The sequence below is a fragment of the Pristiophorus japonicus genome, chromosome 15 (genome assembly GCF_044704955.1).
Source record: "Pristiophorus japonicus isolate sPriJap1 chromosome 15, sPriJap1.hap1, whole genome shotgun sequence".
NCBI lineage: Eukaryota > Metazoa > Chordata > Chondrichthyes > Pristiophoridae > Pristiophorus > Pristiophorus japonicus.
Genome location: NC_091991.1, coordinates 158,647,758 through 158,791,936, shown reverse-complemented (window position 1 = coordinate 158,791,936; position 144,179 = coordinate 158,647,758). Strand labels below are relative to the sequence as shown.

At 45.3% G+C, this 144,179-nt stretch overlaps 1 protein-coding gene across 5 annotated transcripts; it reads left to right on the top strand.

Moving 5' to 3' along the window:
• The first annotated feature begins 64,921 nt into the window (after positions 1 to 64,921).
• Positions 64,922 to 129,179, top strand: pigq (phosphatidylinositol glycan anchor biosynthesis, class Q). 5 transcript variants are annotated; one of them, XM_070901201.1, is made up of 12 exons: positions 79,039 to 79,406; positions 84,141 to 84,857; positions 92,057 to 92,188; positions 94,674 to 94,794; positions 101,671 to 101,797; positions 104,399 to 104,552; positions 117,807 to 117,918; positions 121,544 to 121,624; positions 121,945 to 122,059; positions 123,307 to 123,368; positions 125,071 to 125,256; positions 128,478 to 129,179. In XM_070901201.1, exons 2-11 carry the CDS (start codon positions 84,172 to 84,174, stop codon positions 125,221 to 125,223), a joined length of 1,743 nt encoding a protein of 580 aa, XP_070757302.1. In that variant the 5' UTR covers positions 79,039 to 79,406; positions 84,141 to 84,171; the 3' UTR covers positions 125,224 to 125,256; positions 128,478 to 129,179. The 5 variants fall into 5 exon arrangements, with proteins under 5 accessions (XP_070757301.1, XP_070757299.1, XP_070757300.1 ...); XM_070901200.1 differs by lacking the exons at positions 79,039 to 79,406; positions 128,478 to 129,179 and adding an exon at positions 64,922 to 64,942 and having other exon boundaries at positions 125,071 to 127,070; XM_070901198.1 differs by lacking the exons at positions 79,039 to 79,406; positions 128,478 to 129,179 and adding an exon at positions 78,899 to 78,949 and having other exon boundaries at positions 125,071 to 127,070.
• Positions 129,180 to 144,179: the final 15,000 nt, after the last annotated feature.

Here is a 144,179-nt window from a genome sequence, read left to right as displayed (position 1 = left end):
CCCCCCCCCCGCTCCCCCAAGTCAATGGTGTAACTAGTTACAATGTGAGTCGATCTGGGGCCTTTCTTGCCCTGGTTGATTGTCTCGGTGTGATAGCTGGTGTTGTTGAATCATTTGTTGGGCCCTCGCTGGGCTGCTGTGGATGATGGGTTCTGCTTCGTGGTCAACCGTGGTGCCGGTTGCCACTGGTGTGTATGTTGGGGGATCAAAAAAGGTAGGGTCCAAAGTGGGTTGCTCAGGATAGTCCGTGAATCTGAGTTTGATTTGGTCCAAGTGTTTCTGGTGAATGAGTCCATTTGAAAGTTTGACCCGAAACACCCTGCTCCCCTCTTTGGCCACAACAGTGCTGGGAAGCCACTTGGGACCTTGTCCATAATTTAATACAACTACAAGATCATTGATTTCAATCTCACGTGACACATTTGCGCTATCATGGTATGCACTTTGTTGAAGCCGCCTGCTCTCTACCTGTTCATGTAAATCAGGGTGAACTAATGAGAGCCTTGTCTTAAGTGCTCTTTTCATGAGCAGTTCAGCAGGCGGGATCCCAGTGAGTGAGTGGGGTCTTGTACGGTAGCTAACCAGGACTTGGGATAGGCGACTCTGCAGTGAGCCTTCAGTTACCCTCTTCAAACCTTGCTTGATGGTTTGCACTGCTCTCTCTGCCTGACCATTGGACACTGATTTAAACGGGGCAGATGTGATATGTTTGATCCCATTACGGGTCTGAATTCTTTGAACTCAGCACTGGTAAAACATGGCCGTTGTCGCTCACCAGGACATCGGGTAAGCCGTGAGTGGCAAACATGGCCCGCAGGCTTTCAGTAGTGGCAGCGGACATGTTAGCCGACATTATCTTACATTCAATCCACTTGAAGTATGCATCTACAACCACAAGGAACATTTTACCCAAGAACGGGCCTGCATAGTCGATGTGTACCCTAGACCACAGTTTGAAGGGCCAAGACTATAAACTTAGCGGCGCCTCTCTAGGTACATTGCTTAACTGCGAGCATGTATTACATCTATGAACGCAGGACTATAAGTCCGCAACGATACCGGGCCACCACACATGGGATCTGGCTATCGCTTTCATCATTACGATGCCTGGGTGGGTACTGTGGAGGTCATTGGTGAAGGTGTCTCTCCCTTCTTGGGGACCACTACTCAATTGCCCCACAGAAGGCAGTCTGCCTGTATAGACATTTCATCTTTGCACTGCTGGAACGGCTTTATCTCTTCCTGCATTTCCACTGGGACACTGGACCAGCTCCCGTAAAGCACACAACTTTTGACTAGAGATAATAAGGGGTCCTGGCTTGTCCAGGTTTTGATCTGCCGGGCAGTAATGGGTGATTGCTCACTCTCAAATGCTTCCATAACCATGGCTAGGTCTGTGGGCTGCGCAATTTCCACCCCCATGGTGGGCAATGGCAGCCTACTGAGAGTATCGGCGCAGTTTTCTGTGCCTGGCCTGTGGCGGATGGCGTAGTTGTTGCGGACAACGTGAGCACCCATCTCTGGATGCGGGCAGATGCGTTGGTATTTGTTCCTTTACTCTCGGAAAGCAAGGATATAAGTGGCTTATGGTCAGTTTCCAATTAGAATTTTAGCCCAAACAGGTATTGATGCATTTTCTTTACCCCATAGACACACGCTAACGCTTCTTTTTCAATCATGCTGTAGGCTCTCTCAGCCTTGGACAGACTCCTGGATGCATAAGCAACCGGTTGCAGTTTCCCGAAATCATTAGCTTGTTGCAATACACACCCGACGCCATATGACAACGCATCACATGCTAGTACCAAACGCTCACATGGATCATACAACACAAGCAATTTGTTTGAGCATAACAATTTTCTCGCTTTTACAAAGGCATTTTCTTGGCTTTTGCCCCAAACCCATTCGCCCCCTTTTCGTAGTAAGACATGTAGTGGTTCTAGCAGTGTGCTGAGATCCGGAAAGAAGTTACCAAAGTAGTTCAAGAGTCCCAGAAACGACCGCAGCTCCATCACGTTCTGTGGCCTCGGTGCGTTCTCGATTGCCTCCGTCTTCGCGTTGGTGGGCCTGATGCCGTCCGCCGCAATCCTCCTTCCCAAGAACTCCACTTCAGGCACCAGGAAAACACACTTTGAGCATTTTAACCTGAGCCCCACGCAGTTGAGTTGACTAAGAACCTTCTACAGATTCTGCAGGTGCTCGACTGTGTTCCGACCTGTGACCAAGATGTCATTCTGGAAGACCACAATGTGCAGGACCGACTTCAGTAAACTTTCCATGTTTCTCTGGAATATCGCCGCCGTTGATCGGATTCCAAACGGGCATCTGTTATAAACAAAAAGACCTTTGTGCGTGTTGATGCAGGTGAGAGTCTTCGATGATTCCACCAGTTCCTGCGTCATGTAGGCTGAATTCAGATCCAGCTTCGTGAACGTCTTTCCTCCCACCAGCATTGCAAAGAGGTCATCGGTCTTTGGTAGTGGGTATTGGTCCTGCAGGGAGAAACGATTGATAGTTACTTTGTAATTGCCACAGATTCTGACAGTGCCGTCTCCCTTGAGGACTGGGACAATAGGGCTGGCTCACTCTGAACTTGATCAGTGAAATGATGCCCTCTCTTTGCAGCCGGTCTAGCTCGATTTCTACTCTTTCTCTCATCATGTACGGTACGGCTCTTGCCTTGTGATGGATGGGTCGCGCCCCCGGAATTAGGTGGATTAGGTGAATTTCCCGATGCTTGGTTCGAACATCGAAGGAAGTTTGTTTAAGACCTGGGCACACGAAGTGTCATCAGTGGGCTTGGCACTCGGATGTCGTCCCAGTTCCAGCGTATCTTTCCCAGCCAGCTCTTGCCGAGCAGCGTGGGACTATCGCCTGGTACCACCCAGAGTGGTAGCTTGTGCACCGCTCCATTTTAGGAGACCTTTATGGTAGCACTGCCGATTACAGGAATCAGTTCTTTCGTATAAGTTATTAGTTTCGTGCGAACTGGAGTTAAGACTGGTCTTGAGGCCTTGTTGCACCACAATGTTTTGAAAGTCTTTTTGCCCATGATGGACTGGCTCGCACCCGTGTCCAGCTCCATTGACACCGGGAGTCCATTTAATTCAACATTCAGCATTATCGGGAGACAATTCATGGTGAATGTGTGCACCCCTTGTCCCTCTGCCTCCTTGATCTGTGGCTCTGGTTCGTCGTGATCCTCCATGGATCTGCCCTCCTCTGCAACATAGTGATTTACAGGTTTAACAGGACTTGCAGCTCGCCTGCATACTCGTTGGAGGTGTCCCATTGTTCCACAGCCCTTGAAAGGAAACGATGATCACCCCCGCAGCGCCAACAAGGTATTAATGGCCTTACATTCATCACCCTTGATAGTGGACTCTGAGACATTTGCGGACGTGCAGCTGCAGGTCTGTGTGACCTGCCCTATACATTACGATTCGAAAACAACATCACTTTGTTCACAGTACTTGTAGCAGCACTTGTGTGCTGAGAGATTTGCTTCGTATTGTCACTGGTGGCAATGAATGCCTGGGCTATCGTTATGGCCTTACTCAAGATTGGGGTCTCTACAGTCAAAAGTTTTCGAAGTATGGTTTTGTGGCAAAAACCAAGTACAAAAAAATCTCTGAGCATGTGCTCCAAATGTCCTTCAAATTCGCAATGTCCTGCAAGGTGTCTTAGCTCAGCGACATAACTCGCCACTTCCTGGCCTTCAGACCTTTTGGAGGTGTAGAACTGGTACCTCGCCATCAGAATGCTTTCCTTCGGGTTCAAATGCTCTCAGACCAGTGTGCACAAATCGTCGTATGATTTCTCCGTGGGTTTCGCTGGAATGAGCAGATTCTTCATGAGGCCATACGTTGGTGCCCCACAGACGGTGAGGAGGATCGCCCTTCATTTGGCAGCGCTCTCTTCCTCATCTAGCTCGTTGGCCACGAAGTATTGGTCGAGTGACTCCACAAAAGTTTCCCAATCATCTCCCTCCGAAAATTTCTCCAGGATGCCCACTGTTCTCTGCATCTTTGGGTTCACTATCTGTAACTCATGCCAGTTGTTGTGTATGGAGAAAGAGTCAGACTGAACACTGTGAGCTCAAAGTAAAGTGTGACCTTAGTCTTTAATTGCAGGTCTCCAGAGTGCCACTCATAAGAACATAAGAACATAAGAATTAGGAACAGGAGTAGGCCATTTAGCCCCTCGAGCCTGCTCCGCCATTCAACAAGATCATGGCTGATCTGGCCGTGGACTCAGCTCCACTTACCCGCCTGCTCCCCATAACCCTTAATTCCCTTATTGGTTAAAAATCTATCTATCTGTGACTTGAATACATTCAATGAGCTAGCCTCAACTGCTTCCTTGGGCAGAGAATTCCACAGATTCACAACCCTCTGGGAGAAGAAATTCCTTCTCAACTCGGTTTTAAATTGGCTCCCCCGTATTTTGAGGCTGTGCCCCCTAGTTCTAGTCTCCCCGACCAGTGGAAACACCTCTCTGCCTCTATCTTGTCTATCCCTTTCATTATTTTAAATGTTTCTATAAGATCACCCCTCATCCTTCTGAACTCCAATGACTAAAGACCCAGTCTACTCAATCTATCATCATAAGGTAACCCCCTCATATCCGGAATCAGCCTAGTGAATCGTCTCTGTACCCCCTCCAAAGCTAGTATATCCTTCCTTAAGTGAGGTGACCAAAACTGCATGCAGTACTCCAGGTGCGGCCTCACCAATATCCTGTATAGTTGCAGCAGGACCTCCCTGCTTTTGTACTCCATCCCTCTCGCAATGAAGGCCAACATTCCAATCGCCTTCCTGATTACCTGCTGCACCTGCAAACTAACTTTTTGGGATTCATGCACAAGGACCCCCAGGTCCCTCTGCACCGCAGCATGTTGTAATTTCTCCCCATTCAAATAATATTCCCTTTTACTATTTTTTTTTCCAAGGTGGATGACCTCACATTTTCCGACATTGTATTCCATCTGCCAAACCTTAGCCCATTCGCTTAACCTATCTAAATCTCTTTGCAGCCTCTCAGTGTCCTCTACACAACCCGCTTTCCCACTAATCTTTGTGTCATCTGCAAATTTTGTTACACTACACTCCGTCCCCACTTCCAGGTCATCTATGTATATTGTAAACAGTTGTGGTCCCAGCACCGATCCCTGTGGCACACCACTAACCACCGATTTCTAACCCGAAAAGGACCCATTTATCCCGACTCTCTGCTTTCTGTTAGCCAGCCAATTCTCGATCCATGCTAATACATTTCCTCTGACTCCGCGTATCTTTATCTTCTGCAGTAACCTTTTGTGTGGCACCTTATCGAATGCCTTTTGAAAATCTAAATACACCACATCCATCAGTACACCTCTATACACCATGCTCGTTATATCCTCAAAGAATTCCAGTAAATTAGTTAAACATGATTTCCCCTTCATGAATCCATGTTGCGTCTGCTTGATTGCACTATTCCTATCTAGATGTCCCGCTATTTCCGCTATTTCTTCCTTAATGATAGCTTCAAGCATTTTCCCCACTACAGATGTTAAACTAACCAGCCTATAGTTACCTGCCTTTTGTCTGCCCCCTTTTTTAAACAGAGGCGTTACATTAGCTGCTTTCCAATCCGCTGGTACCTCCCCAGAGTCCAGAGAATTTTGGTAGATTATAACGAATGCATCTGCTATAACTTCCGCCATCTCTTTTAATATCCTGGGATGCATTTCATCAGGACCAGGGGACTTATCTACCTTGAGTCCCATTAGCCTTTCCAGCACTACCCCTCTAGTGATAGTGATTGTCTCAAGGTCCTCCCTTCCCACATTCCCGTGACCAGCAATTTTTGGCATGGTTTTTGTGTCTTCCACTGTGAAGACCGAAGCAAAATAATTGTTTAAGGTCTCAGCCATTTCCACATTTCCCATTATTAAATCCCCCTTCTCATCTTCTAAGGGACCAACATTTACTTTAGTCACTCTCTTCCGTTTTATATATCAGCAAAAGCTTTTACTATCTGTTTTTATGTTTTGCGCAATTTTACTTTCGTAATCTATTTTTCCTTTCTTTATCACTTTCTTAGTCATTCTTTGCTGTCGTTTAAAATTTTCCCAATCTTCTAGTTTCCCAATAACCTTGGCCACCTTATATGCATTGGTTTTTAATTTGATACTCCTCATTTATTTCCTTGGTTATCCACGGCTGGTTGTCCCTTCTCTTACCGCCTCCTCTCTTTTTCACTGGAATATATTTTTGTTGAGCACTATGAAAGAGCTCCTTAAAGTGCTCCACTGTTCCTCAATTGTGCCACCGTTTAGTCTCTGTTCCCAGTCTACTTTAGCGAACTCTGCCCTCATCCCACTGTAGTCCCCTTTGTTTAAGCATAGTACGCTCGTTTGAGACATTACTTCCTCACCCTCAATCTGTATTACAAATTCAACCATACTGTGATCACTCATTCTGAGAGGATCTTTTACGAGGAGATCGTTTATTATTCCTGTCTCATTACACAGGACCAGATCTAGGATATCTTGCTCCCTTGTAGGTTCTGCAATATACTGTTCTAAGAAACAATCCCGTATGCATTCTATGAATTCCTCCTCCAGGCTACCCCGTGCGATTTGATTTGACCAATCGATATGTTGGTTAAAATCCCCCATGATTACTGCCGTTCCTTTTTCACATGCCTCCATTATTCCCTTGATTATTGCCCGCCCTGCCATGAAGTTATTATTTGGGGGCCTATAAACTACGCCCACCAGTGACTTTTTCCCCTTACCATCTCTAATCTCCACCCACAATGATTCAACATTTTGTTCATTAGAGCCAATATCGTCTCTCACAACTGCCCTGATATCATCCTTTATTAACAGAGCTACCGCACCTCCTTTCCCTTCTTGTCCATCTTTCCGAATTGTCAGATACCCCTGTATGTTTAATTCCCAGTCTTGGCCATCTTGCAACCACATTTCTGTAATGGCCACCAGATCATACCCATTTGTAATGATTTGTGCCGTCAACTCATTTACTTTATTTCGAATGCTGCGTGCGTTTAGGTAGAGTGTTTTAATACTAGTTTTTAAACCATGATTTTTAGTTTTGACCCCTCCTGCAGCCCCTTTATATTCATACATATTGTCCCTTCCTATCTCCTTGTGGTTTACATTTACCCCAGTGCTACTCTGCTCTGTTGCCTCCTGCCTTTTGCATTCTTTCTTGGGGTCCTGTTCATCTGAGCTCTCACCCACTCTAATTAACTCAGAGCCCTCTCCTGGGTTCCGAATACTCCTCGCATTGAGGCACCGAGCTTTCATGCTTGCCTTTTTATTACACTTTGACCCTTTAGAATTTTGCTGTACAGTGGCCCTTTTTGTTTTTTGCCTTTGGTTTCTCTGCCCTCCACTTTTACTCATCTCCTTTCTGTCTTTTGCTTCTGTCTCCATTTTGTTTCCCTCTGTCTCCCTGCATTGGTTCCCATCCCCCTGCCATATTAGTTTAACTCCTCCCCAACTCCAACCTGTGCAGCCTCCTTAAATACCTGCGCTCCCAAGTGATTATGGGATCCCTTGGGACTCCAGGGGATGAGCCCTCTGGTGACTGTACAGAGTAAATACAAGTCCACATATATAAAAATTACCTTCCTAAAAAAATAATTTTCAAAAATTAGTCTTTAAAAAATAATTGATTGATTTAGCCTTTGAATTAAGTGAATTTCAAATATCAAGCACAAACACAGAATCTCCAAAGAAAAACATGTTGGTGGAAAGCTACAGTAATAGCTGGAAACATATATATAATTCTTTACTGTTTAACATTAAAAATATCAAAAAATAAGTGTCAGACTGGTTGTCTCAGTAAAAAGAGAATTAATCACTTAAAGTGTTTATAGCTATGATGGGTGCCTTAAAATCGATGGTTGTGGGTAGTATGTTATCGAGTCATTATTATTTAAAACAGTGTTGCTTTGCTGCACAAATACTCAATGGCATAAACCAGTCTGTACCTGTGAGCTCTAAAGAGCTGCAGAGAAAAAAATATCAGATTCAAAAGATCCATCAACTGATGAAGTGGAGAATAAAGAGGAGATAAGAATATTTCCAGCAGACATAGCCAGATTTCACAGGATAAGACATCCATGAACCACACTAAAACTCGCATCAAATGCACAAGGGAATTGTTAGACCTCCCGTAAGCCAGCCACACATCACTGATAAAACTATGAAGTGTATTCATCTTTCAAACCTGAGGCAATGTAGTTTTCAGCTAGTTGTACGAAGTTTGCTTAGCAAAGAGCTACTTTGTACATATAATTAATATATTGTAAACTTTAAAATACAATTTAATAGGGTGAGATGATTATTTAGAGTGTTGACAAAATTAATTTGTAATAAAAATCTGGAAATGTTTGCTGATGCGAAAAATGCTAATGTTGGTAGCAGCTACAGAATCAGCAACTGCATTTGAAACAGAGCAGCTTTAAAAGACAGATGACAACCAGTAATGCCCAAAACTTCTTGTGGTGACACCATTTGGTCCCCAGTACCTTTTAAAAATCTAAAAAAACGATTTATATTTCATGTGCTGTTATTATACACAAAACCTCCATCAGTAATAGCAGTCATGAATGGCCACGTTGACCAGAACAATTGCTGTTACTAAGTCACTGTTCACATATTTCCTGGATCAGTGTGTTTCTAGTCACACAAGCAACAAAGCATTGCTTGATTTAGTGTTGGGGGGGGAGCGAAGAAGCAACCAATGCACCCCTGCTCCGGATCTCCAGGAGCAACGAAGTGACAAATGCACCCCAACTCCAGAACGCTGTGAGCGACGACACCATGGTGGATGCACACAAGGAACAACCAACACCAGGCGAGGGCAGCCCAGTTGACATGGAGGACCCCCTGTCCACACTGCTGGCGTCCCCTGGTCGAACCATCCCCAAGGCAGAGGACAACCCATATCTCAGCCAAGGTGCAGTAGAAAAATTTAAAGTTAACCTATGTATACGGGAACAGGCCACAGGGCCAAAGGACTGCGTGATCTAAATGTAATTTTTGGATTGTAACCACCAATTTAAAAATGGGTTTAAAGATTGCATCCATTAACGTGCTTAGCATTAAGTCAACTACGCGATGTGTTTCCACCTTGGGGTACCTCGCCAAGGTCAAGGCAGACCTGCTATTCTTGCAGGAGTGCGGCCTGCCGCACTTCAGCAGTTACCGGCAGTGGTCGCAATGGTGGTCCCACGGACCATCCGTTGGTCAGGAGGCAACGATTGCCGTTCCTCCGGCCTGGGCATTCTGCTGCAGAGAGGCCACTTCACCATCACCAAAATTAAGGAGGTGGTGGGCGGCCGCCTCCTCGTAGCAGATGTATTGTATAAAAATGTTCCTCTAAGGCTAATTAACGTGTATGCCTCGCCTCTCAGAAGCGAGCGGCTGGCTCTACTCCAGCAGCTCCCACTGCTGCCGGCGACATCCAGACCGGTCGTTCTGGGCGGTGATTTCAACTGCACCATCGATGCGGCTGGACGATCCAGCAGAGCCGACAGCAAACTGGACACCACGTCCAAACTCCTGATGGACATGGCAAAAGATGCCAAGCTGTGTGACGTCTTCAGCAACTCTGCAGATGGAGCACCGCGCAGATACACCTGGTCGAGACCAGACGGGTCCGTCCGTTCCAGAATAGACTTCTTGTTTGTGTCCCACATACTCAAGGTCAGATCCACCGATGTCACGCCGGTGTTCTTCTCTGACCGCTGCCTCCTACTGGCCGACTGCCTCCCACAGGAAGACCAGAAAGTTGGCAGGGGGATATGGAAGCTCAACGTGAAACTGTTGACCCTGGAAAACGTTGAGGAACTGAAGAGTGATTACAAAGGTTGGAGAACCGTAAAATCCCTCTGTGATTCCCCGATGCACTGGTGGGAAACAATCAAGACAAACACCAAGAGGTTCTTCATCCTCAAAGGTGTTCAGGAGGCAAGAGGGAGACAGAGGGAATTATTCCAACTCCAGAAGAGCATGCAAAACCTGCTCCTGCTGCAGTCGATGGGGGTCGATGTCGCGGAGGAACTCGAAGAGGTGAAGGGCCAGCAAGCCTCGCTCTTTGCCTCAGAGTCCTCCAAAATCATTTTCCGCTCAGAGTCCTCTCCGTTGAGCAGGATGAGATGTGTTCGCGTTTCTTCTTCCAAAAGGTACACAGGGGGAGCTCTGTGATCACTAGCCTAAAGGAAGAAGATGGTTCTGTGACGTCTTCACAGCCCGACATGCTGAGGATCAGCAAATCCTTCTATGCCGGGCTGTACGACGTCAAGCTCACAGGCCGCACGGCCTCCCAGTCTTTCCTGCCGTCTATCTCAGAGGTCTTCGACGAAAGTGAGCGGGAGAGTCTGGACCACCCGCTAACTCTGGACGAGATGACAAAGGCCGTCCGGTCCCTTGCAACGAGTAAAACTCCCGGAAGCGACGGCTTCCCGGTCAAGTTGTATTCGGCTCTGTGGGACTGGATGGGCCCAGACCTGCTGGAAGTGTACGGGGGTATGCTTCTGGCCGGCAGTATGTCAGAATCAATGAGGAAAGGCATCATCATCTTCATCTACAAGCAGAAGGGGGAGAGGGAGGAAATCAAAAACTGGCGGCCCATCCCGCTGCTCAATATGGTCTACAAGATCCTGTCAAAGGTCATCGCAAACAGGGTCAAGTCTGCTCTGGAGCTGGTGATCCACCCAGACCAGACCTGCGCTGTCCCCAGCAGGAAGATCTCTGATAGCCTCGCGCTACTCAGGGATATGATCGCCTACGTGCGGGACAGGAGGGTGAACATCTGTTTAATCAGCCTGGACCAGGAGAAGGCCTTTGATAGGGTATCGCACACGTACCTGATGGACGTGCTCTCCAAGATGGGGTTTCGTGAGGGTATCCGCAATTGGATCCAACTGCTCTACACAGACATCAATAGCACAGTTCTAATCAACGAGTGGGAAACTGAAAGCTTTCTGATCAGGTCTGGAGTCAGGCAAGGCTGTCCCCTCTCCTCTGCCTTGTTTGTGTGTTGTATCGAGCCCTTTGCCGAGTCCATCAGGAAGGATGCGAGCATTAGAGGGGTGACGATCCCAGGCAGCGAAGGCGCTCAGGTCAAGACCTCCCTGTACATGGACGATGTCACCGTCCTTTGCTCAGATCCGCAGTCAGTCCGCAGATTGCTCACAATCTGTGACCAGTTTGAACTGGCCTCGGGAGCGAAGGTCAATCGCAGCAAGAGCGAGGCCATGTTCTTTGGCAACTGGGTCGACCGATCCTTTATTCCCTTCACCGTTAAGCCAGATTACCTGAAGGTGTTGGGAATATGGTTCGGAGCGGACGGGGCGTGCACCAAAAACTGGGAAGAGCATATCGCCAAAGTGAAACAAAAACTGGGATGGTGGAAGCTGCGCTCACTCTCCATGGCAGGAAAGAACCTGGTCATCAGGAGTGAGGTGCTCTCAGTGTTGTTGTACGTGACACAGGTCTGGCCCATCTCACGCTCCTGTACTGCGGCAGTCACCCGGGCCGTCTTCCACTTTGTCTGGAGGTCCAAAATGGACCGTGTCCGCAGAGACACGATGTACAAATCTCTGGACAGTGGAGGAAAGGATGTTCCGAATGTGACCCTCATCCTGATGGCCACCTTTGTGTGCGGCTGCATCAAGCTGTGCACCGACTCCCAGTATGCAAACACCAAGTGTCACTACATGCTGAGGTTCTACCTATCCCCGGTGTTGCGAAGGATGGGTCTGGCCACGCTGCCGCGAAACGCCCCCACCAGTTGGACCAGGCCTGTCCACCTGTCCTTCGTGGAAAAGTTTTTCAGAAAAAACCCCTTTGACCACAAGGCCATAAAGCAGTGGTCGGCACGTAAAGTCCTGGACGCTCTACGAAAGAAGGAGAGGGTGGACCCTGTCGGACTGTTCCCCGAGCAGACTGTCAAACTCATCTGGCAGAATGTCTCATCGCCAGAGCTTTCACACAAGCACCAAGACGTAGCTTGGTTGGCGGCGAGAAGGGCCCTACCTGTCAGATCCTTCAAGCACAGCCGGGGTTTCAGAGACACTGCACTCTGCCCCCGAGTTGGCTGTGGTGCGGACGAGACTGTCATCCATCTCCTTCGGGATTGCCCCTTTGCAAGGCAGGTCCGGATGGAGATGCAGTGGTTGCTGTCGAGGTTCATCCCAAGCAGCTCCGTAACACAGGACTCTGTGCTCTACGGGCTGTTCCCAGGGACGCACACCGAGACAGACATCATCTGCTGCTGGAGGACCATCAACTCGGTGAAAGACGCACTTTGGTCTTGCCGAAACTTGCTGGTCTTCCAGAGCAAGGAGAAGTCCACGTCTACGTATTGCAGACTGGCGCAATCCAAGATCCAGGAGTACGTGCTGAGGGACACACTAAAAATTGGTGCAGCCGCCACAAAGGCACGGTGGGGAAGAGCCACAGTTTAAAGCCCTTCCGCCACAATAAACCCAGGGGCTGGAATCAGTATAAAACTCCCCTCAGGCTGTACTTGTAAACTTTTTGTATACATAGAGCACCATGATCTGAAAAAACCTATGTAGTGCCATGTATAATGCAAGTTCTGTTTAGTGATGTATGTTGCAAAGAAATGTAACTGTACCCTCACCCATTCCGTGTACCGTATAGTGTCACTAGTAAATTAATTTAACGAATGTATTACAATGTATCCTGGATTGTACTGAAATGTACCTCGGAATGTAAAGCAAGCAAATGAATTGAACGGAACTGCCGTCAGCATCCAAATGTATTGCATGGAATTGCTGACCGCATCCAAATGTACTGAACTGCCTTCCAATGTATTGTGCAAATTTTTATATGAATAAAGTATATTTTGAAATTTAAAAAAATTTTAGTGTTGGGAAATAAAGTGGGCCAAATGAATGATTATGCATGTAAAACAGTTGGGAAATAATAAAAACAGAAAATGCTGGAAATCTTAGCGGGTCAGGCAGCATCTGTGGCGAGAAAAACAGAGTTAACGTTGTAGGTTGCTGACTCTTCGTCAGAACTGCCGAATGTTCGAAAAGAATAGGTTTTCAAGAAGCACTGAAAGGGGGCGGAGAAGAAATAACAAAAGGAAAGATCTCCTTCTCAAGGCACCTTCCCGTGCAAGCGCAGGAGATGCAACACCTGCCCTCTTACCTCCTCCCTTCCCTCTATCCAGGGCCCCAAATACTCCTTCCAGGTGAAACAGCAATTTACTTGTACTTCTTTCAATGTAATATACTGTATTCGCTGCTCACGGTGTGGTCTCCTCTACATTGGGGAAACCAAACGTAGATTGGGTAACCGCTTTGCAGAACACCTCCATTCAGTTCATAAGCGTGACCCTGAGCTTCTGGTCGCCTGTCACTTTAATTCCCCACTCCACTCCCACTCCGACATCTCCATCCCCAACCTCCTACACTGTTGTAATGAAGCTCAGTGCAGAGGAACAGCACCTCATCTTTTGTTTAGGCACTTTACAGCCTTCTGGACTCAACATCGAGTTCAACAATTTCAGACCATAACCTCTGCCCATTTTTGGCTCCCTTTCCACGCCCCCCCACCCCACCCACCACTCCCCTGCCCCCCCCACCCTCCTCCACCCCCCCGGCAGCTGGTCATTATTCTGCCATTCACACCCGATTTAGACTAACCTTTTTCTCACTTCTTCCATTACTGTTTCAATTCGGACCATCATCCCTTTTGTCTTTCTTATCTCTTCTGCCTTCCACCCTATCACAGACCTTCCCTTCTTAAGAATGTTTTTTCGAACATTCGCCAGTTCTCACGAAGGGTCATCGACCTGAAACGTTAACTCTGTTCCTCTGTCCACAGATGCTGCCTGACCCGCTGAGATTTCCAGCATTTTTTGTTTTTATTTCAGATTCCAGCATCCATCCACAGTATTTTGCTTTTGTGTTGTTGTAACTGGGAAATAATGTTCGATAGTTAGGCTCAATGTAAGTACAGAAAAGAATACTGAAACATGAAAGACAACAGTGCTGACAAGTTATTGAAATTTGAAGGCAAGTGGTAGATGCAATTTAATGTGGAAAAATGCAAAATAATGCATTTGGGGCCAAAAACAATGATGAAAGTATACACTTAATGGACAATCACTGTCGGTTGTGGATGAACAGACACCTCAGTGTTTGAAAAAATAACTTCCCGAAAGTGAAAATGCAGGTTGATAAAGACATTAAAAATATCAACAGATTTCTGGGTTTTGTAAACAAAGATAAGAATATGGAGTAAAGAATTATTGGTCCAAAGTTTCCTGGAATTTCCTTCTCATCTTTCATCCCCACTCGATGGGGTCAAGTTTCGGGCCGCGCCTAGAACGGCGCAGTCCTGCGACCCACGCCTGTTTTCCGTGCTCAAAATCGTGCCGAAAACTTACCTCGGTATTCTCCACTCCCTCAGGTCGATCCAGGCCCTTGGCGCGGCGCAGCACGAGCTGTGGGGGGGCGGAGCCAGGTCCCTGCGCTGAAATCAGTGCCAGGACCTCTGCACATGCGCGCTACAGTGTGCGCACATGTGCAGTAGCTCCAGGCGCCCAAAACTGTGTGGGAGGGGCCCGAAGCACGCCGCCCCTAGCCCTGGCCGAATGGGCTCACTGGGGTGGTGAAGATCAGAATGCACCTCCCTCCTCCAGCTCCTGCTCTGGCTATGGCTCCGGCTCCCCCACATTCAGCTCATGCTCCCTCTGGCTCTCTCACGCTTGCCACCCCCCCCTCCCCCCAACCCCGAGCTCCCGCTCCGCTCCGGCTCCCCCCACCGCGCCCCCACCCCAGGTCCGGTCCGCTCCCTCTTCCTTCGGCGGGGCCCGCCCATCCGGAATCTTGCTAGGGGCAGGCCCCACCCGAAGTCTTCGGCCTGGCTTCTTCTCGTCGGCCGGGCCCAATCAGCCTCCCCCCTCTCCTCTCTTTCTCCCTCTCCCCCTTCCCCTCCTCTCCCCTCTCCCCCCTCCCCGCTCCCCCTCCCCCTCCCCACTCCCCCCTCTCCCCTCTCCCCTCTCCTCTCCCCCCTCCCCTCTCCCCCTCTCCCCTCTCCCCCCTCCCCTCTCCCCCCTCCTCTCACTCCCTCCCTCCACTCTTCTCTCCCTCCCTCCCCTCTCCTCCCCCTCCCTCCCCTCTCCTCTCCCTCCCCTCCCCCTCCCTCTCTCTCTCTCTCCTCCCTCCCTCTCCCCCCTCCCTCCCTCTCCACCCCCCTCTCCTCTCCCCCCTTCCCTCCCTCCATCTCCTCTCCCCCTCCCTCTCCCTCCCTCTCCTCTCCCCCTCCCTCCCTCCCTCTCCTCTCCCCCCTCTCCCTCCCTCCCTCTCCTCTCCCCCCCCTCTCCTCTCCTCCCCTCCTTCTCACCCCCCCCCTCTCGCTGTCAGAAACACATAGACACTGACAGACAGAGAGAGAGAGAGACACTGTCACAGACAGAGAGAGAGAGACACACAATAACAGACGGAGAAAGAGATACACTGACAGAGACAGAAAGAGACACACTGGGGAGTGGGGGGGAGGGCCGTCCCAGCATGCTGTTGGAGGGCTCCCGGTTCTGCAGTCGATGAGTAGAAACGTAATTTTTTATTTATTGATTTTTTTATTTATTTTTTTATTTTTTTTGATTGATTTATTGGTTGGTTGATTGATTTATTTAACATTTATTATTTATGATGGCTCTTTATTTGTAAAAGTGATGTGTTTCATGTTTGTAAACTTCCCTTCCCCTCCCCCCATCTCTCTTCCCTACGCCTGATTTTCTAAGTGTAGGCAAGGTTTTTCTGAGCATACAAAAATCTACACTTACTCCATTCTAAGTTAGTTTGGAGTAAGTTTTCGCCGCCTAAACTTTCAAAACAGGCGTAAGTGGCCGGACATGTCCCCTTTTGAAAAAAAAGATCTGTTCCAAAATGAAACTGTTCTAACTGACTAGAACTGGAGCAAACGAAATGCCGAGAATTGCAATTTCTAAGATACTCCATTCTAAACCAGTTGCTCCCAAAAAATAGGAGCAACTCAGGCCGAAACTTGACCCCTTTATTTCTCTTTCTGTATCTGATTTGACTTTAATGCACCTTCCTTAACCGTCATTCCTTTGTTTCTTTCTCAATCCTTAAATCGCATTGATTAAGGAGATACACTGCTGGTCCCATTGTCCACTAAGGTTCCAGATGCTCCATTGCCCTCACATAAGCTCACACTTCCAACAAGTTAAGGCGCGGAAGGTTTTCAAGTTGAAGTGTGCATGAAAAAGTCTAACTAACGGCTGCACTCCAGTAAAATTTGGTCCACTGAATTTCTAAAAATCTTTGGTTAGGCCACAGTTGGAGTATTGTGCAGTTTTTGACACCCCGTTATAGAAAGGCCGTTAAAGCTATAGAGAGGGTACAGCAATGATACACCAGGATAATGGCAGGGATGGGAAACTATATGAACAGAGACTTGAGATACTGGGACTGTTTCCATTGGAGCAAAGAAGGCTAAGAGGAGATTCAATAGAGGTTTTTTTTTAATTCTAAAGCGTTTTGATAGAATGAATAGGGAAAGACTATTTCCTCTGGTTGGGGAATCAGTGACAAGGGGTCATCAATGCAAAATTATCAAGAAGAGAATCAGGAGAGATGTTTCGAGCAATTTTCTTATACAGAGGACTGTCAGAAGATGGAATGCTTTGTCACAGGGGATGGTTGGGGCAGAGAGCATTTAAGTGAGAAGTGGATAAATATTTGAAGCAGAGCAAGATACAGGGCTATGGAGAGAGTAGAGCAGTAGGATTAGTTTTGTATTGTACTAGCAATGGGCCTGTACAGACACGATGGGCTGAATGGCATCCTTGTATGCTATAAACATCTATGATTCTACCTATGAAAGAACATAATGATGCAAGAAGAGTGGCAGGAATAAACAATTACAATTCGGTAGCAGTAACAGCCAGGACATTTGGAATTCATTTAACAGATGTGGATCATTTGGCACAGACTCATAATAAAATGTCACTTGCAATGAAATGTTATTTACCACATCAAAGTGTTACTGTAGGAGTTTCAGTATGTCAGGAATCATCTCAACAAGTGTAACTACATTTGGGCCTTTGTAACTTCTCATTATCAAGAGAGTAACTGAGGTGCTCTTGCTGGCACGGGCTCGACGGGCTGAATGGCCTTCTTCCGTGCTCTAACCATTCTATGATTCTATGGGGCCGAATTTGGTGAAGCTTGCACCTGCAGTGCCGAGGGTCCGCTGGGAATGTGTGTTTCCTGGGCGATTCCTCTGGAACCGGCCGTCTGCTGTCCAGGTTCCACCTGGCACGGGATTAGTCGCGGAGGTCATGTCGCCCGCCCGTGCCAGAGGCTGCAAATCGCCCATTTTGGTGAGGGATGCAGGCCTCAGATCGACCTGCCGCCCACCAGAAGGACCGCTCACAAAAAGCAGGTGTGAGCTGGCTGTGAGTCGGGCAGCAGGGAGAAGGGCTCCGAGTGCTGCAGTGCTGCGCATCCCGACTATGGTGCAGGCGCTGGACCACCAGGAGTGGGACTGCTGGCAATAAGTTAGGTGGATGTTGTCTTACTTTATTGCTGATGGTCATGTTTAATTTGGATGTGATAAACGCGACTGAAATGTGTCTAGGTTGATGGAAGCCCAATAGCGAAGGCAAAATAATTACGAATAAGTGAAAAGTCACATTTTATCCATTAATTCTGTGACACAGTCCTTCAAGAAGTTCTCAGGGAAGCACTACACATCACATAGAGGGTGAGGGGGTTAGGGTTAGAATGATCTATTGTAAGCCTGAGACAGCTGCAGACTCTGACAACATTAGTATAGGAGGAAAAGGGTATAAAGTTACAGCTATTTGACTTTAGGGGCAGCAAGATTACAGACCAAACTGATGCAGGACTACGGTCAATAGAACACAGCAAGAGACAAACGTCGCGGTGATTCAGTGGCCTACCGTTGAGGTTTCAACGACTAGACTGTCACTATTGCCTTGTTAATGAGCCTTTCTTTGTATTGCAAGGAAACTACTTCATAAAATCTGTTCTGTTCATCACACTGTTCACTATTGGGCTTCTCAATGAAGGTCTTTCAGCAAGGTCAAAGAAAAAAGTTTCCATCAATCTAGACACATTTCAGTCGTGTTTATCACATCCAAATTATTTATCATTGTACCCAGCGTGCCTTGTTGTGGTGACAGACATAAGTCTATTCTGAGAGATGTAATTAATCTGACACATCGAATAACCCTCACAGCACATAAAGCGTGTTGCAATGACCTGATGACCGTACCCATTATACAGTGCAGTCGTATGTGGATGGGAAGATATTCCTGATAAAGCAGAAGACCTGAGGGACAGATGTGTGTTTCTCACAAGGTACCACACATGACGTTAAAATCAAACACTCACCAAGAGAGGGTCAACAATGTGAGTGTATTTACAAGTGCACAATAACAAAGGTTACATAACATTATTACATTTACAAACATTAACACCACCAACACCCACCCCTCTACCCAGCACCACCACCTCTCTTCCTCTCCCCTTGAAGCGATGCGCCAGCTCCTCTTCCTCCCCACAGCGTCCCGGTCCCCTGCCCCTCTCTTCCTCTGGTTGACGAGGTTGTGCAGGAAGGCAGTGGAATAGAAACATAGAAACATAGAAAATAGATGCAGGAGTAGGCCATTCGGCCCTTCTAGCCTGCACCGCCATTCAATGAGTTCATGGCTGAACGTTCAACTTCAGTACCCCATTCCTGCTTTCTCGCCATACCCCTTGATCCCCCTAGTAGTAAGGACCTCATCTAACTCCTTTTTGAATATATTTAGTGAATTGGCCTCAACAACTTTCTGTGGTAGAGAATTCCACAGGTTCACTCACCACTCTCTGAGTGAAGAAGTTCCTCCACATCTCGGTCCTAAATGGCTTACAGATGGGTGCCGATCTGTCTGCCTAGAGGGTGTGGGGTCAGGGGCTTGAACTGCGTGTCCAGAAGCCATCTCTTGCCTCATCACCTCAATGGTCTCGGTTGTGCGCTCCAACACAGTGATGAGCCGGTCCATCCTGTCATCATGCTGCTGGGTGAAGGTGGCGATGCTGCCAGCGAGCCCAGCCATGGTCTGGAGTATATCACGACCTATCTGCATGCTTGTCTGTGATAGCTGGACCATCTCCTGAATTGCAGAGAGCGATGATGCACCCTCAGCTAATTGCTCGGTCCTGGTGGGTTCTGACGCCTTGCTTGCCTTCGCACCACGGCCTCTGCGCTTGGTAGAGCTTGCCAGTGTGGAGTCCATTCCAAACCCCAGGAACTCAGAGGCCAAAGCCGAGGTTCTGCTGACACCTGGCTCACATGGCAGGAGGCTGCTGTCATCCTGTTCCTGCTCCTGGAGCTCAAGGGGTTCAAAGACGGGTCCTTCTCCCTCCTCGTTCTCCTCTTCTTCGTAGCTCAGGGTGGCGGAGGTGGGAGCGGTGAAAAAGCGTTTTCGGGGGGCGGGGGTGGAGGAGGGATCCGCTGTCTTGGACTAGGGGCGACGTCAGCGTGGGAAGCGTTGGGGTCTGGCGGGTTCTCTGAAACAGAGTTAATGTTCCGGGTCAATGACCCTTCGTCAGAACTGGAGAGTGTTCAAAAAGAACAGATTCTTAACCAGCACTGAAAGGGGAAGGGGAAGTAAGATCAAAAGGGAAGGTCTGTGATAGGTTGGAAAGAGAGATTAGAGAGACAAAAGGGATGATGGCCCAAATTCAAATGGTAATATCAGGAGATAGAAAAACATTATCTCTTTTGTCTCTCTAATCTCTCCTGTGGAGAAACAGAAAGTAAAATCTTTGAAAGCAACAGTTCCTTTATCTTCTGATTATTTTTATCTTTAATGCTCCAACACTGAATGCAAGATAAGAAACATTTAATGGATAGCTGCTCTGTACATGATGTTATTCCTACTCTAAATTCCATTACTTCGCATTCTCACAATACCACTAGGTTATCTGTTAATGCTAAGCCACATTTTGTAACAGCTTCTATGAATGGCATCAAACTTCTTAACTTGACCTTTAACTTGGAAAGCCCCTCTTGACATCTCCGCAGTAAGATTTATTGATTCTGTAATATCTGTGTGTTTTTTTTCATTCTTTTCAGTAGCTCAGGATAATTTTCTTTGAAAAGGGCAGACTTCACTTCCCATTTCAGTCAGGGGGCTTTGCTATACTGTTTATCGGATGGTTGTTGCAATCATTTCAGTTTCATGAAGCTTTGGTTACCAAACCCAAAATCTTAGCATTTCAAAATATTTTATTTTGCATCTGATATGTTACATTTATAAAATAATCAAAATTGAAGTTCACCAACAGTATTTTCACTGTCCCTTCTGCACAGGTTCTGCTTGGTTAGACGTTATCGGTCATTCTAATACTAAGGGGTCAATTAGCCGAGGCCTTGCTGTTGTTTTAATATCAAGGTGCAATGGCTTCATGAATGTGACTTCATATATGCTTCATGCACTACAATAGTCTTCTCTTCTTCTGAGGCAATCCCTCGGAGTCGAGGATGACTTGCTTCCACACTAAAAATGAGTTCTCAGGCGACCGATGAGTCCGATGCGGGACCGACAGTCACAGGTGAGGCAGATGGTGGTTGGAGGAACGGGTGGGTAGGGTGCTTGGGTTGTTGTGCGCTCCTCCTGTTGTTTGCGCTTGACTTTCGCGTGCTCCCGGCAAAGAGACTCGAGGTGTTCAGCATCTTCCCGGATGCTTCTCCTCCACTTTCAGCGATCTTGGGCCAGGGATTCCCAGGTGTCAGTGGGGATGTTGTACTTCTTTAAGACGGCTTTGAGGGTGTCCTTTAAGCATTTCTTCTGCCCACCTGGGACTTTCTTGTCGTGTTGGAGCTGAGTGGAGTGTTTGTTTTGGGGGTCTCGTATCGGGCATGCGGACGATGTGGCCCGTCCATCGGAGCTGATCGAGCGTTGTCAATGCTTCGATGCTGGGGATGTTGGACTGAGCGAGAACACTGACGTTGGTGCGCCTATCCTGCCAATGGATTTGCAGAACCTTGTGGAGGCAGCGTTGGTGGTACTTCTCCAGTGCTTTGAGGTGTCTGCTGTACATGGTCCATGTCCCTGAAGCATATAGGAGAACGGGTTTCACTACCGCTCTGTAGACCATGAGCTTGGTGCTGGGTTTAAGGTCCTGGTCTTCAAACACTCTCTTCCTCAGGCGACCGAAAGCTGCACTGGTGCACTGAAGGCGGTGTTGGACTTCGTCATTGACATCTGCTCTTGTTGGCAGTAGGCTTCTGAGGTATGGAAAATGGTTCACGTTGTCCAAGGCCTCATCATGGATCTTGATAATCAGGGGACAGTACTGTGTGGAGGGGGCAGGTTGGTAGAGGACCTTTGTCTTACGGATGTTTAGTGTGAGGCCCATGCTCTCGTATGCTTCAGTGAAGGTGTTGACGATGATTTGGAGTTCGACTTCCGAGTGTGTGCAGATGCAAGCATCATCTGCGTACTGTAACTCGATGACAGAGGTTAGGACAACCTTGGATCTGGACTGGAGGCGACAGAGGTTGAACAGATTCCCGTTTGTCCTGTAATTCAGCTCCACTCCAGCAGGAAGCTTACTGAGGGTGAGATGGAGCATTGCAGCAAGGAAGATCGAGAAAAGCGTTGGCGTGATGACACAGTCTTGCTTGACCCCGGTCTGTACTTAAATTGGGTCTGTGGTGGATCCGTGGGTCAGGATCACGGCCTGCATGTCATCGTGAAGCAGGTGGAGGATGGTGACAAACTTTTGAGGGCAGCCAAATTTGAGGGGGCCACTTCCTAATCCCTCACGGTTGACAGCGTCAAAGGCCTTTGTGAAGTCAAAGAAGGCCATGTATAGCAGTTGGTGCTGTTCCCTGCATTTCTCTTGAATTTGATGCGCGGTGAACTACAATAGTGATCCCTATATAACAGGACAGTCTCACTTGCAAAATCAGGTCTGTGCCAAGTTAGCCAGTCTCAGGTGGGATAGCTGTGGGAATGTTGTGGTTAGCTTCAGTGTTCTAGACAAGAAGGGGAAAAAGGTAGCCAAGTTACTTTGTCAGTCTCAATAAATTCAGGCATATGTAACAGCAAGGAATGCTGCCCACTGATCTCTGCTGGAAAATGTATGTGTAGATCTCTGGGAAGGAAAGGATCAAATTTGGCTTTGATGCACTGGACTTTTCAATGGCGCATCACTTCTGGGCACATGTGTGAAGGTGCCTGAATGGGTGAAATACCAGAAGGTTGGTGATACTTTATGGAACAGTAATCTGGCACGAGTCACTGCCTTCAGGAGGGGAGACAATTGAATAAAGTTCACTTTATTCATGAAATATTTCAAGGTTACAGTAAAAGTAAATGTTTCTCTTTAACTGATCAAGCCCTTAAATCAAATACCCTTAAAAATCTGTTTGTTGATTGCCTTTGTCAACAATATTTGGTAGATTCCAGAATTAATGCTTTAACCTGTCTCTCACAGTAACTTTAAAGGAAGAAGTTTTGGATCCGAAATTTCCCCTTTCCGTAAGGCCTGTTACCACGGCAAACCGGCGGCCACGCTGCGGAGTGGAGTGACCGCCGACTTTTGGTAGAATGGCCGTTGCTGGCCCAATTGCCCTCCTGAGTTTTCCCGGTTATGCCCCGATTCACCCCCGCTCCCCTCACGCCCTCCTGCTCCACTGCTGTCGATCGGTGTTAAACACGTCATCACCGTGCACACCCCCGACGGCGACATTCCCCTTGGAAAACCTTCAGCCCGCCGGGCGGTGCCAGAGCCTGGTTTTTCCCGGTGGTCCAGTGAGGCTGTGGCTTTCTGCAGTGGCGGTGTGGCTTCCCTTAAAGGGGAGGGCGCACAGCCGCTGTCGCCATGTTTACTTTTTGTCGGCTGGCTGCCATGCCCCCGGGTTCGACAATTATGCCCCCGGGTTTGACCTGGCCGCCAACAGGCAGCCTGGCACCCCCTCTTGCATGCCAGGCTGCTGGCCCGGCCGAAACCCTCCCTGGTGGCCCAGTGGGCTGAAGTTTTTAAATTGCCGAGGCTCTCCCCTTTAAGTGAAGGGGATGACTGTGGTGATGACATCATAGCGGCATTGACTCCACACCACTCTCCCCAACTTGCACCCCTCTGGTGTACTCACGGCCCCAGCTTCCGCCCCGCCCTTCTCGTGTTGTCGCCGTCCCCATTATGAGCAACTTCTGGATCCAAGGGAAAAAAAAACAACAAAGAGCTGAAAGTCGCTCAAGAGTTGACCTGAACCGCAGCTGCGATAAAAACCATCGGGCGGGGGCAGTTTCTACCCGTTTACCTCCCTTCGCCCGAGAGAAATTGAATGCAGCAGGCGCTAACATCTAAGCGGTGGATTTACCGCAATTTTCCCGCCCTACGGCCATTTAACGCCACTGTTTTCTTGGGCGGTTGAGGCGCTCATCCGACACAGGCAGGAGCCTCATGAATTGGGGTCCTATGATGTTATTAGAACTTTGATGCAACTTGAATGGCCGACGGGGCAAAGCATTCACCACAGACTCCCAGTGAAGACCAGTCAGCTAAATTTAAAGCTTGCCTTTATGGGGCCAGAAGAAGCTGGAGTGAAAGTTTGCACCAGCACTGTGCTGTGCTGTCCTGTGCTCCCCACTCTCACCCACCTAGCCACCACTCCCCTCCCCGAACCACCACTCCCCCACAACCACCACTGCCCCCCAACCACCACTCCCCCCCCCAACCACCACTCCCCCCCGCCAACCACCACTCCCCCCCAACCACCACTCCCCCCCCAACCACCACTCCCCCCGCTAACCACCACTCCCCCTCCCAACCACCACTCCCCCCCCAACTACCACTCCCCCCCCCCAACCACCACTCCCCCCCAACCACCACTCCCCCCCCAACCACCACTCCCCCCGCTAACCACCACTCCCCCTCCCAACCACCACTCCCCCTCCCAACCACCACTCCCCCTCCCAACCACCACTCCCCCCGCTAACCACCACTCCCCCCCCAACCACCACTCCCCCCCCAACCACCACTCCCCCCTAACCACCACTCCCCCCCCAACCACCACTCCCCCCCAACCACCACTCCCCCCCCAACCACCACTCCCCCCCCAACCACCACTCCCCCCTAACCACCACTCCCCCCCAACCACCACTCCCCCCCCAACCACCACTCCCCCCCAACACCACCACTGCCCACCACTCCCCCCCCAACCACCACTCCCCCCTAACCACCACTCCCCCCCCAACCACCACTCCCCCCCCAACCACCACTCCCCCCCCAACCACCACTCCCCCCCCAACCACCACTCCCCCCCAACCACCACTCCCCCCTAACCACCACTCCCCCCCCAACCACCACTCCCCCCCCAACCACCACTCCCCCCTAACCACCACTCCCCCCCCAACCACCACTCCCCCCCAACCACCACTCCCCCCCAACCACCACTGCCCCCCCAACCACCACTCCCCCCCAACCACCACTCCCCCCTAACCACCACTCCCCCCCCAACCACCACTCCCCCCCAACCACCACTCCCCCCCCAACCACCACTCCCCCCCCAACCACCACTCCCCCCCCAACCACCACTGCCCCCCCACAACCACCACTTCCCCCCTAACCACCACTTCCTCCCAACCACTACTCTCCACCCCCCCCAAACCACCACTCGCCCCCCCCCCCTTAAATCACCACTCCCAACCACCACACCCCCGGTGCCACCCCCGCCCCCACTCGTAAAACCTTCCCAAACCCCCACTAGCGACTTACCTGACTGCTGACCAGGGGGCCTTCAGATCACCTGGTCTTCGATGCCACAAGCCAGCGAGCTGCCTCTGGATGCCTATTTTGGTGGATAACTGACGGACAGAATGTTAATGAGCCATGCTTTTAAAAGGGACCAGACCTCCCACTGTAGCTCCCAGGTGGCGACCCATGTGTCCCACCAGCTTCCACACAGGTGTTAAAGTTCTCTCTTATATACTAAAGGGACATTAAACTAATTTAAGTAGCTCTCGAGTACTAGGTCTATTGTAAAGCATTAGGGATAGCTTATGCAAAGTCAGGCAATCATGCAGAAAAAACTTAATGAGGCACTTTCATAAACAAATTAGACTCAGTAGAAAGAATTGCACCAAGTTTAGTAAACTACATGCAAATTATATTGTGAGATGTTTATATTATATTTCATTTGGATTTCAAACAGAGGATAATTGTGGCAGATTTTCCTGCTCCTGTGCCTTGGTGGATTGGTTCGCCTGGGCACAGCAAATAGAATAAAATTGGATAGTAAGGATTAGTTTCCCGTGAGGGACCCCACCCAATTTTCCATCCATTAACTTAAATGGATAAAAAATCAGGGGGGGCTCCCTTTCAGACATGCAAATCTCCCTAACTCATGTTGTACTATTTGCTACATCCAGGATATCTAATATACCTAGGTGCAGAAACAGGATATTCTGCCTGATATGTTTGCAAGTTATTGCAGTCAAATCCAGTATCCATTTTGGAAACTAACCGTTGCAAATTCCTGAATTATGAACTAGCCCAAACTCACCTCCGATCTTGTATGATACTGTGGACTAATTGCGATTCCAAATGGGCTTCAAAACGAAATCCGAGGAAAAACATTTCCTCGTCCTCTCACCGACTCCCGTCCTGCTGAACATGAACCAGACGTAGAAAATTTGAATAAAAATAAAAGCTTAAAACAAAATACTGCACGTGAGATTTTCAAGAGGATGATAAAGAAAACTATTCCCTCAGGCGAGTGCGTCAATAACCAGAGGTCCTAGATTTAAAATCGTTGGCAAAAGGGGCCCCGATATTGGTGGCCTTACCGCCCACTGCCACCTGCTGCCGCCGACTGCCATCGAGCTTTGCTGCCGTTTTCCTCTCGCTCCCAGTTTCCACTTGGACAGGAGCCAGTGGGAGGGCAGCTCCACCGGGAACCGCCCGCTGACGCCCTCTGGTGGCCACGTTGCATAAGTGGTCTCCCGCCCGCCGAGATGCCAGATTGGTGTGGGCGGGAGTCGGCAGGAATCGACGCCAGCAGGGAGAAGGACATTAAAGAAAGGCTAGTCAACATCGGAAAAACAATTTTTTTTACAGCGACTTACCTGGATGGGGGTCCCCTGAAGGTGTTCCGGTGTTTTTTTTTGGTCATTTTTTTAATTTTCAGAGTTCCCCCCCCCCTCCCTGGGCCTGACTCCATCCTCGCCGGCACTTGAGCGGCGAGCTCATTTGCCGCCGAGATTGAGAGCTCCTGCCCGCCCAGATTGACGGCGTAAGCCGTTGTTTTCCCATCGGGCAGTACTGCCACCTCTTTTAGAGGAATCTTTCAGGCAAAGTACTGGTGGTCCTTTGGGCTGCCTTCGCTGGTCCTTTGGGCGGAAATGGGCGGGCCTTGCAGCTCATGAAAACTGGGGCCACAGAGGGGAGATGAGGAGAAATGTTTTCACTCAGTCAGATGTCAGGATCTAGGACATTCTACCTGAAAAGGCGGTGGAAGCTGATTCTATCAATCATTTTTAAAAGGGAGCTGGACAGGTAATTGAGGATGAGAAACTTACAGGGTTACGGACAAAAAGCGGGTGTGTGGGACTAAGCACGACTGCTTTTTCGAGGGGCCATCACAGGGATGGTGGGCTGAATGGCCTCCGTCTGTGCTGTAAGTTGCTATGATTCTCTGCTTGCTTGCACATGCACAGTTTGGAGATTTTTTTTTTACCAATTACTTTGTTTGAGATTGCTCCTGGTAGCCCAAGTGAGGTAGGGGGAAAACGCTGCCTGCGTTCGCATGTTGGGCATGGGACGTCAGATGTGGTCGTAGGCCACAACAGCTGCCTGGCAGGCATGCAGCCATCACAAGAACAAATGAGACATAAATAAATACAACCCAGAAGTATCCCTTTAAAAAGTACAGAACGTGAACCTGTGCCTGAGCAATTGTTCTAGTTAACTGAATCTTCCCAGTAATTGGGTGTCCATTTATAGTCACATGCTGTCTACTCTTTAAATTTCATCATTACTTATTGCATAAAAGGACTAGGTTACAGCATTAAAGGGAATCTTCAGAAATGTTTTCAAAGACTGTAATGGGATCCAGCTGCTTGTATTTTATTTTGCTTTCCAAAACATGTCATTTTCTGTGCATCAGACTCCATGCCAGGGATGAATGTCTGAATTGATTTAGAGACTGAAGGAAAAAAAAACATTATTGGTGCACAAGTTCAACTTACTAACTATCAGGGGTCTGGATCTTCTCACCTGCCCACAAAATAAAGAGATACCTTCGTCATCAAGCCCCCAAAGAATGCATTGCAACAACAAATATCAGCTCCTGAATCATCGCACAAACAGAAATTCAGGAGATTAACCTACCACACCCCCACCCCGCAGCATGACAGAAATGGATACCTCAGATGTTTCCCCCTAACCTGCGATAGAAACAGATATCCTGCGTCATCCCCAAAGTACCACGAAAACTGATACGCCAGATGACCACCACAGACATATATAGAGGCCAAATTTCCCCATGGGTTGCACCGTTTTTTTTGGTGTAACTTGATTTTTCTGGTGTATCTTTTTAGTTGCAAATATGGCCATTTAATTTGCGCCAGTGTAAGTGAGTTAGTTAGGTTTTTTGTTAGGTCAGTTTTTTTTTCAAAATGGGGCGTTCCCAGCCACTTACACCATTTATGCCAATTTGGCCAGAAAAAAGTTGTACTAAACTAACGTAGGGCAGCGTATGTGTCTACTTTTGGCCGCACAGAAAGACCTTACTTACAGTTAAGGAATCAGTGCAAGTAACTACATTTAAATCACCACCAAGCACCAAACAAAGCACAAAAAGTAATAAGCAATTAATTAACAAATAAAACAGAAGGAACCGTGCCCCTAAAGCACCAAGACCAAAGTAATAAGCAATCAATAAATAACAAATAAAAAAATAGAAGGAACCCTGCACCTAAAGCACCAACACCAAAGTAATAAGCAATCAATAAATAAAAAATTAAAAAATAGAAGGAACCCTGCCCTTAAAGCATCAAAATTAATCAGTAAATAACAAATAAAAAATAGAAGTCCTACCTTAAGGAATGCAGCGGGCTGCCGATGAGGGAGCCCATTCAGCCAGGACTAGGGACGGCCTGCTTCGGCCCCTCCCACACAGCCTACAGCGCGCGTTTGTAGAAACGGCCTGCCAGGAGCTAGTGCACATGCGCGCAGACTCTAGTGCGCATGCGTAGAGGTACCGGCACTGTTTTCAGCAATCCATTGGGCCACGCTGCGCCACGACGGAGGAGAGGCTGGGGAGCGGCCAAATTACGAAAGTCTTTTTTCGGCATGCTTGGAGATGGGCAAAAGCGGTGCATATCGAATGAGGGTACCAGAAAAAGAGGTTAGGGAAATTTGGGCCCAAAATCCCAGACATCATGCAACCCCAAGCCACTACAGGAACAGATTTTTAAAAATTCATTCCTGGGATGTGGGCGTCGTTGGCAAGGCCAGCATTTATTGCCCATCCCTAATTACCCTTGAGAAGGTGGTGGTGAGCCACCTTCTTGAACCGCTGCAGTCCGTGCAGTGAAGGTTCTCCAACAGTGCTGTTAGGGGGGGGGAGTTCCAGGATTTTAACACAGCGGCGATGGTAGAGTGAGAGATATGTCAGGTCATAAGGTTACAGATTGCGGTGGAGTACAATTCTGCTGCTGCTGATATCGCAGACATCACCCCAATCACTAAGGAATAGGGAATATGACACGTTGGACAAATGAATCTATTGGACCAGTATCTGAATGATTGCCTCAGACTCCAGAATGCTGTAGCCAGTCAATGGATCTGACAATCTGAATGGTGACCAATGCAAAATAAAACATACGAAAAACACGCACACTTGACAGTTACTCCCTTCCAGCTGATGACTCTAAAATCAAGTGAAGTGAAACACACACATATATTAGTTGCACTGTGAATCATCTGATGCCAAAGTATGCTCAAGGCGCATGTTCCAATGTAGCACAGATTGTAACTATGTTAGTGCAGCATCTAGTGTCAACTTGCTGCACTGCAACAGCAGGCTGGGTGTATTTATTTTGTTAGCAAATGTATTTGATTCAGGATTGGCTTGTGGTAGATGCACAGGCCTTCCAACTTGAGAAAGATGTTATCAGGGAAAGACTTATGTCGAAGGCAGGATGTGTAGCCCAACTTGCTCGATACTCAGACGCTGCATTAGGCCCTTAGCAGTTATCGGTTGCTACAAGCCCTTCTTTTATTCTGTTTGCTTAAGTTACTGGCATATTTTGCATCAATGAGACATCTGTATGCATATTAAAAATTGCAGGTGATTATTACGAAATGAGAATGTTACCCTCCACAACACGGTGTGTTTTTGTTAATCTCATAATACTCCTGTGAAGCACCTTGGGACGTTTCACTACATTAAAGGCACCATATAAATACAAGTTGTTGTTGTTGGACGATCTGGAGTGGCAACAATAAACACGATGGGCAGCAGTTAATGTGGCTCCGTGTGTTCCCTGAATTCTCACCCTCAGAGATGGATGTTCATTTTTGTCGCCTGGGAGGTGATGTGGCAGAGCCGATCGCCAGCCCTTTATTCGAGCCCACCCAATTCTCACTGTTTATTTCAACATAACCTGAAATCCATGGAATGAAAGTCACTGGGTTCCACAAAAGCTGGGCGATCCACTCCGCAAGATCACCGCTCGTGCAGCAACGGCAAAAATGTACCTCACACACTTCACCGGGAAAGGAAAAGGAAACCATATGATTCTGGGAGTAATTTTTAAACTAGCCCGCCGAGCGAGAAACTGACAGGATCAGATCATCCGCCCGGTTTACACTCCGCCCAAAATTACTCTCCATTGATTTCAGGCAGGGTGTAACACCGGCAGCCAATCTGATCGCGTCAGTTTCCTTTCGACTGGGTTAGGCTAAAAAAAAAACTAGTATCAGTAATGGTGACCATGAAACTGTCATAAAAACCCATCTGGTTCACTAATGTCCTTTAGGGAAGGAAATCTGCCATCCTTACCCGGTCTGGCCTATATGTGACTCCAGATCCACAGCAATGTCTTATGACTCTTAACTGCCCTCTGAAATGGTGGCAATTAGGGATGGGCAATCAATGCTGGCCTGACTGGCAATGCCCACATCCCATGAACGAATAAAAAAATAATCACTCCCTCTGTTTCTTTCCAATTTAGAGATATCTGCGTTTATTTAAAAAATTCCATTGATTAAACATTTTACACACATAAATGGTTTTTCATTGAAGTAAACATTATACTTTTTTTTGGACTATCAGCTTTTTATGCTTACGATTTCCTACTGATTCCCCCTTCGAATACTGAGTGGATGGAGGCTGTGGTTCAGTGGGATTATGAGTCAGTCTGACAATGTACCAGTAAAATAAGCTTCACAAGACTGATTCCACACACAGTTCTGATCCGAACCAGGATTTTGTGAGAGGAGGGAAAAGCAACAAATTGCTTTATTATAGGGAGCAGAGGGAACGGGGGAATGTTGGGGGTGGTGGTGGGGAACAAGCCAACCTGCTACATGTATGCTCCTTCTCATGGCCAATTAAACAGGATTATTGGTTGAAATATATGAGCAGCCTGACTGCCCATCATCTGATCTGGGAAGGCTTTTTGGCATACAGGAACCAAAAGGACAAGTTTTCACTGATTTTAGTTGTGTTACCCTAGAGATTTGTAGACTGGTCTCATCCTTATTTTCAAATCCCTCCATGGCCTCGCCCCTCCCTATCTTTGTAATCGCCTCCAGCCCCACAACCCCCCAAGATGTCTGCACTCCTCTAATTCTGCTCCCCTGAGTATCCCTGATTATAATCACTCAATCATTGGTGGCTGTGCCTTCTGTTGCTTAGGCCGCAAGCCCTGGAACTCCCTGTCTAAACCTCTCCTTCTCTCTACCTCTCTTTACTCCTTCAAGACGCTCCTTAAAACGTACCTCTTTGACCAAGTCGTCTGCGCTAATTTCTACTTATGCGGCTGGGTGTCAAATTTTTATCGCGTGATATTCCTGTGAAGCGCCTTGGGATGTTTCACTATATTAAGCTGGTCTCCAGTCATCGTGGGTAACCCTTGCCACTGGACCAAGACCTAGCTCTGCCAAGCCCGTGTGGTGGCTGGTGTGCAACGGCCACCACACGTTAAAAAAATCCATGCACAGGCATCTTCCACCTTTCAAGATGTAGTTCGGGATCTGGAATATTAGGTCCTTCATTGAAACACCTGTGAACTCATCCCTTTTTGGCGTGGAAGTGGGTCATCCTCGATACGAGGGGCTGCCTATAATGATGATGCTGATGATAAAAAAAGTTTGTTGTTGTTGTTGTTGGAGGGCAGGTGGTTTCCCATTGGGAAGAAAGATAAATTGGAGCAGGTCAGTTACCCAAAGTGGCTCTTGTGCACCTCCCAAAGCCTGTCGATGAAGCCACATTTGCAAAGGCCTGCGGTCAGGTCTGAGCCTCTCCTGGTTCAGGGGACCGTCCAACGATGGGAAATAGGGCAGGAAATCAACAATAAACTGAAATTAACTACGCACTTGCAATAAGGTTGCCAAATCTGGTTGAATGTATTCCTGGAGATTTGATCATATGACCCACCCCCACTCTCCCACCATTGGTCACCCAACACATCCATCCTCACAGTGCACTACCTTCCCACGCCAATTGCAACGTGAAAAGACCTTGCGTTACTCAAGTGAATGATGCGTGACCATCAATCAAGAAACTTTATTTTCTCCATCTCCAATATTTTTATAATTAATAAAAAGTGTTCAAAGAAAATGAAAGAAAACATATATTTTTTAATGCCTCTATGATTTTTCTCCTGGGTTCCTCGCAGCGGTGAATCTTCAATTCCTGGAGACTCCCGGCCAATCCCTGGCGACCCTAACTTGCAACATCTGAATTGGGAATATAACCTGTAGTGGCTGATTAAACTACACATAGCCCATTAAAGACAAGGGGCTAGACTTTCCCCTTCATTGTCAGCGGTTTTCTTGGTGGTGCAGCTCTTTTTTTGGTGAAAAAACGCCCGGCGAAAGTTTCCTCTTTATTTTTTCAAGCGTTCCGCCCACATTTTGGAAATACCGCTGGGGAGCAAACCGCCCGGGTGCATCTGCGTGCACCGCCGAAAAAACCGCCAGGATCCAAGTTTTGCCTCAACGGAGGACCCATACCGAGGAAACTGCCCGCGAAAAGCTGCCGGAAACAAGGCGGTAGGTGAGTACCTTGCAAAGAAAGGTAAGTTAAAGGTTTTTTATCATTATTTTAAAAATTCTATAACGACGATTACGTTAAAAAAGGTCTTGAGAATGTTTTCTAACTTTTTATTTTTTGTTTAATTGAAAAAATATTTTTTGAGGTTTCCCCACTCCCTACACCCAACCACAGCCTCGGTCTAAATTTTAAGTACTTACTGTCCATTCTGATAAGAACCACCTGTTTTACCTAGTTTCACCTTTAACTGCCGAGAAACCGCCGAGAATCTTGGTGTTAGATCCATTTTCTCGGCGGTTGGTATTTTTTACCTTTTTTATGGAGATTTTCACCAATGTTATTTGCAGAACCTTAGCATTCTTTCTGGGTGGCAATCGGGCGGTGGGGGTTTTAGGGAAAGTCGAGCCCTAAGTGTGTCTCCTAGTTTTACAGGATGCAATAATAGCTAGTTTAATTTAATTTAAAAAATGATACTTAGGCCTCGATACTTATGGGGAGCACAGTAGTGGGGGGTAACCTATTGAGGGCAGGGAAGCGGGTATTTACTGGCAGGACCTCATTATCATTTATTCATTCCATTTTCTGCTGCTAGGCAGGAAAGCCAGTGGCAGGGGGCGCAGCCGAGGACCTTTGGGCACGGTTCCTGGAAATTGGGAGAGGGAGGCAAGCTACAGATCGTAAGGCGGAGGGGTGGGGGTTTGGGGAGGAATTCCGGGCTTAAGATTATGTGGGGGGAGAGAGCAAGACCATCTCCCGGTCTCCCGATCACGGCAGAGGCTACAGAACGCTCGTGATAGGCAAAAGGAAGGTCGAAGGTTTTCTTGAGGGGTCAGAGGAGGAGCACTCCTGCATCTCCTGGCCCACAAGGAGTGCTGGAAAAGGCACTTAGCTGCTGGAGCCAACTACTCCCACCTCCGTTGTGCTGCCGGGTTTCCCAAGCCCTGGAAAACCCGGCCGGCAGCTGTTAAACTTGAATCAGGCTCCCAACTGCACTGTGGGAGTCTGATTTAAATATGATAACGAAGTGTCCCGCCTCTCCAAGACGTGACACTCGCGCAACCCGCAACTCGCCGCCCTAAAAACGGCAACGGGCGCGTACGCGTCATGTTGGAGATGCGATTCCCTGTTTTTAGGGTTTAACCCCCACCCCCCGACCTCCTCCTGCTCAACGGGCGATGGGGGGGGGGGGGGCGGGGGAGATGCTTGGTTAATATTGCCGTCTTAATCTCTGTTGGGCTGGAATGGGCTTCTGTCTAGTGATGAGTATGGCTCCATTCCCTTTTATGGTTCTATCATCATGAGTTGATACATGTTCAATCTCTGGCAGCATGATCCAGATTGAGCCTGCATGTTAATGGTTCTTGCCAACAAATCCGTACCCTTGAACCTTTACTTGGAAATGGTCAAAACAACATGTTGCAAGTCAGTGATTTATAGCCAAACTAGTTCCTGAAATAAAGATACGTCTCGTTGAATAGATGACATAATTACAAAACAGGAGGGTAAACATAAATGAGAATACACTTTCTTTTCCCAGTTTTATATATTGTATCAGAGTCGGAATTAAAAATATGTTGCTATTTTAAATCCATTGCAAGAAGCATTTGTGCGAAGAAGAGATTCTACGATTTTATTTGAAAAGAAGCCTCTCTAATAATAAAAACATGTCAAGGAGGTCTACCGGAACAGTTCACAATAAATTGTTTTTGTAACTGGTTTAACAGTCGTATTGTTCAACACTAATTCCTAAAATAAAAACGGAATTTCCTCAACATTGAAACTAAACCACAGGCTTCCTTTTTTAAACAAAATGACAGATTCTTAAAGAGCCTTCGAATAAGTTGTGACACAAGCAAATCCAATGAAAGGTGAAGATCTCCCAGGAGCTAGCAATCTGCATATGCTTTTACCTGTACTTATATTGCAGCAAAGGTCATTGCCTGTGGCAATATTCTATAACTACTGCCTTGTCTCGTCTTACAATGTCATTCCCAGCTGTCAGAAAAAAACATGGGGGGAGGGGAGTTTCTATAGTTCAAGCTCAAGTTTATGTTTAGGTCACCACCACAAATATGAGACGCGAGTAAATTAAATAAGATTAAAAATGTTCATTTGAAGTATCAACACAGCAAGAATATGCCAAGCTGAAAATTCTGCATTATGCTGTGGAGAAATATTGGCAAGACCATGGGCAATGAAACAGTGGACCTGATTTCAATGGGACGGGAGGCGGAGGGGTGGGGGAGCGGTACGGGTAAGGGTGCGCATGAGATGACATTATCAGATCCCAATCTGCATAATTAAACAAGACCTGCTGACTTTGAACAGGTGTCCTGCTCGCCTGCTCAAAAAAGCAGGTTAATATTCAGACCCATCAGCAGATCGGAGGGGATCAGTCGCTCCCCTGATTTTAACTGCCTCCCCCAGCCCAGTTTCCGCCAAGCAGGGGGAGTTAAAATTGGAGCCAGTAGCTCAGTAACACGGAACAAACTTTTCTTGGGGAGAATTTCTCCCATTTATTATAAAGAGAGAGACTTCCATCCCTGTAATTAAGATGCCTGTTTTGAGTGACTTTTCTTGATAAACGATGATTGGATGATGTGCACAATATTTATTTCTCATTGAGGCCCCTCATAGAAACATAGAAACATAGAAAATAGGTGCAGGAGCAGGCCATTCAGCCCTTCTAGCCTGCACCGCCATTCAATGAGTTCATGGCTGAACATGAAACTTCAGTACCCCCTTCCTGCTTTCACGCCATACCCCTTGATCCCCCGAGTAGTAAGGACTTCATCTAACTCCCTTTTGAATATATTTAGTGAATTGGCCTCAACTACTTTCTGTGGTAGAGAATTCCACAGGTTCACCACTCTCTGGGTGAAGAAGTTTCTCCTTATCTCGGTCCTAAATGGCTTACCCCTTATCCTTAGACTGTGACCCCTGGTTCTGGACTTCCCCAACATTGAGAACATTCTTCCTGCATCCAACCTGTCCAAACCCGTCAGAATTTTAAACGTTTCTATGAGGTCCCCTCTCACTCTTCTGAACTCCAGTGAATACAAGCCCAGTTGATCCAGTCTTTCTTGATAGATAGAAGCTAAAGACATCTGTTAAAAAAATTGCTTGCCAAAGAGGCACAGTGTTGGAGCTTTATTGCACTCTTGCACAAGACTACAGGAGTCCGTCCCACTGATAAACAAATACAACCAAGTCCCACAAACGTATATTTTTAGATACATTTAAAAGAGACAGAGCACTGAAATATTTTATAGCTGGATAACATGGGAACTCAGCTTGTCTGAAGAGTGCTGATTTTGTTTGGTTTCAGTGCCTAAATAGTGCCTGAAAAAAAAGTGCCTGTTATCCTTTGCTCCACTTTGCACCTGACTAGCCCTGCAGCGGAATTTCTTGTACGGCTTCTCAGGTGGTTGCACATGACTGCACAAGTACTAGGTGCGCCCAAAGAAACTGGCACTATAGTTTCCAGAGCTGAACTTGCCGCAGAATGCTGTAACTCTTTTTCACTCACTGATGGATGCCATGTTTGGTCCAGTGATTCTCTGTGCCCCCCCACCCCCCCCCCCTAACCCTTTGGCATATTTGGAGGTAAAAGAGGCACAATGGCCAAAGGTCCCCTTGACAACTGCTGAAGATATTCACCAGGCCCTCCCCAGAGGCATCACCTGCTTTAATAACAAAGGGCAGGGCTGTTCCTTCCACCTTCCCATACAATAATTCCATCGAACAAGTAATCAAAGTCCTCACAGTCCACACTCTCCTCCTATTATCAACTCTTCACTGTGCACACCTACACTTGTTTTCCCTATTCACCAACAGAAAAAAGGTACAAATACAATGGCAATCGAGTTCCAACAGTGATTTGTAAAAAACATGGTAGCTATGTGACTATCTACTTTTTATCACCTCAATGCTTCCTTCGTCCCCACTGTTTCCATTGAAGTGTTGAGGCCACCTTTCCAAGTCAACTCTCACTGACAGGAGATTGCAGCTGAGTACTATCTCCAGGATATGGTCCTATCACAGGATGCGAACTCTGTAGGGTTTAAAAAATATATATTTGTTCTTGAGATGTCAGTGATAGTATTTATTGCCTATTCCCAGGTGCCCTGAGGGCATTAAGAGTAGTGTTGGACGGAAGTCACGTAGACCAGACCAAGTAGGGGGTAGCAGCTCCTTTCTCTGAAGGACATTCGTGAACCAGTTGGGGTTACAACAGTGCAGCAGCTTTTGTGATCATTTATTTTCTGATGCCAGCCCACAAATTAACCCTCATGAAAAAATTGCTTTACAGTCCTTCCGATAGAGTGTTATAGTACAGTGTCCTGAAAGGATCCGTGGAATACTAAGATTTGCCAGTCAGCTTCTCTATCTCCCACAATTTTGTAGGATTCATTGTCCTTCAATGGCCTGCTTCTACAGAGGCTTCCCCATCTCCCATGTCAGAGCACGGCCTTCTGTTGTGGTCTGCTTTCCCTGTAAAAAAAATCAAACAGGGCACCTAGGAATAGGGTTATAAGATGCTGAACAGTGACATTGAAAAAGCCCATGTCAGAAGGAGGGCTGGTAAGAGGAAAATTTGTTTCATGCAGATGAAAAGCCACTGAAGCTTGATTGTGCTGAGCGGACGAGGGGTGCTGAAAGAATATTTGGAGGAGTAAAGACAAGAGGCTGTCAGGAAACGTGCAAAAGAACAGATTGCAAGGGACAGAATGTTTTGAGGTGCACACGGCAATCACCTTCTCCTTGGCGATAAGCTGCACCACACCAGTGCCTTAGTGTGTCCCTTCTGATATAGTCAGTGAGCATGCAGCACTACATCTGTGTGTGTGTTGGATGGTAGAGCCAGTGTTTAGTTCCTCTCCTACCTACTGCCGCACATTGCACCCAGCCACTTTCGCTTGATGTGGGGTACAGCACTGTCTTCAGCCTCTCCACAGCCTGCTGCAGCATTCTGTGCTCAGCTCATCCAGTCACGGAGCCCTTTACCTTTCTCCTTGTACTGCTGCCACTGTTCCTGCCAGTGGGGCAATAACATATTATCAAGGGATAACATTTTAAAACTAGCAAAGAACACATGCATTCCAGGGCAGTCTTCAGTCAAGAATACATTTGAAAGCATTCTTTAAATCTGAACAATTGAACACTATCAGGAGCAGCCAAAGCATTCACTATCCTTCTTCCTTAGTACAACAATTCTGTAGCAGCTCTTCCAATTTGCCCCCTGATGTTCCATGCCCCTTTAATCAGCTGGCCAAATTTCCTGTAAGCTGGGAGCTCTGCACCAAGTGTAAACCTCCATGTGCACATCAAGTCCATCCTTACTATACTGATGAGGGCGAGCAGGAAATCCTGGCGCACCATGACTTCTCTAGACACAGTACGTTTCCAGGACATCCCATGCACATTGTCCCCAAACAGCATTTGAAGCATTGGACTCTTTCTATGCTACAAGTGCAGAAAAATGTATTATCTGCTGAAATAGTGAAGTAAATTTGCAAATTGCATACCTGTAATTTGACCAACTGAAAGCTGGACTGCGCACATACACAAAGACCCCAGACTAGTAGGAAATTAAACTCTCATACATGTATGGTAATAAGGCCACAAAGGAAAAGATTAAAGAAAGGCTTACATTTATGTAGTGCCTTTCACGACCACCAGACGTCTCAAAGCGCTTTACAGCCAATGAAGTACTTTTAGTGTAGTCACTGTTATAATGGGGGAAACACGGCAGCCAATTTGCGCACAGCAAGCACCTACAAACAGCAATTTGATAATAACCAGATAAACTATTATTGTTATGTTGGTTGAGGGATAAATATTGGCCAGGACACAGGGGATAACTTCTCTGCTCTTCTTCAAAATAGTGCCATGGGATCTTTTCCATCCACTTGAGTGAGCAGACAGGTCCTCGGTTTAATGTCTCATCCAAAAGACAGCACCTCCAACAGTGCAGCATTCCCTCAGCACTGCACTGGAGTGTCAGCCTGGATTTATGTGCTCAAGTACCTTGGAGTGGGATTGGAACCCACAACCTTCTGACCCAGAGGCGCGTGTGCTGCCCACTGAGCTACAGCTGACACATCGGACAGATAGCAACACAAAACTTCTCAATAAAAGCTTAAAAACATCAGCTCGCCAATTGGCTTAGTGTCAAAGCACACTGGTACTGAGCCACACAAACCAAAAGGATCAAAAGTTATGTGCTGTTAGCTGAGTTCAGTTGGGACAGCAATTGACCTCTGTAATCCTGGGCAGAATGATTCCTCCTGTTCGCAATCCTGTGAGTCCTGCTGGATAAGGATGCGGACATCAGTTGATGACAGGATCGAGCTTGGGTGGGATGCCTCCACAATAAAGTAGCCCATCAACATTCACTGTCTAGGCTCATAAATAGTGGCAACTGAACCAGAGACTGTCTGAAAGCTGTCACCCATAGAGCTATACCCCAGTATGAGTCAGATCTTCCAGAAAGAAAATGGAAGACATTTTTGGGGGTAGAGAATTCAAATTAAATAAATAAATAGCATCTACAACACCTGACAGTTATTTCATACTTCTTGCCTTGCACCATCGTCACTTTAGTCCTTTAATCTCTCCTGCTTTCCATCCTATCACAGACCTCCCCTTTTGTTCTTTCCTCCCCTCCCCCATTTCCGGCCTTTGTACTTGTTTAAACCTGTTACATATCTAACATTTTCCAGTTCTGACGAAAGATCATTGGCCTGAACTTGGTTTCTCTCTTCACAGATGCTGCCTAATCTGCTGTGTATTTCCAGTATTTTCTGTTTATATTTTAGTTACTTTGTTCTAGCCACTCACAACAGACATCAGTGCACTAATCATAGAAATTTACAGCACGGAAGGAGACTATTTTGGCCCATCGTGTCCGTGCCGGCCGACAAAGAGCTGTACAACCTAATCCCACCGTCCAGCTCTTGGTCCATCACCTTGTAGGTTACGACATTTCAAGTGCACATCCAAGTACTTTAAAAATGTGATGAGGATTTCTGCCTCTACCACCTTTTCAGGCAGTTAGTTCCAGACCCCCACCACCCTCTGAAAAAAATTCCCCTCAAATCCCCTCTAAACCTCTTACCAATTACTTTAAAAATGTGATGAGGATTTCTGCCTCTACCACCTTTTCAGGCAGTTAGTTCCAGACCCCCACCACCCTCTGAAAAAAATTCCCCTCAAATCCCCTCTAAACCTCTTACCAATTACTTTAAATCTATGCCCCCTGGTTAAGGAAATAAGTCCTTCCTATCCACTCTATCTAGGCCCCTCATAATTTTATACACCTCAATAAGGTTTCCCTTAGTCTCCTCTGTTCCAAAGAAAACAAACCCAGCCTGTCCAATCTTTCCTCATCATTAAAATTGTCCAGTCCATGCAACATCCTAGTCAACCTCCTCCGTATCCTCTCTAGTGCAATCACATATTTCCTGTAATGTAGTGACCAGAATTGCACGCGGTATTCTAGCTGTGACCTGACTAGTGTTTTATACAACTCAAGCATAACCTCCCTGCCCTTATTCTATGCCTCAGCTAATAAAGGCAAGTATTCCGTATGCCTTCTTAACCTTATCTACCTGGCCTGCTACCTTCAGGGATCTGTGGACACGCACTCCAAGGTCCCTTTGTTCCTCTACACTTCTCAGTGTCCTAACATTTAATGTGTATTCCCTTGCCTTGTTAGCCCTCCCCACTCTGTTTCTCTCTCCACAGATGCTGCCTGACCTATTGAGTATTTCCAGCATTTTCTGTTTATATTTTAGTTATTTTGTTCTGGCCACTCACAACAGACATCAATGCACTAATCTTTGATGGCCTGTAATATATATTCAAAGATCAGACAGAAAATCAACTCTTCTGATGTATGCAACCATTTTTTTTATTGGAACAAGTATATCTAAATTCAAATAGTTTAAACTTTGCCTTAATTTGGATATCCACACCAGTCAAATTTGCTTTCAGAAAATGCTTCCAAACGGATTCTCAGCATGGAACTAGTTTTCCTGGAGGACTCTGTGTGATGATTGGGATAATCAGGTGTGTGATTGAGGATTAAAACTGTGCAGCAATTGAAAGAATTGGCAGGATTACTTTTCTGGATTTGTTTAGCAGTGCATGGGAGACAAAGTCAGAAGTTTAGCGTTCATTTTGTAGGCCCAACACAGTCACCTGACGCTTGAAAATGGGGTCCGAATGGAACACGCACACTTCCGATGGGAAGAGCGCAGAACGCCATCTCGCTGAAGAGGTTTGCGTGTGCTCACCTTATGATCACCGCAGAACGGGCAGATTGTGGCACCAATCAGTGTACAATGCTAATTTGACACCACGCTGCATTTTCCAATTGCACATTCAGCCATGATCTTATTGAATGGCGGAGCAGGCTCGAGGGGCCTTATGGCCTACTCCTGCTCCTATTTCTTATGTTCTATTCCAGTCAATGCCCTGTCTTAACCTCACACAGCTGAACACAACGTTAAATGGAATGAAGGATCCCTCCTTCCCCCCACCCCCAGCACTATTTAAAGGGATTGTCAACTACTTACAGGTTAGTTGCTGGATTATTTCTTCTGGTTGCTGGTGCAATTGTATGCTAAAGATTGAATACTCTACAGGAAGTGGTTTGGCTGGTGATGAAGTACTTTTCTGTTCATTTAAAAGCTTGTGCTGAAACAAGTTGTTTCCAGACATGTGCGGTCTGGTAGGACTTCCTCTGGGAATTCAGCATGATGAGAGAATTAAGAGAGGCCACACAGATCAGGACAAGCTGCTAGAAGAGGAAAGAGGAGGGGGAGAAGGGCTTTCAGCAGGAGGACATATCTGCCCAGGGTCTTCATGGATAAATTCTTTTAGCTCAACTTCAGCGAGGACCAGTGCTTGAGACGTCTTCGCTTCACTAAAGAGGTTTGTCTGAAATCTGCCAACTGCTGCAGCAACAACTGCAGCCTCAAAGCAGGGCAAGGATTGCATTGCCTATGGCTGGCAAGGTGACCGTGGCTCTTAAGATTTTGCGTCCTGGCTCCTTTGAGGCTGGAGACATTAATGACATCTCATGGTTTGCAGTACACTTGAGGTCACAAGGGAGGTCACTGAGACTCTTTATACAGAGAGTGAGTTTAATCTCATTCCCTCTTACCAGAGACAAGCAGGCAGAGTGAGTACAAGGGTTTTCATGGATTGCAGGCTTCTCTATAGTGCAAGGTGCCATTGATTGCACGCACATTGCCTTGTGTTCATCTCATGTGAACTCGGCCATTTTCATGAACCAAAAGTGATTCCACTCCCTCACCATGCAGTTGCTTTGCGACCACAGGCAGCGCATCATACAGGTTATCCTGGCAGTAGTCATGATTTCTTCATTCTGTGGCAGTCCTCTGTGCCACATGTATTTGAACCACCACTACAAGTCAAAGCCTGGGTACTGGGCAACAAGGGTTATACACACATGACATGGTTCATCACTCCGGTCTGGAACCCATGGAACTGTTACGTATGCAATAAAGGTTCAAACTGAGTACTGTTTAACTAAGCAAGGTACAACCTTGCTCTGCTTTATTTAGGCCCAAAGTGCCTGACTCTCAAAATGGCTGACCTTTTATACCTGAGCAGCACCATGTGCATGCTGCTCAGTGCCCTCCAACAATTACACCATCTGGTGACTACAAGCAGAATGTACATACATGACAATACCACCCCCCACCCCCACCCCCACCCTGAGATCTTATCACAGTCTTTCACAGGTTGAGACGGTCCGGTGCTTTGCGCTCCCGGGTTGACTGTCTCAGTTCGATTCCAGCCTCTGAAGGCTGCTGGTAGGTTGGCTGGTCGTCGATGGTTTCTTCATCCGACTGTTCTGGCTCGTCTGTGTGCCTCAGCTTTGTCTGACCCATGTGTTTCCTGCAAGTTTGCCCATTCTTGAGCTCAATAACGAATACTTTGTTGCTCTCCTGAGCCATGACCGTACCAGCGATCCATTTGGGACCCTGACCATAGTTCAACACATATACAGGATCATTAACAGAAATCTCGCATTACACAGTTGCGCGATCGTGGTACCCTTGTTGACTCTATCTTCTGTATGCAACATGATTATTTAAATCCGGGTGTACCAGAGATAGCTTGGTTTTAAGACCTCTCTTCATCATGAGTTCAGCAGGCGAGACCACTGTGAGTGTGTGTGGTCTTGTCCTGTAACTCAGCAGTATGCAGGACAAGTGGGTTACTCTCCTCATGCTTTGCTTGATAATTTGTACTGCACGTTCAGCTTGCCCATTGGACGCAGGTTTGAACAGTGCTGATCTTACATGTTTTATGCCTGAAACTCCTGACTGGTAAAGCACAACCCATTGTCGCTCACCACTATGTCAGGCAGACCATGTGTCGCGAACATGACATTGAGATTCTCTATGGTTGCCATGGACGCACTGGATGACATGATTATGGATTTTATCCACTTTGAATAAGCATCCACCACCTCTAAAAACATCTTGCCCAGGAAGGGACCTGCAAAGTCTGCATGGGTCCTGGACCAAGGTTTGGATGGCCATGACCACAGACTCAGCAGCGATTCCGCTGGTGCTTTGCTGAGCTGCATGCAAGTATTGCACTGATGCATGCATGCTTCCAGCTCAGAATCAATTCCTGGCCACCATACATGGGACCTGGCAATGGTCTTCATCATCACTATACCCGGATGTGTGCTGTGTAACTCACACACAAACTTCTCTCTCCCTTTCTTGGACATTACAACGCGATTGCCCCACAATATGCAATCTGCTTGAATAGACAGTTTGTCCTTGCGACGAATGTACAGTTTGGCCTCCTCGCACATTTGCTTAGGTATGGCAGACCACGTTCCTTTGGGGATGCAACCCTTTACCACCGATAAAATTGGGTCCTGGCTGGTCCAGGTCTTAAATTGTTGAGCCGTGACAGGGGTTCCTTCCTAAAAACATCCATGATTAACATTAGATCCGTCAGTTGTGGCGTTTCCACCTCCAATGTGGGCAACGGCAACCGGCTCAAAGCATCGGCACAATTTTCTGTGCCAGGTCTGTGGCAAATTACGTAATCATAGGCAGATATAATGTCAGCGCCCACCTTTGGATGCTGAATGAAGCATTGGTATTGATACCTTTTCTCTCGGAAACAATGAAATGAGCGGCTTGTGATCAGTCTCTAATTCGAACCTCAGACCAAACAGGTATTGATGCATCTTTTTAACACCGTACACACACACTAAAGCTTCTTTTTCTACCATGCTGTAGGCTCTTTCCGCTTTTGGATGCATACCGGACAGGTTGAAATTTCCCCAACTCATTGGCTTGTTGGAGTACGCAACCAATTCCATATGACGATGCATCACAGGCCAAAACTAAACGTTTACATGGGTCATAATGTACCAGCAACTTGTTCGAGCAAAGCAGATTGGTGGCTTTCTCGAAAGCTCTATCTTGCGATGCACCCCACACCCAGTTGTCGTCTTTTCTCAATAGCCTGTGCAGTGGTTCTAGTAAGGTGCTCAATTTAGGTAGGAAGTTACCAAATTAGTTGAGTAAACCCAGGAATGAACACAGCTCTGTCACATTCTGCAGCTTGGGCGCGTTCTTGATGGCCTTGGTTTTCACGTCAGTAGGTCTGATGCCATCAGCGGTGATTTTCCTCCCGAGGAATTCGACCTCCGGTGCCATGAAGACGCACTTCGAGGTTTCAGTCTGAGTTCCACTCTACCCAAACGCAATAGAACCTCTTCCAGGTTGTTCAGATGTTCCTTGGAGTCACGACCGGTGATCAGGATGTCATCTTGGAACACGACGGTTCTGGGAACGGACTTCAGTAGACTTTCCATATTCCTCTGAAATATTGCTGCAGCCGAGCGAATTCCAAAAGGGCATCTGTGGTAAATAAACAGTCCTTTGTGCGTGTTAATGCACGTAAGTCTCTTCGATGTCTCAACCAACTCCTGTGTCATATAGGCCGACGCCAAGTCCAGTTTTGTGAACGACTTCCTTCCGGCTAACATCGCAAACAAGCCATCATCCTTCGGTAACGCGTACTGATCTTGTTTCGAAACCCTGTTGATCGTAGCCTTGTAGTCTCCATAGATTCTGACTGTGCCATCACTTTTCAGCACAGGAATAATGGGGTTGGCCCATTCATTAAATTAGACCGGTGATATGATCTCTTCACGCTGGAGTCTGTCCAGTTCAATTTCGACCTTCTCCCTCATCATATATGGCATTGCTGACAATCACATCTGATTTTCTCCAACCAGCTCCTGCCGAGCAGCGTTGGGCCATTGCCTGGAACAATCCACAGCGGTAACTCGTGAACTGCACCGTTATATGACACGTTAATTTATGCACTGCCAATCACCTTTATCAGTTCTTTGGTGTATGTGTGCAGCTTGGCATTAACAGGGCTCAGCCTGGGCATCACAGTCTTAGTATCCCATAGCTTATAAAGTGCCCTCTCGTTCATGATCGATTGACTCGCCCCCGTGTCCAGTTCCATCGATACCGGTATCCCGTTAAACTTCACATTAATCAAAATTAGTTTACTCTTGGTTATGAAGAAGTACAGTCCATACACTTCCTCCTCTGGCATCTCGGATTGTGTATCCAGATCCGCATTAGTCTGACTCTCATCCTCCACGTGGTGTGTCGCAGCACGCTTGCTCATCTACGCACACTTGCGCTGGAGATGCCCCACTCTCAGACAGCCTTTGCAACTATATTGCTTAAATCGGCACTGCTGATGCCAATAATTTCCACCACAACGCCAACACGGAGAAGTTGGATACATTCTCACTGGCAGACTTTGGGCAGCCACAGGTTTCGCGAACGCAACCGGATAGGCCCTGCCATGTGCCGCTCTGCCGAACGCCGAATCATTCGCATTTACAGTACTTGCCGAGGTTCGGTTCTTCACTGCTATTTGCTTTAAACTCCTGTCCGTCGTCATACGTGATTGAGCGATCTGGATGGCCCTTTTTAAATCCAACTCCTCCACCGCCAGAAGTTTGCGCAGGATCACCTCGTCGTTGATACCGATAACAAAGAATGTCCCGCAGCATGTCTGCCAACATCGTCCTGAACTTGCACGGATCTCGCTAGACGTCTCAGGTCGGCAATGAATTCCGCCACGCTCTGGCCCTCCGATCGAACGTGTGTATAAAACCTGTATCTCGAGATGATGATGCTGTCGTCTGGCTTGAGGTGCTCCCATATCAATGTACACAACTCCTTGTACATTTTCTCTGTTGGATCACTAGGCATGAGTAGATTCTTTATCAGACCGTAGATCTTTGAACCGCAAACAGTGAGGAACACGGCCCGGCGCCGATCTGCATCGTCGACTCCCTTCATTTCGTTGGCCACGAATTACTGGTTCAAACGGCTCACAAAGTCTGCCCAATCATCTCTCTCCACGAATCGCTCTAAAAATCCAATCGTGCGCATTTTGCAAACAAAGGTTCTTGTATTCTCGTCGCCAAATGTTACGTATGCAATAAAGTTTCAAACTGAGTACTATTTAACTAAGAAAGGTACAACCTTGCTCTGCTTTATTTAGGCCCAAAGTGCCTGACTCTCAAAATGGCTAGCCTTTTATACCTGAGCAGCACCATGTGCGTGCTGCTCAGTGGCCTCCGACAATTACGCCATCTGGCGGCTACAAGCAGAATATACATACATGACACACACGTGCACATCATGCATTCAATGGGAGCCATGCTTCAACAAGAAACATAATAGAGCACATCATCAGCATCCTCAAGCACCATTTCTGCTGTAGGACCAAACTGAAGGAGCCTTGCAGTACTCAGCTGAGCGCGTGTCAAGATTTTTGATAGTGTGCTGCATGTTGCACAACCTGGCCATTAAGAGGGAACAGCCCTTGCCACCACCTACCAGGTGAGAAGCTGAGGAGCAGGAAGAGGAGGAAGAGGAGGAGGAGGAAGTGCAACAGGAAGTGGAGGAAGATGAATGGGAAGGGAGGCTACAATGCAGACAGCCCCTTTGTATCCAGGCTCTATGTGATGAAATAATTAAGGAGTGATGCCTGTAACCTCAAACCACACCTCCCCATTCATCAACAGCCCCACACACCTTGCCTTTCCTCTATCACTGACCATCGCATCGTCCTCTTTCTGACAAGTCAAAAATAAAAACCACCAGTAAATGCACATTCTAATCCAATTTTATAAATTCAATCATTACATAATGCATACAAAAATAAACTTGACAACTCGTGTTAGATCGTTAAACTTCTTCCTGCACTGTATTCATGTTCTTAGAGCAGCACTCCTGGCATTGACCTCCACTGCTACTTCTTTCCACTGCCTCCTGAGCATCTGTCTGGAAGGCCTCCTGACCCCTCTCTCCTTTCAATACAGAATGTCGCTCCTTCTTTCCACCTCTTGCACCAAGACCTCCAGTGCAGTGTCAGAAAACTTTGATGCCCGCTTTCTCAAAGTGATTCCTCAAAAGTATCACAGCCCAGTTTCACTTTTGAAAAAAATCCCACCATTTCCTGCGGCCACAATGCAACTCCCCTTTAAGAGGTGCAGGTTGCCTTTATGTAGCGCTGGCCACTCGCGATATTGGGCCCCTTGCTGACGCATGAAGCAAATGAACAGCGCGGTTGCCCTGGCTGCAAGCAGCAATCATTTAGAATGTAAGACCATAAGAAATAGGAACAGGAGTAAGCCATTTGGCCCCTCAAGCCTGCTCCGCCATTTAATAAGATCATGGTTGATCTGACCATGGACTCAGCTTCACTTCCCTGCCCGCTCCCATAACCCTTTACTCCTTTATCGCTGAAAAATCTGTCTATCTCTACCTTAAATATATTCAATGACCCAGCCTCCACAGCTCTCTGGGACAGAGAATTCGGTAGATTTACAACCCTCTGAGAGAAGAAATTTCTCCTTATCTCAGTTTTAAATGGGCGGCCCCTTATTCTAAGACTATGTCCCCTAGTTTTAGTTTCCCTATGAGTGGAAATATCCTCTCTGTATCCACCTTGTCGAGCCCCCTCATTATCTTATATGTTTCAATAAGATCACCTCTCATTCTTCTGAACTCCAATGTGTGTAGACCTAACCTACTCAACCTAGCTTCATAAGTCAACTCCGTCATCTCCAGAATCAACCTAGTGAACCTTCTCTGAACAGTCTCCAATGTAAATATATCCTTTCGTAAAAACGGAATTTATCATTCTGCCTGCAAAGCAATGAACGGGCGTGTCTTACTGCGATCCCCACGTTTTCAGGGTTTAGCCAATTTAATCTCCAAGAAGTCTGATTAGCATCAAGACAAATTAGACTGATAATGAAAGGGCTGGATAGCTGCTTTTTTTCCAATGATCAATAATGTTGTGTTACTTTGCCCCCTCCCCCCAGACTGCCAAACAGATGACACTGTGGCAGAAGGCAAAGACCTGCCACAGGGCTTCTGTTCACTCATAGGCTCCCAGTCAGCGTCCCTGACCCCGCCCAGCCAGAAGATCGCAGCTGTTTTACTGCTCAGTGCCTCCCCCGACAGCCTTGCTGCAATCAGGAACTTCTCATCTGGGAAATCATTGGCGCGTTTCCCGGTCTTAGAGCTGCTTCATTCAGTAACTCAATCAGCCACCATAAGACTTGAATCACAGGGCACATACAGATTACCTAAAAGGTCTTAGGAGTTGTAAGGTGTTTTAGTAAAGAGCGGCAGTTATGAGTGTTGAGTATGGAGAAAGAGTCAGACTGAACACTGTGAGCTCAAAGTAAAGTGTGACCGTAGTCTTTTATTGCAGGTCTCCAGAGTGCCTCTTCAACCTGTGAAGCTTCCTTAAATACCTGTGCTCCCAAGGGATTATGGGATCCCTTGGGACTCCAGGGGATGAGCCCTCTGGTGGCTGTACAGAGTAAATACAAGTCCACATATATAACAACATTCCCCCCCCCCCAAAGTAAATAGTGTAACTATTTACAATGTGAGTCGATCTGGGGCCTTCTTGCCCTGGTTGATCGTCTCGGTGTGAAAGCTGGTGTTGTTGAATCATTTGTTGGGCCCTGGCTGGGCTGCTGTGCAGCTGGCCTTGCTGGGCTGCCTGGTGTGTTGAGCCCTGCAGGGCTGCTGTGGATGATAGGTTCTGCTTCGTGGTCAACCGTGGTGCCGGTTGCCACTGATGTGTATGTTGGGGGATCAAAAAAGCTACGGTCAAAGGAGGGTTGCTCAGGATAGTCCGTGGATCTGAGTTTGATTTGGTCCAAGTGTTTCCGGTGAATGAATCCATTTGAAAGCTTGACCCAAAACACCCTGCTCCCCTCTTTGGCCACGACAGTGCCGGGATGCCACTTGGGACCTTGTCCATAATTTAATACAACTACAAGATCATTGATTTCAATCTCACGTGACACATTTGCGCTATCATGGTATGCACTTTGTTGAAGCCGCCTGCTCTCTATCTGTTCATGTAGATCAGGGTGAACTAACGAGAGCCTTGTCTTAAGTGCTCTTTTCATGAGCAGTTCAGCAGGTGGGATCCCAGTGAGTGAGTGGAGTCTTGTGCGGTAGCTAAGCAGGATTCGGGATAGGCGAGTCTGCAGTGAGCCTTCAGTTACCCTCTTCAAGCCTTGCTTGATGGTTTGCACTGCTCTCTCTGCCTGACCATTGGACGCTGGTTTAAATGGGGCAGACGTGACATATTTGATCCCGTTACGGGTCTGAATTCTTTGAACTCAGCACTGGTAAAACATGGCCCGTTGTCGCTCATCAGGACATCGGGTAAGCCGTGAGTGGCAAACATGGCCCGCAGGCTTTCAGTAGTGGCAGCGGACGTGTTAGCCAACATTATCTCACATTCAATTCACTTGGAGTACGTGTCTACAACCACAAGGAACATTTTACCCAAGAACGGACCTGCATAGTCGAGTGTACCCTCGGCCACGGTTTGGAGGGCCAAGACCATAAACTTAGCGGCGCCTCCCTAGGTGCATTGCTTAACTGCGAGCATGTATTACATCTGTGAACGCAGGACTCTAAGTCCGCATTGATACCGGGCCACCACACGTGGGATCTGGCTATCGCTTTTATCATTACGATGCCTGGGTGGGTACTGTGGAGGTCACTGATGAAGGTGTCTCTGCCCTTCTTGGGGACCACTACTCGATTGCCCCACAGGAGGCAGTCTGCCTGGATAGACATTTCATCTTTGCGCTGCTGGAACGGCTTTATCTCTTCCTGCATTTCCACTGGGACACTGGACAAGCTCCCGTGAAGCATACAACTTTTGACTAGAGATAATAAGGGTTCCTGGCTTGTCCAGGTTTTGATCTGCCAGGCAGTGATGGGTGATTGCTCACTCTCAAATGCTTCCATAACCATGGCTAGATCTGCGGGCTGCGCCATTTCCACCCCCGTGGTGGGCAATGGCAGCCTACTGAGAGCATCGGCGCAGTTTTCTGTGCCTGGTCTGAGGCGGATGGCCTAGTTGTATGCGGACAACGTGAGCACCCATCTCTGGATGCGGGCCGATGCATTGGCATTGATCCCTTTACTCTCGGAAAACAGGGATATGAGTGGCTTATGGTCAGTTTTCAATTCGAATTTTAGCCCAAACAGGTATTGATGCATTTTCTTTACCCCGTAGACACACGCATGCTTCTTTTTCAATCATTTTGTAGGCTCTCTCAGCCTTAGACAGACTCCTGGATGCATAAGCAACCGTTGCAGTTTCCCGAAATCATTAGCTTGTTGCAATACACACCCGACGCCATAGGATGACGCATCACATGCTAGTACCAAACGCTTACATGGATCATATAACACAAGCAATTTGTTTGAGCATAACAATTTTCTCCAAACCCATTCGCCCCCTTTTCATAGTAAGACATATAGTGGTTCTAGTAGTGTGCTGAGACCCGGTAAGAAGTTACCAAAGTAGTTCAAGAGTCCCAGAAACGACCGCAGCTCCGTCACATCCTGTGGCCTCGGTGCATTCTTGATTGCCTCTGTCTTCGCATTAGTGGGCCTGATGCCATCCACCGCAATCCTCCTTCCCAAGAACTCCACTTCAGGTGCCAGGAAAACGTCCTTTGAGTGTTTTAACCTGAGCCCCACACGGTTGAGTTGACTCAGAACCTCCTCCAGGTTCTGCAGGTGCTCGACTGTGTTCCGACCTGTGGCCAAGATGTCGTCCTGGAAGATCAGTGTGTGCAGGACCGACTTCTGTAAACTTTCCATGTTTCTCTGGAATATCGCTGCCGCTGATCAGATTCCAAACAGGCATCTGTTATAAACAAAAAGACCTTTGTGCGTGTTGATGCAGGTGAGGGCCTTCGATGATTCCTCCAGTTCCTGCATCATGTAGGCTGAAGTCAGATCCAGCTTCGTGAATGTCTTTCCTCCCACCAGCGTTGCAAAGAAGTCGTCGGCCTTTGGTAGTGGGTATTGGTCCTGCAGGGAGAAACGATTGATAGTTACTTTGTAATCGCCACAGATTCTGACGGAGCCATCTTCCTTGAGGACTGGGACAATAGGACTGGCCCACTCGCTGAACTCGATCGATGAAATGATGCCCTCTCTTTGCAGCCGGTCTAGCTCGATCTCTATCCTTTCTCTCATCATGTACCGTACTGCTCTCGCCTTGTGATGAATGGGCCGCGCCCCCGGATAAAGGTGGATCTGCACTTTTGCTCCTTGGAATTTCCTGATACCAGGTTCGAACAGCGAAGGAAATTTGTTTAAGACCTAGGCACATGAAGTGTCATCAGCAGGCGATAGAGCTCGTACGTCGTCCCAGTTCCAGCGTATCTTTCCCAGCCAGCTTCTGCCGAGCAGCGTGGGGCCATCGCCCGGAACCAACCAGAGTGGTAACTTGTGCACTGCTCCGTTGTAGGAGACCTTTACAGTAGCACTGCCAATTACAGGAATCAGTTCTTTAGTGTAAGTTCTTAGTTTTGTGCGAACTGGAGTTAAGACTGGCCTTGAGGCCTTGTTGCACCACAACCTTTCGAATGTCTTTTTGCCCATGATGGACTGGCTCGCACCCGTGTCCAGCTCCATTGACACCGGGAGTCCATTTAGTTCAACATTCAGCATTATCGGGGGGCAATTCGTGGTGAATGTGTGCACCCCATGTACCTCTGCCTCCTCTATCTGAGGCTCTGGTTCATCGTGATCCTTCATGGATCTGACCTCCTCTGCAACGTGGTGGTTTGCAGGTTTAACAGGCTTTGCAGCTCGCCTGCACACTCGTTGGAGGTGTACCATTGTTCCACAGCCCTTGCAAACATACTCTTTGAATCGACATGAATAAAAACAATGATCACCCCCGCAGCGCCAACAAGGTGTTAATGGCCTTACATTCATCACCCTTGATGGTGGACTCTGAGTCATCTGCGGACGTGCAGCTGCAGGTATGTGTGACCCGCTCTGTACGTTACGATTTGAAAACAACATCACTTTGTTCACAGTGCTTGTAGCACCACTTGTGTGCTGAGAAATTTGCTTTGTATTGTCACTGGTGGCAATCAACGCCTGGGCTATCACTATGGCCTTACTCAAGGTTGGGATCTCTACAGTCAAAAGTTTGCGAAATATGGTTTCGTGGCCAATGCCAAGTATGAAAAAGTCTCTGAGCATGTGCTCTAAATGTCCTTCAAATTCGCAATGTCCTGCAAGGCGTCTTAGCTCAGCAACATAACTCGCCACTTCCTGGCCTTCAGACCTTTTGTAAGTGTAGAACCGGTACCTCGCCATCAGAACGCTTTCCTTTGGGTTCAAATGCTCTCGGACCAGTGTGCACAAATCGTCGTACGATTTCTCCATGGGTTTTGCTGGAGTGAGAAGATTCTTCATGAGGTCATATGTTGGTGCCCCACAGACAGTGTGGAGGATCGCTCTTCGTTTGGCAGCGCTCTCTTCCCCATCCAGCTCATTGGCCACGAAGTATTGGTCGAGTCGCTCCACAAAAGGTTCACAATCATCTCCCTCCGAGAATTTCTACAGGATGCCCACTGTTCTCTGCATCTTTGGGTTTGCTATCTGTATCTCGTAGCGAGTTGTTGTGTATGGAGAAAGAGTCAGACTGAACACTGTGAGCTCAAAGTAGAGTGTGACCGTAGTCTTTCATTGCAGGTCAGCAGAGTGCCTCTCCAACCAGTGAAGCCTCCTTAAATACCTGTGCTCCCAAGGGATCCCAAGGAACTCCACAGGATGAGCCCTCTGGTGGCTGTACAGAGTAAATACAAGTCCACATATATAACAATGAGCATAATCAGATACAACACGTGATTAGAATAGATGTAGTAGACATACAACCGGTGACAGATGAGAACAATCTACGCCCCCGGAACAGAACGGATGGATATTAAGGCAAAAGGGTGGTCTCTGAACAGAGCCCGAGCTGGTAGAGGTGTTCGGCCTTATTCTATCTTAATAACACCCCATCCATATTGGCGGTAATGGATGCTCAAATGTGCTGCTCGCACCCCGTTTCAGGCGGGGGGCAATTTCAGCCCCAGCTTAAGGCTCCTTGCTAAATCCCTTTTCACCATAACTAGACCTTGAAGGCCTGTTTTTCTCTCTCTGACCTCGCAACTCAGCTTCTGTACAACTCATTTCCTGACATGACTGGAATCCTTCTGTGTCCTCAACTTAATGTGGATAAATGTGAGGTTATCCACTTTGGGGGCAAAAACGCGAAGACAGAATATTATCTGAATGGTGGCAGATTAGGAAAAGGGGAGGTGCAACGAGACCTGGGTGTCATGGTTCATCAGTCATTGAAAGTTGGCATACAGGTACAGCAGGCGGTAAAGAAGGTAAATGGTATGTTGGCCTTCATAGCTAGGGGATTTGAGTATAGGGGTAGGGAGGTCTTACTGCAGTTGTACAGGGCCTTGGTGTGGCCTCACCTGGAATATTGTGTTCAGTTTTGGTCTCCTAATCTAAGGAAGGACGTTCTTGCTATTGAGGGAGTGCAGCGAAGGTTCACCAGACTGATTCCAGGGATGGCTGAACTGACATATGAGGAGAGATTGGATCAACTGGGCCTTTATACATTGGAATTTAGAAGGATGAGAAGGAATCTCATAGAAACATATAAGATTCTGACGGGACGGGACAGGTTAGATGCGGGTAGATTGTTCCCGATGTTGGGGAAGTCCAGAACCAGGGGACACAGTCTTAGGATAAGGGCTAGGCCATTTAGGACTGAGATGAGGAGAAACTTCTTCACTCAGAGAGTTGTTAACCTATGGAATTCCCTGCTGCAGAGAGTTGTTGATGCCAGTTCATTGGATTTTTTCAAGAGGGAGTTAGATATGGCCCTTACGGCTAAAGGGATCAAGGGGTATGGAGAGAAAGCAGGAAAGGGGTACTGAGGGAATGATCAGCCGTGATCTTATCGAATAGTGGTGCAGGCTCGAAGGGCCGAATGGCCTACTCTTGCACCTATTTTCTATAACGAACGAGACTCCTCCATGCTAATTAGTTATGCGACCCCCCCAAGCAGTCCACGTCCAACTTCTTAGAGGGACAAGTGGCGTATAGCCACACGAGATTTCTATGTTAAGCAAACTGCTGAGCTAGGAACCCGTAATAAACTATTATTTCTTCCAATCCACGATTTCTTACACCACTGCTCCTTCCGGGTTTCTAATGTTTAAGAGCCTACAGCTGTCAGGCCACTGTAAGTTGTCTCTGTGGTGTTGTATATGTTATGTAATGAGTGTGACTTTTTTATTTTATAGATCTAATATATGACCAGTATGTCTGGATTAGATTAGATTGAAAGTATCGTAGGTCTGGGCAGCACAATTTTCACATAAGTTATGAGTTACTCGGAAGTTCATTTTCAGGAAATAGTCTCAGTTTCAGCAAATTGCACATCTGTGCTCCCTGTGAGTAACACTTGGCATCAACTTTCTTTTTCAAATCTCCCCCCCCTCGATAATACTTAGGGCTGGATTTTCGGCTCATTTGTGTCTTAGTTAGCGCCCCGGTGGGGCATTAAATGCAGTTTTTGGGCGTTATACCAGCATCCAGGATTTACTGTCTGGGCAGAAGTTTCAGCTATTGGTTTGCGCCAGCGCAAAAACTTACCGCCCCGCCCTTCGTTTTCAGCATGATGATGACGTCAATCATCATGCAATGCTTAACACCTCATTTAACGCCCAGGAAACGGCTGAAAAAAAACAGGCGGTCCCAGGGTGCGGCAGGCGGTAATGGCAGCATTTTTTAATGGAGGAGTGAAGATCCTACATCGCACGATTGACTACAATATTGACTACAATGGTCGCGCACATAATGCTGTGTGAAGCTCCAACTTGCAAACTTCTCTTTTATCTGCCATTACAGTGCCCTTACAACTTCAGTGAGAGAATTTAATAGTTCGCCAGCGTATCATGCTCCATGCTATTGTCAGGTGGTGTCAAGCTAGACGAAGGACTCTTGGCCAAGTCGGCCCATGGATGACAAAAGGCCGAAGATGTCTGGGAAAGAGGGCTTACTCCCCATGGGTTTAGAGGCACCAACACTCAGGCCTCCAGCTCTCTGGTGAGCAGTGTGTGAGAAGTCTGCACTTCCGAAAGGAAGTGCTGACAGGGATATGCCATCTCCTACAGGCAGACCAATGCCTGGACCGCTCTGGAGGCAGCTTTCAATACTCCCCTCAGCAAGTATCTGAATATATTGTGGTGGACTGCATGTTGCACAACTTGGCCATCATGAGGGACCAGGCATTTCCCGTGGGGATTGCAGGCCCACCTCAGGAGGAGGAGAACGACGAAGAGGAGCTTGGCAAGGCCCCCATTGGATAGCAACAGCATCCACCGGGGAGGCAGTGTGGAGTGGTGCCGGACCACGTGTCACACATCGCCAGCTCGTAATGGACCGGCTCTCCTCAATGGAGGAAACTGAGGGATGGAGCTAATACTGGACACTCACTATGTGCCCCCATAAAGGTACATCTCTGGTGAATGTTGGAATGATGCGCAAGACACCAATGGCAAATGATGAGTCATAAATTTTACTGCAACAAAGTCACAAAAACACCCCCACCAAAACAAAACCATACACAACGTTATGTTGCAGGCACTAAACAACAATGAAACTTCTTTACCGCCACAAGTTTCGGCTCGGGTGCACAAAGTCTGTTGTGTAACACCTGACTTAACACCAATGCTCCTCCAACTTACATTTTCACCAAAACTTACAGTTGGAGGTACAAACTATTTTCAGGGGCCAGCTTTAATGCCCCGCCGCGATTAATGCCCCGAAATCTAAAAAGTCCAAAATTCAGCCCTTAATGGAATACTTGTGTGCTCGTAAGTAGGGCAAGTGATTGGGCAATACACAACAAAGCTCGATGAATTTCTACATAGCATAATTTGCTGCACAATTTTGCGCCTTGTGATGTTCCACTTTGTTAAACATCAAATACAAATTGATATATAAATATAAGTTGTTGCCGTTGTTTAGAAGTCCTGGAGGCAGTGAAAATGCGGGTATCTGATCGGATTGGAATGAAAGGCCAATTGCCACAAGTCACCTTCCATACTGAAAAGAAGATCACTCAGTTCCTAAATGTAGCACATTGTGCTGCTTCCTTTAACAAATAAACAGTTTTTTGGGGGGAAGTTTCAGTAAGCATATAGTTCTGCAGGGGCCCTACTGGTTTCAAGCTCTAATTCCAGCAGGAAACCAACCAAGACCCTCAAGGAAATGGTGTCAGCAGCTATTTTCATCTGTTTCCTTGGGGTTCCACTGATCTCAGCATTTCCATGAGGGCTTTGCTGGTTTCCTGCTGGAGTTCCTGCCTGAAACCAGTAGGGCTGGCACAGAATTTCAGGATCATAAAGAAGAATCATCATCATAGGCAGTTCCTCAGGATTTAGGTAGAGAAGGTTATTCAAAATAACAAATGCAGCTCGTTTTCCTTTGTAGAAACAAATTGCAGTGCTCTGTTGTGTAACCAAAGAAACAGGTTAAGTAGCTAGCTGCTGTGTTCACTTTGAACCATAGTGCTCTGCAGTGTATGCTGTTGATATAAATCAGCCTGAAAGCACTTTGGGAACTGTTCTGTTACTAACAACAAAAAGCCCAAACTGCTCTCCCTGACTGCTTCATTGTAGCACATTAGTTGCAATATATCAAGTGTTTACCTGGATATTGTCCATTGCACTGGAACCACCGATCAGGTAACACTGCTGGAGCTTCACATTGTAAGTATTACCTGTTGTGATTTTGCCTTTTTGTTGAGTCAATTGTGAAGGCATTTAGAGAGTAAGGCCTAGCTGGGTAGTATGCAGGCAGTAAAAAGTGTAAAATCGAATGTTTGGGCTTATTGCTGCAATCCTGTCCCAGAAAATGGGCACCGGATTTTTCCTTCGATACAGCTGCCAGTCTCGATTGCTGCCCGTCCCGCTATATACAAGCAGGGGGAGAGGGGCATGGCCAAGCTGATCATATGATCTCCCCCATTTGCACCTCTAACCCACCAGCCATAAAAGTGACGGTCTCAGCAGCAGAGTGATATCCCAGAGGTGGACACTGAGTGGAGGAGGCCGTTTTTAGTGAACTTTGTGCATCTTTCTGGAACTTTCCCAAGACACCAATTTCTGGTTGTTTCGTCTCTGCGGTTTTTGGTAAAGAGTTTTACTGTCCTTTAAAGTGTGCTCCTAACAAAATGAAATGTTGGAGTGGGCAGCCGGATTTCCCTTTGGGAATTGCTTTCTTTCTAGGTAATAAAGAGGGGCAGGCTGCAGATCCTGAACAAGATAGTATGGAAGACATTAGAGTGAGTCAACACAGAAAAATGATTCTTCACAACCTGTAGATACCCACACCACAGTGATTACAGATTTTGAAGATCATCTTTAGAGTTCTTGTCCCATCAATGTCTCAACTGCTGCATCGTGGTTGCAGTGTGTACCATCTATAAGATGCACTGTAGCAACTCGCGAAGGCTTCTTCAACCGCACCTCCCAAACTAGCAACCTCGACCACCTAGAAGTACAAGGGCAGCAAGTGCATGGGAACCTGCAAATTCCCCTCCAAGTTACACACCATCCTGACTTGGAAATATATCGCCATTCCTTCATCGTCGCTGGGTCAAAATCCTGAAATTCCCTCCATAACAGTAACTGTGGGAGTACCTTCACCACACAGACTGCAGTGCTTCGAGAAGGCAGCTCACCACCACCTTCTCAAGGGCAATTAGGGATGGGCAATAAATGCTGGCCCTGCCAGTGACTCCCACATCCCATTAACGAATAAAAAAAACAAGACTCATGGGACACAAGAGTTGTGACAAGGTAGACCACTGGCATGGATCAGCAGAGGCCTAGCAGCAGATTGCCTGAAAATACCATGAGAAAGAGTAGGAAAAACAGGCTAAAATCACTTTTGTAGATGTTATATTAAATAAAACATGTAATTTTAAAGCCCTATGTTGGTATAAGAACATAAGAACATAAGAAATAGGAGCAGGAGCAGCCTCTTGTGGTTGCCTGTTACACTTGTGCTGCCATTCACTAAGATCAAGGCTGATCTTCGAACTCAACTCCACTTTCCCGCCCGATCCCCATATCCCTTGATTCTCTTAGAATCCAAAATTCTATCAATCTCAGTCTTGAATATACTGAACGACTTGGCATCCATAGTCCTCTGGAGTAGAGAATTCTAAAGATTCACAATCCTCTAAGTTAACAAATTTTTCCTGATCTCAGCCCTAAATGGCCGACACCTTATCCTGAGACTGTGCCCCCTTGCTCTAGACTCTCCAGCCAGGAGAAACAGCCTCTCAGCATCTACCCTATCAATCTCCCTCAGAATCTTATATGTTTCAACGAGATCACCTCTCATTCTTCTAAACCCCAGAGAGTGTAGGCCCATTCTACTCAAGCTCGCCTCATAGGGCAACCCTCTCAGCGCACGAATCAGTCCAGTTGCACCAACTTTAAGACAAGGATCTCCTTCCTTAGATATGGAGACCAAAACTGTACACAGGTGTATAGCATGTGAACAATTTACTTGATTACTGTATCTACTCTTACCCAAGTTTTGTGTAATAAATATTCTAAAATGGATCCTTTTTTTTCAGGTATGAAACAAATCAATTAGAATGGACTATTCCGTAGAAACCTCAAAACATAAAGAAAAACTATTGCGAACAATGCATAACCTTCAGGTTAAGTCAGGGAACACTTTGCAAAAGACAAGCCCATTACTAAACTGTCACAGCGGAATGGGTATGGTAACAGTGCAGCATGTGAATCATCTGTCACAAAAAGCATTACAGATCTGTCAAGATTTGGAGAATATTGAAAATCATGTTCGTTTTCGTCAGAATGAGCTTATGTATAAAATAACAAAGCCATATGGTAATAATTCAAATGGTTTGAGTGGTATCCATTGTTCTCTAGATGGTACCATTTACATTGTCAGTGTTAGCTCCCCATGGGTCCATGTATTAAATCAGTCAGGTCAGGTATTCCAATCACTGCACTGTGTTCAGGACCAGGGAAGAAGTAAAGAGCCCTTTCTACCAGAAGATGTAACTCTGACTAGGACTGGAATGGTGGCAGTTACTGATTTGGTGGGTGGAGTCATTCGGATCTTCAATCCCCATTCCAAGTTCTCAGGAGGTGAATGGATAAATGTTGGGAAAATTGATTGCCCCAAAGGCATTGGAGTAGACCCTTCTGGAAAGCTCCTGGTGGCTGATTATACGACAGGCAAAATTCATATTTTTGCCATCAACCACGCCTTCAAGCTGCTGAATGTTCAGACCATCACAGGCCTAAGAGGGCCCAGATACATATGTTCAACACATGAAGGCGGAATAGTTGTGAGTGAAGAATGTGATGATGTGAAGGTGTACGGAAGAAATCTAAAACTCATGTACTCACTCAGCATAAAATACTGCCACCAATTTGGTAATCCCGCTGGGGTGTGCGTCGATACAGAAGGGAACATCGTGGTAGTGGATGAGCAGAAAAGAAATGTGACGCTGTTTCCAAAGAGTGGATCTCCTGCCTGCATTGTGTCTGCAGGCCTCAAGAAGCCTACAACTTTGGCTTGCTCTAGCTATGGTGTAATGTTTGTTATGGACACCGGGGACAACTGCATAAAAGTCTTCAAATACAGAGTAAATCCATATTATGGTTCAGCGAAATGTGGGCCATCTGGCCACAGTCCTCACATAACCCCAGGAGAAAAGGATGGATAGACACCAGCAAGTTGTGTAAGCTTGCAGAAATATCTGTAATAAAATCATTCAGAGCTGGTTCCTGGAAATGTTTATTCCAGGAAAATATTAAAAGCCAATTGCATAATTAAAAAAAGAATTGAGACCAAATATTAAGTAAAACAAATATCAGTGAAAGTCTAGCAAACAGCAAATCAATCAACCTTTGGTAAAGTATTTTTTTCTATATGAAGGGCTGCCTTGATTTATAAACTATGATACTTCAAATAACCTTTCTTGAAGTGCCCATAGGTGCATTGCATTCTCCAATTCTCAGGCTTCATTCAGTTAAATCACAAAAATAATTTAAATTTTAGGCCATGTATCTTGATCAACAATCACACTTCAGGATTGTCTTTGTTGTACCATGAATATAAAAAAATAATAGATTTCCTCACTGTTGCCTAAGAAAATAATATTACATATTACAAATACTGGCAAGTCATCTCCATACCAATAATATCTCAAAGGTACTGACATACTGCACTGAATTCCAGACAGTATTTCGATATACCATAATAACCTTTCATATGTGCCAGCATTTAATATTAGATGATCAGGATTAACCTTAGTGTATGCTCCATTAGTAAAGAAGTCTTAAGAAAAGAGCTTTATATCAGAGATTCACAATATCTCAATAATGCTTGCGAATAGAGTATGTGAACAGCTCACCTGATGCTTTAGTTGGTTAAGGTAACGAGTAGCTGAGAAATACAGACCAAGAAGGTCCCAAGATCGATCCTAGTCTGCTGTATTAGTATCATCCAAAGCAGCGGTAACTGTGCTACAATTGCCATCAAGGCCTCTGGTTTAAGGAGGGGAACATCGACCAGTGTTCCAGCGCTGATCATTATCCAGTGACCCTGCTGGAAGTGTGAATGTCAGGTGAGGATAGATCAGGCTGGGCTGCGATGCCTTCACGGTCAAATTGCCTGACTCATTCTCAATGCTCACGCAATAATTCTAACCACCCAGCAACAACAACAACAACTCGTATTTATATGGCACCTTTAACGTAGTAAAACATCCCAAGGCGTTTCAGGGTGTTATAAGACAAAACAAAAAATTTGACACCGAGCCACATAAGAAGAAATTAGGGCAGGTGACCAAAAGCTTGGTCAAAGAGGTAGGTTTTAAGCAGCGTCTTAAAGGAGGAAAGAGAGGTAGAGCGGCGGAGAGGTTTACGGAGGGAGTTCCAGAACTTAGGGCCCAGGCAGCTGAAGGCATGGCCACCGATGGTTGAGCGATTATAATCAGAGATGCTCAACACCTTCAGGAAAGAAAGAGAAGGGAGAAAACTATCGACAAAAAGAAATTAAATAAAACCTACAAATGCCGGAACAGAAACAGAAATGCAGGTCAGTGCACATTGGAAAAAATAAAGGATTTTTAAGACTTAAGTGGAAACCCTTCACTGTTTAGATTCACATATGAAGAATGGCCAGTTGAAGAAGGAGTAGGTGATGACCGTACCCTGTGAATTCACAGCTCAGGAAGGAGTCCACACTCTCAGGAAAGGAAGAGAACAAGACCAATATTTCAGAAAAAATGAAAAAGAAAAAGAAATCCTAAATATAATTGGATTTAGTTAGCAGTGAATCAGTCACCTGATGAATATAAATGTTGTTCAGCAAGATAGTTTACTGGATAAACAAATCACATTTATTGAAAAACTGATATAAATGAGTTTTATTCTCATACTGGAGTGTCATGGCTTCTGATCATGGCGACAATGTACTATTGTACTGTTCCAAAAAGTCCATTGCAATTATTTACTGATGCAAGTTTGTAAATCATTACAATACAATAATAAACTCAGAGAAAAGTAAAAGGGGTTCTTATCATGTGGCTGATTGTAGCAATTCTCTATTTTTTTTTTACAGTTTGTTGATCAATATAATGCATATTTCTGAAACTATTAAAGTAAGTAAGAACTTGTATTTATATAGCATCTTTCACATCCTCAGGACATCCCAAAGTGCTTCACAGATAATGAATTGCTTTCTTTGACATGTATTGGGGAATTTTAACCTTAAAAAATGGGTGGGTTGGGGGCGGGAGGAAGTTAAAGTATTAAAACTCTAAATCCCAACCCCAACACGCCTCCAACCCGCTCACTTCCGGGTTTAACAGAGGCGAGTTGGGAGGCAGGCGGGGAACTCCCCCCCGGGCTCGGAATCATCCCCAGGATCAGACCCCACACCTATCTGTGGCTGTGACCTCCTGTCCAGCGTTCCCTGCCCAACCTGAAGTCAGCCTGTCAATCAGACCTGACCTGAATTTGGCCTGTCAATCAGACCTGACCTGAAGTCAGCCTGTCAATCAGACGCAGACACACAGCGTGGAGTTAAAACTCCACAACATGCAGGCTACTGCCCCCCCCAACCCACTCCAGGCAGGTCAGAAACCTCAAAATTCCGGCCGTAGTCACTGATGAGGCAAACGCAGTAGCCAACTACACACTGCAAGGTGCCACAAACCACAATGAGGTGAATGAACAATTAATGTATTTTGGTGGTGTTGATTGGGGGTGGTGGATGCCGAACAGGACACTGGAAGAAGGCATTGCTCTTTTAAATCCACTTGGACGGGCAGTTTAACGTCTCGCTAAAAGACAGTACCCTCAGACAATTCATCGTTCCCTCAGTACTGCGATAAAGTGTCAACCTAGATTAAGTGCTCTGGGACTGGACTTCACCGCCTCCTGTCAGCTCGGCTCACTCTCACCTTTCAGTTAAAAGCTGGTGAGTTCAAGCCAATGTTCCCTTGATGCTGCGTGACCGCACTGCGCTCTGGGGCTCCCGCACAGCCATCTCCCTGGCTTTTAAATGCAAAAACAACGCATGCACAGATCTTTGAATGGGCCACGCAGCCCGTTAAAGGAGCCGCGCGGCCCCCCAAAACATAAGAGGGAACATTGGTTCAAGCCCCACACCGGTGTCATGAGAACATCATCTCTGCTGATGCTTGCATGCAATACTGAGGGAGTAATGTATTGTTGGAGGTGTCAGGACCGAAATTGCCCGCCGCCCAAAACGAGTCGCATCTACCGCTCTTAAGTGTTCCGGCCGCCACAATGCATGGGGTGGTCGAACCGGAGAAATTCATCATTTGTGGTTTTTTTTGGAGCGGGGCGGAAGTGTGGGCGGGGTGAAGTAGACAACGCTCAAAGTCATCACTCTGGCGCATCACAGCGTCCTTCCCCAACAGTTAAAGGGGAGGGCCACTGCGAATTCTACAGCCACTTTCGTGCCAAACACTGGGCCACCAGGGAGGGTTTCGGCCGAACCAGCGGCCTGCCATCCAAGAGGGGGTGCCAGGCTGCCTGTTGACGGCTTGGCCGAACCCGCGGCCATAATTGTCAGCCCAACCTGGCAGTCGGCCGACAAAAAAAAACACATGGTGTTTCCGGCAGCGTCACCTCCCCTTTAAGGGCAGCCGCGCCGCCCAGCCTTAGAGAGTGTACTGTCAGCCAAAGCTGTCCGGCGGCAATGCTGCACCCGCGGGGCAATTCTGGGAAAGATGCAATTTCCCATGGGGCAATTTCGGGAAGGGGTCGCCGCCGGTCGGTAAGGGGTCGGCGCGTGCACACCGCGATGGGAAAATGGGCAGAGCGATCCCCTACACCACTCCAAACCTGAGGGAGGGCAATTTTTTAAATGGCAGCCCCACCGTGGGGACTCGGCATTTGGCCCGGTCATCTTTTGGATGACGTGCTAAACCAAGGCCTCATCTGCCTGGTGAGATGAACATGATCGATCGCATGGTAATGTTTGAAGAGCAGGAAAGTTCTCCTGAAGTCCTGACCAACATTTATTTCTCAAGCAACAACAACAACTTGCATTTATATAGCACCTTTAATGTAGTAAAACGTCCCAAGAAGCTTCACAGGAGTGTCGTAAAACAAAATTTGACACTGAGCCACATAAGGGGACATTGAGACAGGTGACCAAAAGCTTGGTCAAAGAGGTAGAATTTAAGGAGCGTCTTCAAGGAGGAAAGAGAGGTAGAGATGCAGAGAAATTTAGGGAGGGAATTCCAGAGCTTAGGGCCTCTGCAGTTGAAGGCACGACCACCAATGAGCAATAAAAAAACGGAATGCTCAAGAGGTCAGTATTAGAGGAGCGCAGATATCTCAGGGGCTGGAGATAAGGAGGATCGAGGCCAAGGAGGGATTTGAAAACAAGGATGAGAATTTTAAAATTGAGGCCCAATCAACCAACACCAGCAAAAACAGATACACTGGTTATTTATTTCATTGTTGTTTGTGGGACCTTGCTGTGTACAAATTGTCTGTCATGTTTGCCCAGATAATAACAGGGACATCATTTCAAAAGAAATTTATTGGCTATGAAGTGTTTTTGGCAGTCCTGAAAAACACTATATAAACCCAAGTTCTTTCTTTCTGACTCAGAGTGAAGCTGATGTTTACAAGTAGTAATCACAGCATATCACAACAGTAGGCATTTTCAAAATAAAATACATTTAAATCAATAAATTATACTTTAAAAGTAACGGGACAACAATATTTCAGCAGTGGCATGACCAGCCAGGATATGTTCAATGAAAACTATCTGCTACAATGTGACAAACATTCCATTAGGTGGCAGTATTGATTTACAAATACTAATGGACCCAATCCACTTCTACTGTTATTAGGATAGCAAAGATTCTTTAATTCCCATTATTTTGGAAGAGAACATTTTCCATCTCTGTTTACTCTTTTCTGGCCTTGAATATAATGCAATTCCTGGACAAGAAGGGTTATTTGGCATTTTGAAGCTGTTGAATGTCTTTTAAGCAACATGATTATTCATAATTTCCACTATCATTTTCATTAAAACATCAGCATTGAACCAACGGATGCTTTATTGATTTGTCCTGATACACACTAACACAGCAATGAGTGTCTATATAAGTAGGTGGCGTTGAAAACTAATATTATCAGTTTGACCTGTTTATTGCCCACACCCACAGCACCAGAAGAGCAGGACATTAAACACAGCACCAAATAACCAAAAAGATCAACTTAAAAATCTGCAAGTTTTCATCTAAGTCAGTGAAGGTACAATGAAAGCAGAGTCTGAACATATAAAATACAGTCAAACTTAAGCTAATATGTGGAGTTTTCGAAAGCTCCAGAATACCACAATACATCTTTGACATTCCTACCACTCCCTATTGTATCTTTTTACCATTTGCTGATCCCTGCACAGCATTACACCCATCTTATCTACAGCCACCACTAACTGCACAATCATCACAACTCTAACGTTACATACAGATGCAGAAATAATTTCCTGATGAGAAGACACCTTGTGCTGCTTGGTGAGTACAGCTCCTTTTTCAGGCTGAGCTTCCTTCATTCACTAAAGATGATTGTACATTGTAATTTCTTTACTGTAAAGTCTTTTTGGAAATGTATCAGAAACAAATGTTTGTGTTGCAGGAACGTTCTTTAAAACTTAAGGGAATCAAGGGCTATGGGGATAGGACGGGGAAGTGGAGTTGAGATAGATCAGCCATGATCTTATTGAATGACGGAGCAGGATTGAGCGGCTGCTCCTATTTTTTATGTTCGTATGTAAGCTTAAACTTGCCTCTGTCCATAATTAGATATTTTTCTTGAACTAATGGCTATTTTGTGCAGCATCTGTGCTACATTTGAAGTCTTCTCACTCTCACTTTTAGAGAAGTATGGAGCACAATCGATGATGCTGTATGATGAGTCCTTGTGTCAACTGCTGAATTAAAATTAAGGGGGAGAAATTTGGGGCGTTTGCGCTTCCCATTAGGTGGGCACTAATGGGGCGTAAACGACTTTTCACCCGGGCACAGCGCCATTATCGACTCCGACAAAACTCCCCGGGAGTTCAGCGGCAGCAGTAACCGCTAGCGCCCCACTCCGCTGCGCCAGCAATGACGTCATCACCACCATGCGCAGTGACCCGCTTTCTCCCCAGAGCGAAAATTCGGTAGCGCCCTCTAAAGCTGTGGCAGGGCAATATTAAAGGGGAGGTGTCAAGTTCAAAATGTTAAAAATGGCCTTCTTCCTGTGTGATCGCGGGATTCGTACTGCGATCTTGCAGCCCGGCACACCGCATGTATGCCCGGGCTGCTGCCACAGCCCTTAGCTCCCTGGTGGTCCAGGGATGGCCCCGTTTCTCGGCAGCAGAGTCGGAAGCTTGGCCCTCTCCTTTAACGAAGGGGAAGGCATTGTCTATGCGGTAGCGCTACTCGTCCTACCGCGTGGCGCTGCGCCCTTCGCAGAGTCCTTCCGCCCCGCTCGCAATATTTTGCGCTCCACTTGCTCTCGGGGCCGGTTAGCTGAATTTTGGTTATGGGGCGGGACTTCTGCTGCCACCGCCCCCAAACGGCCCCTAAATCTCACTTTAACAATATATTGCCTTCCCACAGATAACTTAGCGGTACTGAAAAACTCAGTGTTGCAGTTAGGGGAGCAGTGAAATAAAATCCAGCACAGTGCAACATAACTCCCGGACCCACGGCTCTCTGAAAATGGGCTCAGGAAAATGTCAACAACGGCAGAAATCTTCATACATCAGACTGACATTGGTACAAGATAAAATCTAGCTACTGTCATGTGTTTAAACTTGCTAGGGTTAGGTTGGCGAACTTTCCTTGAAGTAGTTTTCTTTAATTTCTTGTCAGATGGACTCTTCATTAATCATTAATTCTCTGATTTCATAATGGCCCGCGGCACACCCCATCAGTTAGAGTTTTTCCCTCACCCTTCACCTCGAAAAGTTTTGCATGGCGAATTGCTGGAAGTGAGAGCTGAATAATGGGGGCAACAGGACATCTGGGACCCCGCTGCATGAAGGGAGCAACCGTCTAGCTCCTTAACCAATGTGATTGAAGGATTGAGAAAGAAACTGAGGAACAATGGGGGCGGGAATAGGGTGAATTCGAGTCAAATCAGGTACAGAATGAGAAATAAAGAGGGGGAAAGAAAGATTGGATCAAGATAGTGAAAACTGAGACAGAAAAGAAAAGTAAAAAAAACATTTTTTTTTAATTGTTTTAAAAATCTCTGAGAACAATTTACTAACTGCAGGAATGAGACTGCACAATTTCAATTGTTCCTTTTTTGGACCGGAGAGGCTGAGTGGCATTCAAGGAACATAAATCTTGTCATTAAAAGGGTCCTAATGCTGTTAAGTACCAGCTCTTTCTGCAGCGAGTATAATACGCAAATGCAGCAATTCCTTGAAATTCATGGGGAGGCTGAAGGAAAGCTGCTATTTTCACAAAACAAATGACAGAGCGGCGTAAATCGTCCAGCAATTTGTGGTTTTGCTTCCTCTCCACAAATTGGATGATTTAAACACTAACCTCATTAAACTCGCTATTATTTTGCCAGCAAATTCTTGCCTATTGCGTTTATGGCAAATGCAGTTCAGATGTTGTCTTATATATTTTACGTTGAAAATTCATTTTAGCTTGAAATAGCAAATCATCTTGTGCACAAAGTAATGGTTGGGAGAAAGGAGAATTGCTCTTGGGGACCCCAGGAGGGAGAACAGAGAGATTCTATTCAGGGCAGGGGAACGGAACACAGCCCTTTTGAGTGACATGAGAAGACATGCATACTGTGCTGTGAGCATGCAAAGAGAGAGCCTTTTGAGACTAGAAAATTGTGGTGAAGAAGGGAGAGACACCCTGTCGATGCGGGAAGTAGAGGACATGACCTGTTCTGTAAGGTTTGAGGGAGGGATCTCTGTCTCTGCTGATCAGGAGAGACTTGTTGCTCTTGGGGCTTAACAAAACACTTCAACTTCCAACTCACTATGAGTAACATCACAAGATCCACCATACTGTTAAATAAAAGTTTCATCAATTTGAACAGACATGGACATTTATTACATTCAACATTGTTGTGTTTCTTTAAATGTTTGATAGCCTTAATCAAATCATAAATAGAAATGTATTTCAAAGCAATAAATTAATATAATTCAATGTTAATAATACATTTGATAATTCAACATATGTATGATGACAAAGGGTAGGGAATCTTGAAATGCTAATATGCTAAATAATAATAAAAACTTTTCCAAATTGAAAAGCAGTTATCTGCAATAGTAGTTGAGGCGAATAGTATAGATGCATTTAAGGGGAGGCTAGATAAGCTTATGAGGGAGAAGGGAGTAGAGGATTATGCTGATAGTTAGATGAGGAAAGATGGGAGGAGGCGCGAGTGGAGCATAAATACCTGTACAGACTGGTTAGGTCAAATGGTCTGTTTCCATGTCATATATCCTATGTAATTCTGTGTAATATTGCATATTCTAAACATGCTGCATAAATAGCGTGTAATGTGTATCATTTGCTCTCGGTTAGGCCAAAATAATTGAGGTATTCCAAAGGCAAAATACCGTGGATGCTGGAAATCTATAAAACAGAAAATGCTGGAAACACTCAGCAGGTCAGGCAGCATCTGTGGAGAGAGAAACAGAGTTAATGTTTCAGATTGGTGACCTGGCAATTAAGGTATTGTAATGCAGATTTGGAAGGCTGCAGTTTAAAAGTAACTGTAGGTTTGAACATATTTGACCGTTTTTATGAAATCTGCCAATTACATCACTCGGAAACCTGCAGTAAATAAACTGTGGGCTGAATTTTACCAACCTCAGCGGGTCGGTGCCGGGCGCATCGGAGGCGGGAGCCAGCCTCGGTGCTGGCTCCAGCCCGCAGTCCAAAATGATTTTGGAGGGAGTCACAGCACACAAGGAGGTTCTCTTCCCTTCCAATGGGCAGAAGAAACCTCCCCAGGAAACCACCGCAGCCTGGTTGCACATTACACAGGGGGACACAAGCAAGGATGCCGTTAGGAGGACCAGGCTGCAGTGGCACAAACCTTTCAATGATCTCAGTAGATCACAAAACATTACTGAAAAGCTACACTCAATCTCATCCTGCTGTGCCACTCATCACATCCCCATCACTCTGCCTTCCCTACCCTACTCCTGCACATCCTTACTCACACTAACTTAACCTGCACCTCCATCTATCCCTCTCTATCTACATTATCACTTCCCCATCTCACTAGCCAACCCTCACACTCACCCTCATCCTACTGCAATTATACCAACTAACAACACACCAGGGTAGGCACTTGGGTGTTTTATGCAATGTCCATGTAAGGTTTCTGTTAATGTGGTGTCAAAAATTGAAATCTATTTTTGGAAGTGACTTACTGAGTTGTAGTGAATGATGAGACATAACGGTAGTCCCCTCTCCCCTCCCCCCACAATAGTGATGTGAAAAAGGAACGGCTTGGTCATTGTAGGGATGCTTTATGGTGTTGGTGTGGGGTGCTGCCAACCTGACGCATCATGTAACAGCCAGGGTGTACAGCATCAAGTAAAGTAAATCTGGCCATCCCTGATCTCCCGGGCAGCAATATGGTTGGCTGCTGATGCCCTGTGTCCTGCAGCATCAGTGGATTCCGGAGAAGGTTGGTGCTGTTGGTGCTGCTGGTGTGCTTGGTGCTGCTGGTGTTGGAGCTGATCGTGGTGGGATTCTGAGGACCAAGGTGAGATAGTTTCAAGGACACCGATGATGATGGAATAGGTGGCAAGTGAAGTAAAGGTGACAGAAGCGATCAGTCAATTAATAAGGTCAGAGTGTTTGGAGATTTGTGTAAAGACTTGCAGCATTCTGAATCTGTAGTGGAATTGCAGTTTGAAGAAGCTAGTGGGTAAGGGAAGATATTTGATTCAGCTGGGAGCTGTGACTTGACATTTGAAGCTGTCAACTCATCAGCTGAAAGAATGGCAATGGTTGGCATTTAAAGAATTAATACATAATTTACAGCAAATAGACATCCCTTTAAGGCACAAAGCCCCACAGGAAAAGTGGTCCAGCTGTGGCTAACAAGAGAAGATAAAAACAGTATTAGATCAAAGAAAGAGGAATATAATATTGCCAAAAAGAATAGTAAGCCTGAAGATTGGGAGGATTTTAAAATTCAGCAATAGAGGACTAAGAAATTGATAATGAAAGGGAAAATAGAATATGAGAGTAAACTCGCGAGAGACATAAAAACAGACCGTAAAAGCTTCAATAGGTATGTAAAAAGGAAAAGATTAATGAAAGTAAATGTGGGTCCCTTACAGGCTGAGGCAGGAGAAATTATAATGGGGAATAAGGAAATGGTAGAGAAATTAAACAAATACTTTGTATTTGTCTTCATGGAAAAAGACACAAAAATCTTGTTGGAAATAATGGAGAGCCCAGGGTCTAGCGAGAATGAGGAACTGAATTAAATTAGTATTAGTAAAAAAATGGTACTGGAGAAATTAATGGGACTGAAAGCTGATAAATCCCCTGGACCTGATGGCCTACATTCTAGGGTTCTGAAAGAGGTGGCTACAGAAATAGTGGATGCATTGTTTGTCATCTTCCAAAATTGCCTAGATTCTAGAATGTTTCCCACGGTAGCAAATGTAACCCCACTATTTAAGAAAGGAGAGAGAAAACTCGGAATTACAGACCAGTTAGCCTGACATCAGTTGTCGTGGTACATGTAGGTACCAACGATATAGGTAAGAAGCGGGAAGAGGTCCTACAAGCTGAATTTGGGGAGCTAGGAATTAAATTAAAAAGTAGGACCTCAAAGGTAGTATCTCTGGATTGCTACCAGTGCCACGTAAAATCAGAGTAGAGGGAGCAGGATAGTTAGAATAAATACGTGGCTTGAGCAGTGGTGCAAGAGGGAGGGATTCAAATTCCTGGGACATTGGAACCAGTTCTGGGGGAAGTGGGACCTGTACAAAAGGGACGGTCCGCACTTGGGCAGGACTGGAACTGATGTCCTGGGGGTAACATTTGCTAATGCAGTTCGGGAGTGTTTAAACTAATATGGCAGGGGGATGGGAACCTATGCAGCGAGACAGGGCGAAGTAATATGGAGTCAGAAACAGATGGTAGAAAGGTAAAAAGCAATAATAAAGGCAAGAAACAAAAAGGGCCACACTACATCATAATTCTAAAAGGACAAAGGGTGTTAAAAAAACAAGCCTGAAGGCTTTGTGTCTTAATGCAAGGAGTATCCGTAATAAGGTGGATGAATTAACTGTGCAAATAGATGTTAACAGATATGATGTGATTGGGATTACAGAGACGTGGCTCCAGGATGATCAGGGCTGGGAACTCAACACCCAAGGGTATTCAACATTCAGGAAGGATAGAATAAAAGGAAAAGGAGGTGGGGTAGCATTGCTGGTTAAAGAGGAGATTAATGCAATAGTTAGGAAGGACATTAGCTTGGATGATGTGGAATTTATATGGGTAGAGCTGCAGAACACCAAAGGGCAAAAAATGTTAGTGGGAGTTGTGTACAGACCTCCAAACAGTAGTAGTGATGTTGGGGAGGGTATCAAGCAGGAAATTAGGGGTGCATGCAATAAAGGTGCAGCAGTTATCATGGATGACTTTAATATGCATATACATTGGGCTAACCAAACTAGAAGCAATACAGTGGAGGAGGATTTCCTGGAGTGTATGAGGGATGGTTTTCTAGACCAATATGTCGAGGAACCAACTAGCGGGGAGGCCATCTTAGACTGGGTGTTATGTGATGAGAGAGGATTAATTAGCAATCTTGTTGTGCAAGGCCCCTTGGGGAAGAGTGACCATAATATGGTGAAATTCTACATTAGAATGGAGAATGAAACAGTTAATTCAGTGATCATGGTACAGAACTTTAAAAAGGGTAACTTTGAAGGTATGAGGCGTGAATTGGCTAGGATAGATTGGCGAATGATACTTAAGGGGTTGACAGTGGATGGGCAATGGCAGACATTTAGAGACCGCATGGATGAACTACAACAATTGTACATCTCTGGCGTAAAAATAAAAAAGGGAAGGTGGCTCAACCGTGGCTATCAAGGGAAATCAGGGATAGTATTAAAGCCAAGGAAGTGGCACACAAATTGGCCAGAAATAGCAGCGAACCCGGGGACTGGGAGAAATTTAGAACTCAGCAGAGGAGGACAAAGGGTTTGATTAAGGCAGGGAAAATAGAGTACGAGAGGAAGCTTGCAGGGAACATTAAGACGGACTGCAAAAGCTTCCATAGATATGTAAAGAGAAAAAGGTTAGTAAAGACAAACGTAGGTCCCCTGCAGTCAGAATCAGGGGAAGTCATAACGGGGAATAAAGAAATGGCAGACCAATTGAACAAGTACTTTGGTTCGGTATTCACTAAGGAGGACACAAACAACCTTCTGGATATAAAAGGGGTCAGAGGGTCTAGTAAGAAGGAGGAACTGAAGGAAATCCTTATTGGTCAGGAAATTGTGTTGGGGAAATTGATGGGATTGGAGGCCGATAAATCCCCAGGGCCTGGTAGTCTACATCCCAGAGTACTTAAGGAGGTGGCCTTGGAAATAGCGGATGCATTGACAGTCATTTTCCAACATTCCATAGACTCTGGATCAGTTCCAATGGAGTGGAGGGTAGCCAATGTAACCCCACTTTTTAAAAAAGGAGGGAGAGAGAAAACAGGGAATTATAGACCGGTCATCCTGACATCGGTGGTGGGTAAAATGATGGAATCAATTATTAAGGATGTCATAGCAGCGCATTTGGAAAGAGGTGACATGATAGGTCCAAGTCAGCATGGATTTGTGAAAGGGAAATCATGCTTGACAAATCTTCTGGAATTTTTTGAGGATGTTTCCAGTAGAGTAGACAAGGGAGAACCAGTTGATGTGGTGTATTTGGACTTTCTGAAGGCTTTCGACAAGATCCCAAACAAGAGATTAATTTGCAAAGTTAAAGCACATGGGATTGGGGGTAGTGTGCTGACGTGGATTGAGAACTGGTTGGCAGACAGGACGCAAAGAGTAGGAGTAAATGGGTACTTTTCAGAATGGCAGGCAGTGACTAGTGGGGTACCGCAAGGTTCTGTGCTGGGGCCCTAGCTGTTTACATTGTACGTTAATGATTTAGACGAGGGGATTAAATGTAGTATCTCCAAATTTGCGGATGACACTAAGTTGGGTGGCAGTGTGAGCTGCGAGGAGGATGCTATGAGGCTGCAGAGTGACTTGGATAGGTTAGGTGAGTGGGCAAATGCATGGCAGATGAAGTATAATGTGGATAAATGTGAGGTTATCCACTTTGGTGGTAAAAACAGAGAGACAGACTATTATCTGAATGGTGACAAATTAGAAAAAGGGGAGGTGCAACGAGACCTGGGTGTCATGGTACATCAGTCATTGAAGGTTGGCATGCAGGTTCAGCAGGCGGTTCAGAAAGCAAATGGCATGTTGGCCTTCATAGCGAGGGGATTTGAGTACAGGGGCAGGGCGGTGTTACTACAGTTGTACGGGGCCTTGGTAAGGCCACACCTGAAGTATTGTGTACAGTTTTGGTCTCCTAACTTGAGGAAGGACATTCTTGCTATTGAGGGAGTGCAGCGAAGGTTCACCAGACTGATTCCCAGGATGGCGGGACTGACATATCAAGAAAGACTGGATCAACTGAGCTTGTATTCACTGAAGTTCAGAAGAATGAGAGGGGATCTCATAGAAACGTTTAAAATTCTGACGGGGTTAGACAGTTTAGATGCAGGAAGAATGTTCCCAATGTTGGGGAAGACCAGAGCCAGGGGTCACAGTCTAAGGATAAGCAGTAAGCCATTTAGGACCGAAATGAGGAGAAACTTCTTCATCCAGAGAGTGGTGAACATGTGGAATTCTCTACCACAGAAAGGTGTTGAGGCCAATTCACTAAATATATTCAAAAAGGAGTTAGATGTAGTCCTTACTACTAGGGGGATCAAGGGGTATGGCGAGAAAGCAGGAATGGGGTACTGAAGTTGCATGTTCAGCCATGAACTCATTGAATGGCAGTGCAGGCTCGAAGGGTTGAATGGTCTACTCCTGCACCTATTTTCTATGTTTCTATGTTTCTATCAGTAGTAGGGAAAATGCTAGTCTATTGTTAAGGACGTGGTAACAGGGCATTTAGAAAATAATAAGAGTGGGCAGAGTCAACACGCATTTATGAAAGGGAAATTGTGTTTGACAAATCTGTTAAGTTTTTTGAGTTTGTAACTAGCAGAACAGATAAGAGGGAACCAGTCGATGTGGTGTAATTGGATTTTCAGAAGGCAATTGATAAGGCGCCACATGGAAAAATGTGAGGTAATGCATTTGAGGAGTGGCAACAAGACAAGGGAGTACACAATAAATGGGAGGATACTGAGAGGTGTGGAGCAACAGAAGGACCTTGGAGTATATGTCCACAATCCTTAAAGGTAACAGGACAGGTCGATAAGGTAGTTAAAAAGGCATTCAGAATTCTTTCCTTTATGAGCCGAGGCATAGAAGAGCATTGAAGTTATGCTAGAACTGTATATAACACTAGTTAGTGCTGAGGTGTGGGTGAGTTGGTTGGTTCTTCGCTGGGCTGCTGGGCAGCTGGCCTTGCTGGGCTGCTGGGGATGGTGAGTTCAGCTTCGTGGTCGACCGTGATGTCGACTGCCACTTGTGTGTGTGTTGGAGGGTCGAAGTTGGTGATGTCCTCTTCGGGTTGCTCGTGGCTGTTTGTGAATCGTGGTTTGGTTTGATCCAAATGCTTTCTGAAAGTTAGTCCATTAGCAAGTTTGACCTGAAATACCCTACTCCCTTATTTGGCTATGACGGTGCCAGCAAGCCATTTGGGACCATGTCCATAGTTGAGTACAAATACAGGGTCATTGACTTCAATATCGCGTGACAAGTTTGCGCGTTCATGGTACATGCTTTTTTGATGCCACCTGCCCTCGTAATCATGGAGATCAGGGTGGACAAGAGAGAGCCTTGTTTTGAGTGCCCTTTTCATGAGCAGCTCGGCTGGGGTACCCCGGTGAGTGAGTGGGGTCCAGTGCGGTAGCTGAGCAGGACTCGGAACAGGCGGGAGCCTTCCAACACACGTTTCAAGCTTTGCTTGATGGTTTGGACTGCCTGTTCTGCCTGGCCATTGGATACAGGCTTGAACGGGGCAGATGTGACATGCTTGATCCTATTGCGGGTCATGAATTCCTTGAATTCAGCACTGGTAATGCACGGCCCATTGTCACTGACAAGAACATCGGGCAGGCCGTGCGTGGCGAACACGGCTCATAGGCTTTTGATGGTGGCAGTGGACGTGCTTACAGACATTATACACACTCAATACATTTTGAATAAGCATCCACAACAACCAAAAATATTTTGCCTAGAAACGGGCCCGCAAAGTCAACGTGGATCCTAGATCATGGCTTGGAGGACCATGACCACAAACTTAGTGGTGTCTCTCTGGGTGCATTGCTCAGTTGACAGCAAGTGTTGCATTGGCGCATGCAAGACTCCAAATCTGGGTTGATGCCAGGCCACCGCACATGGGATCTGGCAATAGCTGTCATCATTACTGTGCCTGGGTGGGTACTGTGTAGGTCGCGTATGAACATTTCCCTGCCTTTCTTAGGCAAAACCACACGATTGCCCCACAAAAGACCGTCCGCCTGTATGGACATTTCGTCTTTGCACCGCTGGAACGGCTTGATCTCTTCATGCATCTCCACTGGAATGCTGGACCAGCTCCCATGGAGAACACAGTTTTTTACAAGCGACAGTAAAGGATTCTGGCTGGTCCAGGTCCTGATCTGGCGGGACGTAACGGGTGACTTTTCGTTTTCAAATGCATCCATCACCAAGAGCAAGTCTGCAGGCTGTGCCATTTCTACCCCGGTGGTGGGCAACTGTTGCCGTCTGAGAGCATCAACGCAGTTCTCTGTGCCTGGTCTGTGGCGGATTACATAGTTATATGCAGACAGCGTGAGCGCCCATCTTTGGATGCGGGCAGAGCCATTGGTATTAATCCCTTTGCTCGCTGAGAATAGCGAGATAAGCGGCTTATGGTCAGTTTCTAACTCAAACTTGAGACCGAACAGATACTGGTGCATTTTTTTCACCTGTAAACACATGCCAGAGCTTCTTTTTCAATCACGCTGTCGGCCCTTTCGGCCTTGGACAAACTCCTGGATGCATAGGCGACCGGTTGCAATGTGCCCGATTTGTTTGTTTGTTGTAACACACACTCGACCCGTACGAAGACGTATTGCAAGCTAGCACTAAACGTTTACATGGGTTACACAGAACAAGCAATTTGTTGGAACATAACAGATTTCTGGCTTTCTCAAAAGCAGCCTCTTGTGATTTCCCCCATACTTAGTCATCTCCCTTGCGTAGCAGCACATGTAGAGGTTCTAGCAAGGTGCTTAACCCAGGTAGGAAATTATCCAAATAGTTGAGGAGTCCCAGGAAAGACCGCAGCTCCGTCACGTTCTGTGGTCTCAGCACGTCTTGGCATAGGTGGGTCTGATGCCGTCTGCCACGATTCTTCTCCCTAAGAACTCGACCTCTGGCGGCAGGAAAACACACTTCCAGCGTTTCAACCTGAGTCCCACACGATCTAGCCGACTTAGAACCTCTTCCAGGTTCTTCAAGTGTTCGATGGTGTCTCGCCCTGTGACCAATATGTCGTCCTGGAAAACCACGGTGCACGGAACCAACTTTAGCAGGCTCTCCATGTGCCTTTGAAAGATTGCCACGGCCGATTGAATCCCAAACGGCCATCTATTGTAGATGAACAGACCTTTGTGCGTGTTAATGCAGGTGAGGCCTTTCAAAGATTACGCCAGCTCCTGCATCACGTAGGCCGAGGTCAGGTCCAATTTGATGAATGTCTTTCCTCCAGCCAGGGTCGCAAATAGGTCGTCTGCCGTGGGTAGTGGATACTGGCCCTGTAGCGAAAAACGAGTAATCGTTACTTTATAGTCCCCAGCCATCGCCTTTGAGAACCGGAACAATCGGACTGGCCCACTCGCTGAACTCCACCGGCGCGATGATGCCTTCTTGCTGCAACCTGTCCAGCTCAATTTCCACTTTCTCTCGGATCATATATGGTACCGCCCGTGCCTTGTGGTGGATGGGTCGTGTACCAAGAACCAAGTGGATCTGCACCTTCACCCCAGAGAAACTTCCGATGCCTGGCTCAAACAATGATGGGAACTTGCTCAGAACCTGGGCACATGAGGCGTCATCGATGGACGAAAGCACTCGGATGTCGTCCCAGTTCCAGCGGATTTTTCCCAGCCAGCTTCTGCTGAACAGTCCATACAATCCTGGTACAATCCATCGTGGGAGTTCGTGCACTGCTTTGTCATAGGAGACTTTTACTGCTGCGCTGCCAATAACAGGGACCAGTTCTTTAGTGTAAGTTCTTAGCTTGGTATGAATGGGGCTTAAGCTTGGGCCTGTGTGCCTTGTTGCACCACAGCCTGTCGAAGGTCTTTTTGCTCATGATAGACTGACTCGCACCAGTGTCCAGTTCCATGGATACTGAAATTCCGTCCAGTTCGAGTTTTAGCATGATCGGTGGACATTTCGTGGTGAAGGTGTGTACCCCGTACACTTCTGCCTCCTTGTTGCGAGTCTCTAGTTCAGCCTTATCCGCCATGGATCAATCCTCCTCTGCAACATGGTGGTTTGCAGAGTTTGCAGCTCATCTGCACATTCGCTGGAGGTGTCCCATTGTTCCACAGCCTTTGCATACAGTGTTTGAACCGGCATTGATGGGCTCGATGATCACCTCCGCAGCGCTAACAAAGTGTTAACTGCCTCGCATTAACGTTTGATGGTGGACTCTGGGTCATCTGAGGTCGTGCAGCTGCAGGCGTGTACGTTCTGCCATATGCATTCCTGCCTGAAAATGATGTTACTTTGTGTACAGTACTTGCCGAAACCTCTTTATGCTGCAAAATTTGTTTGGTGTTATCGCTGGTGGACATAATTGCCTGGGCTATTGTAATGGCTTTGCTCAGGTTCGGTGTTTCAACAGTCAATAGCTTGCGAAGGATAACCTCATGGCCAATGCCAAGCACAAAGAAGTCTCTTAGCATTTGCTCAAGGAATCCATCGAATTCGCAATGACCTGCAAGGTGTCTTAGTTCGGCGACGTAGCTCGCCACTTCCTGGCCTTCAGACCGTTGACATGTGTAACCTTACCATCAGAACGCTTTCCTTCGGGTTTAGGTGCTCCCGGACCAGCAACACAGTTCTTCATACGATTTGGTTGTTGGTTTTACCGGAGCTAGAAGATTCTTAATGATGCCGTAGGTTGTAGCCCCACAGACGGTGAGGAGGATCGCCCTTCGTTTAGCAGCGTTCTCGTCCCCTTCCAGCTCGTTGGCCATGAAGTATTGGTCGAGTCGCTCCACGAAGGCCTCCCAATCGTCCCCTTCTGAGAATTTCTCCAGGATACCAACAGTTCTCTGCATTTTCGCGTGATTATTCATTATCTCGTCGCCAGTTGTTATGCTTGTAATAAAGTAATGCAACTGAGTACTGTAGGTATGACCTTAGCTCCTTTATTCAAACTCCAGAGTGCTGGTACAGCATTGGAGGCCTGCATATATACAGTGCTCCCAAGGGATGCTGGGATCCTTTTGGACTCCAACAGGTATGCCCTCTGGCGGCAGTATGATACAGGTTACCAAGGATTGCATACATAACAGATAGATTTTTGGATATTAAGGGAGTTCTTGGGATATGGGGATAGTGCAGGAAAGTGGAGTTGAGGTAGTAGATGCGCCATGATCTCACTGAATGGCAGAGCAGTCTCGAGTGTCCAAATGGCCTACTCCTATTTCTTATGTTAAGTCACCCTCCCGCTTCAGCTTTCACTGACACGGTCTAGGCACGGGGCGGGGAAACCGGCGGGCGACCTGTCAAAATCAAAAAAAAGCTGGGGAGGGGAAAAGAGCATTGTTAAGTGGCCCCCTTCCCTTTTATAGGGGGCACTGGGGAAAATTGTGATTTTAGTGCCCAAAAAAAAAGAAAAAAAAAAGAAAAACAAAAAAAAAGGGGGGGGAAAAAAAAGGCCTTGTAAATGTCTGGAGTGTCACCCAGGTCGGGTGGCACCGTTTAATGTTTTTATGTTTTGCAGGTAAACTCAAAAGAAATTAAGTGGCTGTCAACTTGCCACCCACTCGTGATTGCAATGCGAGTGGATTCAGCAGCTGGCAGACTCGTCCGACATTTGGGAAAGGCGGGTTGACAGTGGGGTCCGAACCCCAAAGGGGGGGGGGGAAATGAAACATATTGCCATTCGACCCGCCGCCGATCAGAGCCGCTGAAGCCCCGGGAAATTCTGCCCACACATGTGTGTGTGCGTGAACCCCAGTGCTGGTTGACTCTGGCTTTCGGTCGCAGAGCGCATGCGCCAGACTGCCGGCCGGACGGGTTTGGAGGTGGCGCCGCCTTTCGGCTTGGTTGACAGGTGTGCTGAGGCGGGGAATGCTTTTCGCGCTGCACGCGCGGGCGGCGATCGGTAACCGGGCTGGAGGTTATTTGTTATTGTTTTTTTTAATTTATAATTTGGCGGCGGCGGCGGTCCGGTCCCGGCGCTGTGGAGCGGGCCGGGGGGAGAGCGGGAGTGGGAGGATATGTCGCGAAGGAGTGGCCGCCATTGGGCCGGTTGGATGATGCTGCGCATCACGCAGCCTCGGCGAGCCGGCCTGGGGCCGTGCGGTCTCCATAACAACCGGCCGCAAGGGCACGGCGGACAGAGCGGGGCCCGCGGCATGTGTGCACCCGAAACCTCGCGGCACCGAACCAGGCGTGTTTCTGCGGGCTGAGGGGGTGGGGAGAGCTGAAGCTGAAGCTGAAGCGATGCTGACCACAGAAGTGACCCAGAAACAGAGAGGAATGTGCCCGCGCTGCAATAAAGTGTCCTTGTAAGTCGATATTAGTGCGAGCTGGCGCTGTGTTATTTGCAAGGTCTGGCTAAGATGATGAATACATTGTTGATTTATAGCTTTGTGTATCTTGAGCTCATCCAAAACTCGGCTGCCCAATGTCCTAACTCCCACCAAGTCCCGGTCACCCATCATCATCATAGGCAGTCCCTACAGTCCAATACAGGAATTACAGTCTCGGTCACAGGTGGGACAGACAGTGGTTGGAGGAAAGGGTGGGTGGGGAGTCTGGTTTGCCGCGCGCTCCTTCCGCTGTCTGCGCTTGTTTTCTGCATGCTCTCGACGATGAGACTCTAGGTGCTCCACTTGGGGCGGTCTTGGGCCAGGGATTCCCAGGTGCTGGTGGGGATGTTGCACTTTATCAAGGAGGCTTTGAGGGTATCCTTGAAACATTTCCGTTGCCCACCTGGGGCTCGCTTGCCGTGTCGAAGTTCCGCGTAGAGCGCTTGCTTAGGGAGTCTTGTGTCAGACATGCGGACGATGTGGCCCGCCCAACAGAGCTGGTCGAGCATGGTCAGTGCTTTGATGCTGGGGATGTTGGCCTGAGAGAGAACACTGACATTGGTGTATCGATCCTCCCAGTGAATTTGCAGGATCTTGCGGAGGCAGCATTGGTGGTACTCCAACGCTTTTAGATGTTTGCAGTATATGGTCCGTGTCTCTGAGCCATATAGGAGGGTGTGTTTCACTACTGCCCTGTAGACCATAAGCTTGGTGCCAGATTTGAGGTCCTGGTCTTCAAGCACTCTCTTCCTCAGGCGACGGAAGGCTGCGCTGGCACACTGGAGGCGGTGTCTGCCCTTGCTGATAGTAGGCCGCATACAGAGAATGGGATGATCTGGGATCTAGCCTGGAGGCGGCGAATGTTGAACAGGTTCCCATTGGTTCTGTAGCTTCATGGCTTCGTTCCTCCATATCTCTGTAACCTCCTCCTTTCCCGCCCCCCCCGATATCTGCGTTCCTCTTAAGCATCCCTGATTATAACCGCTCAACCATTGCTGGATGTGCCTTCACCTGTCTGGGCCCTAAGCTCTGGAATTCACTGCCTCTTTACTTCTCTTTCCTCCTTTTAAGATGCTTCTTAAAACCTACCTCTTTGATCAAGTTTTTGGTCACCTGCCCTAATTTCTCCTTATATGGCTCGGTGTCAAATGTTTTGTCTTATAATATTCCTGTGATGCACCTTGGGACGTTTTACTACGTTAAATGTGCTATATAAATGCAAATTGTTGTTTTATGTTTGCTGTTGGTGTAAGGAAAACATGATCAGTGGAAATCATGCATATTTGAACAGACATGGTTTCCTTTTAACCATTATATAGGAAGAAAGACTTGCATTTATATAGTGACTTTCAAGACCTCAGTACATCCCAAAGCGCTTTACAGCCAATGAAGTGCTTTTGAAGTATAGTTACTGTTGTAATGTAGGAAACGCGGCAGTCAATTTGCACACAGCAAGCTCCCACAAACAACAACATGGTAATGACCAGATAATCTGTTTTAATGTTGTTTGAGGGATAAATATTAGACAGGACACTGGGGATAACTCCCGTGCTCTTCTTTAAAATAGTGCTATGGGATCTTTTACATCCATCTGAGAGAGCAGAAGGAGCCTCGGTTTAAGGTTGCATCTGAAAGATGGCACCTCTGATAGTGCAGCACTCCCTCAGTACTGCACTGGAATGTCAGCCTAGATTTTTGTGCTGATTTCTCTGGAGTGGGAATTGAACCCACAACCTTCTGACTCAGAGATGAGTACTACCAACTAAGCCACAGCTGACATCTTTATATACAGCAGTAAGGCTGAATTTTATATCGAAATGGCTTGTCAGTCCTGATGAATGGTACATAATTGATCTATCATATTAAAATCATCATCATTTTTCGTATGGTAGTAGCAAAGCAAATCAAACGTCAATATTCAAGTTGGATATCCAGGCCAAAGCTTCTGGTGTAACAGCGTGGATATCTTGTAGGCTGCCTGACAATTTCCTCTGAGGGCAGTGCTCAATGATTTGCTCCAGCGTCTGATTAGGAGCTCCACAGTCTCAATAGTTAAAATAAAGAAATGGTATTCCCTATAATGCCATTTTAGTCTTTATTTTTGCTTTCCGTTTAAGCGTTTATTGCTGCTTCCTCTCATGAAGATGTATAATCATGCTAAAGTTTGATGCCATTCTTATGTGCATTTATATATACATATTTTATAAATGTTTGTGCATTTTATAGCATATTTTAACAGAAAATGTCCAAGATGCATCACAGAGAGTGGACAACAGACAGTAGTGCAAGAGTAGAGATGAACAAAGGCATTTAGAGGTTTTTTTAAAGTTTTGAGGAGAGAAATAGCAAAGCAAAGTTTTAGGCGGGAGTTGCAGAGAGTAGGGCTGAGGTGACTGAAACCTCCTCAATGGATGGAGGAGCAGCAAGATGGAAGTTTGCATCAGAGTCCAGAGTTGATGGATTGGTAGCATACAGGGCTGGATGAGATTGCAGAGGTAAACTGAGCTGGAGCAATGAAGGGATTTGTAAACCAGTATTATGATTTTGATTTCAGTGGATTGGAGGAAAGAGATCCAGTAGAGGTTGGTGAGTGGGGCAGAATTTGCATAGTTCACGTGTCAGCAAGGGGTGTGTTGGGGAAGTCATAAAGTGATGAAAACGTGGTTAAGGATTTCAGTGGTTGTTGGGCAAGGCAGAAATGTTACAGAAATGAGAGTACAGGTTCTTGGCAATGGGTAGGAAGGTCAACTTGGGGTCAGACACACATTGAGGTTGCACACCATTGGCTTCATAATGAGTACAGGATTTATAGTGGGAGCTAAATAAGGTTGATTCAGTTTTGCCAGTATTCAATTGGAGAAAGTTCTGACTGATCCAGAGCTTGAGGTCAACGAGCTTGTCTGACAAAAGAAAGATGGTTGTGGAATGGAGGGTGGTGATAGCAGCGAGGTAAATCTGCTATCATCAGCATTTAAGTTGGAGCTGTCCGCATGCTTCCAGATAATGCTTCCAAGAAGCAGCATGTAAATGAGGAAAAAGAGGGTGTCAAAGAGGGAACCTTGGGCTATTCCAAAGGTCACTGTATAGGGGTGGGAGAAGAAGCTATTGATGTAGACGAGTTGACTACATTGGGACAGTTAGGAGTGGAACCAAGCAAGGGCAAACTATGGAGCTGAACTGCAGTGAAGAGGTGGCGGAAGATAATGAAGGGATTGACTGTTTTGGATACCATGGAGAGGTTGAGGGGTTGTCGCAGAGAATGCCGTTGGTGACTGATGAGGGCAGCCTTGATGCTGCAGGAAGGATGGAAGCTAGGTAGAGGATTGCAAAATGTAGGTTCACCAGAATGATACCAGGGATAGAAACTATAGTTATGAGGAGATATTGGGACTATTTCCATTGGAACAGAAAAAAACTAGAGATTTAGTTTTAACAGGGTGATTAGGAAAGACTATTTCCTCTATTTGGTGAGTTACTGGTGAGGGATCATCAATTTAAAATTATCACCTAAGAGTGAGAAGAGGTTAAGAGAAATTTCTTAAAGTAATATTGTTAAAGCATGGAGTGCTTTGCTACAGGGATTGGTTGAGGCAGAGACCATTACATTATTTAAAGGAAGAGTAGATAAACATTTGAAATAGAGGAGGATATAGGGCTACAGGGAGAAAGCAGGGCACTGGGATTTGTTTTGGATTGCTCCAGCAAAGAGTAGGTGCAGATGCAGTGGGAGGAATAGCCTCTTTCTGTATGTAAACTTGTATGGTTCTATGAAGCAATTTTAAAAAGGTAATTTTGCGAGAGGTAAATATGGATTGCAATGACTCCTGCAAGCAGCTTGAAGATGAGAAGCTAGATATGGGAAGATAGTTGGGGAGGATTGAGGGTGGGATTTTTGAGGAGGTGGTGCTGGCAGTTGTGAGGGGGAGGGAATGGTGCCACGCTTAGCGAGTTGTTTAAATTGTTGGGGCAAGAAGAGGAAGGTAAGTGATAAGCAGTTAGTTGGGAGAGGGATTGAAGGATAATTCTCTTGGAGGGAATGAGTCTACCGAAGGCTAAGTGGGAGATGGGAAAGAAGTTGAAGACAATTTTGGAAAAAGCTGCCTGGAGCAGCGAAAATGGAGATAGGGGAGATGGCTTTGGTCAATGAGGCAACTGCATGGATAATTGCCTTTGAAACAAAAGCCTATAAACTCCTGGCACTTGGCACTGCAATAGGGGCCGGGGCTGGAGGAGATACCTGGTCATTAAGAAAAGGAATCTAAGATGGCCTTTCCCATTTAGGATGAGCTTGGGAGTATATTTGTAGGAGTGAAGTTGGCAGATTATTCGAGATGCAGTGGAGAGCATAGGCATCGCAGCCAAGCCTATTTCTGCCCATGCATATACACAAATCGGGGATCATTGCGTAACAATCAGGAGCATTGACCCTAGCTGATTTTCTCCTCCCTAACCCAGGGAACTGAGGCCAATTGAGTAACACCATTACTGCCACCCTGGCTGAGATCAGTCTCTATGGATTGGCTGCACACTGTGTTGACAAATTAAACCATTGGGGAAACGTGCCATTTTAATTATAGTGATTTGTTATAGATACTGGAGCATGAGCTTTATTCAACAAAAAGTGATTGTTAAACACCCAACATTTTCATTAAAAATTAGTGTTTCAGGTACAGCAACTTCAGTAACTCTATTTCTGCTCTCTTTTTACAGACACAAAGCCAAGAATTTGTGAAGTCATAACATGGTTATCAAGGTGTTTTTTCCGAGTTGCTGCCCTGAAGCAGAAAGTGGCCTACTGATAGGTCGCTGGATTCCAGAGCAGAATGCTGCAGTTGTCCTGGCAGTTATTCACTATCCTTTCATCCCTGGCCAAGTGAAGCAGTACCTCGAGCAGATTAGGGATGTGACTACGGTAAATGTTTCTGTGCTTGGCTCCTGGAGCAGCCATAACTCCCAGGCAAAGGCAGACCTCAGCCAGTTTCTGGAAGATCTGAGTTCCATCTTTCCGCACAATCTCTGGTTCCAGTTAACGCAGGAGAAAGAAAACAAATCAGTTTTCAACTGCCAAGTGGTTCAACATGATCATAAGAACAAGGACATTGTTATCTTAATTCACTATGATCAACGCAAGGTTATGCTGTCAAAGTTACATGGTCTGGATGCTAAGATCCCAGAGGACAACCGTAATGCTGGAGTGGAGTCCGAAGCTGTTACCTCAGACTTCGCCACAATATTTGATACTGTTGCTAAATGCGAGCTATTGTTTATGATTGATAAATATGATGAAACTCCTATTAAATTTACTCATTGGCAGTCAGAAGGACGAGAAGCAAGTGTTATTGTGGAACTTGTGAAGCAAGCGTCAGTCCCTATGTGTGTGGTCCTTTTGTTCCTGCTGTCCTTTGTATCTAGTATCTGCAAAAGCAGGTAATTGAAATTGGAGAAATTTGAAAAATCTCTCTCCAGCTCATAGGCAAGGTGGTCACAAATTAGACTCTTCCGAGCCTAGGGTAAAAATTGCCACTGTTTTTTTGAAATGTATTTTTAAGTGTAAACTAAAGTCAAGAGAGTTTGCACTGCAGACTTTGCAGGAACTATGTGTAGACTGCTTGAACTCTTGCACTTTGGACTTTTTTTAGTTGCTTTCCAGCAAGGTGCTTATCTGTCAAGGTTTAATGGAAAGAAACTCCTGGAAGTGAAGGGTGTGCTAGCACAGTTAACTACTCGTACTCCATTTTAACTCCAATGCAGATTGGCGATGAAGGCTAAAGTGGAGCTGTGAAATTAGCCATTTTGGTTGGAAAAATAGAAAAGCAGAATATTTTAAAAATATTGAGAGACTGGGAAATGTTAGTATTCAGAGGGACTTGCATGTCCTTGGACACGAATCACAGAGGGCTGTAAATTGCGTATGATGTGCGTATGTGCCCGAAGAAGCACCTCAAGTTCCAGGTTTAGGGTGCACTGCGCACGCGCCTAAACCCAGCACTTGCGATCTGTCAAAATTTCTTTTGACAGATCGAATGCATCCCTGGGAGAAGGGCCTTCACGAGTGGAGATTTGGGCTATTTGCCCAACTCCTTCCCAGCGAACGTCCTTAAAACTCTTACAACTGGGTAAAAGCAGGCATAAAAAAATTCTAAAATATTTAATTTAATTTCTATTAATTTAAAGTAAGTGAGGTGCTTTTTTTTATTTGTGTATTGGGCCCGAAATTGGTCAGAAAACACCTACATATCACCGGCGAAAAATTCATCAATGACATACCACTAGGCGATATGCACACCGCCCACCCATGCAGACCGCCGAAAAGTGCAAAATTCATAACATTCCATTGACATACCACCGGAAATGCATACTGTCCTGGAGACGGTGCTTTTAAGTTGATCTTAAGTGGGCGGTATGTACACAGAGCTGAGAGGTTTGTTTGATATTTATAGTTCTCCACAGTTTTAAGTATTTTTAAATGGATTGTAGTATTTTCTAGTGTTAGGCAATAATATAAATGTTCTAATAAAGCCTTATTTGCTCCTTTATTAATTAACTATAATAAAAATGTTACTAGTATCTCTCACCCACACCACACCCCCCACCCCCAACCGTCACTCCCACACCCCAGTCTCTCTCTCTCTCTCTCTCTCTCTCTCTCACTTTCCCCCTCTCACCCCCCCCTCCCCCCCACAGTGATCCCTCCCCCCCCATAGCGAACTCTTCCCTTCCCCCCCCCTCCCCACAGCGATCTCTTCCCCCCCCACCCCCACACAGCCTCACAGCGATCTCCCCCCACACACACACACACCTCGATCTCTCTCTCTCTCTCTCCATCCCATCCACAGCGATCTCTCGATCTCTCTCTCTCTCTTCTCCCCCCCCCCCCCCCCCCCCAAACACAGCGATCTCTTTTCCCCCCCCGCCCTCTCACCCCCAAAGCGATCCCTTCCCCCTCCCACAGCAGTCTCTGGCCTCTCGTCGATGCCTCTCGGGGGTGGGGGGGGGGGGGCGAAGCTTGAGAGCTGTGTGCACAACTCAGGAGCTGATGATTCCCGAGTCAAAAGGCCTCTCCGCCGCACACCTCCGGCTGCACTCCGCTCGGATTACCGCCGAGAAAAACTCGATTAAATTCCTGTCCACTCAGCCCCAGCGGTACCGGGCGGTAATAAATGACTCACTGCCCGCGGACTGCCGAAAAATGGGCGGACCATGTGTTTGACTAATTTTGGCCCCATTGTGTTTTATTTGTTTTTGGTGGTATTCCCATTCATAGTAATGGGAGCTTTGTACAAATGGAACTCACCATTATTATCAATGGAAATATTACATTTTCATTGATGGACCAGGCCCATGTGATCCCAGGATGCCTGTACGCTCCTGGGATGCGTGGGCCTCTGCGCTGGGTTGTGCATCTAGGCCTCGGAGCGTAAGTGTTCGTTCCACTGGGACCACCAGATATTTTCGTAATTTGCTTTGTATTCTGAGGCATCCACTCCAAAGAAAGCCAACGATGCTATTTTTGGCCCAGAAAGTTAACGTGCAAGTACAGCAAGTAATTAGGAAATCAAGAGTAAAGAAGTCTTACTACAATTACATAGGGCCTTGGTGAGACCACACCTGGAGTACTGTGTACAGTTTTGGTCTCCTTACCTAAGGAAAGATATACTTGCCTTAGAGGGAGTGCAATGAAGGTTCACTAGACTAATTCCTGGGATGAGGGGATTGTCTTATGAAGAGAGATTGAGTAGGCCTATATTCCCTAGAATTTAGAAGAATGAGAGGTGATCTAATTGAAAAAATATAAAATTCTTAGAAGAGCTTGACAGGGTGGCTGCTGGGAGGATATTTCCCTTGGCTGGGGAGTGTAGAACTAGGGGTCACAGTCTTCGAATAAGAGGTCGGCATTTAGGACTGAGATGAGGAGGAATTTCTTCACTCAGAGGGTTGTGAATCTTTGGAATTCTCGACCCAAGAGAGCTGTGGATGCTCAGTTGTTGAGTATATTCAGACAGAGATAGATAGATTTTGAATACTAAGGGAATCAAGGGATATGGGAATAGTGCAGGAAGATGGAGTTGAGGTAAAAAGATCAGCCATGATCTTATTAAATAACGGAACTGGCTCGAAGGGAAGAATGGCCTACTCCTGCTCCTATTTGATATGTTCTTGTGTTGTAGCTTCAATATTAATATCAGCAGTGAAACCGGAATAATCAGTGTAGTTTATAGTGGGCATGGAGATTTCACAAAACATAGAACCTCTCAAAGCATCTTTCACTCAGTATTTTAATCTTAAAGTAACCTTGAATGCAAATATAGTTTATAAAAAAAACAATTTTTAATATATTTTCGTACTTTTTTTTTTTAAGTGCAATGTTTTATAAGGGGACTGAGCAAGAAATTAGGAAATTGAAGGGAGGGAAAAAGTTAAGGTTTATTGTTGTGGCAGAGGGGAGAAGGTTTTACTTTGCATTGAACCTGTGCTGTACCTGACCAGTGGCTGCTGCTGTTGTTGACAAAAGTAGAAAAGTGGTACTAAAACAAGTCAAAAGTTTTTTTTAAAAAAGGTTCAAGAAGTCTGAACCTACTTCACAGCAAACAATGCCTGCAATGCAAACTATTTACCTTAGCTTGTACTTAAAAATAAATAGCAAGATTGATTCCGTAAAGTGCCAAGCCAAGACCTGTACTGCAAAGCAAGCTATCTAGTCTGTGGTGCTGGCAGCCTGATTGCATCCAGATGAAATAACCTGCTCGTGGTCTGGAAAGGTTTAAAGCTCATTTATTTCTGTAATTGTTTTAGCCACGTGCTTGAAATTTAAAAGTCATACACACGCATGTCAAAGTCACATGATTCCACAAACTTTTGACGATACTTTATTAATTAAAATGATTTGCTCTTGTAAAATTCATACCAAGTCCGATTACCTTTTTTTTGGAGGTTTTAAAAAAAAAAACGTGTTCTGCTTATTACAATGAAGTATACCCCGGTAAAAGTACCACTTTATTTTTGGACAATTTTGTCAACAGCCACTACCACTATCAGGTACAGCATAAGTTAAATGCAGAGTAAAACCTTCTCTACTCTGCCACAACAATGTGTCTCCACTCTAGCCTCAGATGAATATCCTCTGCTGTACCAGAGTCATAACTTAAATTTACTACATGGGTTTGTTTAATTGAGAGTGCCAAATTGAAAATAGTTTTGTTTTTGGCCCAGGTTCCCTATGTGCTGTCTTGAGACTGATCCAACTAATTTCATGTCAGACTCATAAAACCAGCAAGTAGGAGAATTATATCCCATAAATTTAAGGAAGATGTATTGGTTCGCTGTGCCATGCTTTACAAATACTGCATCAGAAAATTTGAAGTCAAGTTAAAAGCTTTTTATTTCTGTGTTCAAGCTTCAGTCTGTCCGTTGTGTAGTTACACTGTTACTAAAGAATTGGAACTAAAGAGGGTAGGGATACATGTATAAAAGTCATTGGCCCAGATTTGAAAGGGAAGGGGGAGGAGAATGATGCACGCGAGCCCCAAAGCGGGCAGCTCATCTGGAGAGACCAGAGATGTTGAGGCCCTGCCTATCTTAACGGCAGGATCTCATTTATATAAATGTTCCCAAAGTCTCACCCAGCCCTGGCCATACCTCTACCTGGCTGGCGGGTGGGAGCAGGAATTCGGTAATGGAGGCCACGGTCAAGTGGAGAATAACTACTCTCCACTTGCCTAGATGAGTGTAGCTCCAACAATACTCCAGAAGCTCGACACCATCTAGCAGCCCGCTTGATTGGCACCCCATCCACCACCTTAAACATTCACTCCCTCCACCAATGGGGCAATGTGTCTGCAGTGTGTACCATCTACACAGCTGCAACTCGCCAAGGCTTCTTCAACAGCACCTCCCAGGTCTGCGACCTCTACTGTCTATAAGAACAAGGGCTGTAGGTGCATGGCCACCACCTCCAAGTTCCCCTCTCAAATCACACACCATCCTGACTTAGAAATATGTTGCCGTTCCTTCATCCTCGCTGGGTCAAAATCCTGGAACACCCTACCTAACAGCGCTGTGGGGGTAGCTTCACCACATGAACTGCAGCGGTTCAAAAAGGCGGGCCACCACTGCTTTCTCAAGGGCAGTTCGGAATGGGCAATAAATGCTGGCCTTGCCAGTGACGGCCACATCCCATAAATTCATTTTTTTTAAGAAACCGGCTGGGGACCCGTGAGAACGGTCCTTGACAGTCAGTGGGAGGAGGGGACTGGAGGCAATTGGAGGGAGTGGTGGTGCAGAGGCAATCGAACAGGGGTTCCACTTTGGGCCAGGCCTGGGAAGGCCCAAGGACTCCTTGAGGGAGTGGGTGGGAGAGCACTCTAGCTCTTCCTGGCCCACAAGGAGTTCGGACCAAAGTAATTATAGTTTTGAAACTAACATTAACCTCTTCTGGCCTGTCAGAGCTTCCCGTCATTGTTCTGCTGTCTGGCTCCAGACCGTGCGGGGCTCCCCCTGACTTTTCGTTAAGATTACATTTATGTCATTAGGCCGCGACTTTGATTTCAGAGTAGCCCCTGCCTGCCTGTACCAGAAACCTCAGCTGACTTGAAAGTCGGCGAAGGTCTATTGGTGCTGGGCGGGAAAGGAGCGCCCTCAGGCCGGTAAGTCAACTCAGCCTAATTTTAACCCCTGCTGTACACCATTCTCGCTGGACGAGGGGGGTTAGAATCGTTACTATTGTGTGGATTGAACAAATCTTTTTGTCATTTGTTCAAATAAAGTGGTGAATTGAAGAAAAACCTATATATGTTTTTTTTTAAAGCAATAAAATTGTACTTTATGCACTTTTAGACGTTAGCATAAAGATTTAATTTTAAGCCAAAATACATTTTACATCTAAATCTTGTAAAATATAGTAATTAAGCTTTAAATTGACCACAAGTCTTTATAAAAACATAGAATTTTGAATTATTTTCTGAATAAATGTTGGTGCAAGACTTTGGATATATTGCAAATTTATGTCTCATTAATAACTGAATTAAACCAATATAGATACATAAATATTTATGATGACTAGAAAAAGACTGCAAAAAAGAACCTTGCCTCAAAACGGCTGAGCCCATGTTTCAGCCAAACAAATGGGATTTGAGCTTTGAGCTGTTTTGATATATTGAAGGGCATGGACACTAGCAAACAAATTTTATTCACACTTGAATGTATAATGACACTGGAACTGTCCCACTTTTCCAACTGCAGCAGTCTCCCTCTCTCATAGACTGCTACTATTGATGTGCTTGCCCTGTGAAAACTGGCTCAATATTGCTGGTGTACTGTAAATGGTTTGGTAGTAGTACCCCTGCATTATTATGCCGTGTTGGTTTGTTGTTCTGCTCTCTGACTCCTGGTCAGTGTGTGGAACATCGGTACAAGACTAAATAACAAAACAGTCAGTACTGTTGCTCTAGTATGGGTGAGACAACAGGTGTGAGGGAACCACAAAATTACTTGGTTATATTGACATTTTACTTAATATATTGAAGTAAATGTCAATACATTTTATGCAAGTGACTAAGATAAAACGTAAACTCGGAAGTCGGATGTATCTGAAGTCTACTGTATGACATTAGCCCAGGTTTTGCTGAAAAAATAATGGTATCTGAACAACGCTGTTATTAATGCGCAAATTTGCTAGCAGCTTTTGTTGAGAGATATTCCATGAATTGCGAATTGCTACAAGTTGCTGGCTGATTTCACCGATTAGCTTTGCAAAAACAGTATCTCGCCTTTCACCTATCCATGTTTTTCATGAAGTTGCTGCATTTGCACATTAATTCCCATTAAATGTGCCACAGAGAGCTATGTCTAGTAATTAACAGAATAAGTAGCCTTTTAACAATGTGATAATTGTTAATGATTGCCAATCAACTTGCCCAGAAAGTGAGCAATTGTAAGTGTGGAGTCTCATTCCTTTAGGGTGTGAATTGTTGTTGGAGATTTTTTAAATGTAAAATTTTTTTTAAATCTTACTTTTCCTTTTTTTTCTCTCTCAATCCAATCTATCCCTCTCTTTTTATTTCTCTTTCTGAACCTGATTTGACATTGAATTCACCCTCCTTCTGAGTCTTTCCTCTGTTTATTTCTCAATCACTTAATCTCATTGGGTAAGGAGATACACTCTTTGTCCTGTGTTCACCAAGGTCCTAGATGCCCTGCTGCCCTCGCTGTGCCATTGTCATCTCACACTTCCAGTAACTTTGTGGGAACATTTTTTTTAAACCTAAATTTGCACGAAGAAGTCTTAACTGACTGGGCACACTACGAGATGCCCTGTTCCAGCAAAATCTGAGCCATTATGTGTATAATCTTGGTAAAGTAGAAATTTAATCTCTCTGCTACTTGTCGTGAGTAATTAATTCAGTGGCCAAAGAAGTTGTTGAGCACAAGGTATTTAAATCTCACAATTTAGTTCATTGCTTTTTAAAAATATAACTTCAAAGTTCACACCTGTAGTAATCATAAAGTTAACATACTTCCAACTTTTGCCATTTCAAGGACAGGTAAACATCTTGATGCAGAATTTACTGAACTGTATTTACATTATGGATGTGAGATTAAAGAATGTTATTTTTGTCTTTTTGCTGTAGAGTATTAAACATGTGGCCGCTGCGTTTTTTATGGAGCAAGCTCTCCACCTGTGTGCAGCTTGCACATCGCTTGGATCACTTGCAGACAATCGCAAGTGCTACAAAAGCACAGAATCACTCGGAGTTTATGAGGTACAGTAGGTTTGCTTTTTTTTTAATCAAGATAAACTTGATTCCTAGCAACAACCATTAAAAAAAAATTTACAACTGGTCACATAGATTTATTTAGCGAAAATGCCAACTATATCCAATTAGGTTGACATGTTGGGATAAAAAGCCAAACCGAATCCAAGAGTCTATTTTTATCAGTTAAGGTGCACTGATTTCTACAAGTGTGGATGACAGTTTGCACAGAAAAATATTTAGAAGCGATTTAACAGCTTAACAGGAAATTAACCACATTGGTTTTGAATTCTGATATTTCTGTTACTTAAGAAAAAAAATGTATTTTAAATTATATTTTATAATAGTTTTAATATGAAAGAAAAGATTTGCATCTATATAGCGCCTTTCACGATGTCCCAAAGTGCTTTGCAGCCAATGAAGTACTTTCGAAGTGTAGTCACTGTTGTAATGTAGGAAATGCGTGGTTTGTTAAATGTTCTGTGTGTCCTATAGACACTTGTGAAGCTATTCACCAGACCATTAAGGCATGAATAGCTTGCAATTACACAACTAGCTTTCTTGCTGTCACTAAATTACTGGGATTAACTGGTCTATAGGCACCCAGTTTGCAAAGCTAAAGAAATTAGAATGTTATTTGTAATTCATGTTCCTAAATTGTATGTTAATTTACACCAATATATTGACATTTTGGGGGAAGTTGGAGGGCTATTTGCTCTTGGGCATTGGTAGGTGCTGATTATATCGGCAGATGCCTAGACAGAGGTCTACACTCCACCCTGTCAGCTGAGAAAGTCTTTAATTCAGGGGTGTGAAGAAAATAGGACAAAAATAAAACATTAGTGGGGGAATAATAAAATTTTTTGCATACTGTTTTCAAGGAGGCCCAGCAAACTCGTGGCTATGGTCAGAGCATGAGGAGTCAGGTGTGAGGTGGCAGAATGGATAGGAAACTGGCTCTAAAACAGAATTGGGGTTAAGGTGATTACTCAGGCTGGCAGAAGGTGGAAAGTAGTGTTCTACAAGGATTGGTGCTGGGACCACTTTTGTTTACCATTTACATAAATGATTTGGACTCTGGAATCGGAAGTACAATGTAAATAGTTAATACTGAGGCAGACTGTGACAAAATACAAGAAGACATTAATTAACAAACTTGCAGAATGGCATGGAAAATGAATTTCAATATCACTAAGAGTGAAGTACATTTGGATAGGAGGAATAAGGAGGCCACCTGCTTCTTGGGCGATAAGCATCTAAATGGGGTAGAGGCACAAAGAGATCTAGGTTACAGGTTCACAAATAATTACAACGCAATTCAACAAAGCCATAAAAATTGCAAATAAAGCACGAATTCATTTCTAGAGGAATAGTCTTCAAAAGCAGACATGTTATTTTAATTTTGTATAGAACCTTGGTTAGTCCTCATTTGGAGTGCTGTGCACAAAAAGATATAGAAGCACTGGAGAAGATTTGCAAGTATAATACCAGAATTGAGAGGTATAACTATCAGGAAAGACTGAACAGGCTGCAGCTCTTTTCTGTAGAGATGACCTGATAGTGGTCTTTAAAATTAGGAAGAGGTTCGATAGGGTAGACTCTGTTCTGGTAAAATAATATATGATATACTCTATTTTACAAACGTCTTACAGCAGAATTTGCTCCGCTTTTTTTTGTCCTCATTCTCTCCTTAAAGTTGTTAACACCTGCTGAGGTATGGTTCCACAGCTAACAGTCTTGGCATCTTTCCCAAGCGGCCATTCTTCATGCATGACCCTAGACCGTGATTGTTGAGCTATTGAACTGTGGGGCATTACACTCAAGCCCAATCTTGCCCTCACGTGATGTCCACACAGATGCACTTTTTAGCATAAGTCACTGTGTAAAGCAATCAATGGTGCCTCTCCCACTTCACACACACACAAACACCCTCTCACTTTTCTCCTCCAACAATCTTCGAGTACTGAGACCAGTTGCAGTACTTCCATTGTCACCACAGCTGAGGCAGCTAACTCAGCACAGACTGGAAATTGTAGCTGAAATCTTAAGGTCTGTATGAGTCGGATGCAGGCCAACTTTACAAACTGGCAGTCAGGGCACCATGTGGAATTATAATTCTAACAGAATTGCATCATTTTTTTTGAAGATCGTGTGATGACTTTTATTTAGCAAAAAAGTAGAGAACATTTGGAAAGGGGTTAGTATCTATGTGCAATATTAAGCCATGGTCAGTAAGCTTTTAATTTTAACTTTGTGTCTATCATCAGAATTGGCATTTGAGGTTTTATTTGACTCTTGACAGCATTTAGTGAGACTCCTGAGAATCTATTTCAGGAGCTCCAAACTCTTGTACACCTCATAATTTTCACGGTTCTGGTAACCAAACAGCATCATCTGGCATAATATTATCAACTGGTCTCTAAAGTTCTCCAGTTTATATTTGAATAAGAGAGCATTTGCAATATGTCGGCAAACTCTTTAAATTTTCTTCTAGAAAAGCCAACCTCTTTGTTTCATTCCTAATTGATGTGGCTCTTGGACTGTTGCTGATCTCTTGGCTTTATCAGAAGAATCGGATTGGCCAGTTAGCGGAAGCTCTCATTCCAGTTGCTGACGTAAGATATTTTCTATCTGTTACTGGTGTGAAAATGTGAACTGTTGAGAAAAACATTAATGCCATTTCTATATCCTTTTACAGGCTTTAATTTCTAAACATTTTCTGAGTGGTCCCCGATGGCTCAGCATGGTTATTGGTAAGTGGCTGAGCCATATAGACCAGGAAGGGTCTGGGATCAATCTCTGCTCTTTACTATGTTAACTGACCTCCGGCTGCATAGAGGATAACTTTTGAACTATCAAAGATGGTAATCCTGCTCTAGATTACTATCCAGCAACCCTTGCTACAAAATACGTGTATGGACACTTGTACCGGATTAGGTTTGACGGTGATGTCCACCCCATTTCTATGACCAAGTAGCCTGCAGACATTCACTATAAAAGTTCAGACATAAATATTGGCCACTTGGGTAAGGTACTTGTGGGTATCTGGCATCTTTGGAACATTGCATCAGCACAGAGTAATTGCTTTCAGAAAAAGGGAGATAGGGAAAAAAAATTATAGACAATTTGGCTCGGATCAGAAATAATAAGCAATTGGGTCCTCAACTAATGAACAAGTGTTTAAATCCCAATCTCTAATCACAGTTGCACGCAGGATTTTACATTGCATTACATAGAATTTAAAGCACAGAAACAGGCCATGTTGCTCAACTGGTCTATGCCAGTGTTTATGCTCCACACGAGCCTCCTCCCACCTACTTCATCGAACACAATCGGCATACCCTTTCTATTTCTTTCTCCTTCATATACTCATCTAGCTTCCTCTTAAATGCATCATATATCTTCAAAAAGATTGTATAGGGGCACATTTGAAAGACACACATATCCATTTGAAATTATAAAAAGATCCTGTTCTTATCATATATTTAGATATTGAGCAGTACAAGCACAGTCCTAAACATAAGATGCGCAGATCGTTTGGCAGGAGTGACTACCATTCCTGTACCCAAGAAGCTAATTTAGACTGAATTTTTCTTGGATAAATTGCCTGAGTGCTGCTCTGTTAGTGCTAGATTCAGCAAAGGTGTTTTTCTGGCAGTCCCCACTTTCGCCCCGCTGCTGCCGAGCAGTCGTCAGTGTGTCATCAGTGCGCGAACCCACACCTTCCTTGAAATTCAGCCCGACAAATCTTATGTCCGCCGAGCGGTGCCCCCGACAGCTTTTTCTGTTGGTGCACCTTTCATTCTCTCTGTCAGCCCTGGTTGCACAGTGGCCATTAAAGGCAAAGGCACAATGCTACAACTGCCATTTAATTTTTTTTACAAGCTGACTTCGATGTCGGTCGGACTATTGTGCCCCCTGGTTCGGCCGGGATGCCAACAGGCAGCCTGGCACCCCCTCTTGGCCCGGCCGAAGCTCTCCCTGGTGACCCAGTGGCCGATCCTAAATTATCACCGATTCTCTCCCTTTTTAAGGGAGGGGAGGTACGTGGTGACACAGACGCGCGCCACCGCTCAGCTGCTGAGTGACAGTGATGGAGAATCCGTCCTGCTTCCACTTCCGCCCTCACCAGCACTTACCACCGCACTTCCGTCCCCATTATGACCGACTTCCTTTATGACAGACAAAGAGCTAAATTTCGTGAAAGAGGCGGTAAAATCACTTTGAAAAAGGTAGGTGCATGACGGGGCTGAATTTCGATCCCTATATCTGTATGCAGGTTATATCTTCCCACCTGATTAAGGAAAATAGTTTGAATTTTGAGAGCTTGCTTGATTTTTTGGGGGAAAGGGAGGAAGAAACAAAAACATTGGATATTTCTTTGGAAAAAAATTGAGTGGCCATTGCATCACTCCCAATGATTTGTAAGTGGGAAAATGCATGTTGGGTAATAATTACAGTATAGAAGTCATCCTGCGGTTTGAGTTCAGCCCATGTGTGTGCACAGAAGCTGAATTTAGGACATTGCAGCTCTGACTCACTATATTATAGAGTGCAGGATATACATAGATGACCTTAGTTGTTCATACAAGTTTCCAATTTTGGCCATATGACCAGAGTAAGAGAAGTTTCAGCAGCAGAGATGCCCTGAGCTGTTTTCATACATACTCATTTGGCAGTGAAGGATAACTAGTAAAGAGACCATACACATGGAAGAAGACACTAAATTGGGCCAAAAACATCAGATATGAATTTTGTGAAGGATATTAAATACGTGATTTAAGGGTGTGTTAGACTACATTTAAACTAAAGCTGAAGTGACGGTGTGAAATTAAGTTCTATTGCAAATGCAGGTACTGGCCTCGTAAATAGCAGCTGTGCATCAAGCTCGGTGACGAAGGACTACTTTCCAACCAGCTAACATTTAATGTTAGAAGAGCCTGGGCAGAAACTTTGGTGCTCTGCTAACACTAAAAACATTGAAAATAAATTACGTGCTCAATGTTATAGAAACATAGAAACATAGAAAATAGGTGCAGGAGCAGGCCATTCAGCCCTTCTAGCCTCACCGCCATTCAATGAGTTCATGGCTGAACATAAAACTTCAGTACCCCCTTCCTGCTTTCTCGCCATAACCCTTGATCCCCCGAGTAGTAAGGACTTCATCTAACTCCCTTTTGAATATATTTAGTGAATTGGCCTCAACTACTTGCTGTGGTAGAGAATTCCACAGGTTCACCACTCTCTGGGTGAAGAAGTTTCTCCTCATCTCGGTCCTAAATGGCTTACCCCTTATCCTCAGACTGTGACCCCTGGTTCTGGACTTCCCCAACATTGGGAACATTCTTTCTGCATCTAACCTGTCTGAACCCGTCAGAATTTTAAACGTTTCTATGAGGTCCCTTCTCATTCTTCTGAACTCCAGTGAATACAAGCCCAGTTGATCCAATCTTTCTTGATAGGTCAGTCCCGCCATTCCGGGAATCAGTCTGGTGAACCTTCGCTGCACTCCCTCAATAGCAAGAATGTCCTTCCTCAAGTTAGGAGACCAAAACTGTACACAATACTCCAGGTGTGGCCTCACCAAGGCCCTGTACAACTGTAGCAACACCTCCCTGCCCCTGTATTCAAATCCCCTCGCTATGAAGGCCAACATGCCATTTGCTTTCTTAACCGCCTGCTGTACCTGCATGCTAACCTTCAATGACTGATGTACCATGACACCCAGGTCTCGTTGCACCTTTCCTTTTCCTAATCTGTCACCATTCAGATAATAGTCTGTCTCTCTGTTTTTACCACCAAAGTGGATAACCTCACATTTATCCACATTATACTTCATCTGCCATGCATTTGCCCACTCACCTAACCTATCCAAGTCACTCTGCAGCCTAATAGCATCCTCCTCGCAGCTCACACTGCCACCCAACTTAGTATCATCCGCAAATTTGGAGATACTGCATTTAATCCCCTCGTCTAAATCATTAATGTACAATGTAAACAGCTGGGGCCCCAGCACAGAACCTTGCGGCACTCCACTAGTCACTGCCTGCCATTCTGAAAAGTACCCGTTTACTCCTACTCTTTGCTTCCTGTCTGACAACCAGTTCTCAATCCACGTCAGCACACTACCCCCAATCCCATGTGCTTTAACTTTGCACATTAATCTCTTGTGTGGGACCTTGTCGAAAGCCTTCTGAAAGTCCAAATATACCACATTACTGGAAACATCCTCAAAAAATTCCAGAAGATTTGTCAAGCATGATTTCCCTTTCACAAATCCATGCTGACTTGGACCTATCATGTCACCATTTTCCAGATGCACTGCTATGACATCCTTAATAATTGATTCCATCATTTTACCCACTACTGAGGTCAGGCTGACCGGTCTATAATTCCCTGTTTTCTCTCTCCCTCCTTTTTTAAAAAGTGGGGTTACATTGGCTACCCTCCACTCCATAGGAACTGATCCAGAGTCAATGGAATGTTGGAAAATGACTGTCAATGCATCCGCTATTTCCAAGGCCACCTCCTTAAGTACTCTAGGATGCAGTCCATCAGGCCCTGGGGATTTATCGGCCTTCAATCCCATCAATTTCCCCAACACAATTTCCCGACTAATAAAGATTTCCCTCAGTTCCCCCTCCTTACTAGACCCTCTGACCCCTTTTATATCCGGAAGGTTGTTTGTATCCTCCTTAGTGAATACCGAACCAAAGTACTTGTTCAATTGGTCTGCCATTTCTTTGTTCCCCGTTATGACTTCCCCTGATTCTGACTGCAGGGGACCTACGTTTGTCTTCACCAACCTTTTTCTCTTTACATACCTATAGAAACTTTTGCAATCCGTCTTAATGTTCCCTGCAAGCTTCTTCTCGTACTCCATTTTCCCTGCCCTAATCAAACCCTTTGTCCTCCTCTGCTGAGTTCTAAATTTCTCCCAGTCCCCAGGTTCGCTGCTATTTCTGGCCAATTTGTATGCCACTTCCTTGGCTTTAATACTATCCCTGATTTCCCTAGATAGCCACGGTTGAGCCACCTTCCCTTTTTTATTTTTACGCCAGACAGGAATGTACAATTGTTGTAATTCATCCATGCGGTCTCTAAATGTCTGCCATTGCCCATCCACAGTCAACCCCCTTAAGTATCATTCGCCAATCTATCCTAGCCAATTCACGCCTCATACCTTCAAAGTTACCCTTCTTTAAGTTCTGGACCATGGTCTCTGAAATTACTGTTTCATTCTCCATCCTAATGCAGAATTCCACCATATTATGGTCACTCTTCCCCAAGGGGCCTCGCACAATGAGATTGCTAATTAATCCTCTCTCATTACACAACACCCAGTCTAAGATGGCCTCCCACCTAGTTGGTTCCTCAACATATTGGTCTAGAAAACCATCCCTTATGCATTCCAGGAAATCCTCCTCCACCGTATTGCTTCCAGTTTGGCTAGCCCAATCTATGTGCATATTAAAGTCACCCATTATAACTGCTACACCTTTATTGCATGCACCCCTAATTTCCTGTTTGATGCCCTCCCCAACATCCCTATTACTGTTTGGAGGTCTGTACACAACTCCTACTAACGTTTTTTGCCCTTTGGTGTTCTGCAGCTCTACCCATATAGATTCCACATCATCCAAGCTAATGTCTTTCCTAACTATTGCATTAATCTCCTCTTTAACCAGCAATGCTACCCCACCTCCTTTTCCTTTTATTCTATCCTTCCTGAATGTTGAATACCCCTGAATGTTGAGTTCCCAGCCCTGATCATCCTGGAGCCACGTCTCCGTAATCCCAATCACATCATATTTGTTAACATCTATTTGCACAATTAATTCATCCACCTTATTGCGGATACTCCTTGCATTAAGACACAAAGCCTTCAGGCTTGTTTTATTAACACCCTTTGTCCTTTTAGAATTTTGCTGTACAGTGGCCCTTTTTGTTCTTTGCCTTGGGTTTCTCTGCCCTCCACTTTTCCTCATCTCCTTTCTGTCTTTTGCTTTTGTCTCCTTTTTGTTTCCCTCTGTCTCCCTGCATTGGTTCCCATCCCCCTGCCATATTAGTTTAAATCCTCCCCAACAGCACTAGCAAACACTCCCCCTAGGACATTGGTTCCGGTCCTGCCCAGGTGCAGACCGTCCGGTTTGTACTGGTCCCACCTCCCCCAGAACCGGTCCCAATGCCCCAGGAATTTGAATCCCTCCCTGCTGCACCACTGCTCAAGCCACGTATTCATCTGCGCTATCCTGCGATTCCTACTCTGACTATCACGTGGCACTGGTAGCAATCCCGAGATTACTACTTTTGAGGTCCTACTTTTTAATTTAGCTCCTAGCTCCTTAAATTCGTTTCGTAGGACCTCATCCCTTTTTTTACCTATGTCGTTGGTACCAATGTGCACCACGACAACTGGCTGTTCTCCCTCCCATTTCAGAATGTCCTGCACCCGCTCCGAGACATCCTTGACCCTTGCACCAGGGAGGCAACATACCATCCTGGAGTCTCGGTTGCGGCCGCAGAAACGCCTATCTATTCCCCTCACAATTGAATCCCCTATCACTATCGCTCTCCCACTCTTTTTCTTGCCCTCCTGTGCAGCAGAGCCAGCCACGGTGCCATGAACTTGGCTGCTGCTGCCCTCCCCTGATGAGTCATTCCCCTCAACAGTACCCAAAGCGGTGTATCTGTTTTGCAGGGGGATGACCACAGGGGACCCCTGCACTACCTTCCTTGCACTACTCTTCCTGCTGGTCTTCCATTCCCTATCTGGCTGTGGACCCTTTCCCTGCGGTAAGACCAACTCACTACACGTGATACTCACGTCATTCTCAGCATCGTGGATGCTCCAGAGTAAATCCACCCTCAGCTCCAATTCCGTAACGCGGACCGTCAGTAGCCGGAGGTGGACACACTTCCCGCACACGTAGTCGTCAGGGACACCGGAAGTGTCCCTGAGTTCCCACATGGTACAGGAGGAGCATAACACCCGACCGAGCTCTCCTGCCATGTCTTAACCCTTAGATACACTTAAACTGGTAATAACAATGTTAAAAGTTACTGACCAATATAAGAAGAAAAAGAAAAACTACTCACCAATCACCAGCCAATCACTTACCCCCTAGGCTGTGACGTCACCTTTGTATCTTTGCCTTCTCCCTGTAGCTGCACCGGCACGCCTCTCGCCGACCCCGGACTTGCGCTGCTCCGAGCACCCGCCTCCTCGACTGACTGCTCGAACTGCTCGACTCCCGCTGGCCTTTATAGGCCTCTCGCCGACCCCGGACTCGCGCTGCTCCGAGCTCCCGCCTCCTCGACTGACTCCAGTTGATCCAGTTGATCACCTGGGCATTTTTAAAATATGGCTTCGCCGGGCTGGAGTTATATTACATGCAGTGTGAAATCTAAGTCTGTTAAGTGCTTGTCATGCCAAATATCTGTGAAGATTTAACATTAATTAATAATATATATATATTTTTTTGTGATAGCGCATTGCTAAGGAGTTGCAGGAACTGCTGGAGTGGCTGATGGGAGCTCCTGCTGGATTGAAGATGAACAAAGCACTAGACGAAGTACTGGGACGTTTCTTCCTTTATCACATCCATCTTTGGATAAGTAAGTCATTCTGTGTACCAGTTCCTCTGAAATTGCCACCTTGCCTACAGAACTGTGATTGCACTTCAAAAGTAAGTGGTTTGGGATGTGTTCAATGAGAGGTGATTTCATTGAAACACAGTAAATTCTTAAGGGGCTTGACAGGGTTATTGCTGAGAGGCCTGGCCCAGCAGGCTGAGTGGCCCCCGGCCTGCGAGCACCATCGGAGCAGGCCGGGGTGCGGAAGGAGCGGCGTGGAGGCATACCACTCTAGGGAGCAGCACGTGCTGGAGCAGGAGAGCAACAGCAATGAAAAGGGGCGTCACCAAGATCCAGTTCGGTGATTGGAGAGTGGCAGATACAGCAGGAGCGGCGAGGTCAGGGTGAAGGAGCGGCGAGAGATTGTAGAGAGGCGTGAGTTCGGGGCCCAGGAAAGGCGAGGGCCCAGGGGCATCACGGGCCAGCCCACACTGCGATGTGTGCATACTAGGTCCGTGCAGCAGAGCTGGTCTCCAGTCGTCTTGGTTAATCCTTGCGACTGGACCAAAACCTAGCTCTGTCCAGCCCATGTGGTGGCTGGTGTGCAATGGCCACCACAAGTTTTAAAAAAAAAATTCACGCACAGGCATCTTCCACCTTTCAAGATTTAGTTCAGGACCTGGAATGTTGGGTCCTTCATTGAAACACCTGTGAACTTCTTGACGTGGAAGCAAGTTATCCTCGATTCGATATGATGATGCTGGGAGGATGTTTCCCCTGTCTGATGTGTCTCGAACCAGGGGCCACAGTCTCGGAATAAGAGGTCGACCATTTAGGACTGAGATGGGGAAAAATGTCTTCACTCAAATGGTTGTGAATCTTTGGAATTCTCTACCCCAGAGGGCTGTGGTTACTCAGTCGTTGCAAAAGTGGAGTTGAGGTAGATCATCAGCCATGATCTTATTGCATGGTGGAACATGTTCAAGGGGTCGTATGACCCTGCTCCTATTTCTTATGTTTGATTTTGTCCTTGTGTCTAAAGCCAAGATGGTTTAGATTTTTACAGTCATTAGCTAACAAAATCCAAATTTCCTTGAACAAAAAGCAAAAGCTCTGTAAATCTGAAACAAAAAGCAAAAGTACTGGAAACCCTCAGCAGGTCAGGCAGCATCTGTGGAGAGAACACCTTTTGTCAAAACACTTTGTTCTCTCCACCAATGCTGCCTGACTGGATGAGGGTTTTCAGTATTTTCTGGTTTTCTAACACATTTCCCTGATATAATTTGAAAATCCTTCTTGCTTAGCGCTTTAAATTTCTAAACAAGTACAATTTCATTGGACCAAACATATTGGAACCAGTGTAGTTTTAGTTGCACAGAATAAATTTTGTTTAAGTAACTTCGTGTTTTTATATGTAATTTTGCTGAGTTTTTCCTCTCTGCACCATTTTGGTTACTGTATTGGCAATTTCAGTTATAGTTAAAAATAATAATCACACTGATTGCAACCTCTCATCTGTATGATGATAAAACTAGCGATTCATCAAAACAAAATTTCAAGAAACTGCTAGTCTTAAGATAGCAAATTTACTATGGCTCCAGAATTGTAAAAGCTAAGTTGATAGCAGGAATAACATTACCAGCTACAACATTACTCTATTTGTAAGATTACAACGTTTCATGAGGTTTTTATACTTGTTACATTTTGAGGTTGAAATGACTTTTGAACAGTCTTGGGGCAAAAGAGCTATGTTCCTTACCATAGAATCATAGAAATTTATGGCACAGAAAGAGGCCATTCAACCCAGCATGTCTGTGCCCAGCAAAAAAGAGTTATCTTGCCTAATCCCACTTTCTAGCTCTTGGTCCATAGCCTTGTAGATTACTGCACTTCAAGTGCACATCCAAGTACTTTTTAAATGTTGAGTGTTTCTGCCTCTACCTTCCTTTCAGGCAGTGAGTTCCAGATCCCCACTCTAGGTGAATACATTCTTTTCGCTTCCCCTCTAATCCTTCTACCAATTACTTTAAATCTATGCCCCCTGGATATTGACCTGTCTGCTGGGGGAAATAGGTCCTCCCTATCCACTCTGTCTAGGCCTCTCATAATTTTATACATATCAATCAAGTCTCCGCTCAGCGTCCTCTGTTCCAAAGAAAACAACCCAATCTTTTCCTCATAGCTAAAATTCTCCAGTACTTGCAGTATCTCATAAATCTCCTCTGTACCCACTCTGGTGCTTATGATGTCAGGAAGACTGGGGAGGCTATTTAGTTTGTCCTTGGTGAGCTCTAAGGGAAGCAAAAACTTTATTGAAAATTTGAACTGAGTTTAAAAATTCTCTTCAATTTTTGTTTCCCTGGAGCACTGTTGCTGCCAGGAAGTGCACTCTGATCACAGGATTTATTGTCTATGGCTAAGTTGAATTCAAAGCAACATTTTTTCTGGGAAGGATGTGATAAATGGCAATTTTAGTTGCAGAAAAGTGGGATATCGAGCCAGGTGGTTAGAGAGAAGATTTCGATACCCAGGAGAATTCTGATTCACAATTTCCATCCAGTGTTTGCTTGTTTGTTCAGAACTGTTGCCAAAGTTTCTTTGATCAATGCAACAACACCAGTTCAGTGTGTATTTATTCCATAGGCTACATCCATCTGATGTCTCCATTTATTGAGATGATCCTGTGGTACGTTGGACTATCAGCATGTCTTGGCTTGACTGTCGCCCTGTCCATTGTTTCGGACATCATTGCTCTCCTGACCTTTCACATCTACTGCTTTTATGTATATGGGGCCAGGTAAGGTGTCAACCTTTTACCAAGGACTTGGAAAGATTAATGGCTAGTAACATAATAATTGAAGGTGAAGGACAAGAGAATTTGAACTGAGAAAACAAATATATTTTGTTGTGATCTTTAGTTAGTCTTTTGAAGCCCAGGTAGATGACAGGCATTGTTTGAGTGCAGGAATCAATAGACTTCTGTATCTTACCGAGTAAAATGGCCAAGAGTACCTCAGAGGTGTCAGTCGTGGCTCAGTTGGTAGTATTCTCGCCTCTGAGTCAAAAGGTTTTGGGCACAAAATCTAGGATGACATTCCAGTGCAGTACTGAGGGAGTGCTGCACTGTTGGAGTTGCCGTCTTTCGCATGGGACATTAAACTTAGGCCCATCTGTCCTCTTAGGTGGATGTAAAAGATCCACTATTTCGAAGAAGAGCATGGGAGTTCTCCTCGGTGCCCTGGCCAATATTTATCCCTCAACCAACACCTTATAAACAGATTATCTGGTCATTATCACATTGCTGTCTGTGGGACCTTGCTGTGTGCAAATTGTCAGGTGTGTTTTCTACATTACAACAGTTATACTTCAAAAGTACTTCATTGGTGATAAAGCACTTTGGGGCATCCTGTGCTCATGAAAGGCGCTTTATATATCTTTTTAATTGTCAGATCAATTAAGATCAAATACAAACTACTCATAACAAGTATGTCAGTACAAATGACAGGCATGGCAATGAGTTGCTCACTTCCTGACCCCTTAAACCTTTCCACCATCTACAAGGTTCAAGTAAGGAGTGCGATGGAATACCAATCACTCACTTAGATTGGTGCAGGTTGAACAACACTCAAAGCTCAACACCATCCAGGACAGGGCAGATCACTTGATTGATTTTTCTATCACGCCACCTCCTGCATCATCAGTGCCCTGTGGCTGCAGTATGCCCCATTTACACGACAACACTGCAGCGACTGACCAACACTACTTTGATAGCACCTCCAACATCTGCGTCCTTTGCCATCAAGGAGGACAATAACAGCAATGTCATGGGAACACCACCTCCTAGCTCCCCTCCAAGTTATACACCATCCTGACTTGGATATAAATTGTCCCATTCCTTCATATTCACTGTGTCAATACACTGGAATTCCCTACACAACACCACTGTGGGAGCACCTTCATCACATGGAGAAAGCCCCCCTCTGCTGCTGAACCACCACTTCAGGATCGCTAGGGATGGGCAATAAACATGGTCTTGCCAGCATCACCCGTGCCCCAAGAACACATTTTTAAAAAGACTCTTAAAATCATTCTAATAACAATCATGGGCTTCACATCTGTGACTGAGTGAGTAGCTGACCTTCTCACAGACCTCTCTTATGGTCATTATCAAACTGCAAAGCGATGCAGTAGAGCTACAAGGGGAAATACCTGGATTTTTTTGACCATTTACTGTAGCAAAGTGCCAGTCCTTTCCTCAGCACCCTTCTGTTGTATGTTCAGATGAGATTAGGGGCCATAAAACCTCATAACATAATATATATATAGTGCTTCAATGTGTGGAGCTATCATGTTGACTTTTTTAATTTTCAAATCTGTAGTTTCTGGATGATTTGGCTCTTCGCATTATGTTCACAACTATGGGTTTAGCATTATTTGGACACTTTCTATATTTTGTGTAAAAAAAAAAAGTGTTAACCTTTCCATTCTTCCAAACAAGTCTAAAGCAATAAAATACTCATTTTGTAAATGCTATACCAAAATTCCAAATGTTTCTAATTAGAATTTACAAGCATTTTGAAGTAGGAAACACTGCAGCATTGAAGATTGTATTTATGATGTTTATAATTTATATTTAATTTCATTAAGGCACAGACAGTAGAACTGGAAATACCTATCGTTTTCTTTCTAGGAGCCAGATTACTTTACTGTTTTCTGGGTTAAATTTTAAAATCAACATTCCATAAAACTAGTTATCTTGCTCACCAGGTGGTGCTAAAGCTCATAATTTCTCTCTTTCTAGTATGTCTGGAGTGCCGTTTTCCTCAAAAGTAATACTTCCAATTTATGGGTTTTTAGAAACTATGTAACTTTTTAAGTGGTTTGTGATGTTTCCATATTATGCTTTTACTACTTGATAATTCAGTTGTGTAAGTGATAGTTAATCACATCTGAAAGAGAGTGAATTTGTTTTGCATCTATGAAAGTATGAAGGTTTTTCCTGTCAGAAAAGTTCTCTGAAAACTGATGCTGAATATTTTGAAGTAAAATAATGAAAAAGTGTTTAAACTACAAAATAGATTGTTCTTATTTTGTGGACAAATTGCTATTTTTTTTCCTTTTTGTGTGTGGGTGATGTTACAAAACTAACTTAGGTTCTGGATACATTTACTTTAAATCTTGAAGATTGTAGCAGTGTTTTCTACAGCCTAACTATACATTTTGTAACATTTGTTCAAAGAATAATGTAAACTAAGAAATATGTTGTGATTGTATATTAGCCTGGAAATCTGCATTGGGAGGTAAGAATTAGTTTGGGCCTGAAAATAAAATTTACTTTTGTGTAATTTAGTCTTCAGTTAATGTAGTCCTTTATTGCCTTTGATCTGTACTTTACCTGACAGGGAATGCTTGATGCTGCCATTATGTGCCAAGTACAAAAATGTTTCACTGTAAAGCCATAAGCATTTGGTTTGATGTGCATATGCACAGGGAATACTAAAATGAAAGATGACCATAATCTGCCATTGCATCTGCATTAGTCTGGCAATGCAATTTGTTCAAAATAGTGGTTTCATGACAACTGCAATGAGAGAAGATTGTCTGCATATAGCTCCATTTATAAATGATGTACAGTTGAAGACCACTGTAAATTATTTGGCACTTAATATGGTTCATGTGTTTTTTACTGCATTTTCTTATAAATAGTTGAAAGATATTAATTTTATTTATGAAGAAGTTAAGTAGACTACATTGCAGTGACATCAGGAAAGGATCTCGGTGGAGTGTATCTACTATTCATCATCAAGATAAATGGTAATTGGTAGGTTTCCAGATCAGCCGGAAGTTGTTATTAAAACAACTTTCCACTGGATTTAAAATCTTATAAGAATGCAAGTTGGGAAGCCCAAATAGTTCACCTTATTTAGGTTTACACTCGAGACTAAAAACAGGACACAGTGCTCCCAAGTATGGGTCTCCAGTGCTTTTATAAAGTGTCAGTGTAATTCCTCAGATGTCTTCTGTGGATCTACTTCTAAACCATACAATTGTCTTGGCAACTTCTGTTGTACAGCATGACAACTTTCACGGAGAGTTGCATTCATCCAGTATTTGAGTTGGCTGTCCAGAAATGTAAAAACTGATGAAGCCAGATAGCTGAAGTCTGGTTTTAAAAATGTCAATTTTTCCTACTCTGCATCTTGTGATGAGAAGCAGTTCTATAAGTTTTTTTTAAAATAAAAATCTTCATCACAACCATCCCTGTCCAGCTTTGGACTTGACAAAAGCCAATAACAGTACTTACACAATATTTAGTGAACTAGTGTACCCGAATCTCTTTCAGACTCCACTTTACGTAACTATATACCTTCTATAAAATATCTGCTTAGTTGCTTAAAAACCTAGCTTTTTGTCGGCGGTTATTTTTTCTTACTACTCATCAAAATGGCAGATTCTTGCTGAGGTATAGTTGCACAAGTGTCAGCATTCCCTCAAGTACCTAGACCAAGTGGCCATTCTGTAGTTGAGTCTAGATCATTAATATTGACAAGCTACTCAACCATAGTGGGCATCGCAGCTGTGCTTGACCCTGTGCTTCTTCCCTTCCCCCAAACATCCACATACACACTTTTCAGAAGAAGTGGCTACATAGCAATTAGGAGTAGGAACCTGGCTGAGGCTGAATTGTAGCACTACAATTGGGAACGCAGCAGAAATCCACTAATTCAGCACAAACCATGAATGGCCTTTACCCACAAAGTCATCGGGGAGAAGAAGCTACCCTGTGCGACTGATTATGGTGTGCTCTTTTTTTAAATGACTGCTTTCTGGCAATCTGGAAACAGTATTGTCCTATCAAGGCTAGTTTGCAGACCTCACTCATTTGCTGAAGTTACCAGAATGCTGTCAAATTCATTTCAGGAGAATGGCTGTCTTCCAAGTTCTGTGGAGGAACCTTTCAAATAACTTTTCAAAGAAATGCATTGAGTCAATAAAAAGTAACCGCAATTAACTAATTGAACAGCAAGTGCCTTTATATTCAAACTACTTACTGGTAGAGTTTATATTCCTAGACAAATAAAACTGAGATTGCTAATGGAAGACTCAATTATATCAAGAGGAGAGATTTTTTTCTTTAACGATTTATAAGATTAAATTATCAATGTTAAATAAATAGTGCACAGAAAGCTTGAAATTCTTCTTTGCAAGCTTCCAAGATAGTTCTTTTAAATTTCAGGTCTGCCGATTTAATTGATACAATCTAAAGTGGCTGGAAATGGCCTCAGCTAGAAAAATTGGCCAAGGTTCCTGTACCAATTGCTATCCACCAACTGCCGTTGGATTGTCCATATGTGAATGGGATCAGGCCCTGCTACAATGTAATTATTTTTCCTTACCCCCATGCCCAATCCCCTGCTGTTTGTCTAGTCTCGTATGTGAATAATGGTGCTCGTGAAACCATATGCCCAAAAGAGTCACTGCCCTCTGAAGCAGAGAAGGTGGAAAAATGAACAACTGAAAAGCCTTCCTCGGGCTTGGCAACAATTTTAGAAGTGGTGCACAGTTTTTTAAAAAAAAAAATGTTTGGCACCAACAAAATAGCTGGTGATGAAATATTTTTCATTGAACATTATTTGCTGCAATATAGTGATTGAATTACTTTCCAGTTCTATACCCCTTAACACAGATCCACAACAGATAGTCCTGCTGGTGCTGATCATGCACAAGCCATTATAAACTTACATTGAACAACAGGGGGTGCTGTCATCTTTATTTTTCCCACTTCTCCAACATACTGGAAAGCAAGCTAAAACAAGTATGCAACAGCCTCTGATATCTAATCGAGCAGCATTTTTAAAATCTATATTCGGTGCCCTTCCTGTTAGAACTGCCTTGCAAATTTTATATATAGTTAATGGTAAAACAAAAGAGAATTTATTAAAAAGGATTGTGAAGCAAGTCTGGATTCACAGCACTGGTTGTGGTTCCTATAAGGATCCTATTACTACAACTTGTGTGATCAACTCTTGAAAAATTTGTGTCCTTAATGAATGACTCATTGATATTGCTATAAAAACATTGGCAAAAAAATAAAGGTTTATAGTCATTCTTGGCTTGATTTAGCAACACAGTATTTTTTTTGGATGTGTCTATTTACCCCCACCCCCCGGCAGTTCTTTCTCCCCCCCAGCTCTCTCTCCTTCCCCCCCCCCAGCTCTCTCTCCTTCCCCCCCCCCCCAGCTCTCTCTCCTTCCCCCCCCCCCCAGCTCTCTCTCCTTCCCCCCCCCCCCAGCTCTCTCTCCTTCCCCCCCCCAGCTCTCTCTCCTTCCCCCCCCCCAGCTCTCTCTCCTTCGCCCCCCCCAGCTCTCTCTCCTTCGCCCCCCCCAGCTCTCTCTCCTTCGCCCCCCCCCAGCTCTCTCTCCTTCGCCCCCCCAGCTCTCTCTCCTTCGCCCCCCCCAGCTCTCTCTCCTTCGCCCCCCCCCAGCTCTCTCTCCTTCGCCCCCCCCCCAGCTCTCTCTCCTTCGCCCCCCCCCAGCTCTCTCTCCTTCGTCCCCCCCCAGCTCTCTCTCCTTCGCCCCCCCCAGCTCTCTCTCCTTCGCCCCCCCCAGCTCTCTCTCCTTCGCCCCCCCCCAGCTCTCTCTCCTTCGCCCCCCCCAGCCCTCCCTTCGCCCCCCCCAGCTCTCTCTCCTTCGCCCCCCCCAGCTCTCTCTCCTTCGCCCCCCCCAGCTCTCTCTCCTTCGCCCCCCCCCAGCTCTCTCTCCTTCGCCCCCCCCAGCTCTCTCTCCTTCGCCCCCCCCAGCTCTCTCTCCTTCGCCCCCCCCAGCTCTCTCTCCTTCGCCCCCCCCAGCTCTCTCTCCTTCGCCCCCCCCAGCTCTCTCTCCTTCGCCCCCCCCCAGCTCTCTCTCCTTCGCCCCCCCCAGCTCTCTCTCCTTCGCCCCCCCCAGCTCTCTCTCCTTCGCCCCCCCCAGCTCTCTCTCCTTCGCCCCCCCCAGCTCTCTCTCCTTCGCCCCCCCAGCTCTCTCTCCTTCGCCCCCCCCAGCTCTCTCTCCTTCGCCCCCCCCAGCTCTCTCTCCTTCGCCCCCCCCAGCTCTCTCTCCTTCGCCCCCCCCAGCTCTCTCTCCTTCGCCCCCCCCAGCTCTCTCTCCTTCGCCCCCCCCAGCTCTCTCTCCTTCGCCCCCCCCAGCTCTCTCTCCTTCGCCCCCCCCAGCTCTCTCTCCTTCGCCCCCCCCAGCTCTCTCTCCTTCGCCCCCCCCAGCTCTCTCTCCTTCGCCCCCCCCAGCTCTCTCTCCTTCGCCCCCCCCAGCTCTCTCTCCTTCGCCCCCCCCAGCTCTCTCTCCTTCGCCCCCCCCAGCTCTCTCTCCTTCGCCCCCCCCAGCTCTCTCTCCTTCGCCCCCCCCAGCTCTCTCTCCTTCGCCCCCCCCAGCTCTCTCTCCTTCGCCCCCCCCAGCTCTCTCTCCTTCGCCCCCCCAGCTCTCTCTCCTTCGCCCCCCCCAGCTCTCTCTCCTTCGCCCCCCCCAGCTCTCTCTCCTTCGCCCCCCCCAGCTCTCTCTCCTTCGCCCCCCCCCAGCTCTCTCTCCTTCGCCCCCCCCCAGCTCTCTCTCCTTCGCCCCCCCCCAGCTCTCTCGCCCCCCCCAGCTCTCTCTCCTTCGCCCCCCCCAGCTCTCTCTCCTTCGCCCCCCCCAGCTCTCTCTCCTTCGCCCCCCCCAGCTCTCTCTCCTTCGCCCCCCCCCAGCTCTCTCTCCTTCGCCCCCCCCCAGCTCTCTCTCCTTCGCCCCCCCCCCAGCTCTCTCTCCTTCGCCCCCCCCCAGCTCTCTCTCCTTCGCCCCCCCCCCAGCTCTCTCTCCTTCGCCCCCCCCCAGCTCTCTCTCCTTCGCCCCCCCCCAGCTCTCTCTCCTTCGCCCCCCCCCCCAGCTCTCTCTCCTTCGCGCCCCCCCCAGCTCTCTCTCCTTCGCGCCCCCCCCAGCTCTCTCTCCTTCGCGCCCCCCCCAGCTCTCTCTCCTTCGCGCCCCCCCCAGCTCTCTCTCCTTCGCCCCCCCCAGCTCTCTCTCCTTCGCCCCCCCCCCAGCTCTCTCTCCTTCGCGCCCCCCCCAGCTCTCTCTCCTTCGCACCCCCCCAGCTCTCTCTCCTTCGCCCCCCCCCCCCAGCTCTCTCTCCTTCGCACCCCCCCCAGCTCGCTCTCCTTCCCCCCCCAGCTCTCTCTCCTTCGCACCCCCCCAGCTCTCTCTCCTTCGCACCCCCCCGAGCTCGCTCTCCTTCCCCCCCCAGCTCGCTCTCCTTCCCCCCCCCAGCTCGCTCTCCTTCCCCCCCCAGCTCGCTCTCCTTCCCCCCCCAGCTCGCTCTCCTTCCCCCCCCAGCTCGCTCTCCTTCCCCCCCCAGCTCGCTCTCCTTCCCCCCCCAGCTCGCTCTCCTTCCCCCCCCAGCTCGCTCTCCTTCCCCCCCCAGCTCGCTCTCCTTCCCCCCCCAGCTCGCTCTCCTTCCCCCCCCAGCTCGCTCTCCTTCCCCCCCCAGCTCGCTCTCCTTCCCCCCCCAGCTCGCTCTCCTTCCCCCCCCAGCTCGCTCTCCTTCCCCCCCCAGCTCGCTCTCCTTCCCCCCCCAGCTCGCTCTCCTTCCCCCCCCAGCTCGCTCTCCTTCCCCCCCCAGCTCGCTCTCCTTCCCCCCCAGCTCTCGCTCTCCTCCCCCCACCCCCGCAGCTCTCTCTCTCCTCCCCCCCCCCCCCAGCTCTTCCTCTGCCCCCCACCACCCAGCTCTCCCTCCCCCCTCCTCTCTTTCCCCCCCTCTCTCCCCCCAAGTTCTCTCTCCCCCTCCCCCCATCCCCTCCGAAGCTCTCTCTTGCCCCCTACCAAGCTCTCTCTCTCTTCTCCCCCTGCCCCCCCCCCCACAAGCTCAGAGTGGGGGAGGGGGTGCTCTGAGGCAAGGCTTCCTCGCTGAGCCTGGTGGAGTACTCCTGCTTCTCCTGGCCCACAAGGAACCCTAAAATAAATTATTCATACTTTCTAGCTGTGCCTGCTTTGCCCAATGTACCAGCTCCTGGCAGGTTTGGCCAGACGGTGAAACCGCCACTGCTCATCCGCTCAGTCCTTGCAGATTGGGTCCTACCTTCGTCTGTCCGATCTGCATATTTAAGGAAGGAAGGACCCCCCCCCCCCCCCCCACCTTCCTGCAGGTGTCTTGCTTGCCTGCTCGAAAGACCGGGTTAACATTGGGACACAGCAGGAAGGCTGCACCATAAGTGGAGGTAAGTGGCTGGCTGATTTTAATTGCCCTATTGCCAGATTCCTCCAGGCGGGGTCAGTTAAAATCAGTGTAGTTATGTCTATTATGAATAGTGACAGTACTAATGTTAGCTATATTTTCAATAAGTCTTTGTATTGCATTGTTTTGCTATCGTGTTGTATAATACTGCTCACATTATTGCCAACCCAGTTTGTTCATATTTGTAAGGATGTTGCAAATGCAGCACTTGTAGTTTGTACAATGTGGCTTTTTGTAATTGGAGCCACAAATTAGTGATAACACCAGCCATCATGCTCTGAACAATATTACTATCTTTGTTTTCAGTATTAACATTTCTTTTGAAAGCAATCGTTGTCTTTCTTCAGCTTGACCTGGGAGGCATGCTCTGGAGAGTAGACGGCCATTGTTATTTGCACAGGGTGTCAACTAGTGTGTACCAATAGTTAGGGTTTTTATTTCTGAAACAAAGGTACTTTTCAGTCACTGTTTCCAGGAAGAAAACATATTCATCACAAACCCTTCTCCCATAGTATAAAGTGCCACTGTTTGTCAACTGTTGCAGTGTTATAAACTTTGTGTGTGTTGAATATTAAAATGCTGTTTATCACTTTGTATTCTGTTTTTCCATGCTGCCATTGCTTATGGAATTGCAGTGGGTGTGAATATTGAGGATGTCCAAATGTCACACTGTTCAATTTGATTTTGTCCGACTATGTATATTTGGCTTAGATTTTCCACTTTGTAACACAGACAGTAACCCATTAAAATGATTAGGTTACTGTCAGCAATACATTCAGAAAATCTATGCCTTCTAGCTCTTAAACAATTTGCTTTGTGGGTTTTCTCCTAAATAATAAAAACTCTTTCTTTTTATTATGGTTTAATTTTTGTAATGTTATCTATCTTTGCGAACGATTATATTATCTGGTTTTGTACTGTAGATAATGCAATCGAAGCAGATAGAAAAACAGAATATATCATCTGTTAATCCTGAATAATCATCAATCCATTAAGGACTGAAAGACTTTTTAGTTCCTTAAACAAAATTAACTAATCAAGTCATCCTACCAAATTTAAGGAAGCAAGTATATACATGGATGATTTCTTTAGTTTACGGTTTTTCTTTTTTTTTGAAAAAAATGACAAATTTCAGAAGATTAATGAACTGGGAACTTGATCCAGCTCATGACTGACTGCAGTCTGCCTCCAATGTGGGTGTATTAGGAGTATGAATAGTGATCAAAACAAATATTTTCTTCTGTGTGTACTTTTGAGCAAAACTAGGAAGAACATATTTAGTTCCTTCAAGTTACTCTTTCTGCTATTGTTCTTAATAGAATTTGTTTCTGTGCATTTTCAAATAAAACCTGCCCTTTTTTGGTTTAAAATTAGTGACAGGTACAACATTCTGATCATGTACCCTGAGGAACTGACAATTTTCAGCTTGACAAACCTCAGCACCGTCCTATCACATGCTGAACGTACTCAAGAATTACAAAAAATCTATTTAATAAATCTGCTAGACTTAACCCTTTAAGAGCTACAGTAACATTTCTGATCAAAATAAAACATATTAGGGCTGATTTTAACTTTGCATGGACATAAGACAAATGGTGGGTGGACTGATTGCACTGCCCACCCAATGTCCTTGCTGAAAGGCCAATCCATTTTAATGGTTAGGCCTCATTTACATGTGATTGGCAGACTGCAAGTGCTGAACTATTGATCACAGGCAGCTCACGGACCAAGGGGGTGGAAAATCCTGAAGTTGGCAGTAAAGAGGTAGGGAAGGCATTCGTGGAGGTGGGGTGGGGGTACAAAAGGACCATCAGGCCAGAGATTTTTGAGAAGCCAGGAGGAACATCCGTGCTCCCCTGGCGCCCCAAAAATGAGTCAAATGGATTCTTTTCTGGGCCTGTGAACGGCCTGCAGCGACCCCTTTTAAAGATCACTGATTGGGCCGCTCTCCAACGGGAACCGTGTATGTGGTGCCACTTTTCCCATTGGTATCTGAAAATTGCATTGGGGTCGTGTGTGTCTCGATTTACATACCTTAATGAGGCATCCATGTGAAACAGCTCTGGTCACCTCTCTCTCTCTCTCTCTCTCTCTCTCTCTCTCTCTCTCTCTCTCGGCTTCCAACGAAAGATGGGAACAGGCGAGTAAGTACAATGCTGCAATGGGGGCTATACTACATCAGCCATCATTCCTGGCTGCTTTTTCTATGCAGCATCAAGCTGGAAGAAGGCTTATTGATGAGCGCTTTGAGCGTAACTGAAGAGGTTGCAGATGTATGGGGAGGTGGCCTTACCCCCCCACGAATTTACAGCCAACAGCACTCATACCTGCAGCTCTCTGAGGCACTGTGCATTAGACAGCTGTGCTTCCGAAAAGAGGTGGTCACAGAGATATGCCAGCTCATAAAGGCAGACCTACAGCCCACCAGGGCAACAGGACTGCACTGCCCGTCGAGGTGAAGTTGACTGCAGGACTTGCCTTCTATGCCTCGGGCTCCTTTCAGGCATCAACAGTGGACATATGCTCCATCTCACCTATTTGAGCGTCAGCCACAAGGCCAGTGCTGGATGCTGGTGGACAAAGGTTACGGCCTCGCCACCTAGCTCATGACCCCCCTCAGGAACCTCAGACAGAAGCCAAGCATCGTTATAATGACAGCCATATAGCCACATGCAACATCGTCCAAGACAATTGGAGTGCTCAAGCAGCGCTTCCGATGCCTGGACTACTCTAGAGACAGCCTGCAGGTCGGAGTTCATTGTGGTGTGCTGCATGCTACACAAATTAGCCATCATGCGGGAACAGGATTTGCCACTGGGGACTGCAGGATCACCTCCGGAGAGGGGAGGAGGAGGACGACGAGGAGCCTGGTGAGGAACTCATGCCACCGCCCCCACCACGGGGGGAGGCCTCGTGGAGCTTTCGCCACTGCGACCCGACCTCCATCATTTTCACACATAATGCTGCGGGAATCCTACCCAATACCTCTAGGAGCTGGGTGCTCTCCCTGGTCAGTCCCACCATGTCCAAGTGTGCGTCTTGCCTGTTTGTCAGCAGACCAGCTTTGCTTACTCACCCTCTGGAGAGATGGAAAACGGCCATTTGTACTTGCGGCCTCGGATGGCTCAAAGCCCGAGGATGTTTCTTCCTCGGACAAGATGCGGTCCAAAGAAAAAGGAGGTGTCGAGTGTATCAGCCCCCCCCACCCCAAGCCCTTTCCGTGAAGTTCCTTGCCCTCGTACCCCTCCTCCTGATGGTCTGAGGTAGAGGCTTTCATTGGAGGATGTGGTGCATGCGACTTCTCATCTGGAAATAGAAAACAACAGACGAACGGTTAGCAGCAGGGGAGGGGGCAGGGTGACATGAGTACGGTCACATAGCACAGACTCATTTGAAGGACCGCCGCTACTCCATTATATGTAGTCCAGAGACACTGCATCACATTGCCCGAATCCTAGTCCACAGGCACTACATCACATTGCCCCAACCTTAGTCCCGAGACACTACATCACATTGCCCCAACCCAGCCCGGGGATTTTGCTGGACTTACCCTCACTTTTGAACGGGGGCTCAGCACCCCCACGGGCAGTTGCCCTCCCTGAGGCACCGATCAGACCTGCCACTCATTCCTCCAGGTCTGTCAGAGTCATGGTTCTGGATGGACCGCCGCCTGTCCGCCACTGCTCCTGATGGTTGTGGGACATCTGTTCCTGAAAAGGTGACTATGGGAATGGTTACCAGAGGGCCCATCTGCTCTTGTGGCACACACAGCCATCAAAGCACTTATACCATACTGTGTGCATTTAATACAGTCCTCTGTTTAATGCCCCTGGAAGTTGCACGTGATTCATGAGGAAGACATCGAAGTGTAGAAACATCTTTTAAGATCTCAGAAAGCAATTGTAATAATGTGTAAAGATCATTCATGGTAAATAAAGTGCAACACTAAGCCTACCTATACTAACATGTAATTTAAGTAATGAAGGAGAGCATCAATAAAAATATTACTTGCTCTAAGGACCCTGCAATGGTCATTGAATCTTTTGCGGCACTGGGTGTGGGTCACCTAGACACCTCCTCAGCAATGCTGGTCCAAATACGACGAAAAACCGCTGGGAGGGGTTTAATTTCACCCCTCCTGTTTAAATTCCCCATCTCCTCTTCACAGCAGTGGCAAGGGCCTCGTTGGCACCATTACTAAACTTTCTGGCTCGCTGCCTGCTCCCATCTCCTTCCATTGTGATTGCAATCTAAAAATGGCTGATTTAGCCCTGGGTGCACTATGCATGCGCGGGCGCTCCCTGACAGCTGACCAGAAATGCGTAAAGAACAAAAAAATGTCAACAAAAAAAATCCCGCCCCCCCAGAAAAAAAATTTGTGCATGTGCAGGAGGTCAATTTTTTTTTCGCTTGCAAATTTCGACTCCAGTGCACAAATTCAGTTGTGCAACGCCGGATTTATCGCGAATGCTATATCGCTCTTCACTGTTTGGCGAATTTTAAGAGCTCTGGCAGTAGCGGTACCCCAGTGCTAAAAAACGGGTGAAATCGCTAAAAGCCAAAATTCTAGCCCAATGGCTTTGAATTGAATTCTTACAAAACAGGTGCTTCCTTCCAATGGCAATTTCAGAAAACATTTAATGTGTAAACAATGGTTATTTAGTGCATAAATGGCAAAATTTGTAGAGTTTGTAAATAGACTTTTAAAAACTACCTGCATTCCATGAAGATACTTACTTCATGTTGTAAAGTCTATATCTGTAAGACATAACATTTTAATGCATTCCTTGTTGTATAGACTCTATTGTTTGAAGATCTATGGCTTATCGTCTCTTTGGCGATTGTTCCGAGGAAAGAAGTGGAATGTTCTGAGACAGCGCGTGGACTCCTGCTCATATGACTTGGATCAGGTGGAGTGTTTATTCTGGTGACTAAAATCCTCGAATGATGGGGGCACCTGAGAATTATGTTTGTATTTTTTTTAATTGTCATCGGCAAAGTTTATGGGCTCAATTTTCCCCAACTATCTGTGCCGTTTTTTTGGCGTACACCGTTTTTTTTTGGAGTAAGTTTAAAATCTCCAAGTTTCCCCAAAGTTTCTGCGCTATCGAAATTCACTTAGGTAGGGATTTTTTTACCTCATTGGGGGCATAACCTGCCACCCACGCCAATTCTGGCCAGTTCCGATTTACTCCAATTTTTCTCAGGACTGCGTATGTGACCACTCTGGAAAAACCTTCTGCACAGGTAACAAAATCGGCACAGATAAGAGAATCAGCGAAGCAGAGGCAGTTCCACGGCCCAGACAGCAGCAGCAAAGAGGGTGGTAGGGGGGGTAGGAGGGAGAGAAGAGAAGAGAAGAGAGAGATGTGGTGGGGGAGGGGGGAAGGGAAGCCTTTTGGCCAGGCTTTAACTGCAGCAACCGGGAGGGGGGAGGCCTTTCGGCCAGGGCTAGCAGTGGCACCCGGCATCTGGAGGGGAGAGGCCTTCTGGCCAGGGCTAGCAGTGGCAACCACCCAAATCTATCCGTTATTCTAAATATAAACTATCCGAACGCCTCAGTTAGATTACAGCCTGTAACTCAATCCTGGGTACCTGTTACTTTATATGTAAACCATCTGAACCCCTGGATTTGATTCCCGCCTGTAACACACTCCCAGATGTCTATTATTTTATGAAGAAACCATTTGAACCATTCAATTACATTTCATTCTATAACTCACTCTCCAGTATCTGTTATTCTATGTACAAATAATTAAAAACACTTAATTGGATTCTAATCTGTAAACTCGCTCCTGGTTATCCATTGTTCTATGTATAAAACATCCAAATCCATTAATTTAGATTCCAGCCTGTAATTCATTCTCTGGTATCTGACAATTATTTATATTTACATACATATAATATATATATATATATATATATATATACATACACACACAGGCACCCAAACCCTTTGAGTATAATTCAGCTTTGAACTCATTGTGTAAAAATTCAGCTTTGAAGCAATCGTGTAAAAAAATTTGCAGATGATACCAAAACAGAGATATAATTAATTATTTAGACCAAAGGAAACTGCAAAGGGATATTGATAAGATGGGAGAATGGGCTAAAAAATGGGAGATGGAATTCAATGTCAGAAAGTGTATTTTGGTAAAAAGAAATAGCAGCATTAATTATAGTTTGAATGGAAGTCAGTCAGTGCTGTGGAACAGCAGAGGGACAGGTTCACAGAACAATAAACGCAGCACCTCAGGTTGATAGGATTATAAACAAAAGCGAATGGTGAGTCTATAAGACCTCAGTTTGAGGCATCGGGAGGGGGAGGCCTTTCGACCAGGGCTAGCAGCAATACCCGGCATTGGGAGTGGGGGGAATAAACTTTTGGCATACTTTAATAATTTAATGCTGGAATGCTGCTGCAATGTGCAAGGTGCTTGTGCAGGTTGCTGTGAGCTGGCCAAATGTGTTGTATGTTTCACTTTCCAGCCTCAGGCCGCAATGTGTCCCTCGTTACCCTGGCAACCCGATCTTTTTGGCGCAGATCTTAGGCTCCACCCCCAAAACTAAAGGACAGCCTAGGTGGTACCAAAATCAACAATTCAAACGGGGAAATTGGATGATTTTTTTGGGGCATAGTTGGACCCCAGAAAAACAGGCATAACTCTGCAAGTATGGCAAAAAATGGCTTTGGGGAAAATTGAGCCCTATATATTTATACTAGATAAGTCATATTCAGCCCTTACCTGGGTGAGTTATGGCACATATCATTCATTGGATACGTAGGATCACATGATATTCACAAATACATAGAAACAAGTGTACAGATGGTTGTGAACAGTTAGACAGCAGTAATAGCAAGTACAGCCAAATGGAGGAGATAGGAATGAGGTGGAATGCTGGGAGAGTAGAATGGACTGAGCCTATAAGAACAGCACCTAAAAATTGTGGTGCTTTCCCATCTTCAGGTTAACCATGTATCAGGTGAGTCATATATTGCTTTTCAGACTAGTCCACAGATGTCTTCGCTACATACTTGTGGGCCGATTTGCTCTATAATTGAAGTACAAGTCTTTGAAAAGGTGCCACATAAAAGGTTGCTACGCAAGATAAAGGTTCATGCGGTTGGGGGTAATATATTAGTATGGATAGAGGATTGGTTAATGGACAAAAAACAGAGAGTACGGATAACGGGTCATTTTCCGGTTGGCAGGCTGTAATTGGTGGGGTGCCACAAGCATCAGTGCTTGGGCCTCAGCTATTTACAATCTATATTAATGACTTAGATGAAGGGACCGAATGCAATGTATCCCAGTTTGATGATGATACGAAACTAGGTGGGAAAGTAAGATGTGAGGAGGACACAAAGAGCCTGCAAAGAGATATAGGCAGGTTAAGTGAGTGGGCAATAAGGTGGCAGATGGCTATTTAATGCAGGGAAATGTGAGGTTATTCACTTTGGCAGGAAGAATAGAAAAATAGAATATTTTTTAACTAGTGAGCAACTATTAAATGTTGGTGTTCAGAGAGATTTAGGTGCCCTCATACAGGAAACGTAGAAAGCATGCAGGTACAGAAAGTAATGAGGAAGGCAAATGGCATGTTGGCCTTTATTGAAAGGGGGTTGGAGTATAAGAGTAAGGAAGTCTTACTACAATTTTCAGGGCTTTGGTGAGATCACATCCAGAGTACTGTGCACAGTTTTGGTCTCCTTATCTGAGAAATGACATGCATGTCTTAGAGGCGGTGCAACAAAGGATGACTAGATTGATCCCTAGCGTTGCGGATCAAGGAAAGGGGTACTGAGGGAATGATCAGCCATGATCTTATTGAATGGCCTACTCCTGCACCTATTTTCTATGTTTCTATGAGGGAGTTGTCCTATAAAGAGAGATTGAGCAGATTGGGCCTATACTCTGGAGTTTAGAAGAATGAGAGGTGATCTAATTGAACCATATAAGATTCTGAGGGGAATTGACAGGGTAGATGCTGAGAGGTTGTTTCCCCTGGCTGGAGAGTTTAGAACGAGGCAGCATTGTCTCAGGATAAGGCGTCGGATATTTAAGACTGTGATGTTGAATTTCTCCACTCAGAATTTTGTGAATCTTTGGAATTCTCTACCCCAATGGCCTGTGGATGTTGAGTCATTGAGTATATTCAAGGCTGAGATAGATAGATTTTTGGACTTTAGGGGAATCCAGGGATATGGGGATCAGGTGAGAAAGTGGAATTGAGGTTGAAGATCAGCCATGATCTTATTGAATGGTGCAGAAAAATTGTAATCTGGTTGCCTCATTCCATTGTTAACCCATTCAGAAGATTAATTGCCTGTTTTCTGTGAAAAGTTGAATTATAAACACCATTCGTATAGAATCTGTAAATTACTGCAATAACCAGTTCCCTGTATTACACAGGAATATACCTGTGTATGCTAGATTTATTCACTTGTCTAATGTGTGTTTTAAATTTTTTTGTTTTAAAAGGAGAAAATACAAGATTTTATGTAACCGTCATGTCTTCTATTTTTGCTTACAGCTGTTTATTGGAACCCTGCTGTTCACCATTCTCCTCTTCCTCTTGCCAACTACAGCTCTCTACTACCTCGTATTTACATTGGTAATAAGCTTTGGTTGTACTTCAGTGAGCATGATCGAGATGCACACCATTAGTAGATAATCTGTGATAAATCTTCTTCTGTTATTACACATTGGGCCTGTTAAGCTGCTATAGTACATGCTTCACTATTTCTGTAGATTAGAGCATGGTTAGAAATTTAATTATAATGTTGCTTTTCTATGTGTTTTTTTTAGCTTTATAGGGTAGATGTTACTCTAATCACAAAGGAATGTAAATTGGTAAATTCTTTATACAGTAGTTTTTGTTTGGATCCTATATTCAGCCACAGACGCTGTGTTTTTATTTTTATTCTTCAACAGTTACGATTGGTGGTGATTATTGTGCAGGGTCTCATTCACTTTCTTGTGGACTTCATTAACTCGCTCCCATTATACGCATTAGGACTCCGACTGTGCCGACCGTATATCCTTGCAGGTAATACTGTAAAAGATGAATTAATTTGGTTTCCTTTCTCTTGGAAACAATGGCCCTGATTTTGTGGTCAGTGGCGAAGGAACAGCACGCGCTGTTCATTACACTTGCTGCTCCCCACAGACTTTTCGCCGGCTTTTGAACGGCAACTTGGTGTTTAGAGATCATTTTTCAGCGCAACACCCGCTACAGGGGATCTCTGGCGAGTGTCAGCAGGGAAAGCAACAGTGTGACTCTAACCAATCAGGTTGACAAATCCTCACTGAGCCATGCAGAGTCTAAACCAGGAAGTATAAATTAGAATATTTAAGTCATTTTAAAATTGTGTATGGAAAGCGAAAGAAAGAGGGAAAAGTGGGAGTAAGAGACAGAAAGAAATAGTTGAAAAAAATTATTTTAATTTTAAATTAAAAAAAAAAAATCTCCAACAATAATTAAATTCTAAATGAAGGAGACTCCATGCTTGTAAAGTTAAATTTTCAATGCCAGTGAAGTTGTTTGGCATTAATTAAGACTTATTACGCTGTTAAAATTTCACTTTCACCTGAATGCACCAGCCCTAACTTTTCTGGCGTGTTTAGTGGGTACATACATCAAACTACACACCCTTCATGTACTTTAATCCTGAGTCTCTCGGTGAGGTACCGGTGTAGCATAGTGTAGCTTCCAGAAGTTGCTGTCCAACTTACTCCGTAATAACGAAGATCGCTGATAGCCTCACAGTTATTCTTGACGCAAAATCCAGGTCATTCGTTCATTTGGTTTTATATTTTGGATGCTTGCATGAACAACCGGATTCCTCTAATGTTGTTAATTAGTAATTCTGTAGACATACCTCTATTATTTTCAGATCTTTCTGTCGAAATGAGATACCATTTCCAGATTGTGATTAATGCTTAGCTCTCCGAGATGTAGTTTATTTGAAGTCTGATATTGCTGGGGTTGGTTAATGTCTCCATCCACAGACTTTCAACCAAGTGCAATGGATCTGTTCATTATAAAATGCTAATGATTTTTTAATATGTAACTGGATTGATAATTGATGAAACCTAATGGACTCTGCCTTTATAGAAGCTAATTGTGGTGTTCATAATTTGGCGAACAAATTGTGTTGTAGTTAAATTTTACTATAAAACTTAAAAAATACCACATCAAAATACTTGCTGCATCCTTTTATGGTTTAGAATAGAAAAACTGTATTCCAGAGGCTGATCTCGGTATGGTTTTATCTGTCTGTGCTTTATCTACAGCTGGTGTTAAGTTTCAAGTTTTTCAGAAAGTTGCTGGCAAACCTCTTCACTTGTTAATGCAGGTACAGATCTCAGTATTTTCACTGTGACTCTGCTTTATCCTGAATGGCCATCTTAATTTAAGAACATATGAAGTAGGAGTAGGCCATTTGACTGTCAGTAAGGAAGCTGATGCGACTTTTTAGGATTGTAGTGGTATCACAGTACCTTTTTAAAAAAAAAAGTTTAGTTTCATGAATTTTATATACTTGGAAATGATCTGTTTTGGTCATTTTTTGAAGTTGATTTCACATTGATTCAGTGGGTTGCACTCCTGCCTCTGAGTCACAAAGTTGTGGGTTCAAGTCCCACTCGAGACTTGAGCACAAAAATCCAGACTAACATTCCAGTGCAATGTTGAGGAAGTGCTGTACTGTCAGAGGTGCCATATTTTGGATGAGACGTTAAACCGAGGCCCCCTCTGCTCTTTCAGGTGAATGTAAAAGATCCCATGGCACTATTTTGAAGAAGAGCAGGGGAGTTATCCCCAGTGTCCTGGCCAATATTCATCCCTCAATCAACAGAACAAAAACAGATTATCTGGTCATTATCACAGTGCTGTTTGTGGGAGCTTGCTGCGTGCAAATTGGCTGCCACGTTTCCTACATTACAACAGTGACTACACTTCAAATTGGCTGTAAAGTGCTTTGAGACGTCCAGTGGTCGTGAAAGGCTCTATATAAATGCAAGTCATTTTGATTTCACCAAAATTTCAACCTCGGGCTCTTCCCCTACCTCACCCTTACTGCTGCTGAAATGCTTATTCTTTGTCACCTCCAAACTTGATTACTTCAATGTTTTCCTCCTGAGTTTCACTCTTCACAAATATCAGCTCATCGAAAACTCTACTACTCACACTAAGTCTCACCTCCCTATCTGCTTTAGCCTGACCAATTTGCTTTGGCTCCCTGTCCTCCAGTGCATTGATTGCTGTCATTGTCCCCACCTACTCGTCCCTCCATGGCCTAGCCCCTCCCTACCTCTAACTTGCTTCAGCCCAATATTTCTGCCGTTCTCCTAAATCTGACCTTTTTCTGGAACCCCATACCCCATTGCACCTTCAGCCGCAGAGGTTTCAGCTGTCTTGGCCCCTCACTGTAGCGCTCACCCTAAAATTGTCTGGCTTGTTACCTCTCCCTCCTGCTTCTTCAAAATTCTTATCAAAAAATACCCCTTTCATGATGCCTTCAATCACCATCATTAACCCTTCTCTGGTCCGCTTGTGGTTAACTTGGCCTCTGTGAAGCACTTCAGGAAATGTCATTACATTAAGGGCACAATGTAAGAGTAAATCATTGTTTTGTAGCTTTTTTTGTCGTGCATGCTATGAAAGCTGCCAAGAAATGTCAAGTACTGCAGGTTACAGTGAACTTCAATGCTGTTATCTAGTTAACTTAGACATAGTTTTTATTAAAACTTTGAAAGCTCATTAGTTATCAAGCAACCACTTTGGGCAGGTATGTTAGCTCGGGAACAATAGATGTGGTGGCTCCTGGACCAAATTGTAGTTGATTTATCCACAGCAGGCAGTATCATTTATGCCTAAGTGGATATGAAATTATTGGATAGAGTTTTTGATTTTATCACTGGATACTTGTATTTTTGCATTCTCCAAAGCTTTAAACTGGAGGGAGAAGTGTTAAATGGCAGAAAAATAGACTCTGCAAAATAACCAAATGCAAAAAGCTGGTTTTTTTTGAGTAATCACTGCTGTTCTCATGGCAGATTAATCCCCTGACCTGTGGGATGATAATCAGGCATTACAGACTGCCAACATACAGCTGTTATCCAAAGGACTCGTGGACAGCGCTGTGCAAGAAACTGTTCATCGGGGAACTGATTTATCCCTGGAAACGCAAGACTGAGAAACTAGACTGAGAAAATGCAGCCTGGAAGCAGCAGTCCGAATGAGTATGTCCGTGTCTAATTTCCTGTATTATGTCTGCATTGCGTTTTGCTTTGAGGGTAAAAAGTTTTCCTTTTAAAATAGGCTTGATTTAATATGGTGAAATGTTTTTAAAAATGTAATAACTTTAAAATCAGTGATTTTTACTACTGCCAAAGTTATGCTGCAAAATTATCAATGGATTGACATAATTCTGCAAAGTTTAAAAAAAATATTAGCAGAGAAAGGTTAAAATGTCCTTTGGGATATTAAAGTATCTATGTCTCAAAGTACAATTTCACACTTTACCTCTTCTATTGCAGCAAATGCACTTTTCCACATATTGGGTGCAGTTTTTGAGTTCTGTAAGAATGCACTTCAATTTACTGTAAAATTGAAACATTATTGCACTGTTTTTAGACAAATCACTTTTTATACTTTAAAGGCAAACATTTCCTTTTTGTATTTAGTGACATGTATATTGGTACTTTAATAGTAATTGCCTAATAGAATGCTTATTTTCATTTATCAGCTATATGTGCACCATTTTTAGATTTAATCAAATCTAGACACAATCATCTCCTAAATTGAAGAAATACTATTTTTGTGTTGATTTCAGAAAAAAATATAAACTGGAAAATCCACCTTTTTTAAAAAAAAAAAAAAAAATCTGATTACTGCCAAGTGTTCAGAACCATGTGCTGCCCTATAATGGAACAATCGAGCTAAATATTTAGCATTTTGTTCACTGCCATGATGACAATATTGTTTCCCTGAGATTCAGGGGTGGGTGACCTCAGTGATTTGCACTCCATAACTGTTGCAATGCTTCTGAACCATGTTTCTGAGTTTTTTAAACACAATACTTTAGTCGTGCATTTGTATAGCACAAGCCTGCTTCCATATTATTCTTTCTAGAATGCATTGTATGGAGGAGGAACAAGGGGGTATCTGTAGTTCTCAGATCATTTATTTGAGAGCTGTGTTCTTGGGCTAGTTATTGAAATGTTCTAAACAGGGCTAGATCCCCTTTTGAACTTGTGGGTGTTCAACAAATCTCAATACTAAAAGTTACATTGGCCTGGAATTTCCTGAAAACCTACGCTGAAACAACGGCGTATGGCGTAACGCCGATTTTTGACACACCATATACGCTTGAATTTCCTAAATCTTTTACGCCGATTCTGTGAAACCTCTTGTAACCCTCTGCCGTTCATTAAGATAGCTCTGCCCCCATGCAAATGTTTAGGTCACACGAAGTTTCAACAGTTCTGAACGGCTGTAAACTTACACCTAAAGTTTTTGGCACAAAGTCATATTTCTACTTTTTTTTAATTCTCCTCCACTGAGACCTACATTGCATTTTCTGTGTCTGCGAATGCATCTTCATGGCATCCGAACAATTTGCATTAAAAATTGAAAAATTTCCACAATTGCTTTTACTTAAACATTCTGTGCCTAATGTGCATAAATGATGCCCCCGTGGTTTCAAACTTTAATTTTCATGCATAAAAAAGGACTTGAAGAGGGAATATGCTGTAAGTTTGTTTGGCACTTTCCATGCGCCCCGATTGTTTACGCTGATTTCTATTTGTTACGTGCGGTTTCTACATTCTGATGTATTGCAATAGGATTAACAGGAGGTTTCAACACAACTCACCAACAGGAAGATCAGCGTAAATTCCAGGCCAAAGCTGTGATTGAAAAAGTTCTGTTTTTCTTCTGCTCACAACATTGTTACTCTGCGAATTGTTCTACCAGATTTTTTTTTTACAGAGAAGGCCAAATGTTTTGACGTGTACAAAAGTTGATTAATATCTTGAATAAAATCTCTACTGATGCCATTTGTATATTTGCTTTTTCTGCAAAAACATTTGCATTTACAATTTTGTTAGTAGTTTCAAGAGAAATCCAAGCAAGCTCAATTGCCTTGGCATGCCAGTTCGCCAGTACTAATTCATTATTTAAATGCCAAGACAACACCAAAGTATGATGATCACAGTGCCACGATTACCATTTTAAAGAACTCTAGTCAACTGCTCTTTATTATACAGGTACAATGTCTGCAATCGTGCCGGTTTTTGAGTTTCGCCGGATTTCAGACAAGAAAATCAATAGTCTGAAATCTGGAATCCTCTGGACCGAATGCATTGCCGCATTTCGGGGTTTGCCGCATTTCGGACCTCGCCGCAAACCGAATTCGTGCCAGATTTCGGGTTTTGCCGCATTTTGAACCTCGCCGCCCGCCAATCCTCCATTCCTCGCCACTTGCTGAAATGCCCAGTTTTCGGACAATTTCGGTTTTCGGAAATACGGATTTGGGACGTTGCACCTGTATATACAGTTCTGATACTTAACCAGTCTTGCATTATACATTCATGACATCTTCAATACATGTTTCCGATTGTCAACTTATTGCTAGCTGCATTTATTTCCCTATCAGGAGTTTTATTCCAGTTTGTGGAATAAAATATTTCATAGCTCAAATTCACGTATATTTTAATGAATTGGTGCAGTTACAAGTGAATTGTTAAGTCTAATCAGAAGAATACCAGAGCATCAACTTCACCTTAATTGGAATCGATCTGTAGTGGCTCTTTTCACTGAAATATTATTTGATACAGGTGAAGCATCCAAAATCCAGAATGTTCCGGAATCTGGAGCAATTGGTGGCAGGGTCGTCCGGAATCCGTAAAATGTTCTGGAATCTGGACCCACTGATCTCGAGGTCCCGCCGCTGCCTGATCCTCGGGCCTTGCCTCACTGCCCCTCACCACCGCTGCTCTTACCTCAGGGCCTCCTCGCCGGCCTGCCCGAACACCACCTCCGCGACTGGGTCCACCCGACCAGCTCCTCTTCGGCGGGGGCCCGCTCGACCAGCTCCTCTTCGGTGGGACCCCGCCCGAACAACTCCTTGGCAGCTGGACCCCGCCCCCGATCACCTCTTTGATGGGGCCAGCGGCCCAAACAGCTCCTGGGCGAGCACCGCCCACCCCATCCCACCGCGCACCATCCACCCTTCTGACGTTCTGAAATCCGGAAATACCCGAACCTGGGCTCGGGTGTTTCCCGATTTGTGACGTCAGAAAGACGTTCCAAAATGCGGAATCCGGAATGGCCTCGGTCCCAAGAGTTCCGGATTCTGGACGCTGCACCTGTAATGCAAATGGTTTGACTATTAAAATAGATTTAAAGAAAGCTGCTTATTTTTGAGCTCTCTTTCTTAACTGTTCTCTCCTCACTCCAGGGACTTGAGCACAAAAATTCTAGGCTGACACACCGATGCAATGCTGAGGGAGTGTTGCACTGTCGGAGCTGCTGCCTTTTGGATGAGACGTTAAACCGAGGCCCCGACTACTCAAGTGGACATAAAAGATCCCATGGCACTACATCGAAGAAGAGCAGGAGAGTTATCCACGGTGTCCTGGCCAATATGTATCCCTCAATCAACATAACAAAAAAACAGATTATATGGTCATTATCACATTGCTATTTGTGGGAGCTTGCTTGTGCGCAAATTGGCTGCTGTGTTTCCTATATTACAACAGGGACTACACTCCAAAAGTACTTCATTGGCTGTAAAGTGCTTTGAGACGTCCGGTGGTCGTGAAAGGCACTATATAAAGCCCAAAAAAAAGCCCGACTTCGTGGGGCAGTCAGAGGAGCAGTTTGGAGCACGAGGCTGGAGATGTGGGCAAATCAAAAAAGCTAGTCACCGCAGCAGCAGAATCAACAACGCGGAGGTTGGGACCGGTGAGGAGCGGAGGTTGGGACTGGCGAGGACAGTTGAGGCACGGAGGAACAGAAAGATCGGAGCCCAGAGGTGGAGCAGCATGGACAAGACGAGGGAAGGCGCAGCACGGACCAATAGCGAGGTCGTGAGGCTCACATTGCGTACTATGAATTCCACGTAGAGAGAGGTCCTGTGGGAAGGAGGAAGGAAGGAAGACAATAGTAGTATGTTTGAGTTTGTGTATGTATTGGCAAATGCAGCGGAGCCTGGTCTCCCGTCGTCTTGGATCCCCTTGCCACTGGACCAAGACTTTGCTCCGTCAAGCCCGTGTGGTGGCTGGTGTGCAACGGCCACCCCACATTAAAAGAATTCATGCACAGGCAGCTACCACCATTTAAAATGAGTTCATTAGTCACCTAAGTACTCATTTTTAGTGTGGAAGCAAGTCATCCTCGACCCCGAGGGACTGCCTATGATGATATAAATCCAAGTCTTTCTCTTTCCGATTTTTTTTCTCTGTCAGTGCCATTTTTGTTACTTTAAATTTTTACTTTATATTTAATCTACCTAAAATGTTAAATCTTGTAACCATTTCTTGCTTTTCACTTAACATTTCCCAGATTCGATTCTGCATTTTGAAGGGAGGAGCTATATTGTATAAATGTGCCTCTAACTGCCTGAAGCAGCTCTTTGAAGGTGCTATTATATTACTAGATTTTCTTGTTCCTGTCTAGGGAGGCCCCTGACCTGCGTGAGAACACCAGCGGCAGGTCGGGGCCATAAAAGGAGCGGAGGTGCGGCAGCCCGGGAGCAGCGTGGAGGCATACCCACTTCAGGGAGCAACGCGAGCTGGTGCAGGAGGGCGACAGCAGCAAAGATTGACATCATCAAGGTCCAGTTCGGTGATTGGAGCGTGGGCAGATACAGCAGGAGCGGCGAGAGACTGTGGAGGGATGTGATGGGGCCCAGGAGAGGCGTGAGTTCGGGGCTAGGGGCCCAGGGGCAGCACGGGCCAGTCCACACTGCGATTATGTGTGCGAACTAGGCCTGTGCAACAGAGCAGGTCTTCAGTCATCTTGGATAACACTTGCCACTGTCAAGCTCGTGTGGCAGCTGGTGTGCAATAGCCACCATATGTTAAAAAAATCCACCCTTCAGGATGCAGTTCAGGACCTGGAATATTGGGTCCTTCATTAAAACACCTGTGATCTCATCCTTTTTTGGGCGTGGAAGCAACTCATCCTCGTTTCGAGGGACAGCCTATGATGATAATCCCATGCACTACTATCTCCTTTTTATACATTCATCACTGGGTGCCAGACTTCAGTGTAATAATGTGTTTGCAAATACACGGGAGCTACTCTCCACGTTTAGCTTTGTTGAACAGGCTGCTTAAGCTCAACAAATAAGTCATAGACCTAGACTTTTGTGGGCTATTCTTGGCGTGCAGCTGAAAGGAGAGAGGAGTGGGTGGACCTGTGTGCCTGCAGTCTGCAGCAGAATCATTAAGTAGAAGAGCCTTGACCTAATTACATCATTGGCCAGTTTCACAATTTTCTTATTTCAAATGGAGACTTGCTACCACTGGATCAGTTTCCTCACTTATGGCGTTGATAGACCAAGAGAGCCTACATTAGATATAACCTCTGGCATTAGAGTTTTTAAAGATTGCTTTCACATTTTTTTCCCCAACCAAATGGAAGTTGCAGAGGGTGATGCCGCTCTCAAAAATTACAGGTGTTATCAGATTTTCATTGACTAAACAAACATTCTGTAGAATGAAAATATGCTTCCATTTGAAGAATGCTGGCCGGACTAATTTAACAATAAGGGAGTTGCCTTTCTTTTCCGAATCTTCCATTTACTAATGTAGAATTGCAGATACAAATTCTTGAGCTTCTGTAATGTACATTGCGCTCTTTTATGTCTACTATTTTACATTACAGCTTCTCAACAAATACAAAATAGTTTGCATGTTTTTGCACATTTCATGTAAGCATACAAAGTATGATGTTGGTAATGTTGTCCTGAAACAATGCTTTGTACTCTGAAATTGGATCTTGACAAGAAATGTCATTCATTGCTTCATCACTCCACGAGAAGAGGCAACGGGATATTATAGTTAAATTCCTACGAGATATCAGCCCTGAAGTGTTCATTATTATATTCAATGACTATTAAAATGGATCTTGTTTCCTTAATTCACAAATTTGCACAACGATCATGCAAAATGGTATCAAGAAATCTATTTCCATATATTCAGTGTTTGCTCCTGTCTGGCTTCAACCATTTCATCTTTTAATGTGTCAGGAATGCAGCTGTGACACGTTTGAGTAGTAATTTTATTTAATCTCTTTCTAAAGATTTTTTTTAATACTGAAAATTATATAAAGCTGCCATCTGAAATGCCAAGCAAATTATTCATAATCATTATTCATTTGATTATTTGTAGGTAAAGCTTTATGTTGCTGAATGATTTATATATTATTAGCATTCAAACAGTTCTTCTGCATCCGAAGATTGTATAATGCTGACATTATTTAGGAGCGGGTAGCTTTTCTTTTAATCTACAAAGCTGTGTTTGCAGTAAATTTCAGCTTGTATTTGCATAATATATTCTGCTTTCAAAAAGATCATTTGTTTATGAAAATCCAAATTAACGATTTAGTAACGGTCTGAATTAATCAAGAAAAATTATGAAGATCAGTTATAGTTTTTCTAATCCCAACAAAGACAATTTCATTACATTATAAAAATTGCACAAAAATGTTTGCAGTATAGCTGAATGATCTGTGGATTTAATTTTGTTATAATGGGCCCTATTTTGGAGTTTGCAATGAAATTACGCTTACACTTGCTCACAGCCGTTCATTACGCTTACACTTGCTCACAGCCTTTATGTGGGATTTTTGCACTGTAATTTGCTGTGATTAGAAAGTCATTTTGACACAGTGCCCTCCACAGGGGATCTGGAACCTGCATGAACAGGGCAAGTAACTATCTCCTTAACCAATCAGATAGAAGAATTGTGACTAAGCAGCGCAGAGTCTGAACCAGGAAGTGCAAGTTAGAATATTTCAAAGCCAAATCATATACAGAAAGCAAAATAAAGGAAGGGAAAGAAAGATGGGATAAAGAGAGATAAGAGAAAGAAAAATCTTGTTTAAAAATTTACATTTTTTGTCTCTGTTAATTGTAAATCTAAAGGAATGAGACTCCACACGTAAAAGTTAATTTTCAGTGCCAGAGAGGTTGCTTGGCAATAATTAAGACTTATCACGCCATTAAAAATTTACTTACACTGGAATGGACAAGCCGTAACTTTTTCTGCTGCGTTTATAGTGTATCTATCGCACAAGTACAGCAGCTTCACGCCGCTACATGTGTTTGTTTCAATGCCGAGTCTCTGCGCAATACTATTACAGCAAAGCTTCTGTAGCAGCAGGACAACTTGGACAGCAACTTCATGATTTCCACGTTTAACTGCATAGGTGCGGTCGCCGGAAGTTGCTATCCAGTGTACACTTTAACAAAAGTGAGCGCTGATGGAAGCCTGTTATATTTATCGCAAAATCCGAGCCAATGTAACTGGACATGCACAATACTGTGTAAACTGGAGAGCATTTGCTGTCCTTGTACAGAATTCTTTTCAAAAGCAGTTTATAAAAAAGATGATTAGAAGTGGAGTTGGATATAATATTGGTTCAGATATTTGTTTAAATGATGTAGGGTCAGACAGAACAAGCATTGACTTACAATTTTATGACCTGAGTTGTACTGTCAACAGCAAGTGGAAGCTGAACATTTTACAATTATTTGCAGAAACCCAAAATTGATTATACACTAAACTATTGCCCTGAAATTCCACTCGGAGGTTTCTTTCGATGAACGCCTCCGACCGGAGAATTTTTACAAATTTACCTGGTGGTCCCGAAGGCGCCTGCGATTGCGGTGGAGAAGCCTTCTCTTCCCGCGCTGCGTAGCGCACTCCCGTCTTCGAGGTTCCCACGCTGAAGGTGTCATCACGTGTGACTGCACAACCAATCAGGTACAGTATTCCACAGCATTCTCATTAATAGCAATGAGAATTCTGTATCTACGAGTTCTCATTGCTATTAATGAGAAAAAAACAAACACTAAACACCATAATAAAAAATAAAAAAAACACACTTCACATAACTAATTTCAATTAATTTTAATTAATAAATGTCTTCGAAAAAAAATCAGGTTTTTTTTAAGTTATGGTTTAAAATAAACACGCTAGTGAGCAGGGGATTTTTAAACAATAAAATATGTTTTTTTAAATGTTTTATTAGATTTTTGTATGTTTTAAAACTCATGCCTGTAAAAGTCGGCTACGCGCCTGTTTTTATCAGGCGCAAGAATTTTGAGGACATTTGCTGGGCAAGATATGGGTAAATACTGCAATCTTGCCCTTGCAAATGTCCTCGCTCCCGAGATAGAGAGAATCTGTCGAGCTGGAGCGTGACAGATCGGAAAAGCCGGTTTTCAGCGCATGTGCATTGTGCGCTGAAAACCGGCTTTTGCAATGCCTTCCTGGGTCTGTGCAGACCCGGGGAGGCCGGGATTTCCAGGCCATTGTCAGGTGCTTGTTTCAGGAATAATAAATATAATTTGGATTGAGTGTTGAACTTCAAAACAGTGGTTAGTGTGGTTAAGCTCCTGGTGAACACACACATTGCAATATACTATTGCTGCTAGTTGACAAGTTAAATTTGAGAGGAAACATTATGGGCAGGATTTTGCAGTCAGCAGCAAATGAACAGTGCCAGCAGTTCATTACATTTGCATTTGCCCAAAAACATTTATGGGTTTTTACATTGAAAGATCCTGTCGGCCTCTCCTGACTACCGCTGGAGTCACATGGCTCTGGGCAGCTAATCAGGTAAGTATCATAGTAATAGGAGTTCCGCAGGGTCCTAAACTCCTATTACTATGATTGTGATAGAGCCCAAAACTCTAATTTAAAAAAAAAAGAAAATAATTACACTACATTCATTTGAATGAAAGTTATTAATGTCTTTGAAAAAATCGTGAATTTTTAAAAAAGTTTTTTAAAAAGAAACTTACTGTTGTGGGGAGGGTTTTTAATAAAATATGTTTGAATAACTTTATTTTTATATGATTTTGTGTTTGTTAAAACACTTGCGCCTGTAAGCGTATGCTATGCGCCTGCTTTTTCAGGCATAAGATTTTTGAGGACATTTGTAAGCAGAAATAGCGGAAATTTCCACTCGCTCGCGAGATGCAGCCATCTGTCAAGCCAGAAACTTGACAGATCAGAAATGCTGGTTTCCAGTGCATGCGCATTGCGCACTGGAAACCGGCATTTCCAATGCCTTTCTGGATCCGTAGGAACTCCGTACAGACCTGGGGAAGCCGGAATTGTTGGCCCAATATAAAATTTGAAGCAATGAAACTTCACAATTGTAAAAGTTAATTTTCCATGCCAGAGAGGTTTGCCGATAATTAAGACTTACCATGCTGTTAAGAGGGTACTTACATTGAAACGGACAAGCCCTCACTTTTTTTCTGGCAAGTTTAGTTCTTTTATATATCAGGTAAGTATCACATCTTTATGCTTCATGCAATGTATTTGAATGGCGAGTTAGATGGCGAGCTGCCATCATCGTACAGCTTTTGGAGTAGGGCATCTCAGACAGCAATTTCCTGATTTCCGCATTTAACCACACATGTATAGTCGCCAAATATTGCTGTCCAATTTCCATATAAATAACGGTAAGCACGGTTAGTCTCACCGTTATTTCTACTGTAAAATCTGACCCATTGAAAAGAATAAAGTAAGCTGCTGCAGGAAATTGCTAATGAACAATTGGGATTTGAACATTTTGCAACCATCATACTTGATTTATAGCCCTGCTGTTGTCAGTTATAACATTGCTATGATCTTAGCTGTGATCTAATATTTCATATGAAATCAAAGAATTTTATAGCACAGAAGAAGACCATGCGGCCCCTTATGCTTGTCCCATTTAGTCCCATTACTTTACCCTTTCCTTGCAGCTGTCTAATTTTTTTTTCAATTACTTATCCATCATCATCATCATAGGCAGTCCCTTGGAATCGAGGAAGATTTGCTTCCACTTTTAAAATGAGTCCTTAGGTGGCTGAACAGTCCAATATGAGAGCCACAGTCCCTGTCACAGGTGGGACAGATAGTCGTTGAGGGTAAGGGAGGGTAGGACAGATTTGCCGCGTGCTCTTTCCGCAGCCTGCGCTTGATTTCTGCATGCTCTCGGCGATGAGACTCGAGGTGCTCAGCACCCTCCCGGATGCACTTCTTCCACTTAGGGTAGTCTTTGGCCAGGGACTCCCAGGTGTCGTTGGGGATGTTGCACTTTATCAGTGAGGCTTTGAGGGTGTCCTTGTAACGTTTCTGTTATGTCTTTAATACTCTTATGAATGACTCCACGAGGTCTAGTATTGTACTTGAGCTGTTGTGACCTTAGTCCCATTCATTGTAACTCCAAAGTGAGGCACAAGCATGGTGTGCAACCTTTTGTACTGGGTCCTGCACGCCTATGTAGGTGACCCTCTGGTCTCCCACCGCAGTGCCCTCTGGTGGCACACCTTATATGACTATACAGTTAGTATACATGGTCTACATACATGACATAATTTCTTCCCAAGTCTTTAATGCAAATTGACTCGTACATTGACAGTGACCTGGGCTTTGCTCTTCCTGGTTGACCATTGGAGGGTCACTTCTACCTACATTCTACCTACACACTGATCATGCTAATGGCCCATTACATGCAAGTTGCATTCAAGTTTATCACATGGATTTAATATTTACATCTTGGCACATTTGTTGGGTGGATTAAAGTTACATTTCTTTATGTGGTACATTTACATGATCAGTACAGGCACACAAGGACAGTCTAGATCCAGCACGGCCGGGTGAGATCCGGGTCGTCTGGTGGAGGTGCAGCGCCCCATGCTAGTGGGTCTGTGGACGAGGTGAGCCCATTTTGCTCGAGTTGCCGGAGCTCAGGGCTCTTGCCGTTACTCCTAGTGTCAGGCAGGCCCAAAGACAGCTGATGTGTCTGTGACCTCCCCGTCCTTTTCGTTTGTACGTTGTCATTGCTGCTCCCTGGGAAGCGGTGTGAGCGAGTGAATGTTTCGTCTAAGTGACGGTGGGACTACCTCATCTTATCTACCAGTTTGCAGGGGACTGCTGACTCACTTTCCTTGAGGGCACCATTGTGAGCACTCTCTAGTTTGGGATCCTGGCTGGTCCAGGTCCCGTTCGGAGGAGCCATTGTGGCTGACCCTTCGCTCTTGGGCATTGCCGTGGTGGCGAGTGGTTTGTGGGCTGCGCCTTTTCCTCCCGGGTGATGGGCGACGGTAACCGACTGCGAGCATAGGCGCAGTTTACTGTTTCTGGCCTGTGGCGGTTCATGCCATCGTGTGCCTGCAATGTTAAACCGATCTGAGGCAGGATATGTCTACCGGTGCCTCTGTTCACCGGGGATTGTTTACTCTGCGGCTTGTCTGCTTCTGTCTGCTGTGGGGACACTTTATGATACATCATTCTGGTCCCGGGGACGCAGGCTACAGCATTGGGTAGCCTGCTGGACCTGTATATGACTGTTAGGTGTTCGCCCGCTACATTGGCTGATTGCAATTTGCACCCGACATCGCTCAACAACATTTTCTTCGTTACAGCTGGACTTTTACATTGGTTACCAATTTCAAGCAGTTCATTCAAAAATGGCGGGTTGCTGGCCTCCTTTAAAATGGCCATACTACTTTTACCCCAATCGTCTTCCTTGTGTGGAACCACGTGTCGTTGCTCCATAGGCGCTGCGCCTCGTGGTTCGGACGCCATCTTTTCCCTATCCATAATGTCGACTGCCGCGATCTTCTTTCCCAGGGATTCTGCCACTGAAGCTGGGAAGGCATCCTCGGATCCAATCTTCCTCCCCAGGAGTCCTGCCACTGAAACCGGGAAGGTGCATTCGGGCCGTCTCGGCCGGATCATCGGCATTCAGTCGTGATGAGCTGTCTGCCTCAGGGGCTGCGCGGATCTGCTCCGGTGCCGGTCCAATTGAAGGTGGGGGCTTGCTCTGCCTCTGAGCATGGGGGACATTGATCGCTGGAGGGATGAAGTCTTCCCAGTTTCAATGAATCTTCCCCATCCATCTTCTTCCAAGTAGAGTTGGTCCATCACCTGAAACAATCCACAATGGTAAATTGTGCACCACGCCATCATAGGAGACACTTGCATCCGCACTACCAACAACTGATATCAGTTGTTTGGTGTAGGTGCGCAGCTTTTCCTGAACCGGGACCAGTTTGGGTCGTTCAGCTTGATCGTTCCATAGCGCCTCAAAGGCTTCGTGGCTCATTACTGATTGACTCGCCCCCGTGTGCACTTCCATGAAGACTAGAACACCATTTATTTTGACTTCCATTATCACTGGAGGACAATCTGTGGTGCAGGTATATATTCCATACACTTCGTCCTGGGACAGAGCTGCCTCTCTAGCCATCTCCTCGTAATCCGCGCTGGATTCACAGCCATCTGCTGACTCCTCTTCCACATGGTGAGTCACAGCTCTTTTGCACATTCGCTGGAGGTGGCCCTTTGTGCTGCAGCCTTTGCACACACAGGCTCTGAACCGACATCGATGAGCCCTGCGATTACCTCCGTAACGCCAGCATGGTGCTACTCGATTTACGTTTGCACCCCTTGGTGGACTCTGAATTAAAGGACTCGAGGGGCCTGTACGCTCTGCCCTGGGCAGATTCACGTTCAACAGTTCTGCCTGTGAACGGCGCCATTCTATTTACAGTACTTGCCGGGTTTGAGTCCTGAGAGTGAATCATCATCTGCTTGGAGCTGCAGCTTGAGATCATGAACGCCTGGCTGATGCTGATGGCCTTCTGCAGAGTGACAGTGGTTTTGGCAGACAGTAGCCTGTGAAGAAGGGCCTCATGACCGATGCCAATTATGAAGACGTCCCGCAACGCATCAGCAAGGGATGCGCCAAATTCACACGGTCCTGCCAGCCTCCTGAGGTCAGCAGCGTACTTCATGATTTCCTGGCCCTCGGGAAGGCGGTGTGTATAAAATCGATGCCTGGCCATGAGGATGCTCTCCTTCGGTTTGAGTTGGTCCTGAATTAGCACTTTCAGCTCCTCTTATGACTTGGTCGTTGTTTTCTCTGGTGCAAGCAAGTCCCTGACAAGACCGTAGACCGCGGGCCCACAAATGGTCAACAGGATAACTCTGCGCTTATCTGCCAGTGTAGCCAGATCATCGCCTACCAGGTCGTTTGCTACGAAATATTGGTTGAGCCGCTCCGTAAAGCCTTCCCAATCTTCACCCTCTGAGAACTTTTCTAATGCACCAATGTTGGTCATTTTTGTGTGAAAGTTCGTAATCTCGTCGCCAGTTTTTATGTCTTTAATATTCTTATGAACGACTCCACAAGGTCTAGTATTGTACTTGAGCTGTTGTGACCTTAGTCCCATTTATCGTAACTCAAGCATGATAGGCAGCCTTTTATACTGGGCCCTGCACACCTATGCAGGTGACCCTCCGATCTCCCACCGCAGTGCCCTCTGGTGACACACCTTATGTGACTATATAGTTAGTATATATGGTCTATGTACATGACGGTTTCCTCTGCTCACCTTCAGCTCATTTGCCCTAAAGGAGTTCCAAGTAGAGCGCTTGTTTTGGGAGTCTTGTGTCTGGCATGCGAACAATGTGGCCTGCCCAGCGGAGCTGATCAAGTGTGGTCAGCGCTTCAATGCTGGGGATGTTGGCCTGGTCAAGGACGCTAATGTTGGTGTGTCTGTTCTCCCTGTTACCTTTTAAAAGGTATTACAGATTTTGCTTAATTCAATGTCTCTGGTAGGGCACCCATGTCCTAAGAACTCTGCATGAAAAAAATTCCCCTAACCTCTTCCCTTTGTTTTTTGAGCGATGATCTAAAAGTTATGCCCTCTGGTTACCAACTCACTGACTAGTGGAAATATTTTTTTTTCCAGATTTACCTTTTCAAAACCCCTCATAATTTTCAGCATCTGTATCAAATTTTCTAACTTTTTTACTAATGGAAATACCTCACTTTTTCTAGTGTACCCCCATGCAGGAAGATGGTTGTAGTTATTGGAGGCCGATCATGTCAGCCCCAGGACATCGCTGCAGGAGTTTCTCAGGGCAGTGTTCTAGGCCCAACCATCTTCACCTGCTTTATCAATGCCCTTCCCTCCGTCATAAGGTCAGAAGTGGGGATGTTTGCTGATGGTTGCACAGTGTTCAATTACATTCACAATTGCTCAGATAATAAAGCAGTCTGTGCTCGCATGCAGCAAGACCATGACAACATCTGGGTTTGGGCTGAGAATGGCAATGAACACTTGTGCCACACAAGTGCCAGGCAATTACCATTTCCAGCAAGAGAGTCCAAACATCACTCCATGACATTGCCACTGTCTAATCCTCAACTATCAACATCCTGGGAGTCACCATTGACCAGAAACTTAACTGAACCAGCCACATAAATACTGCGGCTACACGAGCAGGTCAGAGGCTGGGAATTCTGCGGTGAGTGACTCATCTGACTCCCCAAAACCTTTCCACCACATACAAAGCACAAGCCAGGAGTGTGATGGAATACTCTCCACTTGCCTGGATGAGAGCAACTCCAACAACACACAAAAAGCTTGACATCATCAAGGACAAAGCAGTCTGCTTGATTGACACCCCATCCACCACCTTAAGTCACTCCTGGCTGGCCTCCCATATTCTACACTATGTAAACTTGAGGTCATCCAAAACTTGGCAGCCTATGTCCTAACTCGCATCAAATCACTATCACCCGTCACCCCTGTGCTCACTGACGTACATTGGCTCCCGCGATTTCAAAATTTTTATCCTTGTTTACAAATCCCTCCCTGGCCTTGCCCCTCCCTATCTCTCTCATCTTTTTCAGCCTCATAACCCCACAAGATGTCTGCGCTCCTCAAATTCTGCCCTGTTGAGCATCCCTCATTATAACTACTCAACCATTGGTGGCCATGCCTTCAGCTGTTTGGGCCCTAAGCTCTGGAACCCCCTCTATAAACCTCTCTGCCTCTCTTTCCTCTTTTAAGACACTCCTTAAAACCTACCTCTTTAACTAAGCTTTTGGTTATCTGCCGTAATTCTTACGTGCCACGGTGTCAAATTTATCTGTTTTGTCTTGTAACACTGCTGTAAAGCGCCTTGGGACGTTTTATTACGTTAAAGGCTCTATATAAATAAAAGTTGTTATTAACCATCCACCCCTTCCATCATCAGTGGCTGCAGTGTGTATCATTTACAAGATGCACTACAATAACTTGCCAAGGTTTCTTCAACAGCACCTTCCAAACCCGTGACCTCTACCACCTAGAAGGACAAGGGCAGCAGGCGCATGGGAACACCACCATCTCCAAGTTCCCTCCAAGTCACACACCATCCTTACTTGGAAATATATCGCCGTTCCTTCATCATCGCTGGGTCAAAATTCCGGAACTCCCTCCCCAACAGCACTGTGGCAGTACCTTCACCACATGGACTACAGCAGTTCAAGAAGGTGGCTCAACAGGACTTTCTCAAGGGCAATTAAAGATCTCATGAATGAATAACTAAAAAAATGTTTTTAATGTTCCACAATTTCCTTATTAATTTGCCTCTGCTCGATACCTCCCTCCAACAATAGTGAAATTGGTAACTCTAATGTATGTGAGATAAGCCTAATGCTGCAGTACATTGGTACTCCAAACATGTTTTTGCACCACACCACCCAAATTTTAACCTTGTATACACAATTGAATTAGCAATATGTTCAAAATTAATACATCGTTTGCAGTTAAAATACAACTCATTTATCCTTAATCCCATAGGGACCATTTCCTGCAGTCAATTGTGTTAGCAAAAATTTAGGAATGCACAAAGTTGTACAGCAGCTAAGAATGGAGCTAATCAAATGTTATGACCTCTGAAAGATTTATAATTCAGTTACATTACATGGAGGCTTCAGTGTCGGGAAACATGTTCCTAAGTGTCACAGTACAATATTTAAAATATATTCTGAAGATGAGTAGTATTTTAGCCTTTGTTTAATCAGTTCCATTGTTCTATTATGTATTACCACCATGCAGCACTTGTCAAAACCAAATGATTTTACTGGGTGTGGCATATCAGGGCTGTGGACTTGATTTTAGATTCTATCTGAAAGACTGAAGCTCAATGCTTTTCTGTGCTCAGTGATAACAAATGCTTTCTCTCTGGTGGCCTTACCACAGTGACCTACCGCAAATGGAAAGCTTGATACGTTTCTGGTTTCATCTCTTGCCAGGATCCCTGTGGAATAACACTGCCCCATCCTCACATCAACAGCAGATGGCTATCTCTCAGGAGAGTGACTGCAGGTCTCTTAACAGCAAATCTGAGTGTGTCTGCACAGACCGCTCACTTCCTATTAGCATTTTAATCTGTTCATTATTTCACATTGCATGCCCTGTAGTCCCTCCTTTCAAAACAAGCTCTTAAACACAACAAAAAGATGATTGTGTGTTGATCAGGTGCTTTATTTCAACTTGATGGAAAATGTAGCTTAACACTTTGTTTACAAACCCAGATTCATATCTGTTTTATTAAAAAAACACACACATACAATATAGTAACTAAATGTTACCAGTCCCTTAGGAAATGAACTAGATGAGCTTTTCTTATTGATGATAGTAGCTGGCAGAAGAGGAACTGCTGGTAATAAATCTCAAAAACGCTTGATGAACCCTGTTATTCAAAAATGCCTTCTATAGGGAGCTTGCTGTTTAATAGTTTTGTTATTTCATGAGCCTACAAATAGTAACGTGTGTCAAATTATCCTCAGTCACGATTAAGGAATATGTTGTTCTGAATAATGTAATAGGCTGTTCTAAGCAGCCTATTTAAAGTGCCAGTACTTTAAGTACTTTAAGTAGCACCTCTGTTAATGTCCATTTTACATATGAAAGAAATTCTGTGCTGCAATTATACAGCACTGCTACTCAAATTAAGGAGGGGAAGCTATCAAATAATTTTAAAACTTCTCCAAAACAACTGTAGACAAATATATAGTTCTCTTTTTTTATATCCTATTGTTCAACAGTTTTATTTTGTTATAGCATGTTTTAACCTATTTGTTGAAATGGTTATTTTAGAGTTTATTTAAGTGGAGATCACCTTAAAGACACCCAAAAAGTGCTTTGAATAATATTGGTAGGTGAGAGATAGCTAATCAAACATGTGTGGAGTTCTTCTTTTAAAAAATGATCATTTAGTTCTCTCATGTTGTTCAGAACGGGAGAAAACTCCACCCAGATCTCTGCCAATTCCAGTTAAGTATTGAGGCAGCTGCAGCGAAGAATGTGAGAGCATAGGCTAATTCAATCTGACTTTTCCCTCCCTGCGGGAAGTGCCTTGCTTCTACTCCACATTTCTCCCGACAGGACAATGGAGACCACAATCTTGCCACATGGGTATCACGCGAGGTGAACTCAGACCCGAGATAATATGCAACCTTTGTTTACATTTAAGAATGCATAGAGTTTCAAAGAACCCTTTTAGTGTGTATGAGTAATACAACAGAGAATTGTTCAGAGTATAAAGTAAAATAAGGTCTCGCTGTATGCTGCAATAATAGGCTTAATTTATGAAGACAGATACAGCAGTTGTTTTGCAGAGGGGTTTAATGATTTTTCAATTGTATAACATTTCAATTATTTACTACATAGACCTAAATTTAAGATGATAAACAGTGCCTCTGGGCTGCATAAATCTTCTGTACAATATCAATTTAACAGGTCTACTTGTAAATGTAGATTTTGTTCACCGTTAGTTGCCTGAACAATTCAGAGCACATCCAAATATAGAACATTGTCTTCTTGAAAAAGTATTATACAGTCTTTTTGTTGTATTGCAAGTGAAACAAAAATGCATTTCATCATAGTACTTCATTTGGTAAAACTTTTCAATGAAGGTAGCTATCTTGAACATTATTAGTCAACTAGTTCATGTTCCAGCATATTTCTGTATCAACTCAGCAGGCTAAAAAGCAATGGAACATTGATTGTCCAAAGGTGAGTTCCTGGCTTCAATGTAAGATACCAAGTCAATGCTAGGCATTTTAACAATGTAGAAAGATCCACAAGGAAAATCACTCCAATCTGTTCTCATGTACAATTTAGCGACAGATTGTAAAACAGCATTAACAAAGCCTGGGAACAGGATACCGTCCTGCCCTTTGGTTCAGGAAAGGGTAAGTGTTTGATGAGGAGGAAGATATATTTAACAATGGTGGCTGGGACTTTGGAGGGAGAAGACATAAGAGATTTTGATATGGTTAGCGTATTATGTTTAGGTTGCAGAGCTGTATTGTATTCTTTGCTCAGTCAATTAAAGTTTACATCTTTGTGTTATGTGAATAAAAGGATCACTTTGGCATCATTTACGTGAAAGTGTGAATATATTGCTAATCGAATTGTAATTAAATCAAACTAAGTAAATGAAAACGGTAACTATTTTACGGTGGAAAATATTGTTGTTGTTCAACACATCAAGAGTTTTAAGTGGCAAAGTAAAAATATGTTTATATAGGATGGAGCAAACACACGGAGCACGACCTCCACACAAAAGTTGAATTTAAATCTGAGGGCTTGTTGTAATTCCAACTCTATTGCCTCAGTTGGGTAAGTGTGTTTTTTTGTTTGTCCTCAATAAGGAGACTGCATGAAATGTTACTTTAATGATGACACACAATCTCAGTAGAAAACATCTACTTATTTCATTGTGCCTTCTGTCAGCCATCCAGAGTATTATTAATAACTGCCAGGAAGAAATCTGCAAACCACCCATGTTCCAGGTTGAATGCTGCCTTGAAGTCAAGGGCAGTCACTCACACCCCACCTCCTGAAATTCTGCTCGTGTCCATGTTTGGATCAAAGCTTGAATGAGGTCTGGGTCCAAGTGGTCCTGGCAGAACCCAAACTGAGTAAGTTATTGGTAAGTGCCACTTGATAGCAATGTTGATGACTGATGGAGCAGTAATTAGCTGGGTTGGATTTGACCTGCTTTTTGTGGACAGGATGTACCTGGGCAGTTTTCCACATTGTCAGGTAGATACCAGTGTTGTAGCTGTACTGGAACAGCTT

Coding starts and splice junctions, on each gene's coding strand:
- pigq (XM_070901201.1), top strand. CDS start 84,172: ATGGTTATCAAGGTGTTTTTTCCGAGTTGCTGCCCTGAAGCAGAAAGT. Junction 101,798..104,398: donor TCACATCCATCTTTGGATAA/GTAAGTCATTCT, acceptor TTTATTCCATAG/GCTACATCCATCTGATGTCT. Junction 121,625..121,944: donor ACTACCTCGTATTTACATTG/GTAATAAGCTTT, acceptor ATTCTTCAACAG/TTACGATTGGTGGTGATTAT.